The 144,179-nt window shown below is 45.5% G+C and overlaps 4 protein-coding genes across 4 annotated transcripts; 3 read left to right on the forward strand and 1 right to left on the reverse strand.

Moving 5' to 3' along the window:
- Positions 1-11,959: 11,959 nt before the first annotated feature.
- On the forward strand, positions 11,960-57,631 carry LOC121582637 (synaptic vesicle glycoprotein 2C-like). Its single transcript, XM_041898586.2, has 13 exons — positions 11,960-12,305; positions 22,527-23,582; positions 30,582-30,762; positions 34,543-34,694; positions 37,562-37,695; positions 46,146-46,235; positions 46,456-46,566; positions 46,709-46,797; positions 47,206-47,370; positions 54,473-54,606; positions 56,203-56,406; positions 56,619-56,778; positions 56,870-57,631. Exons 2-13 carry the CDS (start codon positions 22,958-22,960, stop codon positions 57,051-57,053), a joined length of 2,229 nt encoding a protein of 742 aa, XP_041754520.1. The 5' UTR covers positions 11,960-12,305; positions 22,527-22,957; the 3' UTR covers positions 57,054-57,631.
- A 5,880-nt stretch (positions 57,632-63,511) lies between these two features.
- Positions 63,512-74,716, reverse strand: LOC121583349 (proteinase-activated receptor 3). Its single transcript, XM_041899529.1, has 2 exons — positions 74,566-74,716; positions 63,512-65,518 (listed from the first exon to the last, which is right to left on the reverse strand). Exons 1-2 carry the CDS (start codon positions 74,630-74,632, stop codon positions 64,422-64,424), a joined length of 1,164 nt encoding a protein of 387 aa, XP_041755463.1. The 5' UTR covers positions 74,633-74,716; the 3' UTR covers positions 63,512-64,421.
- Positions 74,717-103,800: 29,084 nt separating this feature from the next.
- On the forward strand, positions 103,801-107,348 carry LOC121583350 (proteinase-activated receptor 1). The gene is made up of 3 exons (XM_041899530.1): positions 103,801-104,077; positions 105,363-106,256; positions 106,399-107,348. The coding sequence occupies exons 1-3, from the start codon at positions 104,017-104,019 to the stop codon at positions 106,818-106,820; spliced, it is 1,377 nt and encodes a 458-aa protein (XP_041755464.1). The 5' UTR covers positions 103,801-104,016; the 3' UTR covers positions 106,821-107,348.
- A 13,883-nt stretch (positions 107,349-121,231) lies between these two features.
- On the forward strand, positions 121,232-122,900 carry LOC121583505 (proteinase-activated receptor 2-like). The gene is made up of 2 exons (XM_041899649.1): positions 121,232-121,265; positions 121,822-122,900. The coding sequence occupies exons 1-2, from the start codon at positions 121,232-121,234 to the stop codon at positions 122,898-122,900; spliced, it is 1,113 nt and encodes a 370-aa protein (XP_041755583.1).
- The last annotated feature ends 21,279 nt before the right edge of the window (positions 122,901-144,179 follow it).

The raw sequence follows: 144,179 nt of genomic DNA on the forward strand, positions 1-144,179 counted from the left end.
ACTTTGACTATATAAAGAGCACGTGTTATGTAGTGAGGCTGCCTCTTGAGTCTGTTGTTCTAAAGACCTGTGTTCTCTGTCTGGTTCTTAAAGCAGCCTGGTGGCTCTCTGTCTGGTTCTTAAAGTAGCATGCTGGCTCTCTGTCTGGTTCTTAAAGTAGCATGCTGGCTCTCTGTCTGGTTCTTAAAGTAGCATGCTGGCTCTCTGTCTGGTTCTTAAAGTAGCATGCTGGCTCTCTGTCTGGTTCTTAAAGCAGCCTGGTGGCTCTCTGTCTGGTTCTTAAAGTAGCATGCTGGCTCTCTGTCTGGTTCTTAAAGCAGCCTGGTGGCTCTCTGTCTGGTTCTTAAAGTAGCATGCTGGCTCTCTGTCTGGTTCTTAAAGCAGCCTGGTGGCTCTCTGTCTGGTTCTTAAAGTAGCATGCTGGCTCTCTGTCTGGTTCTTAAAGTAGCGTGCTCGCTGTCTGTCTGGTTCTTAAAGTGGCATGCAGGCTCTCTGTCTGGTTCTTAAAGCAGCCTAGTGGATCTCTGTCTGGTTCTTAAAGCTGCCTGGTGGCTCTCTGTCTGGTTCTTAAAGCAGCCTGGTTGCTCTCTGTCTGGTTCTTAAAGCAGCCTGGTGGCTCTCTGTCTGGTTCTTAAAGCAGCCTGGTGGCTCTCTGTCTGGTTCTTAAAGCACCTGGTGGCTCTCTGTCTGGTTCTTAAAGCAGCCTGGTGGCTCTCTGTCTGGTTCTTAAAGCAGCCTGGTGGCTCTCTGTCTGGTTCTTAAAGCACCTAGTGGCTCTCTGTCTGGTTCTTAAAGCAGCCTGGTGGCTCTCTGTCTGGTTCTTAAAGCAGCCTAGTGGCTCTCTGTCTCTATGGGAACACAAAAGGAACAGGGACATCACCACCACTATAGACCACCTCTGTTCTCTAAGGACTGCTTTTCAGGGAGAGAGAAAGAGAGGGAGAGAGATTCTCCTCATCTTCCTCCCTCCTCCACAGCCCTCCCTTCGTTCCCCTTCCTCACTCCTCCTCTCCTCACTTCTCACCCAAGACCCTCACCCCTCCTTTTCTTTTCTTCTCTCCCTACTCCCCTCTTCCTCCCCCTGCTCCGTGACTCTGGACCTCTGTGTGTTAACAGATGTAATTAACCTTGCTGTAACCCCCCCAGTGACTATCCCATAGTGCCGCTTGTCTCGCTACTTAATGTGGCGTATGCATCACTCCACCTTCAGAGGCTCCTTTATAGGTCCTGGTCTGGGAACTGTTGAAGGAGGATAGAGAATGATGAATCAAAAGCCTGCTAGAGGAGGACAGGAAGCGATGGATAGCTCATCAAGGAGCCTTGGTGTGAATGGGAACGTACAGTGAGGGAAAAAAGTATTTGATCCCCTGCTGATTTTGTACGTTTGCCCACTGACAAAGAAATTATCAGTCTATAATTTTAATGGTAGGTTTATTTGAACAGTGAGAGACAGAATAACAACAACAAAATCCAGAAAAACACGTCAAAAATGTTATAAGTTGATTTGCATTTTAATGAGGGAAATAAGTATTTGACCCCCTCTCAATCAGAAAGATTTCTGACAACAGTTGGTGCGATTATTCGCAAATGGAAGAAACACAAAATAACTGTCAATCTCCCTCGTCCTGGGGCTCCATGCAAGATCTCACCTCATGGCATTGCAATGATCATGAGAATGGTGAGGAATCAGCCCAGAACTACACGGGAGGATCTTGTCAATGATCTCAAGGCAGCTGGGACCATAGTCACCAAGAAAACAATTGGTAACACACTACGCCATGAAGGACTGAAATCCTGCAGCGCCCGCAAGGTCCCCCTGCTCAAGAAAGCACATATACAGGGCCGTCTGAAGTTTGCCAATGAACATTTGAATGATTCAGAGGAGAACTGGGTGAAAGTGTTGTGGTCAGATGAGACCAAAATTGAGCTCTTTGGCATCAACTCAACTCGCCGTGTTTGGAGGAGGAGGAATGCTGCCTATGACCCCAAGAACACCATCCCCACCGTCAAACATGGAGGTGGAAACATTATGCTTTGGGGGTGTTTTTCTGCTAAGGGGACAAGACAACTTCACCGCATCAAAGGGACGATGGACGGGGCCATGTACCGTCAAATCTTGGGTGAGAACCTACTTCCCTCAGCCAGGGCATTGAAAATGGGTTGTGGATGGGTATTCCAGCATGACAATGACCCAAAACACACGGCCAAGGCAACAAAGGAGTGGCTCAAGAAGAAGCACATTAAGGTCCTGAGTGGCCTAGCCAGTCTCCAGACCTTAATCCCATAGAAAATCTGTGGAGGGAGCTGAAGGTTCGAGTTGCCAAACGTCAGCCTCGAAACCTTAATGACTTGGAGAAGATCTGCAAAGAGGAGTGGGACAAAATCCCTCCTCCATGTATGCAAACCTGGTGGCCAACTACAAGAAACGTCTGACCTCTGTGATTGCCAACAAGGGTTTTGCCACCAAGTACTAAGTCATGTTTTGCAGAGGGGTCAAATACTTATTTCCCTCATTAAAATGCAAATCAATTTATAACATTTTTGACATGCGTTTTTCTGGATTATTTTGTTGTTATTCTGTCTCTCACTGTTCAAATAAACCTACCATTAAAATTATAGACTGATCATTTCTTTGTCAGTGGGCAAACGTACAAAATCAGCAGGGGATCAAATACTTTTTCCCTCACTGTAGATTTTACTAGCTTTATGTAATCATATCATCAGAATTGATGAGCAAGTATATGCTATTTATCTTAGCTCGTTCAATTTTGGTTAGGAGTACGGTTAGATTTAGGGCTAGTGGTTAAAATCCCTTTTTTGAAAGGAAAACTCTATAGATTTGTCTGCATATCCAGATAGTGATGACTAGTGAACCGGGAACATTCCCAGGACATTAGCTAACATTCTCATTCAGTTCTAGTTAGGGTTTTATCTAACATTAGGATGATAACATCCCAAAAACATTCAAATTATGTTTTTGATAAAAACATTTTTTTTTTTCAGAAAATGTTTTAAATGAAATATCCTTGGAATGTTCTAACATTCACTAAAATTTTGTGCACAACATCTGTAACAACCACCACAGAAAATTCCCCTAGGTTTCCAAGTAATGTAATAACACATCAGTAATGTTTTTAGAACATACTGGCGCAACAAAATGGGGGAGCAACAGAAATGGTTCTGAGAAAACATTACAGGAATGTTCTCCTAACGTTCCCACAACGTTGAAACCTTTAAAGAACAGACAAAATGTGTTCTGGGAACGTTCTTACAACATCGGATGGTTGTCTCATCCCAAGAGGCCTGTGTCTGTCAGTTCAGTGCACACATTACAGTTTCACAAAGTCAGAGGTGACGTGCTGGAAGCTTGAAGCTTCCTCTTCACATTAAGTGGAAGGAAAACCTCATTCACAGATGAACAGAGATCAAACACATTGGCGATATTAACATATGGAGAGCTGATGTATGGACATATTAAAGAATGGAGAGGTTTATCAACATGAACTGGTTTTCATAAAGGATATAGGATTTCTGAACGCTGCAATTATGATGAAGCTGATGGCATTGATGACCTGGAACTCTTTAGTTTGATGGATTGAGAGTTGTGTGATTTTCATTGTTATTTGTTTATTATGTGCTGTGACTATGTGAGTGTGGTGGGTTGGAAGTAAAAAGAGACATGAAGAGAGGTTTTGGCAAACAAGAGGACCAGCAATGTGTAATTATCGCCCACTTGTGTTCTGTGTGTGTTTGTTTGTGTGTGTGTGTGTGTGTGTGTGTCAGAATCTCCTACCCATCATTTCAAGCCTACTCACACACACACACACACACACACACACACACACACACACACACACACACACACACACACACACACACACATATACACACACACACACACACACACACACACACAAACACACACACACACACACACACACAGCCTGATCAGGAGGGGAGGAGAGAGATGATAGGAGTGTAATTATAGTGAATAATAAAGAGATGCATGCTAAAGCAGACCTTGCTAACAACCTCCTTTGTTTTCAGACTTATCTGCATGGAATTATGTGACCACTATCACACATCCACCTCCACTGATGGAGCGGCTTTAAAAGTATCACCTATATGTGCTGCCCTCAGGGCCTCCATCTGGAGGGCTGGGAACCACTTCAGAAATGTCAATGTTCTACTGGAAAATAAAAGATTAGTTGTTGAAAATAAAATACTTTTGTTAATATCGCCACTTCATTAGAAAGTGCTATAAACATTTATTAGGGATATGAATAAAGTGTGAAAGTAGTTTGTATGTGGGCGTGGCTGTGTGTGTGTTTGGGGGTGGTGCAGCGGTCATACCTCTGCGTGTCAGGAATGGCTGTGTAAAAAGTTATTATTGACTGTGGTTAATGCTCCAGTCAATGTGTGTGTGTGTGTACCGTGGTGTGCTAGAATGCTACCACACACACACACACACACACACACACACACACACACAGAGACTATTCAGACGGTAAAACAGGAGCTGAACTTGATGGTCTCAGGCCCCATGTCATTCTGGACGCACAAGAAATGCCTCTCTCTCTCTTTCTTGTCTTTCTCTCTCTCTTGATCTATCTCTCTCTTTCCATCTCAAATCAAATCAAATCAAATCAAATTTTATTGGCCACATGCGCCAAATACAACAGGTGCAGACATTACAGTGAAATGCTTACTTACAGCCCTTAACCAACAGTGCATTTATTTTTAACAAAAAAGTAAAAATAAAACATAAACAAAAAAAGTGTTGAGAAAAAAAGAGCAGAAGTAAAATAAAATAACAGTAGGGAGGCTATATATACAGGGGGGTACCGGTGCAGAGTCAATGTGCGGGGGGCACCGGCTAGTTGAGGTAGTTGAAGTAATATGTACATGTGGGCAGAGTTAAAGTGACTATGCATAAATAATTAACAGAGTAGCAGCAGCGTAAAAGGATGGGGTGGGGGGGCAGTGCAAATAGTCCGGATAGCCATGATTAGCTGTTCAGGAGTCTTATGGCTTGGGGGTAGAAGCTGTTGAGAAGTCTTTTGGACCTAGACTTGGCACTCCGGTACCGCTTGCCGTGCGGTAGCAGAGAGAACAGTCTATGACTAGGGTGGCTGGAGTCTTTGACAATTTTGAGGGCTTTCCTCTGACACCGCCTGGTATAGAGGTCCTGGATGGCAGGAAGCTTGGCCCCAGTGATGTACTGGGCCGTCCACACTACCCTCTGTAGTGCCTTGCGGTCGGAGGCCGAGCAGTTGCCATACCAGGCGGTGATGCAACCAGTCAGGATGCTCTCGATGGTGCAGCTGTAGAATTTTTTGAGGATCTGAGGACCCATGCCAAATCTTTTCAGTCTCCTGAGGGGGAATAGGCTTTGTTGTGCCCTCTTCACGACTGTCTTGGTGTGTTTGGACCATGATAGTTCGTTGGTGATGTGGACACCAAGGAACTTGAAGCTCTCAACCTGTTCCACTACAGCCCCGTCGATGAGAATGGGGCGTGCTCAGTCCTCTTTTTTTTCCTGTAGTCCACAATCATCTCCTTTGTCTTGGTCACGTTGAGGGAGAGGTTGTTGTCCTGGCACCACACGGCCAGGTCTCTGACCTCCTCCCTATAGGCTGTCTCATCGTTGTCGGTGATCAGGCCTACCACTGTTGTGTCGTCGGCAAACTTAATGATGGTGTTGGAGTCGTGCCTGGCCATGCAGTCATGGGTGAACAGGGAGTACAGGAGGGGACTGAGCACGCACCCCTGAGGGGCCCCGTGTTGAGGATCAGTGTGGCAGATGTGTTGTTACCTACCCTTACCACTTGGGGGCGGCCCGTCAGGAAGTCCAGGATCCAGTTGCAGAGGGAGGTGTTTAGTCCCAGGATCCTTAGCTTAGTGATGAGCTTTGAGGGCACTATGGTGTTGAATGCTGAGCTGTAGTCAATGAATAGCATTCTCACGTAGGTGTTCCTCTTGTCCAGGTGGGAAAGGGCAGTGTGGAGTGCAATAGAGATTGCATCATCTGTGGATCTGTTGGGGCGGTATGCAAATTGGAGTGGGTCTAGGGTTTCTGGGATAATGCTGTTGATGTGAGCCATGACCAGCCTTTCAAAGCACTTCATGGCTACAGACGTCAGTGCTACGGGTCGGTAGTCATTTAGGCAGGTTATCTTAGAGTCCTTGGGCACGGGAACTATGGTGGTCTGCTTGAAACATGTTGGTATTACAGACTCAGTCAGGGATATGTTGAAAATGTCAGTGAAGACACTTGCCAGTTGGTCAGCACATGCTCGGAGTACACGTCCTGGTAATCCGTCTGGCCCTGCGGCCTTGTGAATGTTGACCTGACTAAAAGTCTTACTCACATCGGCTACGGAGAGCATGATCACATAGTCATCCGGAACAGCTGGTGCTCTCATGCATGCTTCAGTGTTGCTTGCCTCGAAGCGAGCATAGAAGTGGTTTAGCTCGTCTGGAAGTCTTGTGTCACTGGGCAGCTCGCGGCTGTGCTTCCCTTTGTAGTCTGTATTAGTTTTCAAGCCCTGCCACATCCGACGAGCGTCAGAGCCAGTGTAGTACGATTCAATCTTAGTCCTGTATTGACTCTTTGCCTGTTTGATGGTTCGTCGGAGGGCATAGCGTGATTTCTTATAAGCGTCCGGGTTAGAGTGCCGCTCCTTGAAAGCGGCAGCTCTACCCTTTAGCTCAGTGCGGATGTTTCCTGTAATCCATGGCTTCTGGTTGGGGTATGTACGTATGGTCACTGTGGGGACGACATCATCGATGCACTTATTGATGAAGCCAGTGACTGATGTGGTGTACTCCTCAATGCTATCTGAAGAATCCCGGAACATGTTCCAGTCTGTGCTAGCAAAACAGTCCTGTAGCTTAGCATCTGTGTCATCTGACTACTTTTTTATTAACCGAGTCACTGGTGCTTCCTGCTTTAGTTTTTGCTTATAAGCAGGAATCAGGAGGATAGAGTTATGGTCAGATTTGCCAAATGGAGGGCGAGGGAGAGCTTTGTATGCGTCTCTGTGTGTGGAGTAAAGGTGGTCTAGAGTTTTTTTCCCTCTGGTTGCACATTTAACATGCTGGTAGAAATTAGGTAGAACGGATTTAAGTTTCCCTGCATTAAAGTCCCCGGCCACTAGGAGCGCTGCATCTGGATGAGCGTTTTCCTGTTGATTTATGGCCTTATACAGCTCATTCAGTGCAATCTTAATGCCAGCATTGGTTTGTGGTGGTAAATAGACAGCTATGAAAAATATAGATGAAAACTCTCTTGGTAAATAGTGTGGTCTACAGCTCATCATAAGATACTCTACCTCAGGCGAGCAAAACCTCGAGACTTCCTTAGTATTTGATTTTGTGCACCAGCTGTTGTTTACAAATATACACAGACCGCCACCCCTTGTCTTACCGGAGTCAGCCGTTCTATCCTGCCGATGTAGCGTATAGCCCGCTAGTTGTATGTTATCCATGTCGTCGTTCAGCCACGACTCCGTGAAACATAATATATTACAGTTTTTAATGTCCCGTTGGTAGGATAACCGTAATCTTAGGTCATCCAATTTGTTCTCCAATGATTGAAGATTGGCTAATAGGATTGATGGGAGTGGCAGTTTACTCGCTCGCCGTCGGATCCTTACAAGGCACCCCGACCTACGTCCACGATATCTCCGTCTCTTCCTCATGCGAATGACGGGGATTTGGGCCTTGTTGGGTGTCTGTAGGATATCCTTCGCGGCCGCCTCGTTGAAGAAAAAATCTTCGTCCAATACGAGGTGAGTAATCGCTGTCCTGATATCCAGAAGCTCTTTTTGGTTATAAGAGACGATGGCAGAAACATTATGTACAAAATAAATTACAAATAACGCGGAAAAACACACATAATAGTACAATTGGTTAGAGGGCTGTAAAACGGCAGCCATCTTCTCCGGCGCTAATCTATAGAGAGATTGTATCATCTGTGGATCTGTATCTGTATCTCTGTGGACCACAACTCTCTTTATCTGTATCTCTGTAGAATCTAGATTCATGGGCTATAGCCGGCAATGTTGCTGCATGGCATGTATTGTACTTGTTCATGGCCATGTGCCATAGGAAGGGTGGAGGTGGTGGATGAGGTAGGACAGTGCAGTGGGTGGGTTGATCAAATCAAAAGGAGCAGGTTGTCTAATGAAGATGCTGTGAAACACACCAGATGCCAAGGAGCCTGACTTCTAACATGGACACGTTACACAGCTCATATTATTTTAATAATGCTGGAGCAATTAGTGGCAGGAGAGACAGGAGTGTGTGTTTGTGTGTGTGTTTGTGCACGGTGTGCGTGTGTGCGTGTGAGAGCGAGTTTGTGTGAGTAAGTGTGTGTGTGTGTGTGTGTGTGCGCGCATCTGTGCATATGAGTGTGTGGATTCATTTCAAACCGTGGATCAAACAGCAGCTGGTGCATATAAATGCAAATGTATTAGCATTTTCATTTGAGTTTGAAAAAAAGGGAGTTCCTTCCGGGCTTTCTTCCTCTACTTGAGATTTCTCTCTCTAATGGTTGTTTCTGAGAGGAGAGAAACAGTGAAAAAAAGATGATAGAAAAGGAAAGCAGAAGAGAGGAGAAGAAAAGAGGAGTGGAGAGGAGGATCCATTCAGCAGTTGATAATGGCTGTTGTTCAGCCAAGCACACAATAGGATGGTGCTTTTTGGGGATGATGGGACTTTCTACCCACAAGTCTCTGGGGACCTCTTCAGACCCTAAAAAAATCAACACACACACACACACACACACACACACACACACACACACACACACACACACACAGTTTGTCTGTACATTCTCATTTGCCCTATGATGAAGGATAAACCTATTAAGTATGCATCATTAAGGGTACAATATACTTTTGTTTCTCTATTTGGAAAGTTAATGACACATGTAAAACCCCTTACCAGGCCTGCCTGGTTGATAAATTGTTGCTGAATTGACTGAATGAGTCATGTCTCTATGTCTTCCTCAGTGTTGTCCTCAGTATTCCAGGAAACCTTGAGTCAAAACGTGACAGAAGGACATGTCAGGGCAAGGATGAAGCGGGTTAGTCTATGAACAATAATTCAACAATGTTAGCTAGCCCACTGAACAGCATTTCAAGAGTATAGGGTCAGCTCAAACACAGTCTTTCACTACACACTCTTAGAAAAAAGGTGCTGAACAAAAATATAAATGCAACATGCAACCATTTCAAAGATTTTACTGAGTTACAGTTCATATAAGGAAATCAGTCAATTAAAATGAATTCATTAGGCCTCAATCTATGGATTTCACATGACTGTTGGTCACAGATACCTTCATCTGCCTGCTCGTCGTCCTCACCAGGGTCTTGACCTGACTGCAGTTTGGCGTCGTAACCGATTTTTGTGGGCAAATGCTCACCTTCGATGGCCACTGGCACGCTGGAGAAGTGTGCTCTTCACCGATGAATCCAGGTTTCAACTGTACCGGGCAGATGGCAGACGTATGGAGTCATGTGGGTGAGCGGTTTTCTGATGTCAACGTTGTGAACAGAGTGCCCCATGGTGGCGGTGGGGTTATGGTATGGGCAGGCAGGGATATGCTATGAACAATGAACACAATTGCATTTTATCGATGGCAATTTAAATGCACAGAGATACTGTGATGAGATCCTGAGGCCTGTTGTTGTGCCATTCATCCGCCGCCATCACCTCATGTTTCAGCATGATAATGCACGCCCCCATGTAGCAAGGATCTGTACACAATTCCTGGAAGCTGAAAATGTCCCAGTTCTTCCATGGCCTGCACACTCACCAGACATGTCACCCATTGAACATGTTTGGGATGCTCTAGTTGACGTGTACGACAACGTGTTCCAGTTCCCGCCAATATCCAGCAACTTCGCACAGCCATTGAAGAGGAGTGGGACAACATTCCACAGGCCACAATCAACAGCCTGATCAACTCTATGCGAGGGAGATGTGTCGTACTGCATGAGGCAAATGGTGTCACACCAGAAACTGACTTGTTTTCTGATCTACGCCCCCTTCCCTTTTTTTAAACGTATCTGTGACCAACAGATGCATATCTGTATTCCCAGTCATGTGAAATCCATAGATTAGGGCCTAATTTATTTATTTCAATTGACTGATATCCTTATATGAACTGTAACTCAGTGAAACTTTTTAAATTGTTGCATGTTGCGTTTCAATTTTTGTTCAGTGTAATAGACGTGTTGGTTGACTGAACAGCATAGCCTTCTGAATGGCGTTTCAGCCACATGGCCTACAAGCAGTTTAATTGACTCACTCCTAGAACTAAGCTGCAGGGATACTCTCCTGCTTTCACTCTGAAGCCTACTACTATATTAAATCAAATCAAATCAAATTGTATTTGTCACATGCGCCGAATAAAACAGGTGTAGACCTTACAGTGAAATGCTTACTTACAAGCCCTTAACCAACAATGCAGTTTTAAGAAAAATAAGTGTTAAGAAAGTATTTGCTAAATAAGAAAATAAAAATAAAGAAGAAAATAGAAAAATAACTAACGATTAAAGAGCAACAATAAAATAACAGTAACAAGGCTATATACAGGGAGTACCGGTACAGAGTCAATGTGCGGGGGCACAGGTTAGTCGAGGTATTTGAGGTAATATGTACATGTAGGTAGAGGTAAAGTGACTATGCATGGATCAATGCAAATAGTCCGGGTAGCCATTTAATTAGCTGTTCAGGAGTCTTATGGCTTGGGGGTAGAAGCTGTCAAGAAGCCTTTTGGACCTAGACTTGGCGCTCTGGTACCGCTTGCCATGCGGTAGCAGAGAGAACAGTCTATGACTAGGGTGGCTGGAGTCTTTGACAATTTTTAGGGCCTTCCTCTGACACCGCCTGGTATAGAGGTCCTGGATGGCAGGAAGCTTGGCCCCAGTGAGGACCCATGCCAAAAGTCTCCTGAGGGGGAATAGGCATTGTCGTACCCTCTTCACGACTGTCTTGGTGTGTTTGGACCATGATAGTTCATTGGTGATGTGGACACCAAGGAACTTGAAGCTTTCAACCTGCTCCACCACAGCCCCGTCAATGAGAATGGGGGCGTGCTCGGCCCTCCTTTTCCTGTAGTCCACGATCATCTCCTTTGTCTTGATCACGTTGAGGGAGAGGTTGTTATCCTGGCACCACACGGCCAGGTCTCTGACCTCCTCCCTATAGGCTGTCTCATCGTTGTCGGTGATCAGGCCTACCGCTGTTGTGTCGTCGGCAAACTTAATGATGGTGTTGGAGTCGTGCTTGGCCATGCAGTCATGGGTGAACAAGGAGTACAGGACGGGACTGAGCATGCACCCTTGAGGGGCCCCCGTGTTGAGGATCAGCGTAGCAGATGTGTTGTTACCTACCCTTTCCACCTGGAGCGGCCTGTCAGGAAGTCCAGGATCCAGTTGCAGAGGGAGGTGTTTAGTTCCAGGGTCCTTAGCTTAGTGATGAGCTTTGAGGGCACCATGATGTTGAACGCTGAGCTGTAGTCAATGAATAGCATTCTCACGTAGGTGTTCCTTTTGTTCAGGTGGGAAAGGGCAGTGTGGAGTGCAAATAAGTAGGCAGCATGGAGACTCCCTCCAAGCTGCTGGAGTGACTTCTCTCAGAATATATTTGTGCTATTGTTATACATTCTTACCTTGTATGACGAATAAACTTCAAATATTACTCATTCGCAAATTGTATGAATCAGTTTGAGTTTCAGCCAACTTGAATATTCCTACTTAAACAAATTGTAAAACTGAATGCACAACCAGTCTGATAGCCTATGCAGTTGCTGTCTTTTGACCTCAAGACTAGCTGTTCAATGTTGCAGCCTTTCATCTTATTTCTCTGCCTCTTCTTATTTATTTATTATTTTAATATACTGCAACATAACCGCCAGTATTCCCTCCAACACTCAACCCTCCCCAGCATCAGATGCTAGACAGATTGTTCCATTATACGGGATTGCCCACTTCACTGGTATACGATTATTGATTTCATTCTTCCTAGTCCCTCATTTACACCCCCCACCCATTCACTCTTTGTCCCTTGCTCTTTCGATCTCAGCGTCTCTCCTCTTTCTTTGAGTACTGCAGAGGCACGGCTGCATCGTGCATCGCGGATGAGAGGAGAGGGGGAGAAAAAATAAAACAGAAAGAACCCTCAGCGTGCGGGCACTAACTACCTCAATTCCGGTGTTGCGAGGGAAACTAGGAAATATCGACTGGAAAAAGCACACAGCCGGCTCTCTGCGATGTTTTAATCTTCTGTAGTCGGTGAGTAGTTTCCACCCACCCCCTGTCTTTATACTTTAATTTGACTTCATTTCTTTGGCACAAACTCTGTTTATTGTGAGTGGGCTATCCCCGTGATCTTTGCTCGGTTTACAGTAGGATAAATGTAGATTTGAAATCGAACCGTACCCCCCTGTATTAGATTAGCTCACCAATAACTATTAATATTTGCTATGTATGCTACGACATGAATAGAATACGACATCATTAATAAATAGGCTTCACGTGTGCATATTTGAGGGAAACTTTTAAAAGGTGTCACGTTTCTGAACTTCAAATGTTGTAGGTATTTGGGCATGCTGTGCCCTCGGTGTAACTGCTGTCGCGGTTGGAGTGGGACACTGATCAACACGTTTCATCCCGCTGAGATCACATCACCACGCATGAATTAATTAGATATTTAGCTGTACTCATGTAGGCTACTCTAGGCTACATTAGATGCTTAATTTAATGTAATTAGTAGGCGTATAGTTATGCTGATTATGCTAACGGTTCTACAAAAATGTAATTCGCACACCCCTTTCAAATAAATACACTTTTTGACTGAAAGATGATGAGTTAAAAAACACAACACAAATATGTTTATGCCTTATAAATCCCTGAGAGCGTCTCGTGGGACTCATCAATCAATCACCATAGGATATTACATTGAATTTGTATTACCCTTATCCGGCTTCGCCTCGGGCTCACTCACACACACACACCCACATACACACACACGCGCGCGCGCATTACGCAGAAAGGGAACAGATCCATCTATTACAGCAGAGAGGGAGAGAGAGAAATAGGGAGCGAGAGAGAGAGAGGGAGAGGCAGAGAGAGTTCGATGCTGCTACAAATAGTGCTGGTTTACTGAGTCATCGGCGGAGAGAGGAGCAGTCAGAGGATAGAGGAGGTTTGATTACCGACCACAATGTCAGGACAAGACCGAAAATCACATTACAGGATGCATTTAGCTTTAAAAGGCCGGCTGGTGATTGATGTCCTTCCTGACCCGGTTTACTGTGGCCATGCAGCGCAGCCCCCGCACGACTTCACCGAGCAGTCAGTGGCTGAACATACACAACTATCCATATCCCATTGCCTCTCTTTCCTTTCTACTGTAACATTGTCTGTGTGAAAGTTTGATGGAGACCAACTCTAAACAGTTTAAACAAGTAATTATGGGAGCTTGAGCAGGACATGGGCTTATTGACATTTCCCTGGCTCAGCTATACAGGCAGGGATGTGTCCCAAATGGCATCCTAATCCCTATATAGTGCTCAAGAGCCCTGTGTGGCCTGGTCAAAAGTAGTACACTACAGTATATAGGGATCAGGGTGCTTTGGGACACAGTCCTAGAGAATGTTATCTGACAACCAGACAGACATCTACCTTAACTCAATGTTGACTTCAGGTTGGAATAGAGGGAGTATGTATTTTCACCTGCTTATCTTATGCTTCTCAGGTTGGAATAGAGGGAGTATGTATTTTCACCTGCTTATCTTATGCTTCGTAAAATGAGATCTTATCCAGCACATTTATTTTATTTCAACAAAGCCTTAATAGCAGTAAAAGACCAATAGCCTAGATGTACCCTACAATTTATTGGTTTGAAAAATGTGTCATTTATCAACTCATGAGTAGATTGTTCCATTGATATAGTCACATTTAATGTAATTAATTTTTGCAAACTGATATAAAGACCATATGTCATGGTCTTTATGTCAGTATAATGATCGCATAACAGAACCATAAGCCAGAAAAAAAAAATGAATAAAATGATTCAGGCATTGGGAGTTCCCCCAAATTCATGTCATCCAACCAACAACATGTCACAGCTCCAGGATCACGACCTTATGGTGTCACAACCTGCCAGCTGACCACTGGACTGGAACCAAGATGACTCTCCCCTGCTGATAGAGAGGTCATGAACCCTGGACACACACACACAGTCCTCAGTGCCTCTATGAAACCGGTTTGGGCATCCGTGGTGGGTCTCCTACAGCTGCTGTCCAGTCAACCCACACAGCTATCCATCACTAAATTACTGCACTCAGCCAGGCAGCTGGGCAGGTGTGTGTTTGTGTGTGTGTGTGTTTGTTTGGGTATGTGTGCGCTTGCGTGCATACAATCAGGGCTTACAGTAAATTAATGAAGGTGGCTGTGTGGCATCAGCGGGCCATGACAGCCCCACTAGGAGGAAATCATTTGTCCCCCTCAGCAGGCTCCTGATTCCAGCCAGCAGGAAATGTGGTGATTGCATAAAACACATCGTGAGCCTATATTAACCACAATCATTGTGCTAGGCACAGCAGCTACACTACGCAGGGACAGAAATGTGGAAAGGTATTTGACTCTGGATATGAAATAGGAAGGGTAAAGAGAGTGTGTGTGTGTGTGTGTGAATTCTGCATAAGTGTGATTTTGTGACCACAACTGTGTCAGTGTGTGTGTTTATGCTGATGTACAATATACATCCACAGTGTTATCTGTGAAGCACAAGGTGCCCAGCGGCGACTTATGTCAGCATTAATTACCATTAGCATATTAACTGTGTGTAGGAAGGGATGGATCCACCATCATGACTTCCGCCAAGGCTGCCTCCCCTCCTTTTTCGGGCAGGTTTCGGCGTTCGGCTACTGCCAATCCATTTATCATCACTCCATTTGTCTTGTCTTCAATCACACACATCTGGTCCTTATTCCCTCATTAGTCATGGTATAAGTGTTCCCTCTGTTACCTTGTCTGTGTGGGTGATTGTTTATTGTGGAGGTTTGTGAAGCTCGGTGGAGCTCGTGTATTGTGTATCGACGGGAGTATTTTCCCGTGTGCCTTGTATTTTCCAGTGCGCCTGTTTTGTGCCCTGGAGTGTGTTTGACGCATTTCTGCGTAAACCTGTTATTCTGTGATTTACCCTCCTGCGCCTGACTTCTTCAACACCACCTCATCACAGAATCACCCACCTGAATATGGAGTCAGCGGGAGAGACGCACATGCCTGGAGTCATGGAACGGGTCCAGGAGCATTCAACTATGCTAGCCAGCTTGGGTGAAGCGATGGGTCGGCTTCTTCAGGTCGACCAATGCCTGGAGAGGAGAGAGCCCGATCCGTCAAGACCAGCTGGTCAACCGGATCCCGCCACCACACCCCAGCACCCGGAGGGATACAGATATCCCGACCAGGGGAGTTCGACGGGACAGTGGCGCTGTGCCAAGGATTTCTTCTCCAACTGGAGCTCTACTTCTCCAGCATCCGGCCGGTTCCATCGGAGCGGGAGAAGGTGTCCGCCCTCGTCTCCTGCCTCTCGGGGAAAGCCCTGGAGTGGGCCAACGCGGTGTGGAACGAAGGAGGAGCTGCGTTGGAGAACTACGGGGAGTTCTGGGCGAGCAGCTGGTCCACCTGAGGCAGGGGACAAGGACTGCGCAGTACTTCGCAATGGAGTTTTGGACGCTGGCAGCGGGGTCCGGGTGGAACGAGCGGGCCCTGATCGACCATTTCCAGTGCCATCTGTGGGAGGACGTCCGACGGGAGCTAGCCTGCCGAGACACCATGTTGTCCTTCAACAAACTGGTGTACATGGCCATTCGTTTGGACAACCTGCTGGTGGCCAGAGGACGTCCTGGTAGGGGTCTGCCAGTTTCCACCCCGGACGACTCGGATCCCGAGCCGATGGAGCTGGGTTGAGCCGCCGGCCGAAAGAGCGGAGGAGGACAGCGACAGTGCCACTCTGGTGGCACGAAGGGACAATACACCACACGTCGTAGTCAACGTTATTTTGGCAGGCAGGGAACTCTCGCATCACCCCAGGTATCGAACACCCACACTCGTTCAGAGCCCTCTGCTGCGCACTGTAAAATACTTGTCTCCTTTCCTGAGCACATGGATGTTCCCCAGTGTAAGGCGCTAGTCGATTCAGGCGCAGCTGGGAACTTTATGGACAGGGCATTCGCACACCGTATAGGCATTCCATTGATTCCCCTATCCATTCCACGCCCCATCAGAGCCCTTGATAGTCGACCATTAGGGTCCGGGTTGGTTAAGGAAGGTACTGCACCAGTCACCATGATTACCCAGGAGACTCATTGTGAGCAGGTTACTTTTTCCATTATTGAGTCTCCTTCTTTCCCTATGGTATTAGGTATCCCTTGGCTGGCACTCCACAACCCCACCTTCTCATGGCCGCAGAGGGTTCTCACAGGGTGGTGGCGAGAGTGTCAGGGTAGGTGTCTAGGTGTTTCCGTTGGTGCAACCATGGTGGAAAGTCCAGACAGTACCTCCACCATGCGCATTCCCCCTGAATACCTCGACCTGGCGCAAGCGTTCTCTAAAATGCAGGCTAAATTAAATTACCACCTCATCGGGCAAGGGATTGCGCGATAAACCTCCGGTTAGACGCTGTACCTCCCAGGAGTCATATATACCCCCTGTCACAGGCTGAAACGGTGGCTATGGAAACATATGTCACCGAGTCGCTGCGCCAGGGGTATATACATCCCTCCACTTCACCCGCCTCCTCGAGTTTCTTCTTTTGAAGAAGAAGGACAGAGGTTTGCGCCCGCGCATTGATCATCGACCGCTGAACAGGGAGACGATAAGATGTAGTTATCCTCTCCCCCTCATTCCTTCAGTGATTGAATCAATGCATGGGGCGCGCTTCTTCACCAAATTACATCTCAGGAGTGCGTACAACCTGGTGCGTATCCGAGAGGGAGATGAGTGGAAGACAGCATTCAGCACAATCACGGGCATTATGAATACCTGGTGATGCCCTATGGTTTGATGAATGCTCCCTCAGTTTTCCAGTCCTTTGTGAACGAGGTGTTTCGGGACATGCTTGGTCACGGTGTAGTGGTCTACATCGATGACATCCTGGTTTATTCCGCTACGCGCACCGAGCATGTGTCCCTGGTTCACAAGGTGCTGGCCCGACTGTTGGAAAATGACCTTTATGCTAAGGCAGAGAAGTGTATGTTTTTCCAGCAGTCCGTCTCCTTCCTTGGATACCACATTTCCACCTCAGGTGTGGAGATGGAGGGAGATCGCATTTCAGCCGTGCGTAATTGGCCGACTCCAACCACGGTTAAGGAGGTGCAGCGCTTCCTTGGCTTTGCCAACTATTATCTGAGGTTTATCCGGGGCTTTGGCAAGGTCGCAGCTCCCATTACCTCCCTGTTGAAGGGCGGGCCGTCCCGGCTCCGCTGGTCTGCTGAGGCTGACCTTCAGCAAACTGCGGGGTCTGTTCACCTCAGCCCCAGTACTGGCCTACCCCGATTTATCACTACCGTTCGTAGTGGAGGTGGATGCATCCGAGGTTGGGATAGGAGCTGTCCTGTCTCAACGCTCGGGTACGCCACCCAAGCTCCGCCCCTGTGCGTTCTTTTTGAAGAAGCTCAGCCCGGCGGAGCAGAACTACGCCGTTGGTGATCGGGAGCTGTTGGCTGTTGTCCGAGCCTTGACCGTGTGGAGGCATTGGCACGAGGGGGCAAAACACCCTTTCCTCGTCTGAACAGACCACCGTAACCTGGAGTACATCCGGGCAGCGAGGAGGCTGAATCCTCACCAGGCCAGGTGGGCCCTATTCTTCACCCGGTTTGATTTCACTCTATCATACATCCCGGGTACGAAGAACGTGAAGGCAGACGCACTGTCCCGGCTGTATGACACAGAGGAGAGGCCCAGAGACAACACTCCCATACTGCCGGCATCCTGCATTGTGGTGCCGGTAGTATGGGCGATGGACGCGGATATAGAGCAGGCATTATGCACGGATCCCTCTCCACCTCAGTGTCCAGATGGGCTACAGTACGTGCCTGCTCTTATCCGTGATTGTCTGATCTACTGGGCACACACGTCACCCTCCTCTGGTCACCCAGGTATCGGCCGTACAGTGCGCTGCCTGACTGGAAAATACTGGTGGCCTACCTTGGCTAAGGACGTGAGGGTGTATGTCCCCTCCTGCTCAGTGTGCGCCCAGAGTAAGGCACCTAAGTTACAACCTTTACCAGTTCCACAACGACCATGGTCTCACCTAAGTGTTGATTTTCTAACTGATCTTCCCCTCTCCCAAGGTAACACCACCATCCTGGTCGTTGTGGACCGCTTTTCTAAAGCCTGCCGCCTCCTTCCTCTGCCCGGTCCCTCCACGGCTCTGCAAACTGCGGAGGCCCTGTTTACACACGTCTTCCGGCACTATGGGGTACCAAAGGATATAGTGCCTGACCGAGCTCCCCAGTTCACGTCCAAGGTCTGGAAGGCATTCATGGAACGTCTGGGGGTCTCGGTCAGCATGTCCACCCCGAGAGTAATGGGCAGGTGGAACAGGTAAATCAGGACGTGGGTAGGTTCCTGCGGTCCTACTGCCAGGACCGGCCGGGGGAGTGGTCGGTGATCTTGCCATGGGCAGAATATGCCCAGAACTCTCTCCGCCACTCCTCCACTAACCTAACGCCTTTCCAGTGTATTCTAGGTTACCAACCGGTTCTGGCACCGTGGCACCAGAGCCAGACCGAGGCTCCTGCGGTGGATGACTGGTTTCGGCGCGCGGAGGAGACGTGGGATGCTGCCCACGTTCACCTCCAACGCGCTGTGCGTCGTCAGAAGGCCAACGCTGACCGCCACCGAAGTGAGGCCCCTGTCTTTGTACCGGCGGATCGGGTCTGGCTCTCGACCTGGAATCTGCCCCTCCGCCTGCCCTGCCGGAAGCTGAGCACGCGGTTTGTGGGGCCGTTCAAAGTCCTGAGGAGAGTCAACGAGGTCACTTATAGGTTATTACTTCCCCCTGATTACCGCATTAACCCCTCGTTTCATGTGTCTCTCCTCAGGCCGGTGGTAGCTGGTCCGCTCCAGGAGTCTGAGGTGTGGGAGGTCCCGCCACCTCCTCTGGACATCGAGGGGACCCTGGTGTACTCTGTCCGTTCCATCCTGGATTCGAGGCATCGGGTGGGGGGCCTTCAGTACCTCGTGGAGTGGGAGGGGTACGGTCCGGAGGAACGGTGCTGGGTTCTGGTGAGGGATATCCTCGATCCCTCCATGCTACGGGATTTCCACCATCGCCATCCGGCTCGCCCTGCTCCGCGTCAAGGGGGGTACTGTCACGACTTCCACCGAGGCTGCCTCCCCTCCTTGTTCGGGCAGGTTTCGGCGTTCAGCGTCAATGGCTTACTAGCTACTGCCGATCCATTTATCATCACTCCATTTGTCTTGTCTTCAACCACACACACCTGGCCCTTATTCCCTCATTAGCCATGGTATAAGTGTTCCCTCTGTTTCCTTGTCTGTGTGGGTGATTGTTTATTGTGGAGGTTTGTGAAGCTCGGTGGAGCTCGTGTATTGTGTATCGACGGGAGTATTTTCCCGTGTGCCTTGTATTTTCCAGGGCGCCTGTTTAGTGCCCTGGAGTGTGTTTGACGCATTTCTGCGTAAACCTGTATTTTTGCAGATTAAAGCCTGTTATTCTGTGATTTACCCTCCTGCGCCTGACTTCTTCAACACCACCTCATCATACAGTACATAATGAAATGTCAACAGACAGACAGACAGACAGACAGACAGACAGACAAGGCCTTTTAAGTTGCGGATCGCCATCATGGAGAGCAGCTCTGGCCAGCCGTTTAAACTGTGGTAAGAGAGAGAGAGAGAGAGAGAGAGAGAGAGAGAGAGAGAGAGGGAGAGGGAGAGAGACTAAACACCTCCCTCAGCAGCTGGATCCTGGACTTCCTGACGGGCCGCCCCCAGGTGGTAAGGGTAGGTAACAACACATCTGCCACGCTGATATTCAACACGGGGGCCCCTCAGGGGTGCGTGCTCAGTCCCCTCCTGTACTCCCTGTTCACCCATGACTGCATGGCCAAGCACGACTCCAACACCATCATTAAGTTTGCCGACGACACAACAGTGATAGGCCTGATCACCGACAACGATAAGACAGCCTATAGGGAGGAGGTCAGAGACCTGGCCGTGTAGTGCCAGGATAACAACCTCTCCCTCAACGTGGTCAAGACAAAGGAGATGATTGTGGACTACAGGAAAAAGAGGACCGAGCACGCCCCCATTCTCATCGACGGGGCTGTAGTGGAGCAGGTTAAGCGCTTCAAGTTCCTTGGTGTCCACATCACCAACAAACTATCATGGTCCAAACACACCAAGACAGTCGTGAAGAGGGCATGACAAAGCCTATTCCCCCTCAGGAGACTGAAAAGATTTGGCATGGGTCCTCAGATCTTCAAAAAGTTATACAGCTGCACCATCGAGAGCATCCTGACTGGTTGCATCACCGCCTGGTATGGCAACTGCTTGGCCTCCGACCGCAAGGCACTACAGAGGGTAGTGCGGACGGCCCAGTACATCACTGGGGCCAAGCTTCCTGCCATCCAGGACCTCTATATCAGGCGGTGTCAGAGGAAGGCCCTAAAAATTGTCAAAGACTCCAGCCACCCTAGTCATAGAATGTTCTCTCTGCTACCGCATGGCAAGCGGTACCGGAGCGCCAAGTCTAGGTCCAAAAGGCTTCTTAACAGCTTCGACCCCTAAGCCATAAGACTCCTGAACAGCTAATCAAATCACCCTGACTATTTGCATTGTTCCTGAAACCACCCCCTCTTTTACGCTGCTGCTACTCTCTGTTTATTATCTATGCATAGTCACTTTAACTCTACCTACATGTACATATTACCTCAATTACCTCAACTAACCTGTGCCCCCGCAGATTGACTCTGTACCGGTACCCCCTGTATATAGCCTCGCTACTGTTATTTTACTGCTGCTCTTTAATTATTTTTTATTTTTATTTTTTAGTTATCAATTTTTTTACTTAACACTTATTATTCTTAAATCTGCATTGTTGGTTTAGGGCTTGTAAGTAAGCATTTCACTGTAAGGTCTACACCAGTTGTATTCGGCGCATGTGACAAATAACATTTGAGTTGATTTGATTTGATTTGGTGGAATGAAATAGGAAGAGAACATACGTATAACATACTTGTGGTGCACACACGTCACATACTGTACGCATACTGTACACATACTGTACACATGCATATGGGCACACACACTCACGGACATATAAAGTTGCCTTTTACATCACACACACAACTACAAACACCCCCCCCCTCAGAACAATGCTGCTTTCCACTCTATTTGACTGCAGCAGAATCTCCAGGGCTGGTTGAGGTTGGTCTAGACCACAGGCCTGGTTGAGGTTGGTCTAGACCCCAGCTTCAATGCTCCTGTTAGCATGACAGATGCATCCTGATGTCTTATCTCAGCCCTGGGACCAGAGGTAAGCACAAACACCATACATTAATTAACCTGTCATCTGCCTATAAATATACAGGGGCCTCACCCCACACTCACCCCTCAGCCCAGCCTCACCCCTCAGTCCAGTCTCACCCCTCAACCCAGCCTCAGCCATCATCCAGCCTCAGTACTCTACACTCTACTCCACTCGAGTCCTCGGACATAAACAGATGTCATGCTAAAACAGGTTTTGGAGAATTTATCCAAAATAAATAATACTGTGTACTATCTAAAATACCTCCACTTGAAATAATGTTAAGGATATGTGTCCTGTACTGTATGTAGGCTCTGTTAAAATAACATTTGATTTGATTTGTTATATGATGTCTGAGATGTGCCCCACGCTTCACAGGCTTCAGTGTGAGAGGTTGAGATGCTGTCTGTCAGCAGGCTGTGGTGTTGGGGGCAGGGTGGTGATGGTGAGGCCGCCAGATGTTTTGACAGGTCCTCTGAGAGCCTCAATCACAGTGTCAGGGTGTCACAGAGTGTCACATTCGGGGAGGCAGCCAGTCACACACCACATGACATGTACTGTACTGTACTGTAGCCAGGCCTGGGAGCAGTACATAGATTCCTGGAAGAGAACAACAGAATACATTGAGCTAGATGGGATGGAACACACATACTCAGACAGAATATACAGACTCTAGACCAGTCTAGACGGAACACAGAATCTAAACGGGACATAATATAACCTGACGGATCACACAGACCTAGACGTTATAGTCATAGACCCCAAACAGAAAACACGGGTGTCTCAGAGCCTGACTGTGGGGGCTGATAATGATGAAGGGAACCTGAACACTGCTGTATCCAAATCATTGTCGAGTTAAAATAGGCTGATATGGGTTCATAATATGGGTTCATTATTGGTTCAGTTTAGGGAATGAAGGTAAGTCTTACATGTATTTCTCTCTCTCTCAACAGACAGATGAGCTGTGACCAGATCTAAACACAGTGTTTATGGTGATCTCTCCTACTGGAACTCAGCTGTCTTCACCTCTCAACCTTGTGACTGCTCCCATTCCACTGCCATAGAGATCTGCTCTCTCTCACCACAGCAGCAACAGCTAGCGATCCTAGCCAACGCTAGCACCATTTGAACCACCTCCAAACTTACTGTGGTTTGCTTTAACTGAATTGCCCTTCAATAACCTACACTCTGATACTTTAGAAGAAAGTAAGCAAGTAGGCTAACATAAGTTAAGTCTCTCTGACAGTTAAGTCGTCCTCCCCTGCAGTTCTTTGGTCAGGTCTTTGGCAGGACTTTTTGCCAATGAGCATTGGTTCCCAACTGACCTAGCTGGTTAGATAAAGGACAAATAAAGACAGATAGATAATTAATCAGAGTTAGCGAGATGGATGAGTCGTACAACAACAGGACATCGCTGGTGAAGGGCGCCAAGGACATCGCCAAAGAGGCCAAACGCCACGCCGCCAAGAAGGTCAGCAAGGTCGTGAACCGCGCCGCAGACGAGTACTCCTCCCAACGCAACTACAGCCAGTTCCAGAACGAGGACGAAGACGATGACGACAGATGCTACGCCTACACGCAGCCCGACGGCAACGGCCACTTTCCCAGTAGCCGCACCGCCAACGACGAAGACGGGGAAGACTATGCCAGTGATGCCACGGAGGGTCACGATGATGAAGATGAGATCTACGAGGGGGAGTACCAGGGTGTACCTTCTTACACTGATGCGAAGCCCAGGGATGGACAGGTTTCTCTGGGTCAACCTGTCTCAGACAGCCTGAGGGACCGTAAGGAGCTGGAGCTGGAGAGGCAGGCGGACGAGGAGGAGCTGGCCCAGCAGTATGAGCTGATCATGCAGGAGTGTGGCCACGGCAGGTTCCAGTGGCAGTTGTTCTTCGTGCTGGGCATGGCGCTGATGTCAGATGGCGTGGAGGTGTTCGTGGTGGGGTTTGTCCTGCCCAGCGCCGAGACTGACATGTGTGTCCCAAATTCTGGAGCTGGGTGGCTAGGTAAGGAAGATAATGTGTGTGTGCGTGTGTGTGTGGTGTGTTTGTGTTGGTAGAAACAGGGGAATTGAGGACGTTGGATGACATTTACAACTGTATTCTCATTACGTTAGAACAGGTTGGGTTGTCATGGCACCAAGTATTTGGATGCCTGAGTAGGAAGTGTTGTCTCTTCCACTGCACTAAAGAGCTGTGTGTGCTGTAAGTGTCTACAGAACCAAAAATTCCAAGGCCACACAAACCCAGATGCAGTTAACATGTTTTCTTGCTCACTTTTACTGTTTGTCACCATCATCATTAGTGGTAGTGGTTACTCACCCTAAAGAAACAGAGAAACAGAGGAACTGGTGCATTCAGCAGACCTCTTCAATCACAGACCACACTCGTATGCGTGTGCTTGTGCGTGTGTGTATGTGTGTGTGTGTGCGCAGGCATTGGGACCCTGAATTATCCTTCCGGTGCAGTGTAGGTCTGATTGACCTGCCTCATCATGGCTCTGTATGAAGGTCATCCACACTGTTAGTGGAGAAGAGCTCCTAATTGACTGTCTGGTTAAGAAGAGAGCGAAATGGAGACAGTCAGAGAGAGAGAGAAAGAGAGAGAAAGAGAGAGGGAGTGATAGAGAGAGTCAGAGAGAGAGAGAGCGAGAGAGAGAGAGAAAGAGAAACAGTGCCGATTTATATAGTTCTGAAAGAGGCATAATGACTGACACCAGCGGGAAAACACCTTTCTTTTACCTGCTTTTCTTCATTCTTTCTATCCATTCCCATCCCTCTCTCTTTGTTACCTCCCTCTATCTCTTCTGCTTCCTCTTTTTAGCCCATGACCTCTCTATTACGTCCCCCCTCTGTTTATCATTGCTGTGGGGTGATGGGGAGATATGATTGTGAGGTAGTATAATCTCTGCAGCATTATGCCTCTCTGCAGTTTAACCATGCTAAGCTGTCTCAGGTACACCCACAGCAGCGTTTCCACAGGGGCTAAAGGGGCTTAGCCCCATCAGTTCAAACGTGTGCCCCCTCAGTTTTACTTTTATGTCCATATGTAAAAATAGTAAAAAAGTTAAAATTATTGAGTGACAGAAAATCTGTATCTCTGCTGTGCTGTGTCAACACAATGGACAGATAGCGCTGCAGTGTGTGTAAGAGGGCTATGGAAAGCCACGGGGGCAGTTAGGTATGACTCCTTTGGGTTTCCATAAAAAGCGGGGAAAAAATGCTTCTCATCTCTGTGGTAGTGAATAATGTGATAACGTGATACGCCTCAGCCTGTATTTAGATTTAGATTTATAAGGGCGGGGTCAAGTTTTAAGGGCGCTGGTGAGGATGCCGTGTTGGATGCCGAACTGTCTCCTTCCTGCTCCTCTGCTGTTCCTATGGGAGTGTACATTTGTAAATATCAACGTTACCTTTGAAACACCAGCGCTGTGTAAATAAATCCAACACTCATTTGCACCTCTAACTGTCTGCCTCCTGCTGAATCTTTGTCCTTACGACTGCTAGAAGGCCCCTATTTTATGCTGACATAGCGCAGATTTTGCGCCAACCTGTCACTTCAAAAGCACTCAATGATCTCGGAGTCTCTGCATTTTAACTTTATGTTAGTGGTATAGCAGGATATAAGCAAAATTCAATATACAGTGCATTCGGAAAGTATTCAGACCCCTTGACTTTTTCCACATTTTGTTACGTTAATTTAATGGATAAAAAAAAGTAATCCTCTTCAATCTACACACAATACCCCATAATGATAAAGTGAAAGCCCAGACCCTAAGCACACAGCCAAGACAATGCAGGAGTGGCTTCGGGACAAGGCAAGGGGTCTGAATACTTTCCGAAATCACTGTAATTCCAATGCAAGAAAGTCAAAAAATGTTGCCCCCTTGCAGATTTCAACTGCCACCTTAGTCACTTTATCATGGTGCCGGGTCTGGGCTTTTGGCCATAAAGCTGATCAATCAAATTGGCACTGGCCAATTGTCTGGGAGAAGAAAAAAAAATCCCATTGTGAAATAATGCATTTTAGCCTATTAATTGATTTAAATACCAGTCGATGTAGCATGAGAGCTGCTACAGCTCGTCAAACAGCTCATTCGTTGCTACTGGATGGAGTGAAACAAGGGCTTTTATAAGGGCATGTTAAAAACAGTTTTACATGCCACGATTAAAAAGAGCTACTATTTTTATTTCTCAACTGGTAATTGAAGCTTGCTTCCCATTCGCCATTCAAGTGCATAGGCAACTAGGCAGGCTTCAGCGCATCACAGACCACTTTGCAATGAGCTGGAGGCAGTATGCATTTTGAAAACATATACTTCATTGTTGGAAACCTGAACCTTTTACTACATATTATGAGGCATGTCTTACCTTGCTTCAAAGTATTCTAGCCATAATCCAACTAAACATGCAGGCAATTATTTTATAAAGACTTCCATATGCCATTGAAATTAGTAGCCTCTCTCATGTTCTATTGGTTTTCAAATAAACGTTCTTTCATTGTCCAGTAGCCAAAGGCACAATCCTAGTCATATTAACAACCCATGCTAGTTGTTGCATATGTAGATCTCCCCTCTTTCTAAATATCGAACGGATATTTAAATCTATGTCTCATGAAACTGCTCGCATGTGCGGTGCGCTTTTCTGCTAATTGTATTATGGAAGAAACATTCACACGTAGTCTACTTCCTTGTGCGCATTGCTGTGCTTATAATGTGAAGAAATAATAGTTGATCAAAATGTTAAGCTAAATGTTTTGATCTGTTGCGTGAGCCGCCCCCTTTATAACGTTTTGGGATGTAGCCTAGGCCTACTGGTTGTATGCATTTGGAATGGATCGTCCCACAACTGTCCCAGAGTCAGTTTGGAATAGGATATTTCTTTCTCACACAGAACGACAAGTTAACCAATAGAATAGGTTCACTTTTCTACTATGGGGGATAGTAGATTGACAAAGGCTAGTGATTTTGCTGTTTGTTACTCCTCTTGTTAACATCTTCAAATTGCGCATCGGAATTCAGCAAGAAGGACGCACACTGCTGCATCCTTCAGTTGCATGTTCTGGTAGGATAAATGACCATAATCTACAGTGAGCTCCGAAAGTATTGGGACAGTGACATATTTTTATTTATTTCTAAACTGTTCACCCGAAATGGATGAAAATACCCTCAAATTAGAGTTGACAGTCTGCACTTTAACCTCATAGTCATTGTATCATTTAAAATGCTGGAGTACAGAACCAAAACAATAAAAAATGTGTCACTGTCCCAATACTTTTGGAGCTCACTGTAAATGTGATTTCTGTCATACTGAGCACTGTGGGTGGACGTCCTAATCAGGTTAAGCACCCAATGCATATGGGTCCGGTACATTTTTTAAATGGTAAATTAAAATTGTCCAAAACGGAAACCATGACCCAAGGAGAGCAGAGGATAGAGAGGAGGAGAGAGAGCGAGAGAAAGACTACAGTTGAGTCTGCCTCTCTATAAAACACTCACACACACTACCATCACTCCTCCCTCCATCCCTCTTCTTTTCGTGTTCTGTTTTGACTCGGGGTCAGCCGATAGAAGCAGAGAGCCTGATTGGAGGAGTGTGTGTGTGTGTGTGTGTGTGTGTGTGTGTGTGTGTGTGTGTGTGTGTGTGTGTGTGTGTGTTGCTACAAACACATGGACAGCTAAGTTTAATCAACATATTGGGGTGATGGATTGGCTGAGCTGGAGCTTGAGGTCAGCTAATTAAAACATCCAGGGACAGAGCACTGTCATTGTGTATGTGTGTTCGTTTGTGTGTGTGTTTGTTTGTGTGTGTGTGTTTTGGTTTTACTAATCAAAAGAGAACCATGGCGCTCTCCCAGAAGCTTGGCTGGGGCATAAAACATGTGAATTCAGACAAACAAAGAGGTGTAATGGGTTCACACTCAAAAATGTTGCATAAAGCATACTTCATTATTAAATGTTTTAAATTTTTTTGGTTTTACTATCCTTGTGGGGACCAGAAGTCAAATCAAATCAAATCAAATTTCACTTGTCACATGTGCCGAATACAACTGGTGGAGACCTTACCGTGAAATACTTGCTTACCGAGCCCTTCTCTTAAAAAATAAAATAATAACAATTAAAATAAAATAGTTAGGGTTAGAAGTTAGGGTTAGGGGTTAAGGTTAAGGGTTATACGATTTTGAATGGGAATCAATTGTTTGGTCCCCACAAGGATAGTAAAATAAACATTGTGTGTCTTTGTGTGTGTGTGTGTGTGTGTGTGTGAGTGAAATGGATGGGTTAAACTTTGACACACAAACCAGCTCTTGAACCCGTCATTTTGTGCCCTTTTCCAGTCTCCAAACACACACTTGTCTTTTCCCAGTCCCCCCTTTTGTCCCACAGTCTGATGTCAAGTGTTCTGTCCCCCCTGGCATGCCCCCTCCTGTCAGTAGAGTGGTGAAGACTGCCAGCAAGCAGGAGGCAGGATGCTAATACAAGTGTCTGCCTCAACATGATAATTGACTGCTTTGTTCTCTGACAGTCCTCCTGTCTCTGGCCTACAGCTGGAGTGTGTGTGTGTGTGTGGTGTGTGCGCGTGCGCGTGCGTGTGCGACTGTGTGTGCGTGTGTGAAACTTCCATTTGCTCAAATTAATCAAAATAGTTGTAATTAGTCTTCTAAGATGAGAGGACTGTATTCCTGCTGTACACCAATCTAATCTTCCATGTGATAGCTGCTCTCAGACAGACCTGTCAATCAAACATCAATCTCAGGGGATTCCCTGGAGCTGGGGGAATCCCCAAAGAACATCCGGAAAGTTCCCAATGTTCCAGATCCCGAATTAGTCAGCTGTTTCTCTCTGCTGTCTTCCTTCCTTCTCCTCTCCTCTCATCCTTTCCTCTCATCCTCTCATCCGTCCTCAGAACAGATTGACGAAGAGCGTAGCGTGGAGGGGGAATTGTGCTTACACATAAGAGCTAATTATCATCGAGACAAACCCACCACGCCGCTCCCCGCTCGCCGCTCTCGTCTCGTCTGGTGGAGATAGCAGCAGCAGCTAGCATTGAGTTAGTTAAGTAGTCCCTCTGGGCTTAAGGCAGAGCTGCACGCTGTACCGTACCGTTGTAGAGGAGAGAACAGACAGTCTGCAGAAATATCTCTCTAAAGCGTAGGATTTTCTTTCCATTCAATTAGACTAAGTGCAGCTTCATTTGAATAATGCTTATTACGCAGTCATTTTTTTGTGGAAGTGAATGTCCCTTCCAGCAATTATCCGAAAAATGCGTGTGAATCGCATTATTTCACAGCAGGTGTTGCGGTAAGAAGTAAAGACTGAATTGCACCCTTTGTAGAACCCAGTCATCAATGACTGGGAATAGAAGAACCCTTTTTGGTTTCCATGTAGAACCCTTAACACAGAGGGTTCTACATGGATCCCAAAAGGGTTCTACCTGGAACAAAAAAGTGTTCTCCTATGGGGACAGCCAAAGAACCCTTTTTTCTAAGAGTGAACTATCCAGTCTCCATACGGTAGTGCTGCCAGTGTAGAGAGTATTCTGTCCCGTGGTCTCTGCTATAGACTCCAGTGTCTGTTGTCACTTATAATGAATAAGTGTCTCTCACCATCCCGTCTGTACGTCGCGATAAGGCCCTCTACCTTCAGCCAATCAGTCCCATCACCTCCACGCAAAGAAGGGAAAACAGAAGTGATGAAAACAGGGAGGGGCTGGGTTGTGGGCTCTGTGCTTCCCGGCAGTGATGAGGCACAGTGTTGGTAAACGATCGCCTCTCCCCACAAACACTGATTATAATTAACATATCTAGACTCTGGAGTGAAGTGGATTATTTACTGCGCCCCCCCTCTCCCCCTCCTCCACTACCCAGTGTCCCTTGGGACTTGAAGAGATTTCCGTTAGCTCACTCCGACAGCTGTGTTTAGGTCAGTGTTGTGGTATGAAACGCTCCCATATCAATTGCTGCTGTCAGAACATAATATTTTTTAGGTTTAGTTAGTGTTGTGAAATGAAGTGATACTCCATGGTGAGGTTCAGTTAGTGTTGTGATATGAAGTGATACTCCATGGTGAGGTTCAGTTAGTGTTGTGATATGAAGTGATACTCCATGGTGAGGTTCAGTTAGTGTTGTGATATGAAGTGATACTCCATGGTGAGGTTCAGTTAGTGTTGTGATATGAAGTGATACTCCATGGTGAGGTTCAGTTAGTGGTGTGATATGAAGTGATACTCCATGGTGAGGTTCAGTTAGTGGTGTGATATGAAGTGATACTCCATGGTGAGGTTCAGTTAGTGGTGTGATATGAAGTGATACTCCATGGTGAGGTTCAGTTAGTGGTGTGATATGAAGTGATACTCCATGGTGAGGTTCAGTTAGTGTTGTTGCTTCATGGCTGCCTGTGTGTTCTTTATTACTGTAGGTCTGTCTGTCAGCAGGTCTCCAGGCACTGTCCAATCAGATCGACCAGATCCCTGTGACCCCTCAGTGGTTTATCAATGACTGGGAATTTACAGGCCTGATTAAATCACACCATGTGACCTTGTCTGCTCTGGACTTTACTAATACAGTCAGACATGCAGCAATTCTGACACAGTTTCTGCATGAGACACACCTGCTTCTGTGTGTGTGTGTGTGTGTGTGTGTTCTCCCTAGTCAGCGGTTTGCCTTAAAAAATAAACATGTTTGGTTCAGATGTTTCAGATCATTCTCAAGTGCAGCAAAATATAAACGGGTCACTTAAAAAGCTAACACTGTGTAAATGAATATTTTCTCCCTCCCTCCCTCCCTCCCTCCCTCCCTCCCTCCCTCCCTCCCTCCCTCCCTCCCTCCCTCCCTCCCTCCCTCCCTCCCTCTATTTCTTTCTTTCTCTTTCTCTGTCTATCTGTCCCTCCCCTCCTCTCCCTCCCCTCTCTTCTCTCACTTTCTCCCAATCTCTTTTTCTTTGTCTGTCTCGCCCCCCTTCTCTTTCTCTCCCTCCCTCCCCCTCCCTCCCTCCCTCTCTCTCTGCAGGTAGCATAGTGTACCTAGGGATGATGGTGGGAGCGTTCTTCTGGGGGGGTCTTTCAGACAGGGTGGGCCGTAAACAGTGCCTGCTCATCGCTATGTCTGTCAACGGCTTCTTCTCCTTCCTCTCCTCCTTCGTCCAGGGGTACGGCATGTTCCTCTTCTGCCGCATGTTTTCCGGTTTCGGGTGAGTGGTGTCCATTCTGTTCTATTCTATTTTACTTTATTCTACTCTACTCTAATTTACTCTTCTATACTGTACTATTCTGCACTCTATTCTGCACTATTCTATGTTATTCTATTCTACTCTATTATAGTCCTTTATAATGTGTCATGTATTGTAGAACATTTCCTTCCTCTAAAACTCTTGTAGAACATTTCAAAGGTTCCATTAAGTTTTCTTCCACTAAAAGTCTTCCATGATGACATTGTGTTCTACTTGGCTGAGAGGTAGTGGTTTCTTTGATCATGCAGTACTCTTCCAGACAGAGCTCTATTCCCACGGCTCTCTCCCTCTCTCGCTATTCTCCACTCATCCATGGCTGTCTCGCTCTCTCTCCCTCTAGTCTTCACTCCTCCACAGCTGTCTCTTTCCCTCTCTCTCTCCCTCTCTCCCTCTAGTCTCCACTCCTCTAAAGTCAGAGAACAGTACAGGAGGTTATTCGAGCTGTCTGGCATCAGCCCTTCCCCTGAGTGGGAGAGAGAAATTACAGAGAGAAACACAAACATTAGCTAAACATTCATAGCAGACTAAATGTCCTTATGTTTCTGTTTTATGACTGATTCAAAGTATGTTTTTATCATCACAAGATATCACAGACTTTGACATTGGAAAGAAAACCTTTTCTTTGTCATGAATAAATTACTAGACAATAGGTAGAAACAGTGAAACAGACTTTGGCAAAATAGAATAAGAGGTTCTGCAAAAATATTAATAACCAGATGTGACTGACAGAATATATGCCCTTAACTCTTAGCTAATACACTCTCTGCACAATTGATTACCTGGTGATTGTTGCACATGATTGTTATACATAGCCAGACCTGGCTTTCTGGTGCGTTTGCATTAATACAAGTCAATTTAATTGAATCTGAGACAGCCTGTTTTGGCACGAGGGGATTCATAGAACACAGGACTGTTTCTAAAGCAAGGCTTCAGTTGGACAGAGCTGTCAAAATCAATCTGCAACAACACAATGGATTTACACTCAGCTGTGGTATTAGTGAGTGTGTGTGTATGGGTGTGTGTGTGTGTGTGTGTGTGTGTGTGTGTGTGTGTGTGTGTGTGTGTGTGTGTGACTCATAGACGACACCTTATTGCAGCTCCACTCTCCCAGTCCTACATATTGCCAGCACACGCTATCTAATACAATGCCTGTCTTACTTTTATTTCCATGTCGATTTAAAGACTCTTCTCTCCTCATCTCTTTGATAGCCACCAGCTGGTGGTTTCCGCTGGCTGTCAGACAAATTATAACATTTGCATTGAATTGCTACACTTAGCATACATTCCCTTCTCAATGAGACAGAAAAAGAAAGAAAAAGCATCATTCAAGCTTCCTACAGATGTAGGATCTAATTTGATCAATGTTTTGTTGATGAGAATTTTCTTGCACAGCACGAAATGCTAACTTGTAGTGAATTCAAGGCTTCTAAAGTTTGTAATTTCTACTTTAAAATGTTAGACTTGATTTGCCCTAACATCAAATGTATTAGCCCCTACAAAAAATGCCATTAGTTTCTCCAGCTGCCCAAAGACCACACAAACACACACACAGTGATGTTTTGAAAGTGACCCGACTGTGATGGGTGATTTGAAGGAGTCAGGTGCAGGAGGGTAAATCACAGAATAACAGAATTTATTCCGGAATACAAAGTTACGCAGAGTTACGCAAAACAGGCGCACTGGATCCAACAAGGCACACAGGGAAAATAACCCGGCAATACAAAATACAAGGAGCTTAACCCGAGCTTCACTCTCCTCACAATAAACAATTCAATTTCAATTTAAGGGCTTTATTGGCATGGGAAACGTGTGTTAACATTGCCAAAGCAAGTGAAGTAGATAGTAAACAAAAGTGAAATAAACAATAAATATTAACAGTAAACATTACACTCAGAAGTTTCAAAAGAATAAAGACATTTCAAATGTCATATTATGTATATATACAGTGTTGTAACAATGTGCAAATAGTTAAAGTACAAATGGGAAAATAAATAAACATAAATATGGGTTGTATTTACAATGGTGTTTGTTCTTCACTGGTTGCCCTTTTCTTGTGGCAACAGGTCACAAATCTTGCAGCTGTGATGGCACACTGTGGTTTTTCACCCAGTAGATAAGGGAGTTTATCAAAATTGGGTTTGTTTTCGAATTCTTTGTGGATCGCTGTAATCTGAGGGAAATATGTGTCTCTAATATGGTCATACATTTGGCAGGAGGTTAGGAAGTGCAGCTCAGTTTCCACCTCATTTTGTGGGCAGTGTGCACATAGCCTGTCTTCTCTTGAGAGCCAGGTCTGCCTACGGCGGCCTTTCTCAATAGCAAGGCTATGCTCACTGAGTCTGTACATAGTCAAAGCTTTCCTTAAGTTTGGGTCAGTCACAGTGGTCAGGTATTCTGCCACTGTGTACTCTCTGTTTAGGGCCAAATAGCATTCTAGTTTGCTCTGTTTTTTTGTTTGTTCTTTCCAATGTGTCAAGTAATTCTCTTTTTGTTTTCTCATGATTTGGTTGGGTCTAATTGTGTTGTTGTTGTTGTTGTTGTTGTCCTGGGGCTGTGTGGGGTCTGTTTGTGTTTGTGAACAGAGCCCCAGGACCAGCTTACTTAGGGGACTCTTCTCCAAGTTCATCTCTCTGTAGGTGATGGCTTTGTTATGGAAGGTTTGGGAATCGCTTCCTTTTAAGTGGTTATAGAATTTAACGGCTCTTTTCTGGATTTTGATAATTAGCGGGTATTGGCCTAATTCTGCTCTGCATGCATTATTTGGTGTTTTACGTTGTACACGGAGGATGTTTTTGCAGAATTCTGCATGCAGAGTCTCAATTTGGTGTTTGTCCCATTTTGTGAATTCTTGGTTGGTGAGCGGACCCCAGACCTCAGAACCATAAAGGGCAATGGGTTCTATAACTGATTCAAGTATTTTTAGCCAGATCCTAATTGGTATGTCAAATTTTATGTTCCTTTTGATGGCATAGAAGGCCCTTCTTGCCTTGTCTCTCAGATCGTTCACAGCTTTGTGGAAGTTACCTGTGGTGCTGATGTTTAGGCCGAGGTATGTATCGTTTATTGTGTGCTCTAGGGCAACGGTGTCTAGATGTAATTTGTATTTGTGGTCCTGGCAACTGGACCTTTTTTGGAACACCATTATTTTTGTCTTACTGAGATTTACCGTCAGGGCCCAGGTCTGACAGAATCTGTGCAGAAGATCTAAGTGCTGCTGTAGGCCCTCCTTGGTTGGTGACAGAAGCACCAGATCATCAGCAAATAGAAGACATTTGACTTCAGATTCTAGTAGGGTGAGGCCGGGTGCTGCAGACTGTTCTAGTGCCCTCGCCAATTCGTTGATATATATGTTGAAGAGGGTGGGGCTTAAACTGCATCCCTGTCTCACCCCACGGCCCTGTGGAAAGAAATGTGTGTGTTTTTTGCCAATTTTAACTGCACACTTGTTGTTTGTGTACATGGATTTTATAATGTCGTATGTTTTTCCCCCAACCCCACTTTCCATCAATTTGTAAACAATCCCACACAAAGACAAGGGGGCAGAGGGAACACTCATACAGGTACTGATGAGGGATATTAACCAGGTGTGTGTAATAAACAAGACAAAACAAATGGAATGATGAGATGAGGAGCGGCAGTGGCTAGAAGGCCGGTGACGACGAACACCAAAGCCTGCCCGAACCCTGTTTCTCAGTTAATTGTGTATATATTTCTGACTAGATTTCCCGTGTCCCCGTGCAGGATTGGTGGGGCGGTTCCCATCGTGTTCCCCTACTTTGCGGAGTTCCTGGCGAGGGAGAAGAGAGGAGAGCACCTGAGCTGGCTCTGCATGTTCTGGATGATAGGAGGGATCTATGCCTCTGCCATGGCCTGGCTCATCATACCACACTACGGTGAGTGACTGACAGCCCTGTCTTATCACGCTGCAGGATTATTTGAGTGACACACCTAGGTCACCAATCATAACCATTCTACGGCGGGTGACAACATTTGTCATAACAAGTGATTGATATCAGCAGCCTAGGCCTGAACCAGGGATGGACACGTCTATTGGAACAGCAACCAAAGGGGGAAAGAAAAGAAAGGGAGATAGAGAGGGGATTCGAGAAAGAATAGGACAGAGAGGAGAGAAGGCAGAGAGTTAGAAAAGAGAGCGAGAGACGGATAGGAATGATAAAAGGACAAGGAAGGAAAGAAAGAAAGCAGGAGGGAAGGAGAAACGGGCAGGGAGAGAGAGAGAGAGAGAGAGAGAGAGAGAGAGAGAGAGAGCGCATTAGAAGGGAACAGGAGAGAAGAAGAGGTGGAGGAGTGAAGATGATTTATGTGGGATATTTAAAGGGTGAAGGAACAACAAATAGAGGGTGGGAGGGTGATAGATAAAGAAAGGAGAGGGTGATAGACAGGGAGACAGAGGGAGAGGAAAAGAGATTGAGAGTGAAAATGCGAGAGTGCTGTAATTCATCATAAATAGGCCAGGAAATAAGCAGCGAGGAAGATAAGGCTATAGGAGGAGAGGAAGTCTGCTGTCTGTCTGTCTGCTACTGTCGTCTGTCTGTCTGTCTGTCTGTCTGTCTGTCTGTCTGTCTGTCTGTCTGCTACTGTCGTCTGTCTGTCTGTCTGTCTGTCTGTCTGTCTGTCTGTCTGTCTGCTACTGTCTGCTACTGTCTGTGTCTGTCTGTCTGTCTGTCTGTCTGCTACTGTCTACTGTCTGTCTGCTATTGTCTGCTGTCTGTCTGTCTGCTACTGTCTACTGTCTGTCTGCTACTGTCTACTGTCTGTCTTGTCTGTCTGCTACTGTCTACTGTCTGTCTGTCTGCTACTGTCTACTGTCTGTCTGTCTGCTACTGTCTACTGTCTGTCTGTCTGTCTGCTACTGTCTACTGTCTGTCTGTCTGCTACTGTCTGCTCAGGGGCATGTTGCTATCATCCTGATCATCAGGCATAATCACGTTTACCCCTGTAGACCTGTAGGCCCAACGGACCAATGTCTGGACAGGGACAATATGCGTGTAGTCTGTACAGGCAGGTGTTTAATTATCAGTGAAGTAATTGATTTTCCATAAAAGACAGTTGAGTGCAGAAGATATAAAAGCACTCATCATAAAACACAAGGCATATCTTCACACACACACACACACACACACACACACACACACACACACACACACACACACACGTCTGTGAGAGAAAGTGTGTGGTAATAGGTTCCGCCGCAGTGGGCTCTTCATTGACTGCTGCTGGCCAGAGGCTGAAGGACTCCTCCTCTTCCTGAAAAGCCGCAGTGTGTGTGGGTGTGGGTGTGGGTGTCCATGCGTGCGTGCATGTGTATGTGTTCGCATAATTAAGTGGAGGGGCGGTCCGTAAATGTTTTGTGTAAAAAAAGTGTAATGTGTATACACCCATGTGGGTGTGTGAGTGTTTTTATGCCTCTGTGTGTCTGTGTGTATATGTGTAGGTGTTTATGTCATGGGCATTGTGCTGTGACCAAGGACACTGCAGGTGTGTGTGAGTGAAGTGTGACATCGCATTGTCCTGCGTAGCGCAGCTCCATAAATCTAGGTGTGTGTGAGTGAGTCAGTCAGCCATACCCTCCAGTCCATTATAGCTGTAATCTCCCTAATGAGATTTGTACTGGTAGATTCTAATGCAGCCCCATGGGCATCACATACACACAAACACACACACGAACAACCCCCAACAGATTTGGTTTACAATACTGTGACATCACTTGAACTCCCCCTCACACCACTGGCATCTCCCTGACAGACCCCCATCTCCCACACACACACATTCATGACATCATTACAATTTCACCCGACAGCTCTGTGGCTTTCTCCCTCTGCTCTAGGGGCTATCCTGAATACCACCCACACACTGACTCTAAACACACCAACTGTCTGGATGTTTGTCTTTATTCAGATGCTGCTGAGGTGTATGTAGGCCTATATTCCTTTCTGTAAGAAAGGGAAGAATATATACAGAGAAGAAGAGATGGAGAGAGAAAACAAAGAATAAGAGAGAGGAGAGAGAGAGAGAGAGAGAGAGAGATAGAGAGAGATAGAGAGAGAGAGAGAGAACGAGAGAGTGAGAGAGAGAGAACGAGAGAGTGAGATAGAGAGAGAGAACGAGAGAGTGAGAGAGAGTGAGAGATAGAGAGAGAACGAGAGAGAGAGAGAACGAGAGAGAGAGAATGAGAGAGAGAGAGAGAGAATGAAAGAGAGAGAGAGAGAGAATGAGAGAGAGAGAGAATGAGAGAGAGAGAGAATGAGAGAGAGAGAGAATGAGAGAGAGAGAGAGAGAATGAGAGAGAGAGAGAGAGAGAGAGAGATGCACATCATATATTGTTAGCTCTTGCGTTGCTATCCTCAGAGATTTCTGTATCAATTAGTCTCACTAAATGCTTCCAATAAGAATTGAACAACACACTTTGTCTTTCTCTCCCCCTCTCTTTCTCTCTCTTACTCTCTCTCCCTCGCTCATTTCCTTCACCATATGGTGTTCTTCTGTCTCTAGATTCTCATTACCATCATCACGCTGCATCTCATGTGGAAATAGAAGTGTGTGTTTGGAATAATTCCTCATAAGAGAGACTATTATGAAATGGGTTGATGATTTAAAGGTACTTGGAGGCACTTTAAGATTTCAGGCCTTCATACTTTTACTTTTTATACAAAAAAAACCGCGTAATATTAAACATGTAATATGTATTGCTGTGCTCCTTTCTCTTGCATCTGATTGGTGGTTGTGTGTGTGTGTGCAGGATGGAGTTTCAGTATGGGCTCCGCCTACCAGTTCCACAGTTGGAGAGTATTTGTGGTGGTGTGTGCTCTACCCTGTGTGTGTGCTGTCGTAGCACTCACCTTCATGCCCGAGAGCCCACGATTCTTCCTAGAGGTAAGGTGTGTGTGTGTGTGTGTGTGTGTGTGTGAGTGTGTGCATAACGCCCCAACAGATCCACAGATGATGCAATCTCAATTGCACTTCACACTGCCCTCTCCCACCTGGACTAGAAGGTAAATAACTATGGGAGAATGCTGTTCATAGACTAGAGGTCACACCACAGTCCCCTCCAAGCTCATATCCAAGCTGGGGACCCTGGGACTGAACACCTCCCTCTGCAACTGGATCCTAGACTTTCTGACAGGCCGGCCCCAGGTGGTGAGGTTAGGCAACAACACCTCCGCCACGCTGACCCTCAACACGGGGCCCCTCAGGGGCGTGTGCTTAGTCCCCTCCTGTACTCCCTGTTCACCCATGACTGCGTAACCGCGCATGACTCCAGCACCATCATCAAGTTTTCTGACGACACGACGGTGGCAGGTCTGATCACAGACGGCGATGAGACAGCCTACAGGGAGGAGGTCATAGACTTAGAAGTGTGGTGCCAGGACAACAACAAGGAGCTGATCATGGACTACATGAGAAAGAGGGGAGAGCACACCCCCATCCACATCGACAGGACTGTAGTGGAGCGGGTCGAGAGCTTCACATTCCTTGGCGTCCACATCACTAAGGACTTAACATGGTCGACACACACCCGCACAGTCATGAAGAGATCACGACAGCGCCTCTTCCCCCTCAGGTGGCTGAAAAATTGTCATGGGCCCTCGGATCCTCAAAAAGTTCTACAGCTGCACAATCGAAAGCATCTTGACTGGCTGCATCACCACTTGGTATGGCAAATGCACCGCCTTCGACCGCAAAGCGCTACAGAGGGTGGTGTGGACAGCCCAGTACATCACTGGGGCCGAGCTCCCTGCCATCCAGGACCTCTATATCAGGCAGTGTCAGAGGAAGGCCCGACAAATCGCCAAGACTCCAGCCACCCAAGCCATAGACTGTTCACTCTGCTTCCGTCCGGCAAACGGTACCGGAGCATTGGCACTTGGACCAACAGGCTCCGAGACAGCTTCTACCCCCAAGCCATAAGACTGCTAAATAGTTAATTAAATTGACTATCTGGACTATCTGCACTGATCTTGCACTGAATCTACACACACACACAGGACTATATATACACACTATATACACACTCACTCACACACACTACACTGACACACTCACACAAAACCCACTCACATTATTATACACTACATACTGTACACATGAGGTGACTACATCATGAAGCTGGTTGAGAGAATGCCAAGAGTGTGCAAAGCTGTCATCAAGGCAAAGGGTGGCTACTTTGAAGAATCTAAAATCTAAAATAAATGTTGATTTGTTTAACACTTTTTTGGTTACTACATGATTCCATATGTGTTATTTCATAGTTTTGATGTCTTCAGTATTATTCTACAATGCAGAAAATAGTAAAAATAAAGAAAAACTCTTGAATGAGTAGGTGTGTCCAAACTGGTACTGTATATGTCGAGTTTTTAAATGTTTTCTCTAAATAAGCTTTGCTTTACAATTAAAGGTCAAATACTCTGCATTTCAAAAAGTCAGCAAAAATCTTGTAACGATCCCGGCTGTCTGAGTCGGGTCCTGTCTGGTGACGAGTGTTCCTGTTCGTAATCTCCAGTTTCCCGAGGGTTCGGGAACGCTCCGGGGAGCGCTCTTGTGTTCCGCACCTGCATCCCATCAGCAATCTGCACACCTGGTCCTGATCATCACCCTTCTTAGGCTCTGGCCGAACATCCAGTTCCTGCCGGATCGTTAGCCATGAACAGTATGTTTGTCAGCGTATCAGCCTTGAGTTCTAGCGTTAGTTTTTGTTGTTTTGCACCTTGTTGATTTGCTGTGTACTCACCTCCGTTTTGTTCTGTCTGCAGTCTCTCACCCGGAACCTTCACCCAACCTCTGCCTGATGGTCGGGCGGCTGCCGAGCCATGTCTGGACCTACCACTGCACCCTCAACAACCCATCCACGCCACCCGCTCTGTCCCTGGATTATTCAGCCTCACTCGGGAGTCAATTAATAAACACTCACCTTTTTCTCTAAGTACCTTGTCCTGGTCTGCTTCTGGGTTCTGGCGTAGTAAACCGTGACAGAACGATCCGGCCAGTAATGAACCCAGCGGACCTGGACTCTGTTCGCCATGCCATTACCCATCAGGAGAAGATGTTGGGCCATCATAGCACGGTACTACAGGAGATCGCGTTGTCAGTTCGGAACCTTTCTACCGGTCTGACGGAGGTCCAGAACCAACGCAAGTTTCCGGTGGAGGATCCACTACCGGTTTCACCCATCTCGCCTGCCGCTCGGGAGCTGTGTCCTTCCGTGAGCCCGAGGTTCCGACGCCGGATAGATATGAGGGGGAGCTGGGAAGATGCCGTTCCTTCCTTATGCAGTGTGGATTAGTGTTCGATCTACAGCCCTACTCTTATGCCACAGACAAGGCTAGGATAGCCTTTGTGATTGCGTTGCTGCGTGGTCGAGCGCTGGAGTGGGCTTCAGCCGTTTGGGAACGACAAGACCCCTGCATGGCTTCATACCAGGGGTTCACGGCCGAGATGAGGAAGCTCTTCGACCATTCCGTCCGAGGGAGGGACGCAGCTAGGCGCCTGTTTTCGCTTCACCAAGGAACTCGCAGCGTGGCCGACTTCGTGATCGAGTTCAAGACGTTGGCTGTGGAGAGTGGGTGGAACGAGGAGTCTCTGCAAGCGGCCTTTTACCAGGGTCTGTCGGAGCAGCTCAAGGATGAGTTGATCTCCTATCCGGAGCCTAGTGACCTGGACAGCTTGGTAGCCTTGTCTATTCGGGTGGATAATCGAGTCCGAGAGCGAAGGAGGGAGAAGCAATGGGGTCCGTCCAATCGATCAGCTTCTCAGTTCCCAGTCGGGTCGGGTGGTGGACCAGAACACGTCGATCATTCTCCACCACAATGGATTAGTGGAGAGGTCCTCTCTCCCGATTCTGAACCCATGCAAGTGGGGCGGCACGGGTTAACCAAGGAGGAGCGTCAACATAGACGTCAGACCAACTGCTGCCTCTACTGTGGTAGCTCGGGACATTACATCTCCACCTGTTCCCGGCGGTCGTCAAACTGCCCGGCTCGCTAAAGTTGGGAGGACTTTTAGCGAGCCAGTTTCAACCTCTCAGTACCTCTGTCAGACCCCGTTTCCCGGCTACCCTTGTGAACAGGAATCAGAGCTTAGCGCTTAACGCTTTTATCGATTCAGGTGCCGATGGAAGCTTTCTTGATGCCGAGTTGGTGGAACAGCTGGGGCTTTCCAAGGAGCAATTGCCGGAAGCCATTGAAGCGACCACTCTGAACGGCAGTAGTCTGGCACGTATCACGATGAGGACTGAACCGGTTAAGATGCGGTTGTCGGGGAATCATTCTGAGATGATTTCATTCTTCATTCTGCCGTCTTCCCATGTTCCTCTGGTCCTTGGATACCCCTGGCTGAAGGAACACAATCCCACGTTCGATTGGGTGACGGGCAAGGTAACGAGTTGGAGCCTTGATTGTCATGCTAACTGTCTCAAGACTGCCTGCCCCCATTCGGTTCCCAGTCAGGTGATTGCGGCTAAACCCCCAGATTTGTCCCTGGTTCCCGAGACATATCACGATTTGGGGGAAGTTTTCAGTAAGCAGAAGGCTCTGTCACTCCCTCCCCACCGACCATATGATTGTGCCATCAACCTGGTCCCTGGAGCTGTCTACCCCAAGGGAAGGTTATACAGTATCTCCCGACCTGAACGTGAGGCGTTGGAGACCTACATCAAGGAGTCCCTAGCTGCTGGTCTCGTTCGTCCCTCGTCATCACCCCCTGGGGGCAGGATTCTTCTTTGTGGGTAAGAAGGATGGCTCTCTTCGACCGTGTATTGATTATCGGGGGTTGAATGACATCACGGTCAAGAACAAGTATCCCCTGCCCTTGATGAGTTCTGCCTTCGACTCCTTACAGGGTGCTACGGTGTTCACCAAGCTAGACCTACGCAATGCGTATCACCTGGTCCGGATCAGAGAGGGGGACGAGTGGTTGACGGGTTTCAATACACCGATGGGTCACTTCGAGTATCAGGTGATGCCGTTTGGACTGACCAATGCTCCAGCGGTATTCCAGAGTATGGTGAACGACGTCCTGAGAGATATGATCGGTCTCTTTGTGTTTGTTTACCTGGATGACATTCTGATCTTCTCGAAGGAACCTTCCGACCACGTCCAGCATGTCCGGCAGGTTCTGCAGCGATTGTTGGAGAATCGCCTGTTCGTGAAGGCCGAGAAGTGCGAGTTTCACGCCCACACGACATCCTTTCTCGGGTACATCATCTCCAGGGGAGAGATTAGGATGGACCAGGAGAAGGTTAGAGCGGTTCTGGAATGGGCCCAGCCCGGTACGAGATTGCAGCTCCAGAGATTTTTGGGGTTTGCGAATTTCTACCGCAGATTCATCCGGGATTACAGCCGTGTGGCCGCTCCGTTAACTGCCTTGACTTCCAGTATCAGGACCTTCAAGTGGAATCCGGAGGCGGATCGAGCGTTTCTGGATTTGAAGAGGCGATTCACCAACGCACCGATTCTCTCTCAACCGGACACGGGCCGTCAGTTCGTCGTTGAAGTGGACGCGTCTGATGTGGGAGTTGGCGCCATCCTGTCGCAGCGATGCTCCACGGACAGTAAACTCCATCCCTGCGCCTACTACTCGTCGCCTTTCGCCTGCGGAGAGGAATTACGATGTGGGTAACCGGGAGCTTCTCGCGGTGAAACTTGCCTTGGAGGAGTGGCGCCACTGGTTGGAGGGGGCGGAGCAACCGTTTATTGTCTGGACTGACCACAAGAATCTTGCTTACGTGCAATCGGCTAAACGTCTCAACTCCCGTCAGGCCAGGTGGGCGTTGTTTTTCGGACGATTCAAGTTTGCCCTGACGTTCCGACCTGGATCTAAGAACGGCAAGGCGGACGCCTTGTCCCGGATGTTCTCCAAGACGGAGGAGAGTGGGCCCAAGACCGAGACAATTCTCCCCCGGAACTGCGTCGTGGGAGCAGTTATGTGGAAGATTGAGGAGGAGGTGCTGGCGGCCCTTCGGACTCAGCCCGGTCCCGGTAACGGTCCACCCGGTCGGTTGTTTGTGCCTGAGTCGGTTCGTCCTGCTGTCCTCAAATGGTCCCACGCCAGCAAGATGGCTTGTCACCCTGGCGTGGCTCGGACAATGGCGTTTCTTCGCAGACGTTTTGGTGGCCTGCCATGGCCGAGGATACTCGGGGTTTGTTGCTGCCTGTCCAGTGTGTGCGCAGAATAAGAGTACCAATCGGCCCAGCTCTGGACTACTTCACCCCCTTCCTATTCCCCGGCGACCATGGTCGCATCTGGCCCTGGACTTCGTCACTGGGTTGCCCGCTTCTGAGGGGAACACGGTCGTTCTGACGATCGTGGACAGATTCAGCAAGTTCGCCCACTTTGTGCCTATTGCCAAGCTTCCCTCTGCCTCGGAGACGTCCGAGATCCTGGTTAGGGAGGTTTTCAGGGTCCACGGTTTGCCCAGTGATATCGTTTCCGACCGTGGCCCTCAGTTTACCTCTGCTGTCTGGAAGTCCTTCTGTTTGGCCATTGGAGCTACAGTCAGTCTCACATCTGGTTTTCACCCCCAATCCAATGGTCAGGCGGAGAGAGCCAACCAGAAGATGGAATCCACGCTACGCTGTCTGGTCTCTTCCAACCCCACCTCCTGGGTCTCTCAGTTGCCTTGGGTTGAGTATGCCCACAATACTCTTCCTACATCTGCCACTGGGATGTCTCCCTTCCAGTGCCTGTATGGCTACCAACCTCCCCTGTTTCCTTCTCAGGAGAAGGAGCTCTCAGTGCCTTCTGTTCAGGCCCATATTCGTCGTTGCCACCGGACCTGGCATCGGGCCAGAAAGGCACTCCTTAGAGTTTCGGACCGGTATCAGCTCCAGGCGAATCGTCGCCGGATCCCCGCTCCCACCTATACCATCGGAGATAGGGTTTGGTTGGCCACACGGGATCTTCCGTTACGGACTGAGTCTAGGAAGTTGTTACCGAAGTTCATTGGTCCGTTTGTGGTGGAGAAGGTGATCAATCCAGTGGCAGTTCGACTCAAACTACCGAGGACGCTCAGAGTCCATCCCACCTTTCATGTCTCCTGCCTCAAGCCTGTCCTCCTCAGTCCTCTGTTGCCTCCTCCGCCTCCTCCTCCTCCTCCTCGGATGATCGGAGGTGGTCCTGCCTACACGGTGCGGCGCATCATGGATTCCAGACGGCGGGGCCGGGGTTTCCAGTATCTCGTGGACTGGGAGGGGTATGGTCCTGAGGAGAGGAGTTGGATTCCGCGGCGACAGGTCCTAGACGCGGACCTCATCAGTGACTTCTACCGCCTCCATCCTGGCGCTCCGGGGAGTCCGCCCGGTGGCGTTCGGGGGGGGGGGGGTACTGTAACGATCCCGGCTGTCTGAGTCGGGTCCTGTCTGGTGACGAGTGTTCCTGTTCGTAATCTCCAGTTTCCCGAGGGTTCGGGAACGCTCCGGGGAGCGCTCTTGTGTTCCGCACCTGCATCCCATCAGCAATCTGCACACCTGGTCCTGATCATCACCCTTCTTAGGCTCTGGCCGAACATCCAGTTCCTGCCGGATCGTTAGCCATGAACAGTATGTTTGTCAGCGTATCAGCCTTGAGTTCTAGCGTTAGTTTTTGTTGTTTTGCACCTTGTTGATTTGCTGTGTACTCACCTCCGTTTTGTTCTGTCTGCAGTCTCTCACCCGGAACCTTCACCCAACCTCTGCCTGATGGTCGGCGGCTGCCGAGCCATGTCTGGACCTACCACTGCACCCTCAACAACCCATCCACGCCACCCGCTCTGTCCCTGGATTATTCAGCCTCACTCGGGAGTCAATTAATAAACACTCACCTTTTTCTCTAAGTACCTTGTCCTGGTCTGCTTCTGGGTTCTGGCGTAGTAAACCGTGACAAATCTAATGAATTCAGGGCTTGTGAAGTTATACCTAGGCTAAATATAAGCCTTCCACAACCATAAGATCCACTAATAATTTAATTATTTCATCACAACATTTTAACCTGCTTCTTTTTTTGCAATAATCACTGATCTGGCTTTCAAGTCTGTCAATGAAAATTCCCATTTGTTTACAAATTTAACCAGAACCATGCATAATGCACATTCACTAATAATTACCAACTTCTGGTAGTAGGCATTATAGAAAATTAACACAGGTCTCATAAACAATCTCTCAAGCACAAGCCCACCTGCTAGTGAGTAGCCAGCTAACCTTTATATTTAGTCTAGCCAACTTGGATCTATTTGCTAGCTAACAAGGTAGAAAAGTTGAATTGTTATGAGCACACACTTCTGTCTGTCTCCCAACTGTTTGAACAGAATGCTAGCCTGTCCACTTTGTTCAGATGTTGAAATCAAGTAGCCTACCTTATTTCTCAGAATGAGAACAAGTTGCCAATTCCTTAAATAATTGTGTTTTATGCTTATTGCACATTTATAAAACACAGACTAGACAGCTAGTGTAACTGTCTTTGGCTAAAATTCTGTTAGCGGTACATGGTACCGCAATGCTGCGCGCAACAGAAACTGAGCATTCATTTTCCAGAATCAATGTTCATTGATACACCCGTTTTAGTAGGGTCTGCTCTTCGTGCAATTTGAGGAGTTGAAACATAGAAACGGTATCTTCTATTAGAATAAAATAATGTCTCAATGTGTTTCAGTGTCCATATGACTGATTCTGTTGGACCAAACCTCCAATGCAAATAGCAAGTTGAAACCTTATAGCTCAGTGTTTGAAACCGTTTGTTGTCAGAGAGGAAGAAGTGATCTTTCATCTTTGTTGCTGTGAGTGGCAGGGGGAGAGGCTTTGTGTGGGGGGGAGGGGCTTGGTGGGTAAATGGGAAGGTGCACGGTCACAGCAGAAGGAGCGAAGGAGACGAGACCAAAAAGACAACATGAGAACAAGCTGACATAAACGCTCATAAAAACAAAGAAAAGGCATTTGGTATATTGCGCAAAAACATACATTCGAATTCATTTGATATATCGCTCAGCCCTAATACACACACACATACATAGTACACACACTTTTACACTCATCATATGCTGCTGCTACTCTGTTCTATATTTCACTCTTCTTCTTATTATATGTCCTGATGCCTAGTCACTTTACCCTGCCTTCATGTACATATCTACCTCAAATACCTTGTACCTCTTTACATTGATATGGTACTGGTACTCCCTGTATATAGCTCCATTCTTGTGTATTTTATTTTATTTCTCATGTTGCTATATATATATATACATTTTTTATTTTTAAGGGCTCGTAAGCAAGCATTTCACAGTAAAGTCTACACCCATTGTATTCGGCGCATGTGACAAATACAATTTGATTTGTGTTTGTAACCCTCCTCTCTGTGTTTAGATGGGTAAACATGACGAGGCATGGATGGTGCTGAAACAGATCCACGACACCAACATGAGGGCCCGCGGAGAACCAGAGAAAGTCTTCACTGTGAGTATACAGTACCTCTCTCTTTGTCACTCTCTCGCTCTCTTTCTTCCTCTCTCTCTCCTTCCCTCTTTTTCTCTCTCCTTGACATTCACGCACACACACACACACACACACACACACACACACACACACACACACACACACACACACACACACACACACACACACACACACACACACACACACACGTAGTGCATTGACTCTGAGTCTCCCCCTGTAGGTGAACAGGATAAAGCTCCCTAAGCATCTGGATGAGTTGGTAGAGATGCAGTCAGACTCAACCAACCCAGTTGCCAAAGTCCTCTTCAGGATCAGGACTGAACTCAGAGGGGTAGGACTGTGGGTTTTAGTGATGGGTAGGAACAAAAAACAGATTATATGAAGTCATTATGAATAATGACTTTTATTTAGGTATTTATCCCTCTCTCTCTCTCTGTCTCTCTCTTTCTGTCTCTCGTCCTTTCTCTCTCTAGATCTGGTTAACATTCATGAGATGTTTCAACTACCCAGTGAAAGACAACACCATTAAACTGGCCTTCGTGTGGTTCACACTATCTTTTGGGTAAGATTGTTCTCTCCACTCCCCTCTGTTCAGTAAATTAATGTGTTGAAGTGTTGCTCTGCTCCCAGCAGGACCTATCCCAGTTATTAGTTTCTCCGGAGTCTGTGTGTTCATAATGAAGTGACTGACTGACTCTGAGGTAGAGCCAGTGTCTCTCAGATAGCTCTATGATGAATGCTAACATGCTAACTAGGAAAGAGACCGCCCATCTAAATAAAGCACCCTTAGGAACATCAATGCTAAATCGCAATACTTTTCAAATGTATCCACAACATAACAAATCACACAACACAGCTAGAGTCAGATCCCTGGAATGTTACCTACTCTATATCCTAACAAGATACTGTTAAGAATATTTTTCCTGTGTGCGGTTACTACTGTCTGTCAGTAATGTCATATCCTATGCAGGTACTATGGCCTATCAGTGTGGTTCCCTGATGTCATCCATCACCTGCAGTCTGATGAGTATGCCTCTAGAGTGAAGACGCACAACAACGAACGTACAGAAGACTTCACCTTTAACTTCACCCTGGAGAACCAGATACACACTAACGGAGTGTTCGTCAATGACAGGTACTGTGTCAAAACGCACACACACACACCAATGTAGTCTTCATCAATGATGGGTATTGTAACCAAAAACTCACTTAAAGAGACTTGAGTTAAACAGGCTCTATCAAACCCCCAGTTTCTCCAGTTAAAGTAGGCTATCCCATTCCAGGATAGCAGTGTCATCTGTCATTCCCTTTCCTTTATCTACACCGCCTCCAGGAAATAAAAAAACGTATCTCTCGCCCTCTCCTTCTCTCTACCGTTCCTTCTCTGTCGGTTTCTCTCTCCCTCTCTCTAACGTTCCTTCTCTGTCTATCTCTCTCTCCCTCTCCTTCTCTCTCTCCCTCTCCCCTCTCTCACCTCTCTTTCTCTCTCTTCCCCCTCTCTCTCTCTCTCGCTCCTCTCTCACATCAATATGTTGTACTTATACTATGCTCCTCCCCTCTACCTCTAACATAACAACACAACACAACATATAGTGGGGGAAAAAAGTATTTAGTCAGCCACCAATTGTGCAAGTTCTCCCACTTAAAAAGATGAGAGAGGCCTGTCATTTTCATCATAGGTACATGTCAACTATGACAGACAAAATGAGAAAAAAAAATCCAGAAAATCACATTGTAGGATTTTTTATGAATTTATTTGCAAATTATGGTGGAAAATAAGTATTTGGTCAATAACAAAAGTTTCTCAATACTTTGTTATATACCCCTTGTTGGCAATGACACAGGTCAAACGTTTTCACAAGGTTTTCACACACTGTTGCTGGTATTTTGGCCCATTCCTCCATGCAGATCTCCTCTAGAGCAGTGATGTTTTGGGGCTGTCGCTGGGCAACACGGACTTTCAACTCCCTCCAAAGATTTTCTATGGGGTTGAGATCTGGAGACTGGCTAGGTGTCACGCTCTGGCTCCGGGACTTTGTGTGTTGAGCCAGGGTGTGTTCGTTTCGTGGTGTTTTGTTTGGTTGGGTGGTTCTATGTGTTGTATTTCTTTGTTGGGTTCAATGACTCCCAATCGGAGGTAACGAGTGTCAGCTGTCGGCTCGTTATCTCTGATTGGGAGCCATATTTATCTGTATGTTTTCCTGTGGGTGTGGTGGGTTTTTGTTCCAGGTTCAGTCTTTGTCACTGTTGGACTTCACTATCGTCTTTTGTTTTGTATTTACGTGCTTTACTCATTAAAGTCATCATGTTCACTCAACGCGCTGCGTATTGGTCTGCTCCCTTTCAAGACGGTCGTGACAGAAAAACCCACCATAAAAGGACCAAGCAGCGTGTCCAGGAGCAAAGAGACTGGACATGGGAGGAGGCGCCTGGTAAGGAGATCGAGAGGCTGGCGATGGCCCAGGTGGGCAAATCGTGGTCCTGGGAGGACATGCTCGGGGGCAAGGGACCTTGGGGGAAGATCAAGGCCCTGGCGAGAGAGGAGCAACGGCGTCAGCAGGGTCATCGTTGGAAGGACGAGAGGCAACCCCAAAAAGTTTTTTTGGGGGGGCACATGGCTTGGGCGGCTGGGCAGCAGGAGGCTGCCACAGGGAGACGTGGAGAGAAGGCTATCGGATTACGGGAGCCATTGGCGAGTAGAGGAAGGGAAGTTGTTGCGGCACGGCGTGAGAGACTGATGTGTGTTACCAGTCCGGTCCGGCCCGTTCCTGATCCCCCAGTTAAAGCCAGTGGTGTGTGTTCCCAGTACGGACCGGCCTGTTCCTACTCCACGCATCAAGTCCACGGTGTGCGTCGCCAGCCCAGCCCGGCCTGTTCCTGCTCCACGCACAGAACCTACGGTGTGCGTCGCCAGCCCAGCCCGGCCTGTTCCTGCTCCACGCACAGAACCTACGGTGTGCGTCGCCAGCCCAGCCCGGCCTGTTCCTGCTCCACGCACAGAACCTACGGTGTGCGTCGCCAGCCCAGCCCGGCCTGTTCCTGCTCCACGCACAGAACCTACGGTGTGCGTCGCCAGCCCAGCCCGGCCTGTTCCTGCTCCACGCACAGAACCTACGGTGTGCGTCGCCAGCCCAGCCCGGCCTGTTCCTGCTCCACGCACAGAACCTACGGTGTGCGTCGCCAGCCCAGCCCGGCCTGTTCCTGCTCCACGCACAGAACCTACGGTGTGCGTCGCCAGCCCAGCCCGGCCTGTTCCTGCTCCACGCACAGAACCTACGGTGTGCGTCGCCAGCCCAGCCCGGCCTGTTCCTGCTCCACGCACAGAACCTACGGTGTGCGTCGCCAGCCCAGCCCGGCCTGTTCCTGCCACTCGCACCAAACCCTACGGTGCGCGTCGCCAGCCCGACCCGGCCTGTTCCTGCCACTCGCACCAAACCTACGGTGCGCGTCGCCAGCCCGGTCCGGCCTGTTCCTGCCACCCGCACCAAGTCTATGGTGCGCGTCGCCAGCCCGACCCGGCCTGTTCCTGCCACTCGCACCAAACCTACGGTGCGCGTCGCCAGCCCGGTCCGGCCTGTTCCTTCTCCCCGCACTAGCCCTGAGATGCGTGTCCTCAGCCCGGTACCTCCAGTTCCGGCACCACGCACCAGGCCTACGGTGCGCCTCAGACGGCCAGAGTCTGCCGTCTGCCCAACGGGCGCCTGAACTGCCCGTCTGCCCAACGGCGCTTGAACTGCCCGTCTGCCCAACGGCGCCTGAACTGCCTGTCTGCCCAACGCCGTCTGAACTGTCCGTCTGCCAAGCGCTGCATGAACTGCCCGTCTGTACGGAGCCTGCAAAGCCGCCCGTCTGCCATGAGCCTTCAGAGCCGTCCGCCAGACCGGAGCCGCTAGAGCCTTCCGCCAGACAGGATCAGCTAGAGCCTTCCGCCAGACAGGATCAGCCAGAGCCTTCCGCCAGACAGGATCAGCCAGAGCCTTCCGCCAGCCATGAGCAGCCAGATCCGTCAGCCGGCCATGAGCAGCCAGATCCGTCAGCCAGCCATGAGCAGCCAGATCCGTCGGCCAGCCAGGAGCAGCCAGATCCGTCGGCCAGCCATGAGCAGCCAGATCCGTCAGCCAGCCATGAGCAGCCAGATCCGTCAGCCAGCCATGAGCAGCCAGATCCTTCAGCCAGCCATGAGCCGTCCAGCCAGGATCCGCCAGAGCCAGCCAGCCAGGATCCGCCATTGAGTCCGGTGCTGTCCCTTAGCCCGGTGCTGCCCCTTATCCTGGTGCTGCCCCTTAGTCCGGTACTGCCCCTTAGTCCGGTGCTGCCCCTTAGTCCGGTGCTGCCCCTTAGTCCGGTGCTGCCCTTTAGTCCGGTGCCGCCCCTTAATCCAGTGGGGTTTAGTTGGGGGTGGTCATGTGGAGGAGGCTACGTAAGCGGGTAGTGACTTTGGTGGGGTGGGGACCACGGCCAGAGCCAGAACCACCGCCGAAGAGGTATGCCCACCCAGCCCTCCCTTGTTTAGCCTTATTGAGGCGCGGTCGCAGTCCGCGCCTTTAGGGGGTACTGTCACGCTCTGGCTCCGGGACTTTGTGTGTTGAGCCAGGGTGTGTTCGTTTCGTGGTGTTTTGTTTGGTTGGGTGGTTCTATGTGTTGTATTTCTTTGTTGGGTTCAATGACTCCCAATCGGAGGTAACGAGTGTCAGCTGTCGGCTCGTTATCTCTGATTGGGAGCCATATTTATCTGTATGTTTTCCTGTGGGTGTGGTGGGTTTTTGTTCCAGGTTCAGTCTTTGTCACTGTTGGACTTCACTATCGTCTTTTGTTTTGTATTTACGTGCTTTACTCATTAAAGTCATCATGTTCACTCAACGCGCTGCGTATTGGTCTGCTCCCTTTCAAGACGGTCGTGACACTAGGCCACTCCAGGACCTTGAAATGCTTCTTACGAAGCCACTCCTTCGTTGCCCGGGAGGTGTGTTTGGGATCATTGTCATACTAAAAGACCCAGCCACGTTTCATCTTCAATGCCCTTGCTGATGGAAGGAGGTTTTCACTGAAAATCTCACGATACATGGCCCCATTCATTCTTTCCTTTACACGGATCAGTCGTCCTGGTCCCTTTGCAGAAAAACAGCCCCAAAGCATGAAGTTTCCACCCCCATGCTTCACAGTAGGTATGGTGTTCTTTGGATGCAACTCAGCATTCTTTGTCCTCCAAACACGATGAGTTGAGTTTTTACCAAAAAGTTCTATTTTGGTTTCATCTGACCATATGACATTCTCCCAAACTTCGGACGGGCCTGGACATGTACTGGCTTAAGCAGGGGGACACGTCTGGCAATGCAGGATTTGAGTCCCTGGCGGAGTAGTGTGTTACTGATGGTAGGCTTTGTTACTTTGGTCCCAGCTCTCTGCAGGTCATTCACTAGGTCCCCCCGTGTGGTTCTGGGATTTTTGCTCACCGTTCTTGTGATCATTTTGACCCCACGGGGTGAGATCTTGCGTGGAGCCCCAGATCGAGGGAGATTATCAGTGGTCTTGTATGTCTTCCATTTCCTAATAATTGCTCCCACAGTTGATTTCTTCAAACCAAGCTGCTTACCTATTGCAGATTCAGTCTTCCCAGCCTGGTGCAGGTCTACAATTTTGTTTCTGGTGTCCTTTGACAGCTCTTTGGTCTTGACCATAGTGGAGTTTGGAGTGTGACTGTTTGAGGTTGTGGACAGGTGTCTTTTATACTGATAACAAGTTCAAACAGGTGCCATTAATACAGGTAACGAGTGGAGGACAGAGGAGCCTCTTAAATGAAGAAGTTACAGGTCTGTGAGAGCCAGAAATCTTGCTTGTTTGTAGGTGACCAAATACTTATTTTCCACCATAATTTGCAAATAAATTCATAAAAAATCCTACAATATGATTTTCTGGATTTTTTTTTCTCAATTTGTCTGTCATAGTTGACATGTACCTATGATGAAAATGACAGGCCTCTCTCATCTTTTTAAGTGGGAGAACTTGCACAATTGGTGGCTGACTAAATACTTTTTTCCCCCACTGTACATACCGGTATGTTAGATTAGTTCAGAGGCAGTATCATAATACAGGAGCTGTAGGGGTGGATAAGAGACAGGCATGCTGGGACATACAGTGGGGAGAACAAGTATTTGATACACTGCCGATTTTGTATGTTTTCCTACTTACAAAGCATGTAGAGGTCTGTCATTTTTATCATAGGTACACTTCAACTGTGAGAGACGGTATCTAAAACAAAAATCCAGAAAATCACATTGTATGATTTTTAAGTAAATAATTTGCATTTTATTGCATGGCATAAGTATTTGATCACCTACCAACCAGTAAGAATTCCGGCTCTCACAGACATGTTCGTTTTTCTTTAAGAAGCCCTCCTGTTCTCCACTCATTACCTGTATTAACTGCACCTGTTTGAACTCGTTACCTGTATAAAAGACACCTGTCCACACACTCAATTAAACAGACTCCAACCTCTCCACAATGGCCAAGACCAGAGAGCTGTGTAAGGACATCAGGGATAAAATTGTAGACCTGCACAAGGCTGGGATGGGCTACAGGACAATAGGCAAGCAGCTTGGTGAGAAGGCAACAACTGTTGACGCAATTACTAGAAAATGGAAGAAGTTCAAGATGACGGTCAATCACCCTCGGTCTGAGGCTTCATGCAAGATCTCACCTCGTGGGGCATCAATGATCATGAGGAAGGTGAGGGATCAGCCCAGAACTACACGGCAGGATCTGGTCAATGACCTGAAGAGAGCTGGGACCACAGTCTCAAAGAAAACCATTAGTAACACACTACGCCGTCATGGATTAAAATCCTGCAGCGCACGCAAGGTCCCCCTGCTCAAGCCAGCGCATGTCCAGGCCCGTCTGAAGTTTGCCAATGACCATCTGGATGATCCAGAGGAGGAATGGGAGAAGATTATGTGGTCTGATGAGACAAAAATAGAGCTTTTTGGTCTAAACTCCACTCGCCGTGTTTGGAGGAAGAAGAAGGATGAGTACAACCCCAAGAACACCATCCCAACCGTGAAGCATGGAGGTGGAAACATCATTCTTTGGGGATGCTTTTCTGCAAAGGGGACAGGACGACTGCACCGTATTGAGGGGAGGATGGATGGGGCCATGTATCGCGAGATCTTGGCTAACAACCTCCTTCCCTCAGTAAGATCATTGAAGATGGGTCGTGGCTGGGTCTTCCAGCATGACAACGACCCGAAACACACAGCCAGGGCAACTAAGGAGTGGCTCCGTAAGGAGCATCTCAAGGTCCTGGAGTGGCCTAGCCAGTCTCCAGACCTGAACCCAATAGAAAATCTTTGGAGGGAGCTGAAACTCCGTATTGCCAAACGACAGCCCCGAAACCTGAAGGATCTGGAGAAGGTCTGTATGGAGGAGTGGGCCAAAATCCCTGCTGCAGTGTGTGCAAACCTGGTCAAGACCTACAGGAAACGTATGATCTCTGTAATTGCAAACAAAGGTTTCTGTACCAAATATTAAGTTCTGCTTTTCTGATGTATCAAATACTTATGTCATGCAATAAAATGCAAATTATTTACTTAAAAATCATACAATGTGATTTTCTGGATTTTTGTTTTAGATTTCGTCTCAAACAGTTGAAGTGTACCTATGATAAAAATGTCAGACCTCTACATGCTTTGTAAGTAGGAAAACCTGTAAAATCGGCAGTGTATCAAATACTTGTTCTCCCCACTGTATCAGACACACAATATCACAGGAACATGTTGACGTACTAACCCCTTACACTAGAAACCCCTGGTTAAAATAGAACGGAAACAATACATTAGTGCTGTAAAAAGTGAGAGATGAACTGCTGTTGTAAAGTGAAGTGCAACTCAACACTGTGTGTGTGTGTTTGTGTGTGTGGGTGTGTGTGTGTACAACAATACTGGCCTGTGGACTTGCGTTGCGTCTTTGTTTTGTAAAGTGTTTAATCAGTCGAGTCCAGTACAGTATAACATGTTTCCTTATCTCTATTGGATAGAAAGGGCTGAGTCAGCGTACAGGCCAGGCTGTTCTCCCAGCTAGTGGTCTCACACCGCTGGTACTGGACGGGATATCATCAATCTTTTATTTGCCTGATCACTATCTCAACTCCTCTGCTTTGTGTAGACCAAAAATAAGTGTTGATGGTACTATTTATTTTTCTTTGCTGTATTCATCTTCTTTCTTCTTCTTTTCCTCCTCTCTAGGTTCATCAGTATGAAGTTGAAGTCCGTCACCTTCATAGACTCTACGTTTCAGAACTGTTACTTTGACGACGTGTCAACAGTGGGCTCATTATTCAAGAACTGCACCTTCGTAGAAGCCTTCTTTTATAACACAGGTGAGACCACACACACACACACTCACACATACACGCATGCATGCATGTATGCGCCAGGGTTTCCGTTAGCCAGTAATTACTTTTGTCATAGCCGATAAAATTGAAGCCGGCCAATCGCTCTCTCTCTGCTCTGTCTCTCTGTCTCTGCTCTCTCTCTCTCCTCCCCCTCGCCCTCCCTCATTCTCCCCCCTGTCCCTCTCCCTCTCTCTCCCCCGCTCTCTCTCTCCCGCTCCCTCTCTCTCCTCTTCTCTCTCTCGCTCCCCCTCGCTCTCTCTCCTCCTCTCTTTCTCTCTCCCCCTCACTCTCTCTCTGCTCCACCCTTTCTCTCTCTCTCAGACGCCTCATTCTATGTATTGTTCCAGTGACAGGGTGTAGAGGAGAGTGAAGAGTGAGGTTATGCAATTGTATAGCTTTCCTTAACACAAGTGAATTACAGCTCAACCTCTCTTCCCCTGCAGAAATTGCCTCTTTGTTCCCTGTTCGCTGTGCTTGACAAAGAAACCGAGCCGCGCGTATGTCCATAAGTACCACCTACAATAGCATTGCAGTGATCGTTACACTCTCCTGCAGCAGTTCAATTCTATCTGACAGAAGATCAGGGATTGAAACACGGTACTCTAAAGTGAAGGGGAGGGAAGGAAAGATATCCTTTCTAATTTGGCTTGGCATTACACAGACCAATGCACACTGTAATATCCTCTCAATGTACACTTGAGCACAGTTCTTGGTTAACGTTATCTTTTGATACTGTTTATGACATCTGTTATATCATTGTTACGACTGTGTTATGTAGCCCTTATGAAGGAGGGTTCAGGTGGAGTCCAATCTAATTATAAGAGGTGCTGACTAATAGTTGAACAAGACGACCCCTCCAGGAAAGGCAGTGTCTCTGAGGGAGTAGTGAATTAGGGGGACCGCTAACGGTCACAGTGCGGTTCAGCTGACTCAGACCGTGAGGGACCGCAGGTTTAGAAACGGTTCCCCCTCAGCATTTAGGAAACAGCTGAACATGAAAACAATCTGGGCGTGTGAGCTTGGTGGCAAAGCCTCATGGGAGACGTAGTCTCATTGCCTCAAGCAGCGACACAAAGAACAAAAGGGGAAGGGGGTGAGGGAGGGAGGGTGGGAAGGTGGAAGGGAGGGATAGAGAGAGAGAGAGAGAGAGAGAGAGAGAGAGAGTAGAAAGGGAGAGGTATGAAAAGGGCATAGTGTTTGCTGCCTCTGCTCTTTCTCTGTGATGTCGTGTATTAATAGCTTTTCCATCAGGGGAGAGATAAGTAGTTATCCCTAAAAGACCTGGGATATTTTTGCAGACGGACCATATTTCTGACCCCCCAGCCCTCACACCCCCTGTTCTACCTTCCCTTCATCAAGAGAAGAGACACTCACAAGAGGCAGACTGAAATCATGTGTGAACGATAGGGGACAAATATGACTTAATAAAGAGTTAAAGGCCCATGGAAGCCTCATTAGATAATTAGTATAAACACAGCACAGTGCCCATTCGAAAAGTTCACCTGCCAGACAAACAGAACATAAAGGAGTCAAAATAGTACACTTGTCTCCTTCTCTATTTCTCTCTGTCTTTCTCTCCAGATATTGACGATTCTAAGCTGGTGGGGTCGAGGGTGATCAACAGTTCGTTCCACCACAACAAGACGGGCTGTCAGATGACCTTTGATGACGACTACAGCGCCTACTGGGTCTACTTCGTCAACTTCCTGGGGACACTCGCCGTGTTGCCCGGCAACATAGTCTCCGCCCTTCTCATGGACAAGATAGGGCGCCTGAGCATGCTGGGTAGGTTTTTGAAATTCTACTTCATACAGAGTATGTATTTGATATTCAGGCAAACGTTCAATTATGTGACTGTCCCCCCTGGGGTTTTACATACCGGTACCTATGAAATGAAATTAAAAATGTATCACCAAAAAGAGTATGTATTGGTAATCTGTTATAATTTCTTGTGTTGTGAGCTGATGTGATGTGTAATAGCATATTCTTTCCTCCAGGGGGCTCCATGGTGCTGTCAGGCATCAGTTGTTTCTTCCTGTGGTTTGGGACCAGTGAGTCTATGATGATCTTCATGCTGTGTCTCTATAACGGCCTCAGTATATCAGCCTGGAACTCTCTGGACGTAGTTACTGCTGAGCTCTACCCTACTGACAGGAGGTGGGTAGAACACATGCAGGCAGGCAGGCACGCACGCACACACACACTCTCCCTCCCTGACTCTCTCCTCTGCCCCCCTTTTCTTCTCCAGGGGTACAGGTTTTGGGTTCTGTAATGCCTTGTGTAAGCTGGCAGCGGTGTTGGGGAACCTGATCTTTGGTTCTCTGGTTGGCATCACAAAGGCCATCCCCATACTGCTGGCGTCAGCTGTACTGGTGGGAGGAGGCCTGGTGGGACTACGACTGCCTGACACACGCAGCAACGTCTTGATGTAGAACTACACTACCCATCAGCATTCACTCATGTACCCGTTAGGCTTTAGTTGAACACTGTCATAAAGACTACATATCTGCGCCGCTATTAAAGTATGCTATCTGGTTAGCTTAATGTTTAACCAATTAGCTAAGATAAACAATAGTAAATTCCATAACAGTGCGAAGTCAGTTGTCATAGGCTGACATAAGCTAACATTGTTTTAAGACAGTGGTATGTAGGCCTTATGATAGCATGTTCAAGTAAAGTGGGTTGCCCTGCACAGGTGTCACATGGGACACACTGTGTGAAAGGCTTTGTCACCAATCACTCACAGTCTTTATTTCAGATATTACTGTAAAATAAGGGCATTTATTGATTTGTTGTACGTTTGTTTATTTATTCATTTGTCTATCAGTAATGTATTAATGTTATTTATTGTGTCACTGCTGTGCTATCTTGTACTTCTAACAACAATGCCAAGAAGTCACAGCACCTCAGTGGGGCGTGATTTCTAAATTCAAAATAAACAGTTATTAATTATGTACAGTACCAGTCAAAAGTTTGGACACACCTACTCATTCCAGGGTTTTTCTTTATTTTTAGTATTTTCTACGTTGTAGAATAATAGTGAAGACATCAAAACTATGAAATAACACATAAACAATCAAAGATTCTTCAAAGTAGCCACCCTTTGCCATGATGACAGCTTTGCACACTCTTGGCATTCTCTCAACCAGCTTCATGAGGAATGCTTTTCCAACAGTCTTGAAGGAGTTCCCACATATGCTTAGCAATTGTTGGCTGCTTTTCCTTCACTCTGCGGTCCAACTCATCCTAAACCATCTCAATTGGGTTGAGGTCGGGTGATTGTGGAGGCCAGGTCATCTGATGCAGCACTCCATCACTCTCCTTGGTCAAATAGCCCGTACACAACCTGGAGCTGTGTTTTGGGTCATTGTCCTATTGAAAACAAATGATAGTTCCACTAAGCGCAAACCATATGGGATGGCGTATCGCTGCAGAATGCTGTGGTAGCCATGGTGGTTAAGTGTGCCTTGAATTCTAAATAAATCACAGACAGTGTCACCAGCAAAGCACCCCCACACCATCACACCTCCTCCTCCATACTTCACGGTGGGAACCACACATGTGGAGATCATCCGTTCACCTACTCTGCGTCTCACAAAGACACGGCGGTTGGAACCAAAAATCGCAAATTTGGACTCATCAGACCAAAAGACAGATTTCCACCGGTCTAATGTCCATTGCTCGTGTTTCTTGGCCCAAGCAAGTCTCTTCTTCTTATTGGTGTCCTTTAGTAGTGGTTTCATTGCAGCAATTCGACCATGAATGAAGGCCTGATTCACGCAGTCTCCTCTGAAAAGTTGATGTTGAGATGTGTCTGTTACTTGAACTCTGTGAAGCATTTCTTTGGGGTGCAATCTGGGGTGGAGTTAACTCTAATGAACTTATCCTCTGCAGCAAAGGTAGCTCTGGGTCTTCCATTCCTGTGGCGGTCCTCATGAGAGCCAGTTTCATCATAGCGCTTGATGGTTTTTGCGACTGCACTTGAAGAAACTTTCAAAGTTCTTGAAATGTTCCGTATTGACTGACCTTCATGTCTTAAAGTACGATGGACTGTCGTTTCTCTTCACTTATTTGAGCTGTTCTTGCCATAATATGGACTTGGTCTTTTACCAAATAGGGCTATCTTCTGTATACCCCCCCTACCTTGTCACAACACAACTGATTGGCTCAAACGCATTAAGAAGGAAAGAAATTCCACAAATTAACTTTTAGTAAGGCACACCTGTTAATTAATAATAATAATAATATGCCATTTAGCAGACGCTTTTATCCAAAGCGACTTACAGTCATGCGTGCATACATTTTTGTGTATGGGTGGTCCCGGGGATCGAACCCACTACCTTGGCGTTACAAGCGCCGTGCTCTACCAGCTGAGCTACAGAGGACCACAAAACTAATTGAAATGCATTCCAGGTGACTACCTCATGAAGCTGGTTGAGAGAATGCCAAGAGTGTGCAAAGCTGTCATCAAGGCAAAGGGTGGCTACTTTGAAGAATCTCAAATATATTTTGATTTGTTTAACACTTTTTTGGTTACTACATGATTCCATATGTGTTATTTCATAGTTTTGATGTCTTCACTATTATTCTACAATGTAGAAAATAGTAAAAATTAAGAAAAACCCTGGAATGAGTAGGTGTGTCCAAACGTTTTACTGGTACTAAATGTTCAAGCCTTTTGTACCCCAGTTCCAATTGTAAGAATAACATGGCCATAATAAAATATAAATAGTAATACATAGCTTTAGTTAAAATGTTCAGATTTTTACTGTCAGAGACATTTGAGATTGGGAAAGTCATGTGAATTCTTGTGTGTGTGTGTGTGTGTGTTGTGGAACTAAGCTAAGGGCTTTGTTCTCTGTTGCTGTGGGTCTCTGTCAGGAGAGGAATGTATTCTATAAGAAACCTCGGAGCTGCAAGCGATAGCTTCTCCCTCTCTCTTTCTCTGTATCTGTTTAACCCTCTCCAAAACTTGATAGCCTTTCTCAAATGTTGTGCCTCTCTCCCTCCAACCTTTCTCTCCTGCGACATTGTGCTGGAAACCTCTGCCAGCTCGCTCTAGTGTGTAGTTCTTCTCTTCTTCGCTCTAGTGTGTAGTTCTTCTCTTCTTTGCTCTAGTGTGTTTGTATTGTGTGTTTGTGTGTGTGTGTGTGCGTGTGATATTTCGGCAACCCCCTGTGAGCTAGCTTGTCAGTTTGGCCATCTTGATGTGTGACCTTATTGAAATCCATTAGTGCACTCTTTTCAACAGAGGGTTCTACATGGAACTCAAAAGGGTTCTACCTGGAACCAAAACGTGTTCTTCTAAGGGTTCTCCTATGGGGAGGCTGCTGAGGGGAGGACGGCTCATAATAATGGCTGGAACGGAGCAAATGGAATGGCATCAAACACATGGAAACCATGTGTTTGATGTATTTGATACCATTCCACTTTTTCCGCTCCAGCCATTACCACGAGCCTGTCCTCCCCAATTAAGGTGCCACCAACCTCCTGTGAATCCAGTCATATTTCGAACCAACATCTGCTTAGGTTCAGATTCAGAAAACTTTAATGTCCTCAGAAAAGCAATTCATTTTGCAGGAGTCATAAAACATACAAACGAAATCACATATTAAAAAACAACAGCAAATAGCAAAGGATATTTACAAGCAAGTAGGCTGGGAAAGTGCAATTTCATAATACAAATTTAAAAACGGGCTACATACATGTTAAAGTGCAAGTTCTAAAGTGCAATTAGTCCAACATTTTGTTAAGTTGCAGAATTGCATTCGAAATAAAAGAGCCCTTGGCCCTATTTTTTTTAACCTTAGGTACTCTGTACCTGCAACCAGAGGGGAGGAGCTGGAATTCGGGGTGGAGTGGGTGGGAAGAGTCAGGCGGTATTTTATTCACCTTCTGGAGGGCTCTGCCCAGGTAGAGAGATGATAGCACTAGCTGTTGCTGCCCAATGAACCTTGGCATTACCAAACCAGCAGGTCTGTTTGTTTTAGGTTCTTTTTTGTTGAATATCCAGGCGTTTCGTTTGGGGAGTTGATAAAAACTCAGCTATGTTTAAGCAGAAAGCAGGAGGGTTTTAACTTGATGAGATATGAAAAAGCCATTCTAAACCTAGCCTAAGTTTAATCAAAGGTACCTATTGCTGCTATCCTCAGTGCTACGGGTCTGACATGAATACAAGTTAGGTTATAAGATATGTTCTTTAGTCAGCCTGGGTGCCATAGTTACTATACGTTACAACATAACCATTCTCTAAGGGCAGTGTCTATTTAGGATTCAGGCTTAAGATCTTGTGACCACACGACTATGTTGGTATGTTAAGGAATATTTCACCTATTTCACTAATAAGCTAAATGTATAGTTTGGAGTGAACTATCCCTTTAACATATTTATGACGTTGCGGTAAGGGAATGGCATTATTGCAGTACATGCTTTTGCATTTGACCAGGTATCGATCATTTGTGTAGATGTACAGTATGTGTGTATGTATGATATTGTATGATATTGTGTGTGTGTCTATAATATATTGTATATATTTAAAAGTTGTTAATTTCCCAACAATGGGTTGGGGTCGATGTTAATGAGTTGATTTGACTCACTGAAGTGTCTGATTGGTTTGTTAATCAGTTTGTGTATTTCAGCTTGTCCAACTACATCATTTGCAGCCATCCATTCCCCCTCACGTAACTCTCTGTGTGAAACAAACTCTAAACTACACTTATGCATGTGTGTTACTAAAGTCTTTCTGTTGTTTGTTCTGCTACAGGGATGTAGTTGTAAAAAACAATAAAGGTGGCTAAACACTGTAGCTGGTCGAGATGACATAGTAACATAAACACTACAGGTAACAATGCTAATTTGGTGTGACAGCCAGGTGTGTTAACAACACTATTCACATAATAAACCAGTGGTGTTGTACTTGTTTAGGTGTGTTTCCGCTCCACTACATCCCTGCTGCTGTTCTTCTATGGTGGAGCAGCCATTTTAATCTGGGTTAAAGGTAAACGTATCATTGTGGTTAGTTACTTGTTCTGTGGGCAGGTATCGATCCGTTCTTCTGGGTAATTGTGACAGGGCATGCCAGTGGTGATATGACTGTACTGTACGGCGCTACAGACATGCTATAGACCAGGACTATTCAACTCCAGTTCCCTCCACAGTACTGCTGGTTTCCTCCTATCCCCTTCTCTCCCTCTTCTCACTGATCAGCATTCCCGAGTGGCGCAGTGGTCTAAGGCACTGCATCGCAGTGCTAGCTGTGCCACTAGAGATCCTGTCGTAGCTCTGTCGTAGCCGGCCGCGACCGGAAGACCCATGGGGCGGCGCACAATTGGCCCAGCGTCGTCCAGGGTAGGGGAGGGAGTGGCCGGCAGGGGTGTAGCTCAGTTGGTAGAGAATGGTGTTTGCAACGCCAGGGTTGTGGGTTCGATTCCCATGGGGGGCCAGTATGATTTTTTTTTTTTATAATGTATGCACTCACTAACTGTAAGTCACTCTGGATAAGAGCGTCTACTAAAATGTAAATGTAATGCTTTTTACAAAAACATTTGTCACAAAGTGCTTAACAGTAACCAGGTCTAGACACAGAAATAATAAGCATGTCATTGATTGGCCAGAGAATCCACTGACCAGGTCTGAATCAATCCCTGATTAGAGGGGAAGGATTAAAACCAGCAGTTCTGTAGTTAGTAGACCTTGAGGCCCAGGTTTGAATAGCCCTGCTATAGACAATACATGGAGGTGTGTGTTAAACCATTTGTCAAATACATGTTCTTGATCTGATTTACTTTGACTAGGGAAGGTTACCAGGTGCAATGTAAAGTATATAGAGGTAGGTTCCACTGGGATCTACACGTACTGTATTCAATAAAGGGTTACATTCTCTAACAACCATGGTGCTTTTATTACAGACTTTACCATTTGTGTCATTTATCAAGATGGCCAGAGGATGGAGCTGTTCATTCAGTGTGGGTATGTGGGCGTGCATGCGCACATGATGAGCAACCTCGCATGAGACCTGAGGAGTTGCTTTGGCTAGGTGGGCTAATGAGCTCTTTTGTTGCGCAGGAGGCCCTGCTTTGAACCCCCTGGTCACAATCAAATGACTATAACTGTACTGAGCTTTAATAGGATCATAAATCAAAATCAAATACAATTTTATTGGTTGTGTACACATATTTTGTGTACACAGTCAAAAGTTATAGAACACCTACTCATTCAAGGGTTTTTCTTTATTTCCACTATTTTCTACATTATAGAATAATAGTGAAGACATCAAAACTATGAAATAACACATATGGAATCATGTAGTAACCAAAAAATAGCCCTTACACAGCCTGGAGGTGTGTTGGGTCATTGTCCTGTTGAAAAACAAATGATAGTCCCACTAAGCCCAAACCAGATGGGATGGCGTATCGCTACAGAATGCTGTGGTAGCCATGCTGGTTATGTGTGCCTTAAATTCTAAATAAATCACAGACAGTGTCACCAGCAAAGCACCCCCACACCATAACACCTCCTCCTCCATGCTTTACGGTGGGAAATACACATGCAGAGATCATCCGTTCACCCACACCGTATCTCACAAAGATACGGCTGTTGGAACCAAAAATCTCAAATTTGGACTCCAGACCAAAGGACACATTTCCACCGGTCTAATGTCCATTGCTCGTTTTTCTTTGCCCAAGCAAGTCTCTTCTTCTTATAAGTGTCCTTTAGTAATGGTTTCTTTGCAGCAATTCGACCATGAAGGCCTGATTCACACGGTCTCCTCTGAACAGTTGATGTTGAGATATGTCTGTTACTTGAACTCTGTGAAGCATTTATTTGGGCTGCAACTTCTGAGGCTGGTAATTTTAATGTACTTATCCTCTGCAGCAGAGGTAACTCTGGGTCTTCCATTCCTGTGGCAGTCCTCATGAGAGCCAGTTTCATCATAGCGCTTGATGGTTTTTGAGACTGCACTTGTAAGTGCTCTATACCTCCAGTAATGTTTATAAACACCTAAATAACAACAATAACAACCAGTCTCTTTCCCTGTACAGAACACTTCTACTTTCTCATGTAGATAGGAGTTCATAGTAGGAGTTACAGATGAATAGACTAGATTCATTCTGAATATATTCAATATATGAAATAGTTATAATGCATGTACAATCACTTGATGTCCTAAAGTCCCTTGATTCTCATTAGAAATTAATGTGATGAACACTCTTACGAGGAGTATGAGCACTCAAATGCGGAAGTGTAACATGCGGTTGATTGAGACGCATTCAATGCAACAACAAAAAAAAGATATCTCTAGATTAAACTAACAGATTTTTATGGGGATTTTTTTGTTATGCGCGGACATCGACCATAGGGGTTAAAATTGGAACTTTGGAACTAGAATGTTCAGAGCCTCAAGAACCCCCTCAGAACAGCCTCAATTTGTCGGGGCATGAGTCACATACAAATCCAAACAGATTTCACATATGGAACTAGATCCTAAACCAGATGTTGTCCCATTTACACTGAAACCCTGATCCTGTTTGTGGCCTGTTTATAATCCAAATCTTTATTCAGAATAAGTGGATAGGATTATCAGTTATTGATAGGATGCTCTGATAGTCAGTCACATACATGTACTGAATATTCACGGTTTAGCTCCAGATTGTGATCTCTGACCCAAATTAAGGCCTGATGTTGTGATCCAAGTTCTAATCCAGATGATGTCAAATTCAGTTGGGAATGCTCAGGGACTTTCTTGGATTATTCTGATCATCTGGGCCACTTTTAATCCAGATTCTAATCCAGATAAAGATTCAGGTGGAGATGTTCAGCATCTTCCCCTTGAGGGTCATGAAGTAGAGTCTGGATCCAGTTGATTTAGACATGAGGAGGAAGAGGAATGGGTCCAGGCAGGCATGCAGGCAGCACAGACACACTGCTACCTTGAAGTAGCCATAGAAGCTCTCCTCTCCGCCCTCCAACAAGCATACATAATGCAGGAAGTGTAGGGTCGCGGCGGGGCCGAAACATGCCACGAAGATCACAAACACCAGTGAGCTGGCCTTGAGGTACAGTGTCCAGTCGTGGTGCGAGCGTTTGAGTTCTTGGACGATCCGTGCGTAACACACAGCCGTGACTACCAGGGGGACCAATAGACCCAGGAAGGTCAGGCCCAGATTGTAGTAGAGCAGAGGAGCATGGGAGCTGTAGTCCAGTGGGAGTACATCATGGCAGGTAGTGAGGCCTAGCTGGGGGAGGCGGTAGCTCTGACGGACCAGGAGCTTAGGTACGACGGCAGCCCCAAACACCCCCCACACCGCCAGGCTGGCCCAGGCGGTGCACGCCCTCTTGGGAAGGCTCTTGTAGAGGAAGGGGTGCACCACAGCCAGGTAGCGCTTGACACTAATGCAGGCTAGCGTGTGGGCCGAGCAGTAGAGGTTGCCGTAAAAACAGGCCGTGACAATGCGGCAGGCAGTCTCGCCGAACACCCAGTGGTTGCCGTGGAGATGGTAGTGGGCCTTGAAAATGAGGGAGAGGAGGAGGAAGAGGTCGGAGACGGCCAGGCTGCAGTAGAGGATGGTTGACGACACCGTCCTGACTTTAGTGGCCACGGCAGACAAGATGGCAACGTTGGCCGGGATCCCCACGACAACGGCCAGCATGTAAACGCCGGGGATGACCCGGGTGCTCAGCGGGCCGGCAAGATATGCAGCTGTGTCATTACTTAGCAACCGCAGCGCCGGAGGGGTAGGGGCAAAGGGGCTGAGGGGAGGAGAAGAATGGGGTGCTTGTTGTGTCTGTTGGGTGGCATTAGGGAGAGAGACAGACTTTAAATGGAGGATTTCTCCTCTAAATGTTCTGGGATTTACCACTTCAGTGATGTTCCTCTTGGATTTCCTGGCTTTTTTTCCTGGGGGAGGACATGAAGGGAGGGAGACATTAGGGTTTGGTAGCATAACTCACACTGAATCTACACTGAAGGCTATTCAAAACAGCTGTTGTTTTTGTTTTTCATTCATTTGGTTAGCAATGTTCATTTACATAGGAATATACAGTGAGCTCCAAAAGTATTGGGACAGTGACACATTTGTTGTTGTTTTAGCTATGTGCTCCAGCACTTTGGATTTGAAATGATACAGTGACTATGAAGTTAAAGTGCAGACTATCAGCTTTAATTTGAGGGTATTTTCATCCATATCGGGTGAACCGTTTAGTCAATGTAAATAGTCTGGGTGGCATTTTGATTAATTGTTCAGCAGTCTTATGGCTTGGGGGTAGAAGCTGTTTGTTAGGCCTACTGCTGCTAGGTAGCTCTCTCTCTGCTCTCCCCCTCCCCTCTGTCTGTCCTTGATTGCAGGAGTGAAGTCTGGTGTGCGGGAGTCAGGGTTCCAGCTGCAGCTCATTCACCATAATCACCTCAGCCTTTAAGACCCGGTCAAACTTTCCACTCATCGTCAGATCATAGTCAAGACGACCATGTTAGTCTCGCTGCCGACTCAACCTGTTTGTTTTCGCTCTTTGTGTTTTTGGCCTGTTCTATTTACTTTTCTCCTGTGCCACAGATTATGGGAACCTGACTTCTGCCTCCGCTTCACTCCTGCCACCACCATCCTGCTCCCCACTACCGGACCTCCCTTTTGGACTCACCACGGACACTAGGACATTACGGTACCACACCTGCCCTGACCTGGATCTGTTACCCTCCCTGTAACCTGGACTTGCTCTTCCCCTATTATTGGAAACCTGGACTTTTTGAACATTGTAAATAAACCTGTTAAACCTTCTCTGGCTTGGTGTACTTGTCTGCATTTGGGTTCTAATCCAGTTAAATCATGACAGTATGATCTGACCAACATGAACCCAGCAGACAGTAGCTCGGATACCACCCCAGAGTGCACTCAAATTCGGACTGCTATAGCCAATCAGGACATTTTACTTGGCCAACATGATACCCTGTTTAAGACGATTGCTGAGAACAGTCAGGTGCTGTTTAATCAGGTTCAATTACTCCCCAATCAGGTGTCTGTCCTTACTACCCAAGTTAATAATGCAACCCTCGGGCATGGCATACAAACTGCCCCTTCTCCTGCTCCACCTGTTTTTCCTGGCCCTCCAGCCCAGATCAGAAAGCCTTTTGTTCCTGCTCCAGAGCGCTATGATGGGAACATGGGAACCTGTGGTGAATTTTTGACTCAATGCTTGTTAGTGTTTGAACAACAGCCCCTCACCTACGCCTCAGAAAGAGCCCATATTGCCTACCTCATCAACTCTACTAGCGGTTCCGCTCGTGCCTGGGGATCCGCGGTCTGGGAGAGTCAGTCGGACATTTGCAACGCTTACGTGGCCTTCTCCACTGAGATGAGGAAGGTTTTTGACCACCCCGTACGGGGCAAGGAGGCTGCGAAACGGTTGTTGTCTCTTCGGCAGGGGGTTCGCAGTGTGGCGGAGATGGCAGTGGAGTTTCGGACGTTAGCGGCAGTGAGCGGTTGGAATGACGAGGCATTACAAGGAGTGTTCATCAATGCTTTGTCTGAGACTTTAAAAGATGAGTTGGTGTCATATGATGTATCGCCTACGCTGGATAATCTTATTTCACTCACAATCAGGTTGGATAATCGGATTCGGAGCGCCGCCGGGAGAGGAGTGTTAGTTCCAAGCAACTGGTCTGTCGTCAACAAACTCCTCCCCGCATCTTCCCTACGGAGAAAGCCGAGTCTTCCCGAGTCGATACGAGGAGCACTGAACCCGGGCCATGGAGGTGGGTCGTGCACGGTTGTCCTCAGAGGAGCGTGCACGTCGTATTCAGGCTCGGGTCTGCCTGTATTGTGGAGAAGCTGGTCATTTCGTTCCTTCCTGCCCAGTTCGTCCGGGAAAAGGGCCGGCTCATCATTATTGGGAGAAGTTTTGGTGAGCCGAGCAGCGGATTCTTCCTCTTCTCCCCGCATTCTGCTCCAGGCATCCCTCCAGTGGCAGTCCCAGAATGTCTCTGTTAGTGCGCTGGTTGACTCTGGTGCCGATGAAAGCTTTTTGGATCGAGAGTTGGCTCAACAAATGGAGTTAGAGACTGTTCCTATGGACTGTCCGCTGCAGGCTAATGGTCTAAATGGACAATTGTTGACCCGTATTACTCATCAGACTGTTCCTGTTTGTCTCAGAGTGTCGGGTAATCATCAGGAGAACATTCAATTCCATATAATTGACTGCCCACAGACCCCCCTGGTCCTTGGTATCCCCTGGCTCATAAGACACAATCCACACATTGATTGGGTGACCGGTAGAATTGTTTCATGGAGCACATTTTGTCATGTGAATTGTTTGTGTTCTGCTCAGACCCCTGCCAGCACTGTGCCTCAACCTCCACTGGAGTCCATGGATCTTTCTGCTGTCCCTGACGTGTATCATGACCTGGCATCCGTTTTCTGCAAACACAGAGCTACTTTTCTTCCTCCTCACCGGCCTTACGACTGCGCCATTGACCTCCAGCCAGGAGCCCCTCTCCCCAGCAGTCGCCTGTACAATCTCTCCCGCCCGGAGACGGAGGCTATGGAGAACTACATTCGGGACTCCTTGGCGGCAGGTATTATTCGTCCCTTCCTCGTCACCTGTAGGAGCGGGATTCTTTTTGTTGCTAAGAAGGATAAGACCCTCAGACCCTGTATTGATTTCCGTGGACTTAACAACATCACCATTAAGAACAAATATTCTCTGCCTTTAATTAACTCTGCTTTTCCCCTCCTTCATGGTGCAACTATCTTCACTAAACTGGATCTACGAAATGCGTATCACCTGGTGCGCATTCGTAAAGGTGATGAATGGAAGACTGCCTTCAACACACCTTTGGGACATTTTGAGTACCTGGTTATGCCTTTTGGGTTGTCTAATGCCCCTGCCGTTTTTCAGGCACTAGTCAATGATGTCCTTCGGGACATGTTGAATCGGTTTGTTTTTGTCTATCTGGATGATATCCTGATTTTTTCAGAGTCCTCCCAGGAACACGAACTGCATGTGCGCCAGGTGTTGCAAAGGTTGTTGGAGAACAAACTGTTTGTGAAGATGGAGAAATGTGAATTTCATGTGTCTGAGACCTCTTTTTTGGGTTACATAATAGCTCAGGGGGAGTTGCGGATGGACCCAGCTAAGATCTCTGCTGTCACGGACTGGCCAGCCCCCTCCACCCGCAAACAACTTCAACGATTCCTGGGGTTTGCGAACTTCTACAGGAGGTTCATCAAGGACTACAGCCGCATTGCGGCGCCTCTCACCTCCATCGCACGACCGTTCGCTTGGAATGAAGGGGCCGAAGCAGCGTTTGAAGAACTGAAACATCGCTTCGCCTCGGTCCCATTCTGATGCAGCCGGACCCCACCACCAGTTTGTCGTGGAGGTGGATGCATCCGACACTGGGGTAGGTGCGGTGTTGTCACAACGTTCACCGGAAGATAACAAACTGCATCCCTGTGCTTTCCTTTCACGGAAACTTTCTCAGGCAGAGAGGAATTATGATGTTGGCAATCGTGAACTGCTCGCCGTGAAGCTGGCTCTCGAAGAGTGGCGGCATTGGCTGGAGGGGGGCGGAACAACCCTTCATCGTTTGGATGGATCATAAGAATCTGGCATACATCCAGTCAGCGAAGCAGCTCAACCCCCGTCAAGCCAGGTGGGCACTATTTTTTGGTAGATTCAATTTTCTCTGTCTTACCGTCCTGGGTCACGCAACGTCAAGCCTGACGCCCTGTCTCGTGTTTTTCTGCTGTTGATACTGGTAGTAACCCTGAACCCATCTTGCCTCCTACCTGCAGTATTGCGGCCATTACATGTGACATCGAAGGGATTGTTAGACAGGCTCAACATCATCAAGCTGACCCTGGGAGCGGTCCTCCTAACCGGTTGTTTGTCCCTGAGTCTGTTCGCTCCCAGGTACTTCAGTGGGCTCACTCGTCTCCCCTTACCTGTCACCCTGGAGTTACTCGAACCCTTGACTTTGTGCGACGGAAGTTCTGGTGGCCCAGGATGGAGGCGGACACTCGAGCCTTCATTGCTGCTTGTACGGTATGTGCACGTAGTAAGAACTCCACCCAGGCCAGCGCTGGTCATCTAAGACCTCTGCCTATACCCAGCCGGCCCTGGTCCCACATTGCCTTGGATTTTGTCACTGGACTTCCCACCCTCGTCTGGAAAGACGGTCATTCTTACTGTGATTGATCGTTTTTTTGCTCATTTTTTGGCCCTACCTAAACTGCCCACTGCCAGAGAAACGGCTGATATTTCGGTTGAACATGTGTTCCGCTCTCATGGTCTACCCATGGATATTGTCTCTGACAGGGGTCCCCAGTTTGTCTCCCAGGTTTGGAAGGCTTTCTGTAAAGCTTTGGGCATTACATCCAGCCTGTCCTCTGGATATCACCCCCAGACCAACGGGCAAGCCGAGAGAGCGAACCAGGAGATGGAGACCGCTCTCCGCTGTGTCACAGGGGCTAACCCTGGGTCATGGAGCTCCATGCTCCCCTGGGTGGAATATGCTCATAACACCTTGACTAACGCTTCCTCTGGTTTGTCCCCCTTTCTGTGTGCTCTGGGTTATCAACCTCCCCTGTTCCCTTCTCAAGAGAGGGAACTGGCGGTACCTCGGTGCAGTCCCACATGCGCCGCTGTTTCAAGGTCTGGAGGAAGGCCAGGGTAGCTCTGTCCCGAGCTTCGGCGTACATGCAGAGGCAAGCCAACCGTCACCGGTCCCAGGCTCCCGGTTACTCTCCTGGTCAAGAGGTATGGCTTAAATCACGTGACCTTCCATTGAAAGTGGAGTCTAAGAAGATGGCGCCTCGTTTTATAGGACCGTTCAAGATACTGTCTATTGTTAACCCCTGCGCGGTTAAGCTACAGCTTCCTGCCTCCCTACGGGTTCATTCCACCTTTCATGTTTCCCAGATTAAGCCTGTGTCGGTTATCCCTCTGTGCCCGCCCTCTCGTCCCCCTCCTCCGCCCAGGATCGTGGGTGGGGGTCCGGTCTACACTGTCCGGCGACTTCTGGATGTTCGCCGCCGGGTCGTGGTTTCCAGTACCTGGTGGATTGGGAGGGTTATGGTCCTGAGGAACGTTCCTGGGTGCCCAGGAGCTTCATTGTGGATCCTGCTCTGGTCCGTGAGTTTCATAGGTTACATCCTGATAAACCCTGTCGGTCGCCAGGTGGCGTCCGTAGAGAGGGGGTACTGTTAGGCCTACTGCTGCTAGGTAGCTCTCTCTCTGCTCTCCCCTCCCCTCTGTCTGTCCTTGATTGCAGGAGTGAAGTCTGGTGTGCGGGAGTCAGGGTTCCAGCTGCAGCTCATTCACCATAATCACCTCAGCCTTTAAGACCCGGTCAAACTTTCCACTCATCGTCAGATCATAGTCAAGACGACCATGTTAGTCTCGCTGCTGACTCAACCTGTTTGTTTTCGCTCTTTGTGTTTTTGGCCTGTTCTATTTACTTTTCTCCTGTGCCACAGATTATGGGAACCTGACTTCTGCCTCCGCTTCACTCCTGCCACCACCATCCTGCTCCCCACTACCGGACCTCCCTTTTGGACTCACCACGGACACTAGGACATTACGGTACCACACCTGCCCTGACCTGGATCTGTTACCCTCCCTGTAACCTGGACTTGCTCTTCCCCTATTATTGGAAACCTGGACTTTTTGAACATTGTAAATAAACCTGTTAAACCTTCTCTGGCTTGGTGTACTTGTCTGCATTTGGGTTCTAATCCAGTTAAATCATGACACTGTTAAGGAGCCTGTTAAGGAGCCTTGCCGTGTGGTAGCAGAGAGAACAGTCTATGACTTGGGTGACTGGAGTCTTTGACAATTATTTTGGGCCTTCCTCTGACACCGCCTAGTATATAGGTCCTGGATGGCAGGAAGCTTGGCCCCAGTGATGTACTAGGCTGTACGCATTACCCTCTGTAGCGCCTTATGGTCAGATGCCGAGCATTTGACATACCAGGCGGTGATACAACCAGTCAGGATGCTATCGATGGTGCAGCTGTATAACTTTTTGAGGATCTGGGTACCCATGGCAAATCTTTTCAGTCTCCTGAGGGGGAAAAGGCATTGTCGTGCCCTCTTCACGACTGTCTTGGTGTGTTTGGACCATGATAGTTTGTTGGTGCTGTGGACACCAAGGAACTTGAACCTCTCGACCCGCTCCACTACAGCTCCGTCGGTGTGAATGGGGCCGTGTTTCGGCCCTCTTTTTCCTGTAGTCCACGATCATCTCCTTTGTCTTGCTCACACTGCCAGGTCTCTGACCTCCTGCCTATAGGCTGTCGCATCGTTGTCGGTGATCAGGCCTACCACCGTTGTGTGGTCAGCAAACTTAATGATGGTGTTGGAGTCGTGCTTGGCCACACAGTCGTGGGTGAACAGGGAGTACAGGAGGGGACTAAGCACGCACCCCTGAGAGGCCCCCGTGTTGAGGATCAGCGTGGCAGATGTGTTGTTGCCTACCCTTACCACCTGGGGGCGGCCCGTCAGGAAGTCCAGGATCCAGTTGCAGAGGGAGGTGTTTAGTCCCAGGGTCCGTAGGTTAGTGATGAGCTTTGTGGGCACTAGGTGTTGAACGCTGAGCTGTAGTCAATGAACAGCATTCTCACATAGGTGTTCCTTTTGTCCAGAAGGGAAAGGGCTGTGTGGAGTGTGATTGAGTTTGTGTCATCTGTGGATCTGTTGGGGCGGTATGCGAATTGGAGTGGGTCTAGGGTTTCCGGGATGATGGTGTTGATGTGAGCCATGACTAGCCTTTCAAAGAACTTCATGGCTACCGACATGACTGCCACGGGGCGGTAGTCATTTAGGCAGGTTACCTTCGTTTCTTGGGCATAGGGACTATGGTGGTCTGCTTGAAACATGTAGGTATTACAGACTCAGTCAGGGAGAGGTTGACAATGTCAGTGAAGACCCTTATCAGTTGGTCCATGCATGCTCTGAGTACATGTCCTGGTAATCCATCTGGCCCCACGGCTTTGTGAATGTTTACCTGTTTAAAGGTCTTGCTCACATCGGCTACGGATAGCGTGATCAAACAGTCGTCCGGAACAGCTGGTGCTCTCATGCATGCTTCAGTGTTGCTTGCCTCAAAGCGAGCATAAAAAGCATTTAGCCCATCTGGTAGGCTCGCGTCACTGGGCACCTCGCGGCTGGGTTTTCCTTTGTTGTCCGTAATAGTTTGCAAGCCCTGCCACATCCGACGAGCTTCAGAGCCGGTGTAGTAGGATTAAATCTTAGTCCTGTATTGACGCTTTGCCTGTTTGATGGTTCGTCTGAGGGCATAGCGGGATTTCTTATAAGCGTCCGGATTAGTGTCCCGCTGCTTGAAAGCGGAAGCTCTAGCCTTTAGCTCGGTGCGGATGTTGCCTGTTATCCATGGCTTCTGGTTGGGATATGTACGCACAGTCACAGTGAGGACGACGACGTCGATGCACTTATTGATGAAGCCGGTGACTGAGGTGGTATACTCCTCAATGCCATTGAATGAATCCCGGAACATATTCCAGTCTGTGCTAGCAAAACAGTCCTGTAGCGTAGCATCTGCGTCATCTGACCACTTCAGTATTGAGCGAGTCACTGGGACTTCCTGCTTTAGTTTTTGCTTGTAAGCAGGAATCAGGAGGATAGAATTATGGTCAGATTTTCCAAATGGAGGGCGAGGGAGAGCTTTGTATGCGTCTCTGTGTGTGGAATAAAGGTGGTCTAGAGTTTTTTTTCCTTTGGTTGCGCATGTGATATGCTGGTAGAAATACTTATGTGTATTAAAGTAGTCAAAAGTTTAGTATATGGTCCCATATTCCTAGCAAGCAGTGATTACATCAAGCTTGTGACTCTATAAACTTGTTGGATGCATTTGCTGTTCGTTTTGGTTGTGTTTCAGATTATTTTGTGCCCAATACATATTAATGGTAAATAATGTATAGTGTAATTTTGGAGACACTTTTATTGTAAATAAGATAGAATATGTTTCTATATGCTACCATGATTAATGAATCGTGAATAATAATGAGTGAGAAAGTTACAGATGTACAAATATCATACCTCCAAGACATGCTAACCTCTCACCATTACAATAACAGGGGAGGTTAGCATTTTTGTGGGGGAATGATATTTGTGCGTCTGTAACTTTCTCACTCATCATTATTCACAGTTCATTCAGGACTAACCGTAATCATGGTAGCATCCACATTAATGTATAAGTGTTTCGAAACATATTCTATTCTTATTTACAATAAAGTGACTCCAAAATGACACAATACATTATTTACCATTAATGTCTTTGGGCACAAAATAATGGAGAACCAAAACAACCAAAAATGGCCCAATATTTTTGGAGCTCACTGTATAACATGAGAAGTGATAGTTAATAATTGAAAGAGAGAAAAATACAGGAAAAATAGCAATATGCATTTGGTTTTCCAATATACTAAAGCATACAGTACATTAGGTAAAGTAAGGTTTTTGACATGGCATGACTTAGTTTCTTATCTATGGTAATGAGTAGAGCTGCTGACAAGGAAATGACTCAGGTGTTAGTCAAATGTGTGGTTTTCACTGTAACATGCAGGAACACAGGACCAGTGACTAAATCAGGAGAGATAGAGCAGTCTATCTGTGCCCTGCAGATTAGTCAAAACATACATAAGGCTTTAGTTCAGTGATTCACATATCTACTGTATAAATATAGGTAAGTTATTGCAAAAAACATATTTTCATATATATTTTTTTGTGTTAAACATTATTATAGTCTACAAAAAAAAGCTTCTTATAGATCAAACTGGATAAATCTCACAGTTGGCAAAATAAAAGGGAACAAAAAATGTTATTATTAGAAACCATCACTAAATGGTAATTATTAATAATTTCAGTTTAGAAGTCTTTCAATAATCATTACTTATTGATAAAAGGTCATCAATAATAAGGAGTTGTCTTTACCTTTGGATTGAAAGGTCACATCCAGCAAAAGAGATGAAACAAGTAAAAAGAACAACAGTTTCCCCATTGCCACAGTTTATCTGAATAGTCCTATGAAATAATAAACTCTAGCTAGGTCACATCTCTGTCGAAGAAGTCTGTCTGTACTTGTTCGTCAAGTTTTTCTCAGTGAGTTAAACCATAGAGGAAGGCGGAACAAAAGGCTGTAAAAGAAAACTAACACTTCTGGTTTAAACCTTCAAAACAAAAGAGGTATTTTGAAAACATTGCATCCCTAACATACTTTCATTGCAGTAGAGCGCTTCAAAGAGATACATTCCTAAAGCTTTTCTATGGGCACTCTTATTTTGAAGGAATGTTTTCAAGTTGGTGCTGCCAGCATAAAGTTGTGCTGCTGAAGAACTACTGTCTCAAAATTCACATTTTACATTTACATTTTAGTAATTTAGCAGACTCTCTTATACAGAGCGACTTACAGTTAGTGCATTCATCTTAAGATACTGTAGCTAGGTGGGCCAACCACATTATCACAGTCATAGTAAGTACATTTTTCCTCAATAAAGTAGCTATCAGCAAAGTCAGAGCTAGTAAGGTGGGAGTGGGAGCTGACAGAGATTGAGAGGATCTGAGAGGATCTGCAGAGAAGAATGGAAGAATCTCCCCAAATACAGGTGTGCCAAGCTTGTAGCGTCATACCCAAGAAGACTTGAGGCTGTAATCACTGCCAAAGGTGCTTCAAAAAAGACCTGAGTAAATGGTCTGAATACTCATGTAAATGTGATATTTCCATTTTTTATTTTTAATACATTTGCAAACCTTTCTAAAAACCTGTTTTTGGTTTGTCATTATGGGGTATTGTGTGTAGATTGATGAGGGGAAAAAACAATTTAATCAATTTTAGAATAAGGCTGTAACGTAACAAAATGTGGAAAAGGTGGAGGGGTCTGAATACTTTCCGATTGCACTGTAGATATTCCTTTGCCTGGAGTTCCGTCAACCTCTCAGATACGTTTTATTGATGGGAACTTTACACCTGCTAAAGGAATAGGACTATCGCACTGAATTGAACCCCCACTCTTTTTGAATATAGATCAGATTTTTTTTTTTTATGGGTTAAGAGAACTACTCTATTGGTTTACTGATCAAGTCACTTAGGCTATTTAGTCAAATAGAGGGTACCACTCTAGTAAACTTCCTGTTACGGAACCATATACAGTGAGGTTTATCCTCCTGAGACTCAGCAATTCATTTTTGTCCTCTCTAGTGGACATCAGTTCTGGGTCCATATCTCTGAGGCTATAGAAGCCACTGTATTAAGTCCTGTTGTCCCTTTGAGAGGACATTATGGTCTTTTCAATGATATCACATGTGTGGGGCTGTGACCTTGACAACCTTATCTTCCTGGTTCTTAAAAAAATGGCTACCGTCAAAATTAGCACATTTTAAGGAATTTTTAAAGAAGTGTGTGTAATTATTAATTATAATTTTGTAAGTTTGATATTCAAATTGTTTATAGTAAGTGAATATCTCAGGAATACTTAAGTGAGTTGTCAGGACTCTGTAATATATTTTTCCTACATTAAATAAGAGCTAAATAAGAGCTTATCAAGAAATGTCCTCTGTAGTGGACAGCCGGATGCTAGAACTGTTTCTCACCTACTGTACCCATTGACTGTAATGTAATTTTTTTCATATTTACATCCTAATGACCACTACAGAGGACAATTTTGCACTTAAATAAATACAATAAAATATATAAAAAACAATATATTTAAAAATATATATTTGTAAAATGTTTTTTTCTCACCCCAAGAAGCATGTTTTGTAAATAAAAGGAAAAAAAAGAATCCCAAAGTTTTTTGGGGCGGGTGTCAGGAGGATATGACATGGTAAAATAATACACATTTCTGTCTATATTTTCTGTTTGTCAGTGTGGCCCTTCAGTGACATCATCAGCCAGTACAGGGGACGGCAGAGCGAGGAAGGAAACGCCTGTCTGAGGCTGATAAGCCAGTCTGAACAAGAGCTTTTCTAATAATATTTATTTTAATCTTCACATATCTTCTGAGGAAACTGGCACAAATAAAAGTCTGGAATGAGACAGCTGTTCATCATCTTTCTAAATAAAAACGCTGTCTTTCCGTCTGTGTATTGTGTGAGTGAGCGATGGTGCAGATGCACTCGCTCATAAAATCACACTTGTCGCTTAATCTTTCCTGTAGCTCACAGACAGGTTTACAAGAAATCTCCCCGCTAACGTCTTGGTGTCTGAAAACAAACAGCGTCCTCTCCAAGAAACACACTGTGCCTGCTGTGTCCCTCATGTACTGGTAAATAATAAATGCTACATGTCCAACAGAACAACAACTATGGCACGTAAGCCGTTTTTACCCTCAAACTTCCCCCTCATGTCCAAACAAAACTGATAACCCCAACCCCCATTTGTTTTTATCAATTCTATCTAAAGCGTTGTATTTATTTTTGTCTTCAGTATTTTTATCATCTCACTGTGAGTTCCCATCAGGCCCCAGCAGATACCAGGTGTGACCCTGTGGCCTATCTTGTTCTTCCTGTGTCTCTGACGCACAGGATGCTGGGACACCACAGAGAGATGAGTCTCATCTAAACATCTATGTGGACCCCTCTCACTAAAAACATTGTATTTGGATCAAAACATGCTCTAAGACCTAAACCTCAACTGGAGTTGTGTATAAAGGGTATGACCATTGAGCAAGTTGGGGAAGCTAGTTGAGGAACTCCTAGGTATAAAATTGGATGGTCAATAATCATGGTCAAGTCATATTGACAAAGTTAGGGGAGAAGGGGAAAACATTCTGAGAAATTCTAGGTGTAGCACATTTAACTGCAAATACAGAACTAAAATCAACAACATGCATGCCAGTCTTTCCTGGTTGAGGGTTGACGAGAGATTAACTGCTTTTCTTCTGGTTTTTATGAGAAGTATTACTGTAATGAAAATTCCAGATGCTCTGAATAATCAAATAACATTCAGCTCAGACACTCATACATACCCCACAAGACATGCAATCAGGGTTCTCTTCACAGTCCCTAAGTCCAGAACTTATTCACAGCAACACACAGTATTATATAGAGCCATGATCACAAATGACTCAAGCGTACAGTAAAATTACAGTTAGAAAACTGTAATGTGGCTCTCCCGAGTGGCGCAGTGGTCTAAGGCACTGCATCGCAGTGCTAGCTGTGCCACTAGAGATCCTGGTTCGAATCCAGGCTCTGTCGTAGCCGGCTGTGACCGGGAGACCCATGAGGCGGCGCACAATTGGCCCAGCGTCGTCCAGGGTAGGGGAGGGAATGGCTGGCAGGGATGTAGCTCAGTTGGTAGAGCATAGTGTTTGCAACGCCAGGGTTGTGAGTTCGATTCCCACGGGGGGCCAGTATGAAAAAAAGAATAATGTATGTACTCACTTTGGATAAGAGTGTCTACTAAAATGTAAAACATTTTAAACGGATCAAACAATATCTCATGGAATGGCGGGGACTGTACAGACACTCTAACACACAGATCATATTTTTTGTTAGTTGTATTGTTTGTATATAGTTGTATTTTAAATTTGTGTGACTGTCCTTGTCTATCAGTGTATCTGTGTTTTGTTAATTGTCATGTTTTGTGTTTTCGTGTGGACCCCAGGAAGAATAGCTGCTAACGGAGATCCAAATAAATAAATCACACAACCCTCACAGAGAGAGCCAACCACCCAGGCAGAGCGACTTGACCCACACCGTCACTAGAGGAGCAGTGAGTCGCGTCTGTGACGTCATGCGGTCACTAGCACAGCGCTGTGGTGTGAACACCATGACTGGTGACTCATCCAGAGATTAGAGACACTGTTAGACCATGAGGGTACACGCACTGAGCGACAAACACAAACAGTCTGAGGATGGCAATGCTGTGCAGTTACTTCCTCTTTTACATAGACTCTAGTATGTTTTGTCTATTTCTTTGCCTGGTCCAGTCAGTGTGCCCCCTCCCTCTGCAAACTACCGCTGACAGATCTTTTTTCAAATAAATAATTATGATAAGACGTGGGCAAAAAAAGTATGTATAGTCATTAATTTAACATTGACATTTTTTTTTACAGGACAAATCTGAGGGGGCAGGTGCCCAGGCTCTGTCGTAGCCGGCCGCGACCGGGAGACCCATGGGGCGGCGCACAATTGGCCCAGCGTCGTCCAGGGTAGGGGAGGGAATGGCCGGCAGGGATGTAGCTCAGTTGGTAGAGCATGGCGTTTGCAACGCCAGGGTTGTGGGTTTGTTTCCCACGGGGGGCCAGTATGAAAAAATAATAATAAATAAAATAATAATGTATGCACTCACTAACTTTAAGTCGCTCTGGATAAGAGTGTCTACTAAATGACTAAAATGTAAATGTATGGGCATGAAGCCACTGTCACAAAAAGAACAGTCTGTTACAGCACATAAGTTAAAACAGCTGTATCAAAAAGTACAAGCATTGCATAAACAACAACAGTTTAAGGGAATCGGTGTCAAGGAGCGATGTGTATGCGGCGAGTGAAGTCAAGCGCAGGACACAGAGATACTAGCAGACTCACTTTACTGAATGTAAAGCACAAAAACAAAACCTCCGAACCTGGAGGGAAAAACACCATACACGTAATATGGAATACAGCAATGCCGATACCGACTAGACACGAAACAATAACACACAAATACCAAACGTGAGACAAGGGTAATTATAGGCTATACAATCAAACATAATAGACAACAGGTGTAACTACTCAAGACAAAACAAGACAAACAACGAAACATCGATCGGCAGTAGCTAGTACTCCGGGGACGACGAACGCCGAAGCCTGCCCGAGCAAGGAGGAGGAGCAGCCTCGGCAGAATCCGTGACAATCGGTCCGTTCACCAACCAAGGTGAGAGTGTGTTACTGTACTTGAAATGAAGTTAGAACAGCTTAATAATTTAGATCTTGAATTATGTATATTTAGTTTTTTGTGCCAAAAGGTCAGCGGTGCAAAGATAATCCTGTAGGCTACACCCCCACAACCACCAGTGGAAACAACAACAGCCTGAACCTAAACCCCAAAACCGCACTGATCTAATCTAAACGCCTACTCACACACAGAGACAGTGCTACGGCCCATGGGACTGTATGAGAAAGGACAGTAGCCTGTCACATACTGTATGTTTGTCTATACAGTTGCACAAAAAAAAGTATCCAAGACAATGTTCCCCTCGGGACAATAAAGTTGATCCTATCCATCCTCTCCCAACCTACGGATGTCTGTTTTTAATGTAGGACTGCAGATTTAGGACTGTTAATAGGATGTAATGTAAACATAAGTCCACGTATAACCTGTACTTTCCCATGCTCTGGAGAATGGTACACTGGACCCCAAACAAGTACTTTATTAACGAGTCTGATTCATCTTGTGTATCATGTGGGATGTTGCTTGTGGATTTCTGAGTAGGGACGTATAGTTCTCACATGTTTACAGACATGGAATAAAAACTAATATTTCTGGTGAATACTGTAGGACATGGTGTCTTGGACACGTTTCCTTGTGCCACTGTATAGATAAACATATGTGACAGGCTACTGTCCTTTCTCATACAGTCCCATGCTGTTGTTTGGTGGTTGTGGGGGTGTAGCCCACAGGATTATCTTTGCACCGCTGACCTTTTGGCACAAAAGCTAAATATACTTAATTCAATATTTAAATTATTAACCTGTTCTAAGTTCATTTCAAGTAAAGTAACACACTCTCACCTTGGTTGGTGAATGGTTCGATTCCCTCAAACTGTTGTTGTTTATGCAATGCTTGTACATTTTGATACAGCTGTTTTTACTTACAGTTGAAGTCGGAAGTTTACATACACCTTAGCCAAATACATTTAAACTCAGTTTTTCACAATTCCTGACATTTAATCCTAGTAAAAATTCCCTGTCTTAGGTCAGTTAGGATCACCACTTTATTTTAAGAATGTGAAATGTCAGAATAATAGTAGAGAGAATGATTTATTTCAGGTTTTATTATATAGTATTTGGTAGCACTGCCTTTAAATTGTTTAACTTGGGTCAAACGTTTCGGGTAGCCTTTCACAAGCTTCCCACAATAAATTGGGTGAATTTTGGCCCATTCCTCCTGACAGAGCTGGTGTAACTGAGTCAGGTTTGTAGGCCTCCTTGCTCGCACATGCATTTTCAGTTCTGCCCACACATTTTCTATAGGATTGAGGTCAGGGCTTTGTGATGGCCACTCCAATACCTTGACTTTGTTGTCCTTAAGCCATTTTGGCACAACTTTGGAAGTATGCTTGGGGTCATTGTCCATTTGGAAGACCCATTTGAGACCAAGCTTTAACTTCCTGACTGATGTCTTGAGATATTGCTTCAATACATCCACATAATTTTCCTTCATCATGATGCCATCTATTTTGTGAAGTGCACCAGTCCCTCCTGCAGCAAAGCACCCCCACAGCATGATGCTGCCACCCCCGTGGTTCACGGTTGGGATGTTGATCTTCGGCTTGCAAGCAACTCCCTTTTTCCTCCAAACATAATGATGGTCATTATGGCCAAACAGTTCTATTTTTGTTTCATCAGACCAAAGAACATTTCTCCAAAAAGTATGATCTTTGTCCCCATGTGCAGTTGCAAACCGTAGTCTGGCTTTTTTATGGCGGTTTTGGAGCAGTGGCTTCTTCCTTGCTGAGCGGCCTTTCAGGTTATGTCGATGTAGGACTCGTTTTACTGTGGATATAGATACTTTTGTACCTGTTTCCTCCAACATCTTCACAAGGTCCTTTGCTGTTGTTCTGGGATTGATTTGCACTTTTCGCACAAAAGTACGTTCATCTCTAGGAGACAGAACGCGTCTCCTTCCTGAGCAGTATGGCGGCTGCGTGGCCCCATGGTGTTTATATTTGCGTACTATTGTTTGTACAGATGAACGTGGTACCTTCAGGCGTTTGGAAATTGCTCCCAAGGATGAACCAGACACGTGAAGGTCTACAATTCTTTTTCTGAGGTCTTGGCTGATTTCTTTTGATTTTCCCATGATGTCAAGCAAAAAGGCACTGAGTTTGAAGGTAGGCCTTGAAATACATCCACGGGTACACCTCCAATTGACTCAGATGATGTCAATTAGCCTATCATAAGCTTCTAAAGCCATAACATCATTTTCTGGAATTTTCCAAGCTGTTTAAAGGCACAGTCAACTTAGTGTATGTAAACTTCTGACCCACTGGAATTGTGATACATTGAATTATAAGTGAAATAATCTTTCTGTAAACAATTTTTGGAAAAATTACTTGTGTCATGCACAAAGTAGATGTCCTAACTGACTTGCCCAAAACTATAGTTTGTTAACAAGACATTTGTGGAGTGGTTGAAAAACGAGTTTTAATGACTCCAACCTAAGTGTATGTAAACTTCCGACTTCAACTGTATGTGCTGTAACAGACTGTTCTTTTCGTGACAGTGGCTTTGTCACACCCTGGTTCGGGGACTCATTATGTTGAACCAGGGTGTGTTCATTCTATGTTTTCGGTTTCTCTGGTGGGTGTTCTAGGTGGTTTATTTTCTATGTTTGCCGGTGTGACTCCCAATCAGAGGCAAACGAGTGTCAGCTGTCGGCTGTTTGTCTCTGATTGGGAGCCATATTTAATCTATCTGTTTTCCTTTCGGGTTGTGGGATTATGTTCGTGTGTGTGCGTGTTGTACCACAGACGTCACGGATTCGTTGTTTGTTTGTTTTGCTCGTGTGAGTATTTAATAAATATACTATGTTCACTCGCAACGCTGCGCATTGGTCTCCTGTTCTAGACGATCGTGACAGGCTTCATGCCCATAGGGGGCACAAAGGCACCTGCCCCCTTAGATTTGTTCTGTTTTAAAAAATGTCAATGTTAAATGAATTACAAAAACATAATTGTTTTGCCCATGTTTTATCAGAATGATTTATAAAACCAGTGGTGTAAAGTACTTAAGTAAAAATACTTTATAGTACTACTTAAGTCGTTTTTTGGGGGTATCTGTACTTTACTTTACTATTTATATTTTTGACAACTTTTACTTTAACTTCACTACATTCCTAAAGAAAATAATGTACTTTTTACTCCATACATCTTCCCAAACAAACAAAATTACTCGTTACATTTTGAATGCTTAACAGGACAGGAAAATGGTCCAATTCACACACTTATCAAGAGAACATCCCTGGTCATCCCTAGTGCCTCTGACATGGTGGACTCACTAAACACATGCTTCGTTTGTAAATTATGTCTGAGTGTTGGAATGCTCCCCTGGCTATCCATAAATGTACAAATATTGTGCCGTATGGTTCGCTTAGTATAAGGAATTTGAATTTATTTATACTTCTACTTTTGCTTTTGATACTGAAGTATATTTAAAACCAAATACTTTTAGACTTTTACTCAAGTAGTATTTTACTGGGTGACTTTCACTTTTATTTGAGTCATTTTCTATTAAGATATCTTTACTTTTACTCAAGTATGACAATTGGGTACTTTTTCCACCACTGATAAAAACATGGCGGTGTAATTGACATGGGGGGCTACAGTCAGGGTTCCAATTCCACATTGAATCTTGGGGTTTCCCTCTGACTTTGCTGATAGCTACTTTATTGAGAAAAAATTTACTTACTATGACATTTACATTTACATTTACGTCATTTAGCAGACACTCTTATCCAGAGCAACTTACAAATTGGTGCATTCACCTTTTTCACCCTTTTGCGGGTGGGGTAAGGGGGGGGTAGAAGGATTACTTTATCCTATCCCAGGTATTCCTTAAAGAGTTGGGGTTTCAAGTGTCTCCGGAAGGTGGTGAGTGACTCCACGAGCGGGGTGACATGAGAGAACTTGGGAAGGTTGAACACCAGACGGGCTGCGGCATTCTGGATAAGTTGTAGGGGTTTAATGGCACAGGCAGGGAGCCCAGCCAACAGCGAGTTGCAGTAATCCAGACGGGAGATGACAAGTGCCTGGATTAGGACCTGTGCCGCTTCCTGTGTAAGGCAGGGTCGTACTCTCCGAATGTTGTAGAGCATGAACCTACAGGATCGGATCACCGCCTTGATATTAGCGGAGAACGACAGGGTGTTGTCCAGGGTCACGCCAAGGCTCTTTACACTCTGGGAGGAGGACACAACGGAGTTGTCAACCGTGATGTCGAGATCATGGAACGGGCAGTCCTTCCCAGGGAGGAAGAGCAGCTCCGTCTTGCCGAGGTTCAGCTTGAGGTGGTGATCCGTCATCCACACTGATATGTCTGCCAGACATGCAGAGATGCGATTCGCCACCTGGTTATCAGAAGGGGGAAAGGAGAAGATTAGTTGTGTGTCGTCTGCGTAGCAATGATAGGAGAGGCCATGTGAGGATATGACAGAGCCAAGTGACTTGGTGTATAGCGAGAATAGGAGAAGGCCTAGAACTGAGCCCTGGGGGACACCAGTGGTGAGAGCACGTGGTGCGGAGACAGATTCTCGCCACTCCACTTGGTAGGAGCGACCTGTCAGGTAGGACGCAATCCAGGAGTGAGCCGCGCCGGAGATGCCCAACTCGGAGAGGGTGGAGAGGAGGATCTGATGGTTCACAGTATCAAAGGCAGCAGACAGGTCTAGAAGGACAAGAGCAGAGGAGAGAGAGTTAGCTTTAGCAGTGCGGAGAGCCTCCGTGACACAGAGAAGAGCAGTCTCAGTTGAATGACCAGTCTTGAAACCTGACTGGTTTGGATCAAGAAGGTCATTCTGAGAGAGATAGCAAGAGAGTTGGCTAAAGACGGCACGCTCAAGTGTTTTGGAGAGAAAAGAAAGAAGGGATACTGGTCTGTAGTTGTTGACATCGGAGGGATCGAGTGTAGGTTTTTTGAGAAGGGGTGCAACTCTCGCTCTCTTGAAGACGGAAGGGACATAGCCAGCGGTCAAGGATGAGTTGATGAGCGAGGTGAGGTAAGGGAGAAGGTCTCCGGAAATGGTCTGGAGAAGAGAGGAGGGGATAGGGTCAAGCGGGCAGGTTGTTGGGCGGCCGGCCGTCACAAGTCGCAAGATTTCATCTGGAGAGAGAGGGAGAAAGAAGTCAAAGCATAGGGTAGGGCAGTGTGTGCAGGACCAGCAGTGTCATTTGACTTAACAAACGAGGATCGGATGTCGTCAACCTTCTTTTCAAAATGGTTCAGTCATCCACAGAGAGGGAGGAGGGGGAGAGGGGGAGGAGGATTCAGCAGGGAGGAGAAGGTGGCAAAGAGCTTCCTAGGGTTAGAGGCAGATGCTTGGAATTTAGAGTGGTAGAAAGTGGCTTTAGCAGCAGAAACAGAGGAAGAGAATGTAGAGAGGAGGGAGTGAAAAGATGCCAGGTCCGCAGGGAGTCTAGTTTTCCTCCATTTCCGCTCGGCTGCCCGGAGCCCTGTTCTGTGAGCTCGCAATGAGTCGTCAAGCCACTGAGCAGGAGGGGAGGACCGAGCCGGCCGGGAGGATTGGGGACATAGAGAGTCAAAGGATGCAGAAAGGGAGGAGAGGAGGGTTGAGGAGGCAGAATCAGGAGACTGGAGGGAGAAGGATTGAGCAGAGGGAAGAGATGATAGGATGGAAGAGGAGAGAGTAGCGGGAGAGAGAGAGTGAAGGTTGCGACGGCGCATTACCATCTGAGTAGAGGCAGAGTGAGTAGTGTTGGATGAGAGTGAGAGAGAAAAGGATACAAAGTAGTGGTCGGAGACATGGAGGGGAGTTGCAGTGAGATTAGTAGAAGAACAGCATCTAGTAAAGATGAGGTCAAGCGTATTGCCTGCCTTGTGAGTAGGGGGGGACGGTGAGAGGGTGAGGTCAAAAGAGGAGAGGAGTGGAAAGAAGGAGGCAGAGAGAAATGAGTCAAAGGTAGACGTAGGGAGGTTAAAGTCACCCAGAACTGTGAGGGGTGAGCCATCCTCAGGAAAGGAATTTATCAAGGCGTCAAGCTCATTGATGAACTCTCCAAGGGAACCTGGAGGGCGATAAATGATAAGGATGTTAAGCTTGAATAGGCTAGTGACTGTGACAGTATGGAATTCAAATGAGATAGACAGATGGGTCAGGGGAAAAACAGAGAATGTCAACTTGGGAGAGATGAGGATTCCTGTGCCACCACCCCGTTGACCAGATGCTCTCGGGGTATGCGAGAACACATGGTCAGACGAGGAGAGAGCAGTAGGTGTAGCAGTGTTTTCAGTGGTAATCCATGTTTCCATCAGCGCCAAGAAGTCGAGGGACTGGAGGGTAGCATAGGCTGAGATTAACTCTGCCTTGTTGGCCGCAGAACGGCAGTTCCAGAGGCTGCCGGAGACCTGGAACTCCACGTGGGTCGTGCGTGCAGGGACCACCAGGTTAGAGAGGCAGCAGCCACGCGGTGTGAGGCGTTTGTATAGCCTGTGCGGAGAGGAGAGAACAGGGATAGACAGACGCATAGTTGACAGGCTACAGAAAATGGCTACAATAATGCAAAGGAGAAATATGACTGTGATATATGGTTGTCCCACCTAGTATCTTAAGATGAATGCACTCACTGTAAGTCGCTCTGAATAAGAGAGTCTGCTAAATTACTAAAATATAAATGTAATAATAGAGGGCTGTTCATAAACAATACACATTTTTTCAACACCCATAAGGGTGCCATGGGTTAATACTACAGTGGGGGAAAAAAGTATTTAGTCAGCCACCAATTGTGCATGTTCTCCCACTTAAAAAGATGAGAGAGGCCTGTAATTTTCATCATAGGTAATTTCCAGAAAATCACATTGTAGGATTTTTAATGAATTTATTTGCAAATTATGGTGGAAAATAAGTATTTGGTCAATAACAAAAGTTTCTCAATACTTTGTTATATACCCTTTGTTGGCAATGACACAGGTCAAACGTTTTCTGTAAGTCTTCACAAGGTTTTCACACACTGTTGCTGGTATTTTGGCCCATTCCTCCATGCAGATCTCCTCTAAAGCAGTGATGTTTTGGGGCTGTCGCTGGGCAACACAGACTTTCAACTCCCTCCAAATATTTTCTATGGGGTTGAGATCTGGAGACTGGCTAGGCCACTCCAGGACCTTGAAATGCTTCTTACGAAGCCACTCCTTCGTTGCCCGGGCGGTGTGTTTGGGATCATTGTCATGCTGAAAGACCCAGCCACGTTTCATCTTCAATGCCCTTGCTGATGGAAGGAGGTTTTCACTCAAAATCTCACGATACATGGCCCCATTCATTCTTTCCTTTACACGGATCAGTCGTCCTGGTCCCTTTGCAGAAAAACAGCCCCAAAGCATGATGTTTCCCACCCCCATGCTTCACAGTAGGTATGGTGTTCTTTGGATGCAACTCAGCATTCTTTGTCCTCCAAACACGACGAGTTGAGTTTTTACCAAAAAGTTATATTTTGGTTTCATCTGACCATATGACATTCTCCCAATCCTCTTCCGGATCATCCAAATGCACTCTAGCAAACTTCAGACGGGCCTGGACATGTACTAGCTTTAGCAGGGGGACACGTCTGGCACTGCAGGATTTGAGTCCCTGGCGGCGTAGTGCGTTACTGATGGTAGGCTTTGTTACTTTGGTCCCAGCTCTCTGCAGGTCATTCACTAGGTCCCCCCGTGTGGTTCTGGGATTTTTGCTCACCGTTCTTGTGATCATTTTGACCCCACGGGGTGAGATCTTGCGTGGAGCCCCAGATCGAGGTAGATTATCAGTGGTCTTGTATGTCTTCCATTTCCTAATAATTGCTCCCACAGTTGATTTCTTCAAACCAAGCTGCTTACCTATTGCAGATTCAGTCTTCCCAGCCTGGTGCAGGTCTACAATTTTGTTTCTGGTGTCCTTTGACAGCTCTTTGGTCTTGGCCATAGTGGAGTTTGGAGTGTGACTGTTTGAGGTTGTGGACAGGTGTCTTTTATACTGATAACAAGTTCAAACAGGTGCCATTAATACAGGTAATGAGTGGAGGACAGAGGAGCCTCTTAAAGAAGAAGTTACAGGTCTGTGAGAGCCAGAAATCTTGCTTGTTTGTAGGTGACCAAATACTTATTTTCCACCATAATTTGCAAATAAATTCATAAAAAATCCTACAACCTGATTTTCTGGAGAAAAAAAATCTCAATTTGTCTGTCATAGTTGACGTGTACCTATGATGAAAATTACAGGCCTCTCTCATCTTTTTAAGTGGGAGAACTTGCACAATTGGTGGCTGACTAAATACTTTTTTTCCCCCACTGTATATTATGTTATGTTACAGTAGTGCCGGGCACTCCTGGCCTGGGACATTCTGTAATACAACCCTGAAGAGGGAATGTGTAACGATCCCGGCTGTCTGAGTCGGGTCCTGTCTGGTGACTAGTGTTCCGGTTCGTAATCTCCAGTTTCCCGAGGGTTCGGGAACGCTCCGGGGAGCACTCTGGTTTTCCGCACCTGCATCCCATCAGCAATCTGCACACCTGGTCCTGATCATCACCCTTCTTAGGCTCTGGCCTAACATCCAGTTCCTGCCGGATCGTTAGCTATGAACAGTATGTTTGTCAGCGTATCAGCCTCTGAGCCATTAGTGTTAGTTTTGTTGTTTTGCACCTTGTGACTTGCTGTGTACTGACCTCCGTTTTTGTTCTGTCTGCAGTCTTTCACCCGGAACCTTCACCCCACCTCTGCCTGATGGTCGGCGGCTGCCGAGCCAGTACCAGACCAACCACTGCACCCTCAACAACCCATCCACGCCACCCGCTCTGTTCCCTGGATTATTCAGCCTCACTCGGAATCTATTAAATAAACACTCACCTTTCTCTCTACGTACCTTGTCCTGGTCTGCTTCTGGGTTCTGGCATAGTAAACCGTGACAGAACGATCCGGCCAGTATGAACCCAGCGGACCTGGACTCTGTTCGCCATGCTATTACCCAGCAGGAGAAGATGTTGGGCCATCATAGCACGGTACTACAGGAGATCGCGTTGTCAGTTCGGAACCTTTCTACCGGTCTGACGGAGGTCCAGAACCAACGTAAGTGTCCGGTGGAGGATCCACTACCGGTTTCACCCATCTCGCCTGCCGCTTCTGAAGCTGTGTCCATCCGTGAGCCCAAGGTTCCGACGCCGGATAAATATGAGGGGGAGCTGGGAAGATGCCGTTCCTTCCTTATGCAGTGTGGATTAGTGTTCGATCTACAGCCCTACTCTTATGCCACAGACAAGGCTAGGATAGCCTTTGTGATTGAGTTGCTGCGTGGTCGAGCGCTGGAGTGGGCTGCAGCCGTTTGGGAACGACAGGATCCCTGCATGGCTTCATACCAGGGGTTCACGGCCGAGATGAGGAAGCTCTTCGACCATTCCGTCCGAGGGAGGGACGCAGCTAGGCGCCTGTTTTCGCTTCGCCAAGGAACTCGCAGCGTGGCCGACTTCGTGATCGAGTTCAAGACGTTGGCTGTGGAGAGTGGGTGGAACGAGAGTCTCTGCAAGCGGCCTTTTACCAGGGTCTGTCGGAGCAGCTCAAGGATGAGTTGATCTCCTATCCGGAGCCTAGTGACCTGGACAGCTTGGTAGCCTTGTCTATTCGGGTGGATAATCGAGTCCGAGAGCGAAGGAGGGAGAAGCAATGGGGTCCGTCCAATCGATCAGCTTCTCAGTTCCCAGTCGGGTCGGGTGGTGGACCAGAACACGTCGATCATTCTCCACCACAATGGATTAGTGGAGAGGTCCTCTCTCCCGATTCTGAACCCATGCAAGTGGGGGCGGCACGGGTTAACCAAGGAGGAGCGTCAACATAGACGTAAGACCAACTGCTGCCTCTACTGTGGTAGCTCGGGACATTACATCTCCACTTGTTCCCGGCGGTCGTCAAACTGCCCGGCTCGCTAAAGTTGGGAGGACTTTTAGCGAGCCAGTTTCAACCTCTCAGTACCTCTGTCAGACCCCGTTTCCCGGCTACCCTTGTGAACAGGAATCAGAGCTTAGCGCTTAACGCTTTTATCGATTCAGGTGCCGATGGAAGCTTTCTTGATGCCGAGTTGGTGGAACAGCTGGGGCTTTCCAAGGAGCAATTGCCGGAAGCCATTGAAGCGACCACTCTGAACGGCAGTAGTCTGGCACGTATCACGATGAGGACTGAACCGGTTAAGATGCGGTTGTCGGGGAATCATTCTGAGATGATTTCATTCTTCATTCTGCCGTCTTCCCATGTTCCTCTGGTCCTTGGATACCCCTGGCTGAAGGAACACAATCCCACGTTCGATTGGGTGACGGGCAAGGTAACGAGTTGGAGCCTTGATTGTCATGCTAACTGTCTCAAGACTGCCTGCCCCCATTCGGGTTCCCAGTCAGGTGATTGTGGCTAAACCCCCAGATTTGTCCCTGGTTCCCGAGACATATCACGATTTGGGGGAAGTTTTCAGTAAGCAGAAGGCTCTGTCACTCCCTCCCCACCGACCATATGATTGTGCCATCAACCTGGTCCCTGGAGCTGTCTACCCCAAGGGAAGGTTATACAGTATCTCCCGACCTGAACGTGAGGCGTTGGAGACCTACATCAAGGATTCCCTAGCTGCTGGTCTCGTTCGTCCCTCGTCATCACCCCTGGGGGGCAGGATTCTTCTTTGTGGGTAAGAAGGATGGCTCTCTTCGACCGTGTATTGATTATCGGGGTTGAATGACATCACGGTCAAGAACAAGTATCCCCCTGCCCTTGATGAGTTCTGCCTTCGACTCCTTACAGGGTGCTACGGTGTTCACCAAGCTAGACCTACGCAATGCGTATCACCTGGTCCGGATCAGAGAGGGGGACGAGTGGTTGACGGGTTTCAATACACCCGATGGGTCACTTCGAGTATCAGGTGATGCCGTTTGGACTGACCAATGCTCCAGCGGTATTCCAGAGTATGGTGAACGACGTCCTGAGAGATATGATCGGTCTCTTTGTGTTTGTTTACCTGGATGACATTCTGATCTTCTCGAAGGAACCTTCCGACCACGTCCAGCATGTCCGGCAGGTTCTGCAGCGATTGTTGGAGAATCGCCTGTTCGTGAAGGCCGAGAAGTGCGAGTTTCACGCCCACACGACATCCTTTCTCGGGTACATCATCTCCAGGGGGAGAGATTAGGATGGACCAGGAGAAGGTTAGAGCGGTTCTGGAATGGGCCCAGCCCGGTACGAGATTGCAGCTCCAGAGATTTTTGGGGTTTGCGAATTTCTACCGCAGATTCATCCGGGATTACAGCCGTGTGGCCGCTCCGTTAACTGCCTTGACTTCCAGTATCAGGACCTTCAAGTGGAATCCGGAGGCGGATCGTGCGTTTCTGGATTTGAAGAGGCGATTCACCAACGCACCGATTCTCTCTCAACCGGACACGGCCCGTCAGTTCGTCGTTGAAGTGGACGCGTCTGATGTGGGAGTTGGCGCCATCCTGTCGCAGCGATGCTCCACGGACAGTAAACTCCATCCCTGCGCCTACTACTCTCGTCGCCTTTCGCCTGCGGAGAGGAATTACGATGTGGGTAACCGGGAGCTTCTCGCGGTGAAACTTGCCTTGGAGGAGTGGCGCCACTGGTTGGAGGGGCGGAGCAACCGTTTATTGTCTGGACTGACCACAAGAATCTTGCTTACGTGCAATCGGCTAAACGTCTCAACTCCCCGCCAGGCCAGGTGGGCGTTGTTTTTCGGACGATTCAAGTTTGCCCTGACGTCCGACCTGGATCTAAGAACGGCAAGGCGGACGCCTTGTCCCGGATGTTCTCCAAGACGGAGGAGAGTGGGTCCAAGACCGAGACAATCCTCCCCCGGAACTGCGTCGTGGGAGCAGTTATGTGGAAGATTGAGGAGGAGGTGCTGGCGGCCCTTCGGACTCAGCCCGGTCCCGGTAACGGTCCACCCGGTCGGTTGTTTGTGCCTGAGTCGGTTCGTCCTGCTGTCCTCAAATGGTCCCACGCCAGCAAGATGGCTTGTCACCCTGGCGTGGCTCGGACAATGGCGTTTCTTCGCAGACGCTTTTTGGTGGCCTGCCATGGCCGAGGATACTCGGGGTTTTGTTGCTGCCTGTCCAGTGTGTGCGCAGAATAAGAGTACCAATCGGCCCAGCTCTGGACTACTTCACCCTCTTCCTATTCCCCGCGACCATGGTCGCATCTGGCCCTGGACTTCGTCACTGGGTTGCCCGCTTCTGAGGGGAACACGGTCGTTCTGACTATCGTGGACAGATTCAGCAAGTTCGCCCACTTTGTGCCTATTGCCAAGCTTCCCTCTGCCTCGGAGACGTCCGAGATCCTGGTTAGGGAGGTTTTCAGGGTCCACGGTTTGCCCAGTGATATCGTTTCCGACCGTGGCCCTCAGTTTACCTCTGCTGTCTGGAAGTCCTTCTGTTTGGCCATTGGAGCTACAGTCAGTCTCACATCTGGTTTTCACCCCCAATCCAATGGTCAGGCGGAGAGAGCCAACCAGAAGATGGAATCCACGCTACGCTGTCTGGTCTCTTCCAACCCCACCTCCTGGGTCTCTCAGTTGCCTTGGGTTGAGTATGCCCACAATACTCTTCCTACGTCGGCCACTGGGATGTCTCCCTTCCAGTGCCTGTATGGCTACCAACCTCCCCTGTTTCCTTCTCAGGAGAAGGAGCTCTCAGTGCCTTCTGTTCAGGCCCATATTCGTGGTGCCACCGGACCTGGCATCGGGCCAGAAAGGCACTCCTTAGGAGTTTCGGACCGGTATCAGCTCCAGGCGAATCGTCGCCGGATCCCCGCTCCCACCTATACCATCGGAGATAGGGTTTGGTTGGCCACACGGGATCTTCCGTTACGGACTGAGTCTAGGGAAGTTGTTACCGAAGTTCATTGGTCCGTTTGTGGTGGAGAAGGTGATCAATCCAGTGGCAGTTCGACTCAAACTACCGAGGACGCTCAGAGTCCATCCCACCTTTCATGTCTCCTGCCTCAAGCCTGTCTTCCTCAGTCCTCTGTTGCCTCCTCCGCCTCCTCCTCCTCCTCCTCGGATGATCGGAGGTGGTCCTGCCTACACGGTGCGTCGCATCATGGATTCCAGACGGCGGGGCCGGGGTTTCAGTATCTCGTGGACTGGGAGGGTATGGCCCTGAAGAGAGGAGTTGGATTCCGCGGCGACAGGTCCTAGATGCGGACCTCATCAGTGACTTCTACCGCCTCCATCCTGGCGCTCCGGGAGTCCGCCCGGTGGCGTTGGTCGGAGGGGGGGTACTGTAACGATCCCGGCTGTCTGAGTCGGGTCCTGTCTGGTGACTAGTGTTCCGGTTCGTAATCTCCAGTTTCCCGAGGGTTCGGGAACGCTCCGGGGAGCACTCTGGTTTTCCGCACCTGCATCCCATCAGCAATCTGCACACCTGGTCCTGATCATCACCCTTCTTAGGCTCTGGCCTAACATCCAGTTCCTGCCGGATCGTTAGCTATGAACAGTATGTTTGTCAGCGTATCAGCCTCTGAGCCATTAGTGTTAGTTTTGTTGTTTTGCACCTTGTGACTTGCTGTGTACTGACCTCCGTTTTTGTTCTGTCTGCAGTCTTTCACCCGGAACCTTCACCCCACCTCTGCCTGATGGTCGGCGGCTGCCGAGCCAGTACCAGACCAACCACTGCACCCTCAACAACCCATCCACGCCACCCGCTCTGTTCCCTGGATTATTCAGCCTCACTCGGAATCTATTAAATAAACACTCACCTTTCTCTCTACGTACCTTGTCCTGGTCTGCTTCTGGGTTCTGGCATAGTAAACCGTGACAGAATGACAGTAATCAACAATGATTAAGAAGAAGGGTCAACAGGTTCCCTTTCCTCTGCCTGGCTCTGCCTTATACAGCCTGTCAGATTGTATTACAGCCTCATTTGTCCTGATGATATTCTGTTAGTCTGTGGGTTACTGTGGACTAATGACTGTTGCTATTTACCATTTACTCTTGCATCTCTCCTGTTACTATTTACTCAGCTTGAGAAGATAGTCATAGTCTGTTATCTAAAGTTGATTGGGGATTTGATTATGTTGTTACACAACATGGCATTGACATTGTAATTGCTATTCAATACATTGGTAGAGCACGGCGCTTGTAATGCCAAGGTAGTGGGTTCGATCCCCGGGACCACCCATACACAAAAATGTATGCACGCATGACTGTAAGTCGCTTTGGATAAAAGCGTCTGCTAAATGGCATATTATTATTATTATTATTATTATTACACTGATGTTTATAAGAGTCTATTGCATAGGATCTGTATTTTATTTGTATTAGTCCACTCTGTTTGGCCTGGCTTGGCCAAGTATCTCCAGCATAGGGCAGTGTTGTTTATTTGGCTTTTATTTCAGTTAGCGCTACAAGCTGATGAAATGTTAGTACTGCCCCCTTTTCTGTAACGGTTGGTTTGAAGGAACCCCATCCATATTGGTCACCACTGTGTCTTTCAGTGACATACATGATGATGGCCTATGTTTGTTTAGACATACTTCTCTTATGAATTCATCAGCACAAATAAATAAGTAAAAGCTCTCCAACTAATTCAGCCAAGGTACCAAGACTTTGTTTTTTTCTTAATGAGTCCATATCTGGGATAAGTTACTGGATCCAACCATTATTTAGGGTATTCACACAGATAAGAAGTAATTTTCCTCACTTAATGTCACGTATTCCGCCGAGGCTGCTCCTCCTCCTTGCTCGGGCAGGCTTCGGCGTTCGTCGTCCCCAGAGTACTAGCTACTGCCGATCGATGTTTCGGTGTTTGTCTTGTTTTGTCTAGTTTGTACACCTGTTACTCATCCTGTGTTGATTATGTAACATATAAGTTCCCTTGTTTTACGTTTGGCCTTTGTGTGTTATTGTCTTTGTCCTGTTTGATGTTCGGCTATTCTAAGTTCGCCTTTTACGCACAGCGCGTGTTACTCCTCCAGTGTTGTGGAGACTTTTGTTTTGTGCGTATTTACTTGAAGTAAAGTAATCATCTTGATCCTCTGTGTCCTGCGCCTGACTTATACACATACACCCCTTTTGACACTTAATTGGTCAATTTTGGTGTTTTCCCAGTGCTGCCCCATTCCTGGTAGTCTGGCTGGTCATCCTGTGCCTGTTATATAAACTTGTTTAGAGCTGGGCTGCATCTTAATCCAGGAAAGTTCTCTCCTGGAATCATCCCTAGCCAACTAAAGTATGCCAGGGAGCTAAGCACTCTGGATACATGGCAGCATTATTGCAGAAACCTGTTCTATCACTTACAGCTGTCCAAGTGTCTGAGATCTGTTGAGGGTAGTGAACAAGGACAGAACAGAAGGTAGGGAACGCAGCACTGGTCCTATGCCATAGAGTTAAGCCCTGGGCTCTGTGTTATCATGGTCAGTATCCTGCCTCCTCCCTTAGCAGGAATGAGCTGATGTTAGTTTTGGATCAACTAGTGGTCTTCTGAGCAATGTGACCCAAACATAGGGTGCTGTTTTGAAGTCCAGCTGCACCTACAGTGGAAGAGAACAGAATATGATGTGATATATAACACACACACTAAAATACAAACATACACATTAAAACACACACATACACACTTGCGTATGGGAGAGAACATGGGAACTGAATACATAACATTACTATAATAAATTATCAATGATCAAAGCATTTTGGGGACAGTTTCACCTCCTTGAAAATCCTAATGTTTCCTTAATTAGTGAAGTATGAGGGAGTTGAGAGAGAGAGAGAGAGAGAGAGAGAGAGAGATAGTTTGTTGTTTGAACCCAGGGAATCTGGTTCTGTGTTTTCACTGCCTTCTCATGCTTCCCCTCCCACCCACACACACTCCCACTCATTCCACACACACACACACACACACACACTCCTACTCATTATCCCCACACAGCAATAACATTTCCCTCTGCCTTCAAAGAGGGCCCCTGATGAGTCCCCCATACAGCCAGGCCCAGCTCAACATGATCTAGTAGATGACAAAGATGGATGCTCTGACCATTTACTTGTAACATTAAAGTACAGGTGCAGTATTATTTGTGTTTTTGAGGAGTTTGTACAGTTTTAATATTTCTATATTTCCACTGTAAATTGTACAATGTAGTAATGCTTTCCTGAACATATTGCTTCTCTCTCAAACTAAATTCTACATAGCAATATTTGTGAATGTCTGACTTCATCGATCATGAGCGGAGAGTTCAGATCAGATTACTGATGCAGACAGGCAGTGCAGACAGACAGTAGTTGTCCAGCACTGTAATTTCAGCAGTAATGTAGTATTGGTTGAACTGGCCTTCCCACCTCATTCACTAGCTCTGGCACTGGTTGAATAATGCCATGTGATCTCCGGGAAAGAGAGGGGACCAAAGCTAGACAGGGACAGAGCTCTGTTAACTCAATCACAGGATACAAAGACACCTCCCTACACACACATACACACACATGCACACACACACAGACACACACACACACACAGACAGCCGGCTGGATACAATAGCATCGTATTTAATCTGCCTCTAGACAGGAAAGACTTGAACAGATAACACATGGTGGATTTGCAGCTCTCAGGACTCTGGTGCTGCTGTACGTCAAAGTTAGATGATCAAGTCTCTTCCATAAAGAAACACGTCTTTCTTACGTGTTGTCTTAGTAACTGTCTGTCTCCTATGAACCTTTCCTGGCAGTTCGCGGCAGTTATCATGAAAATGTCTGATCTGGGAATTGTTAACCAAACTGGAAGGCAGATCCCACCTAACTCTTTTACAAGCCATCTGTATGAGTTACTTGACACTGTGAACCAGATTCCAGGTGGTGAACAAGTGTGTCAAAAGTCACAGTTACATTCTAATACCGTTTCATTCAATGTCATGTCATTAGATAGATGTTGATAAACAGCAGGCGCAATCCGCTTGATTCTTTGTCAAGAACTGGCTTCCACTGCCTTCCCTGCCTTTTTAAAGTCAGCTACAGACAATATGTTCCCACTGGGCACACATTGGTTGAATCAATGTTGTTTCCATGTCAATTCAATGAAATTACTTTGAACCAACGTGGAATAGACATTGAATTGACATCTGTGCCCAGTGGGTTATAGAATGAGGTTAACAGAGACGGTTCAGTGTTTCTGTGAATTCCTCTCCACACAGGAAGCTATTAAGAGTATCTGGGTTCATCCTGACTCTTGCTGGTTATGTTGAAGGATCACAGTGCAGCGAGTGTAAGCTGATGCAGAACACAGGCGGGGAAAAAAATAACTAAATTCCCCACTTCTTCTTCAAGAGAGATAAAAGATGTGTGAAAATATTAGTGTAGACTAACATCTCACAGTAAACACCTGACTGTGTAATGGCAAACCATTGTTTATTCCACAGTAGGACAGTTACTTCATTGCATACAGTACTTGATTATTTTCTTGCCTTGTGTGGAAGGGGTTTAATAACTTGTATGCCACAGATGATGACCATAATAAGTAACGTGCTGAGAAATAATAATTTGTTAAATCTTCCCAAATCGCAGACAGAACTTGGCAGAGAGGCTTTGAGCAACTCCACTTCATCACCTTGGAGAATGTACAGCGAAAATAACATGAACTTGACTTTGTCACAGTGAGAGGAATTCAGGCCTCTTTGTATTAACAGCACAGTAAGGTCCAGATGGTCAGACTGTTACACAACTTTCCTGAGAAAAATAATAAGGAAGGGGAGAGGGAGTTGTGGTACTTCGCAATCAAAGGCTAGGTTCCAATGTAGTAGCATACCAATGCATTGCTCCATCCTAACTAAGTGGTATGCTAGTATTGTGGATATTGGAATAGAGTCGTATCACTCCTCCACCAGAGCCAATTAGACTTCTCCAAACAAAAACAGGTAACCACTAACCAGCGCCAAAATAAAAGTGTCACTAAACCACTCAAGTAACTTAGTCGCTGATTAACTCTGATATAATCAATGAAGTCTTCTGTCAGAGAGTGGATCAGACGGGCTGGATAGAGTGGAGTCTGACCCATTGAGAGAGTGGAGGCGTCTGTTGCCCTACAAGGAGACTTAGGTCATATCCAGTGCAGGGTGTGCTGCAGGGCAGTCAGATAGCTGTATCTATTTAGTCATCGTTGCTAAGAAGCTAATCTAAGGAGTATTACGCATTAATCAGAGAAGGTGATTGCAAAAAATCCTAATGTTGTTTTGTTTTTGTTTTTTGTTTTACACACCATGTTTTACACTAATTTAATCATCTAGAAACAGTGTTCATCGTGATTGTTGGAGGAGTCTTGAAGCTGAACACTTTGTTCTGAACCTTGACAGGCAGACAGAATATTGGGAGGGGGCTAGTTCAAAACAGCAAGGACAGTTTACTTTCCCAAGGAAAACCAGCCTCTGGAAATAGACAGGAAAACAGAGGGGTTTTTAAATGCTTGAGCGAGGTCAACATCAAATGCATTCCTCTTAAAGGCCTTCATGGTCAATCTGGTGTCTGCATTGGCCGTGCAGCATTTACGGCCTCTGCAGAAGTCAGGGCATTCATACGTCTTGCGCTTTGCCGAGCAGCGCGGAGCTGTTGTGAAGGAAGTTGTGAAGGAAGTGAGTTTGTATTTATACAGGACCTCATGTCAATGCAGAGCCCTCTGTATTGTTACAAAATTTGAGAGGCGCACAGCGATGCGGTATGGAGCTCAATCTGGCCTCTGCATGCCTCAGGAGGCTCCACAATTGCTTCACACTATCCATACGGTGCCTCCGACCACATTTTCGGGTTAAGCATACATTGGCTCTTACAAGAATCACACTAAACCCAGACATTTTCACTGATTTATTCATTGTTATAAATGTGCTTTGCAGTACCACAGGAGACTCAGCTGCAACTGTTGTCTTGAGGCCATTAGTGGTCTGCTCTTACAGAAAGTAATTCCTCGCCAAATGACTTCCTGTCCATTCTTACCCCCCCCCCCCAATGGGAAACCGATGTTAACATTGCCAAAGTAAGTGAAGTAGATAGTAAACAAAAGTGAAATAAACAATAAATATTAACAGTAAACATTACACTCAGAAGTTCCAAAAGAATAAAGACATTTCAAATGTCATTATGTACTGTATATATACAGTGTTGTAACAATGTGCAAACGGAAAAATAAATAAACATAAATATGGGTTGTATTTACAAAGGTGTTTGTTCTTCACTGGTTGCCCTTTTCTTGTGGCAACACATTACAAATCTTGCTGCTGTGATGGCACACTGTGGTATTTCACCCAGTAGATAAGGGAGTTTATCAAACTTGGGTTTGTTTTCAAATTCTGTGTGGATCTCTGTAATCTGAGGGAATATGTGTCTCTAATATGGTCATACATTTGGCAGGAGGTTAGGAAGTGCAGCTCAGTTTCCACCTCATTTTGTGGGCAGTGTGCACATAGCCTGTCTTCTCTTGAGAGCCAGGTCCGCCTATGGCGGCCTTTCTCAATAGCAAGGCTATGCTCACTGAGTCTGTACATAGTCAAAGCTTTCCTTAAGTTTGGGTCAGTCACAGTGGTCAGGTATTCTGCCACTGTGTACTCTCTGTTTAGGGGCAAATACCATTCTAGTTTGCTCTGTTTTTTTGTTAATTCTTTCCAATGTGTCAAGTAATTATCTTTTTGTTTTCTCATGATTTGGTTGGTCTAATTGTGTTGTTGTCCTGGGGCTCTGTGGGGTCTGTTTGTGTTACTGATCAGAGCCCCAGTGTCACGCCCTGACTCAGGGGACGTTTATTTGTTGAGTCAGGGTGTGTATATTCCGTGTTGTGTTGTTTCTATTGTGTAGTATCTGGTATGTCTATTTCTATGTTGGCCGAGGTGGTTCCCAATCAGAGGCAGCTGTCGCTCGTTGTCTCTGATTGGGGACCATACTTAGGCAGCCTTTTGGCACCTGTTAGTTGTGGGATCTTGTTCCGTATAGGTTTGTTGTGTGTACCTTAAGACTTCACGTATCGTTTGTTTGTTGTTTTGTCATGTGTTTATTCGTTTAATAAACATGTACGCTTATCACGCTGCGCCTTGGTTCGACCAGTCTTTAAACGATCGTGACACCCAGGACCAGCTTACTTAGGGGACTCTTCTCCAAGTTAATCTCTCTGTAGGTGATGGCTTTGTTATGGAAGGTTTGGGAATCGCTTCCTTTTAAGTGGTTATAGAATTTAAGGCTCTTTTCTGGATTTTGATAATTAGCGGGTATCGGCCTAATTCTGCCCTGCATGCATTATTTGGTGTTTTTCGTTGTACACTGATGATATTTTTGCAGAATTCTGCATGCAGAGTCTCAATTTGGTGTTTGTCCCATTTTGTGAATTCTTGGTTGGTGAGTGGACCCCAGACCTCACATGTATTTTTAGCCAGATCCTAATTGGTATGTCGAATTTTATGTTCCTTTTGATGGCATAGAAGGCCCTTCTTGCCTTGTCTCTCAGATCTTTCACAGCTTTGTGGAAGTTACCTGTGGCGCTGATGTTTAGGCCGAGGTATGTATAGTTTTTTGTGTGCTCTAGGGCAACCGTGTCTAGATGGAATTTGTATTTGTGGTCCTGGCAACTGGACCTTTTTTGGAACACCATTATTTTTGTCTTACTGAGATTTACTGTCAGGGCCCAGGTCTGACAGAATCTGTGCAGAAGATCTAGGTGCTGCTGTAGGCCCTCCTTGGTTGGTGACAGAAGCACTAGATCATCAGCAAACAGTAGACATTTGACTTCAGATTCTAGTAGGGTGAGGCCGGGTGCTGCAGACTGTTCTAATGCCCTTGCCAATTTGTTGATATATATGTTGAAGAGGGTGGGGCTTAAACTACATCCCTGTCTCACCCCACGGCCCTGTGGAAAGAAATGTGTGTGTTTTTTGCCAATTTTAACCGCACACTTGTTGTTTGTGAACATGGATTTTATAATGTCGTATGTTTTTCCCCCAACCCCACTTTCCATCAATTTGTATAGCAGACCCTCATGCCAAATTGAGTCAAAAGCTTTTTTGAAATCAACAAAGCATGAGAAGACTTTGCCTTTGTTTTGGTTTGTTTGTTTGTCAATTAGGGTGTGCAGGGTGAATACGTGGTCTGTCGTACGGTAATTTGGTAAAAAGCCAATTTGACATTTGCTCAGTACATTGTTTTTACTGAGGAAATGAACTAGTCTGCTGTTAATGATAATGCAGAGGATTTTCCCAAGGTTGCTGTCACGATCGTCATCTACAGAGGAGGACCAAGGCGCAGCGTTGAATGCGAACATTTTATTTAATTAGAATGAACACACGAACAAAACAACAAAACGAAAACGTGACGTCCCTGGTTACATACACGAACCAACATGGAACAAGAAACCACAATGAATGAGTGCCAAACGGCTACCTAAGTATGACTCCCAATCAGAGACAACGAGCTACAGCCGTCTCTGATTGGGAGCCACCCTGGCCAACATAGATCTACAAAACCAGAAAGTGAAACCTAGAACACACATAGACTATACACACCCTGGCTCAACATATTAGAGTCCCCAGAGCCAGGGCGTGACAGTTGCTGTTGACGTATATCCCAAATTTGTCTCCACTTTTGTGGATTGGGGTGATCAGTCCTTGGTTCCAAATATTGGGGAAGATGCCAGAGCTAAGGATGATGTTAAAGAGTTTAAGTATAGCCAATTTGAATTTGTGGTCTGTATATTTTATAATTTCATTGAGGATACCATCAACACCACAGGCCTTTTTGGTTTGGAGGGTTTGTATTTTGTCCTGTAGTTCATTCAATGTAATTGGAGAATCCAGTGGGTTCTGGTAGTCTTTAATAGTTGATTCTAAGATTCTTTGCTGTTTGTTCTTTGTTATAGGGCCAAAAAGTGGTTTACCCATACATCTCCGTTTTGGATCGATAGCTCTTCATGTTTTTGTTTGTTTAGTGTTTTCCAATTTTCCCAGAAGTGGTTAGAGTATGGATTATTCTATTATATTGAGCTGATTTCTGACATGCTGTTCCTTCTTTTTCCGTAGTGTATTTCTGTATTGTTTTATTGATTCACCATATTGAAGGCGTAGGCTCAGGCTTTCTGGGTCTCTATGTTTTTGGTTGGATAGGTTTCTCAATTTCTTTCTTAGGTTTTTGCATTCTTCATCAAACCATTTGTCATTGTTGTTACATTTCTTCTGTTTTCTGTTAGAGATTTTTAGATTTGATAGGGAAGCTGAGAGGTCAAATATACTGTTTAGGTTTTCTACTGCCAAGTTTACACCTTCACTATTATAGTGGAACGTTTTGTCCAGGAAGTTGTCTAAAAGGGATTGAATTTGTTATTGCCTAACACTACTTTCCTTCCATCTATAGGATTTCTTAATATTATTAAGTTCCTTTGGCTTTGATGCCTCATGATTGAGTATTGCTCTGTTCAAGTAGACTGTGATTTTGCTGTGGTCTGATAGGGGTGTCAGTGGGCTGACTGTGAACGCTCTGAGAGACTCTGGGTTGAGGTCAGTGATAAAGTAGTCTACAGTACTACTGCCAAGAGATGAGCTATAGGTGTACCTACCATAGGAGTCCCCTCGAAGCCTACCATTGACTATGTACATACCCAGCGTGCAACAGAGCTGCAGGAGTTGTGACCCGTTTTTGTTGGTTATGTTGTCGTAGTTGTGCCTAGGGGGGCATATGGGGAGGGAATTAACACCTCCAGGTAGGTGTTTGTCCCCCTGTGTGCTGAGGGTGTCAGGTTCTTGTCCAGTTCTGGCATTTAGGTCGCCACAGACTAGTACATGTCCCTGGGTCTGGAAATGATTGATTTCTCCCTCCAGGATGGAGAAGCTGTCTTCATTAAAGTATGGTGATTCTAGTGGGGGGATATAGGTAGCACACAGGAGGACATTTTTCTCTGTTGAGATCATTTGCTTTTGAATTTCTAGCCAAATGTAAAATTTTCCTGTTTTGATTAATTTAATAGAGAGAGTTAGGTCTGCTCTATACCAAGTTAGCATACCCCCTGAGTCCCTTCCCTGTTTCACACCTGGTAGCTCTTTCTCTTTGGAAGATCACAATTTCCTGGAAACTCCTGATGCTGACCATTATCAACGTTGTATCTGCACAAAATAGAGGAAATGCATCTTTATACTACCATCAGCAAGCACAACCTTACTAAACAAAACATATCAAACTGACAAACAGCATTCTTCAATATTCATATGACCTCAAAAGCGTTTTAATTTAATATAATTGTTGAAAAATATGATTATCTGCTCTTGTCAAAATCTATGTTGTGGGTCTAGGAGTGTAGGCGTACTGTATTCTGCACCTGGCTTTGTTCATATCGAACATCAATTATATTGATAATACAGTAATCCCTCGTTTATCGCGGGGGTTACGTTCCGAAAATGACCCGCGATAAGTGAAATCCGCGAAATAGAAAACTTTTTTTTTTTTACAATTAGCAACTATTACATGTATACAAATACAGTGACTCACGTGTAGGCCGTTTCACTGCTCTTCAGACTGGGCCGCTGCATCCTGACTGCGCTCTGCAGTGTTCTCTTCTTCTGAAGCCCGCGGTGCAGGTGTGTTTGTTCGGGAGAAGAACATAGTGATAGGCAGCTGTTGTCGCTCTTTTTTCTTCTTTGCAAAAAGATCCTTGTACACCGACATGCCACCATCGATTACGTTGAGAACTGTAACGAACGGCTCATCAAAGGGTCCCATTTCATTAGGAGATGTTCGAAATTACAAGATAATTTGGCCAACTTAATGTAAATTTGCCAAGCTGTTTTATGTACGTACACATAACTGCACGAGACGACAAAATGATAGCACAATTCGTAGCATGTTTTGATACAAGAAGCGGGAGTGAGTTTTTAGCGAATCAGAATGCAGAGCACAATGCACCAAAAAAAAAAAATGCATTATGAAAATCCGCGAAATAGCGAATCCGCGATAAGTGAACCGCGAAGTGGCGAGGGATCACTGTAATACAAATCAAAAGTAGGCAATAACTGGGACTGCCAGTGTAAAAAAAAAGTAACATTTTCTATTTAACAGTTGACCTAACAAGAAAACAGCATTGATCTCCATTCAGTCATGCTATTAAACGTTAACTGTCAACCCATGTGAACGTTATTGACATGCAGCGCATTATTCTTCCGATCGTTGATCCAAGTGATGACATCAAAAGATAGGAACGCTGGACTATTTCCATATTCTGCGTCACGGATGGACCGGGAGACGTGAACTGTCTGAAAGCGACAGTTAGTTCTCTATGCAGCAACAGAGAAGGAGACCGAACATACATACATACAGGTTGACAATATCACGTGTTCAGATCTAGAAGAAACTCTTTAGGCTATATTAGTAAACCTGTTCATCTTTATTGGACTTCATTACAGTTCTGCGAGGTAGTAAACCTGTTCATCTTTATTGGACTTCATTACAGTTCTGCGAGGTAGTAAACCTGTTCATCTTTATTGGACTTCATTACAGTTCTGCAAGGATGTTTTTCAAAACCTTTCTTTTGCTGGCAGGCGCGAATGCGGCTTCAGCCGTTTATAACGGTGAGTAGAATTCCCCTGATGTGTGATAAAATGTATTTCATACATGTGTGATAAAATGTATTTCATACATGTGTGATAAAATGTATTTCATACAAAGAACGTGTAGCATACACTTTTAGGCCCTGCCTGACTTATAGCCATAAACTATTATTTGGCAAAGTTTCATGCTAGGCTATAACGGGTCAGTGTGGCACAGTGACTTCATTTTTACGCACTAATTTATAACCGTCGCAACATACAGTATTATGTGTATTATTATTAAGTGTCATGAAACATTTATAGACAGTTACATATTCCAAAGTATAAAATACTACACTGAACAAAAATATAAACATGTAAAGTGTTGGTCCCATGTTTCATGAGCTGAAATAAAACATCTCATAAATGTGCCATACACACAAAAAGCTTATTTCTCTAAAATGTTGTGCACAAATTCGTTTACATCCCTGTTAGTGAGCATTTATCCTTTGCCAAGATAACCCATCCACCTGACATGTGTGGCATATCAAGACGCTGATTAAACAACGTGATCATTACACAGGTGCACCTTGTGCTGGGGACAATAAAAAGTAACTTTAAAATGTGCAGTTTTGTCACACAAAATGCCCTCCAAGGCCTACCCATGGCTGCACCCCTGCCTAGTCATGTGAAATCCATAGATTAGGGCCTAATGAATTTATTTCAATTGACTGATTTCCTTATATGAACTCTAACTCAGTAAAATCTTAGAAATTGTTGCATGTTGCGTTTATATTTTTGTTCAGTATAAGTCATTTACATTTACATTTTTAGTCATTTAGCAGACGCTCTTATCCAGAGCGACTTACAGTTAGTGAGTGCATACATTTTTCATACTGGCCCCATGAGGGATATTTATGGAGTTTTATTATAGGCCTACATTTTATCCTTTGCTTTTCTTGGCTGATATAACTCTCCTTTTTATGATGCAAAAAACAGGTTGAAATGTATTGCGATAGGATTTTAGAAGTGGTCTTGTTGAATACATCATTTTATTGACAGAACCAGCATTTTATCGACAATGAAAAGGGGATTTTAAAGAAAGTTATTCCATTACCCATGTAGGACCCCTCATTTTCAGGACACACTTCATCCCATTTCCAAGGGGATCCTATAGGAACTTCAAACTCTCTGAAGATCAAACAGTCTCTGTTTCAGGCCCTCCTCACCACTGCGCTCTATGACTATTATAATGTAGACTGCAGTGCTCCACACACCTACTCCCATGTGTGACTGACTCACGTCTCTGTGTTGTTTTTCTCCAAAGGCAGCACCATCGTGAGGACCTTCGCCATAAGGTTAGTCACGGAAGGGTCCCTGGTCACAGACGAGCCAATAGATCTAGACCTACTGGACAACTACCCAGACGAAGACAGTAATGGGCCCGGAGTCGGACTAAACGATGTGTCCGGACCGGGAGAGAGAGTTGGGTTTATAAACGGGTCCAGACTGGGACCATTGGAACTGGGCTCTGCCAGGAATGCTACAGGAGTCTGGTCTTACGCTATCTCTGTTATGGCCAACGACTTCCTCACAGGCCACCTGTCCACCATCTTCATCCCGACACTTTACACCATCATCTTCCTCATCAGCGTGCCCCTTAACACTGTTGCCATGGTGACTTTTGTCCGACGGATCCGGCCCATGAAGCCGGCAGTGATCTACATGCTGAACCTGGCAGCCGCCGACCTGCTGTTCGCCCTGCTGCTGCCCTTCAAGATCATCTACCACTACAATGGCAATGACTGGTTCTTCGGCGAGGGGATGTGCCGCCTGGTCACTGCAGCCTTCTACTGCAACATGTACTGCTCCGTCCTCCTCATGACCTGTGTCAGCGTGGACCGCCTGCTGGCGGTGGCCTACCCCATCGACTCCCTGGCCTGGAGGAGCCCCCGCAACGCAGCCTTAGCCTCCAGCGCCATGTGGGGCCTGGCTGTGGGCGGCTCGCTGCCTCTTGTCCTCTCACAGCAGACAGTCTACTACAACCCACTGGATATCACCACCTGCCATGACATCCAGGACCTGGAGCTGTTAGAGGGGCACTACCTCTTCTTCTTCCCTACGCTCTCCTGTACCCTCTACTTCCTGCCGCTGATCGTCATGGTGACCTGTTACTCCCGGGTGGTGCAGGTGCTCAACAAGTCTCCGTGCGGTGTTGTAGGTAAATACAAACCAGGGAAACCAGACAATAATGTACTTAATTTGGCTAATCTGTTTCTTAATCTTGATTCAGCATGTCTGTTTTAAAAATGTTTCTCATTAGAGGATAATAATATTTTCTATTGTAATTTGATCTGATCTAGGTCGTTCGAGGCAGAAGGCGCGGGCTGTGGTGATGGCGGTCACCGTGCTTGTGGTATTCGTGGTCTGTTTCACGCCCACCAACTCCATTCTCCTCGCTCACTACCTCCAGATCGCTGGGCAGGTGGGTGGGGAGCCGGATGCTACCCACGTGGCCTACCTGGTGTCACTATGTGTGGGGAGCATCAGCTGCTGCCTGGATCCCCTGGTCTACTATTCTGGCTCATCCCAGTGCCAGAGGAAGCTGGAGGGGGCGCTGGGATGCCGGGCGGCCGCCGAGGGAAGGAAGAGTCTGGCCTCATCCTCTGGTTCCTCCAAGACCAGCACCAGGACCAGAATCAGCACGAGGACCAGCACTAGGATTACTAAGGTGGACACCTTCCAGGCCAGTCTCAGCAGCCAGTACAAGAAACTCCTGGTCTGATGGATGGATGGAGACACAGAGAGCTGTTTCTGATTCACTCACTAAAGTAAAAAATATACTGTATATATAGCATATACTGTATTTTCACTGTTTCAGACAGTGCAAGAAGCTTCTGGTCTGTAAGATAGACATGGACCAAAGCTAGGCTATATCTGAGTAGAAAGAATGGATTTGGCTTGTATGATAAATTCAGTCAGACATTCATCCATAGCCAGTGGCCATCACACTATAGGTCTGGGTTAGCTATGCCCAACTCTAAATATAAAGAAGAGATATACATTTCCCTTGTTTCAGACAGTGCAAGAAGCTGCTGTTCTGATTGACATGGGCCAAAATTGTTTCTGACCCGTACCCAACTACAGTACCGAGAAGATATATTTAGGGTAAGAGAAAATTTTGTGAAAATGTAATGGATAATACAATTTATCGTTATCTTAAATATATTTATACAAATGAATTTAAAATGAAAAGTTGAAATGTCTTCAGTCAATAAGTATTCAATATTTTTGTTATGGCAAGCCTAAACAAAGTTCAGGAGAAAATAATTGCTTAACAAGTCACATTATAAGTTGCATTGACAATAATAGTGTTTAACAGGATTTTTTAATGAGTACCTCATCTCTGTACCCCACACATACAATTATCTGTAAGGTCCCTCAGTCAAGCAGTGAATTTCAAACCCAGATTCAACCACAAAGACCAGGGAGGTTTTCCAATGCCTTGCAAAGAAGGGCACCTATTGGTAGATGGGTAAAAATGTAAAAAAGCAGACACTGAAGTTATGAATTACACTTTGGATGATGTATCAATACACCTAGTCACTTCAAAGATACAGGCGTCTGTAGGAGCGACGTCTTTTCATGAACAGGGTGGTGTACCTTAATAAACTGGCCACTGAGTGTATATTATCACTACAATAACTTTAGCTCACACTCATTATTGCTAAATTGTCCATTTGTGTGAATGTATTATCTATGCATTCAGAAATGGAAGCGCTGTTTGACTACTCAAATACCCAAACAAGTCGAGCAAAACGCGTCAGAACAGGTACTACGCTGCGTACAGACACCCTTGCGCACTCAGCGTACGAAATATAACGCATTGCTGTACCACTTCGAGAGTAAGAAGTGCTGTGATACCCCCTACTGGTGTGAATTATACTCATTTCAAGTCAAGGACATTTTACAGCACTTTGTCACAGTCCTGCATGTTGCATTACATACAGCAGGTGATGCTACATACCTATTTAGTACAAACAAGTATTTTGTTTGCTAAGTGAGACTTATATTTGGTATGGAGGATAACATTAAATGAAAAAAATCTTAAATGGTCTTAAAGAAGGTATTTGTGCCATACAGTTACAGAACATTATAAAAAAAACTATGGTAAATGTTTCAAATAAAGCTATCCGATTTATTTGTGTGTGATGATGTATATTTTATTTGTGGTTTAATTTCTTTAAAATGTATTTAAGGAATACAAATAATGGACACAGGCATTGTGAATAGCTGAAATATTGAGTAATACATGTTTATGCACACACACACACACACACACACTGGCAGTGACTCATCAATTGTGTCTCATCATAATTTCAGGTAGTTGACCAAATTAACTCTACAATAACCCCCCCGATCACCACCATTCCATTCCTCCGTTTCACCTGTACAAAGACAACATAGCAAGAGAAAAGCACCCGAGAGTCCTCAAGAAACTAGCCATCTGCTCTGTTTTATTGACCAAACAGAGATGCTAGTGACTAAGTCAAACAAAAAGATCAAACTGTTGGAACTTCCACTGAGCCTGCCTTGAGTACACTGGACCTGATGCAAGACACACCACTTTCTCATTACTCTCATAAACCTTTGCTCTGTGTTGCAACTGGCAACATATAGACAGAGAGGAGGGCAGGAGAGATCAGCAGACAGGGAATCATATTATTTAACTGTGAAGAAATGTTCTTGATGCACTCCTCTTTTCCACTATTAACTAGCCTACCTACTACACATGCTGGTAGGCCTACTCTACTGCAGTGCTGAGCTGTACATTTCCTTAGGCCTATGCTTGTCAAGGAGACACATTTGCACATCCGTTTTTCTGCAGGTGGTAGTGAAGTTGCCCCTATAGGCACAGCTCTAGGATCAGCTTATACCTTCCCTAAATTCCAACTTGAAGCCTAAGTGGAAAAATATAAAACTGACCTTAGATCAGTGTCTGAGGGCAACATTTTGACCTACTATATCCCCTCAGCCAGTTAGCCTGAACAACACAGGTGTGCATGGTCACGTGTCTTATGACATCACGCAGATTTTTTCTTCCCACCTGTTATGAAAGGAAGGGGTGTGGTACCCTATCTCTTCAGTTCACTTCAACGTCGCACAGACAAAAGGAATACACAAAGGCGTGTATCAGCATTCAACACTTTTCATACATCGCAGATAGATCATTGTTGGAAAGTTTTGTGGAAGTTAACATGAATTTCAAGCCACATTGGTTGAAACATATATTTTTATTGGCCTGCGCCGATCTCTGTCTGTCTCAGAAAAATGGTAAGAGAGCCTTTACCCTCTTTCTCTCGTTATTGATGTTTTTTTCCCCGATCAGATAAACAACGTTGTTACGCTATTCTTTATTGCCTTGGGCAATTTATTGAGTCGGATTCCCTCTGATTCCTGAATGCAGAGATTGTGAAATACCCTGATTTGTCATGTTGTGATGGTATTTCCAATGTCGGGTGTGGTTACAAACCTCAAGACGCCAATGAGTGATGTCATTATCCCACATGACAATGGGTTTCTCCAACATTGCAGCCGACAGTGCAGGCGACTTCTGACTGATTTATCTACACATCACCTTGCATCATAAATAACGACTCATTAGTATCAGTTAGTCAGTCACAATTTACCCATGATACATCACGGTTTTGACGCTCTCGAACACGGCCTCAGACGCACTAATCTTCAAAGATTTTTGAGAAGGGTGCAATTGCGCCCCGGAATTCGGGGCGTTCCTGCATGTGGGCATCTGCAGGAACCCCTCTTTATACACTACATCACCAAAAGTATGTGGACACTTGCTCGTCAAACATCTCATTCCAAAATCATGGGCATTAATATGGAGTTGGTTCCCCTTTGCTGCTGTAAAAGCCTCCACTCTTCTGGGAATGCTTTCCACTAGATGTTGGAACGTTGCTCCGGGGATTTACTTCCATTCAGCCACATTGGTGAGGTCGGGCACTGATGTTGGGGGATTAGGCCTGGCTCGCAGTCAGCATTCCAATTCATCCCAAATGTGTTAGATGGGGTTGAGGTCAGGGCTCTGTGCAGGCCAGTCAAGTTCTCCACACCGATCTCGACAAACCATTTCTATGGACCTCGCTTTGTGCAAGGGGGCATTGTCATGCTGAAACAGGAAAGGGCCTTCCCCAAGCTGTTGCCACAAATTTGGAAGCACAGAATCATCTAGAATGTCATTGTATACTGTAGCGTTAAGATTTTGTTGATGATCACAAGTTTACTGGAGAACGGAGACCAAGTAGAGACTTTCGGACAAGGTGGATAATTGTATAATATAAGGCAGTTTATTCAGAGGTAAAGATATCTGTAAATAGCGTGCACGGACCCGTTCGTCAATCTCGTAGGGAGATATCTGAGCGAGAGCCCCTAAACATTGTGTGCTGACATTTTATACAATAAAATAAAGTAGGTTGATTCTAGTAGTTCTGATCTTCTGATTGGTCCTGATGAGTTGGGCGAGGTCACCTCCAGGCTAGTGTCACTGTTGCATTGGCTCTGAGTCGGGTTCTCTGTCTTCAGATGTTCAGCCTAAGAGAAGGGGGTTTTTGTGTGTGTGTGTGTTTGTGTGTGTTTAACAGTGGTGTGTGTGTGTGTGTGTGTTTATCAGTGGTGTGTGTGTGTGTGTGTGTGTGTGTGTGTGTGTGTGTGTGTTTATCAGTGATGATGTGTGTGTGTGTGTGTGGGTGTGTGTGTGTGTGTCCTCAGAGCAAGAACTCGTGAGTTGGAAGAACTGAGAGACCTATGGCGTGGGTGTTGTCCATAGCCACCTGCTGATAAGGCTGACAAGATAGAAGTCTCTTGTGCATTGTATTAAATACAAAGGCCCAACACAAGATGGGTCATGCACAAGATTTTAGTCAGACCAAGCTATAACATTATATATTTACTACGACAAATCCCTCTCTTCACGTCTCCCCAGAGACGTGACCAAGTAACAGTAAAGAAGGAAAACTTAAGACGTGACACAAGCTAACAGTGTAATTGGCAAAATAGGGAAAACTTTATCAGAAGATAAAGTTTTGATTCCCCCTCTTCACGTCTCACAAGAGACGTGACATAAAGCTTAAATGCTGCAATTTGGCAAAATAGGGAAAACTTTATCAGAAGATAAAGTTTTAATTCCCCCTCTTCACGTCTCACAAGAGACGTGACACAAGCTTAATAGTGCAATTGGCAAAATAGGGAAAACTTTATCAGAAGATAAAGTTTTACATTCCCCCTCTTCACGTCTCACAAGAGACGTGACAAAAAGCTTAAAGCTGCAATTGGCAAAATAGGGAAAACTTTATCAGAAGATAAAGTTTTACATTCCCCCCTCTTCACGTCTCACAAGAGACGTGACAAAAGCTTAAATGCTATTCATCATCCAGATATCCTTGGTCAGCATCGTCAATAGCAAGCAAAGGAAACATCTGACCGTTATCTGCAGGATGTGGATCAATAGCGGTGGTTATAATCCTGGTTGTCAGCGTCCGTATGCATGGAATGCAACAGCATCCACAAAGCACTAGAATTGCAGCAAAAACAGAGATGGATACAAGTATAGAAGAAACAAGCGTTTATATTTACCAAACGCATCCATCCAAGAGTCCCACATTGAAGTATCCACCCCTGAGTGGCTCTTCATTTTGCCATTAAGAGTTCAGTAACCCTTCCAGGGCGACAGTCAAGCTGCCATCTGTGGCTGTATTGTTGGGAATAAAGGTACAACATTGTTCACCAAACATAGCACATACTCCTCCTTTTTCAGCCAGGAGCATGTCGACAGCAATACGATTTTGGAAAGCCATGAGAGAGGTCGCAGCCAACTGGCCATGCACCGCCTCAAAACCTTGTTGTGTCCAATTGCCTAATTTTTGAACATTAAAATGGACATAATTGATTCTGTCAACATTTTTATTAATCGTGCACCACCAGCAAAATGAAGATTCAAAACCTGCGGCTACTTGGTCAATCAATTTATACTCATCTGGTACCCCCTAGGGACCCCAATTGCATCAATGTAGGTTGGGTCCCCATGAGTAGGGCCCACAGCGCGCCTGGTCCTGGTAGGAATTAAGTCAGACACATGGGTCACCAGCTCCTGAACACCTGTTGGATACACAGAAATTGGTAGCAAAAGAGAGACTAGTGCACAGGTGCCTGTGGCATTTCAGGCAGTCCATCAAACAGACGAACGCCTCCACACCACCACCAGACATCAGCCCTGGAAACAGGTTTAAACTCAGCATTAGGCGTATAGATAAACCCGACACCATCCAACAGGTACCATACCCAACAATGGTAGACCTTTCGTGAGATTAACACAGGTAAAGTTAGCTCTAGCCACCTGATAGGAAAAAATTGGTTTCTTAGTTGCTTTAGTAACCAAGGGATGAACTACGTCCCATAGTGTACAATTGGCGGAAGGGTTGTCATGTTTCATGACAGACAGGAAGCATTCTGGCGTAATGGCGGCAGGGATAATGCGAAGCAATGGCCGTGCCCCCATACAAACCACACAACTCTGATGAGTCACCCTTGCCGCTTCCTCAGTCAACAAGAGCCAGTTGTTAGAAAGGCCGGAGACACCTGTAGCGGTCAAGATTGCATCATCCAAAGTAGGCGGTGCTGCAAGTAAAATAATAGAATTATTCTTATTACCATTTTCATTAATAGCCTGTGCTTTTGTGTTATTAATATGACAAATTCGAACATTCCAATGGACTGGTGCAGTGGTACAGCTTACATAAGGAGCAAGTCTAAAGTCCTGGCAGCCTAATGCAATACCAGGATAGATAGTAAATTTGAGTCCTTTAGAGTTTTTTGTCAAAGTCAAGAGTTTCCTCCATTGTTTTCCTAATGTAGTAGAGGTGCAACTGGACCAGTCATAATTAGTCTCACATACCAAGTTTGTCCAAGTCCAATCGCTATGGGTGTCCCCCACTGTCATATACCAGTCCCAGTCACGGTAGTAGGTAAGTTCTCCGAAGTCTACCCACGGCACTGTCGCAGTAGTGGTAACATTAAAGGGTATACATAATGTGGTGCTTCTATACAATTGTCTGGGCCCACAGGAAAGGGTGTTAGAGACAACTTGTCGTTTATTTACGTGGTGGCTGTGGCTTACATTCTGATCTGGGCTCAATGTGTCGGAGTGCAGGTTGGTCGGACGTATGGTTGTGGCATTGAATGTGTCGTTAGGTTTACTAGTGGGTGTAATGGGTGTCTGTGTCATGTGCTGTACTGACCAGAGTATGATTCCTAGAGTAACCCCAATAGTTACAATCAGCAAAACAAGGAGTGGAGCAGAGCACCCCAGTCTCTCCCATGGTGGTCTGTCCCTCCTCTGTTTTTCCCCTCCAGTATCTGAAGATGGGAGTCTCCTCCACATATTCAGATAGTGTTGGTGTCAAGAATTTGATCCGAATTTAATGTGATTAAATCACTTCTGACTTCAGTCAGGGTTCTGGAAGGAGTTGGTGCTGGTGTACAATGTGTCAAGTGGTGCCAAGGTGCGCCTGATTTACCTTTGACCTGGACTGAGTGTGAAGTAACCTCCTTCACTTCGTACGGTCCAGTCCACCTGGGATCTTGCCACTTTCTCTTGTGAACCTTGATCCTTACCCAGTCGCCAACCTTTACCTTCAGTGGTTCTGGATCCCCCGTCAGCTCCCCCTCTTGGACTCTGTGTATCTGTTTGGAGAGAGCTGCAGACAGTTCCGTCAATTTCCTTACATAGTCAGTCATACCTATCTGGTGTACATCAAGAGGGGGCATATGACCTCCCTCTCTTGGTGGACCTGGCATAACTCTTCCGGTCATTATTTCATGGGGTGAAAGATGTGTCCCTGCTCCTGGTGAGGACCTCATGGCCATCAACGCAAGGGGCAGGGCTTCCACCCACGTCAATTTAGAACCTGCACATACCTTGGCTATCTTAGCTTTCAAAGTTTGATTGGCGCGTTCCACGAGGCCCTGAGATTGCGGCCGGTACACTGACCCAAACTTGTGCACAATGCCGAACCTCTCCTCCACCTGTCTCAGGTGTTGGTTACTGAAATGGGACCCGTTGTCGGATCGAATTTGTCTTGGAACCCCATACCTTGGTATGAGTTCAGTCTGCAGCCACTTAATAACTGACCTAGCATCCTCACGTGCTGTTGGTATTGCCTCAACCCATTTGGAGAATCGATCTACCATTACCAATAAGTACCTTTTCCCATTAGTTACATTATCAGCCCCCCATGTCAGTGTAATCTATGCTAATGTCCTGAAAACATGCATTAGGTACTGGGTATGAACCCATGGGTGTTTGGAAAGGTTTCTTTGGGTTGTGGCTGCCACAAATGCTGCACTCATCACAAAACAAGTCTGTCATGTCCTTAATGTGTGGGTGCCACCAAATATGGGAAACCTTCTGTAAAGTTTTGAGTTTCCCTTCATGGGTGGGCCCATGAGCCTCACGTATCAGCTCGGGACAGAGATTAGCTGGGGCCACCAACCTGCCGTCATGGCATCTCCAAAGTTCATCAGGTCCTTTGGTGGCTCCATTCTGTCCCCATACCGAGTGCTCATACGGGCCCGCTGTGAATTGTAGTTCCTTTATGTGTTGGTCTGTGAGTTCTGTTCTAGCTGGTTGAGTTTGCAGCACCATCTGTCTTGGAGTGTAGCCCCCAGCTTTCTTGGCTGCTTTGTCAGCTGCGTCATTTCCCTCGCTGACTTTGTTCTTGAGTTGCTGATGTCCTTTGCACTTCATGATGGCCACCTGCTCAGGTAGTGAGACTGCTTTTATCAGTCTCTCCATTTGTGCCTTGTGTTTGATCGGAAGGTTTCCTGTTGTGGTGAAGTTACGTCTGACCCATTGTGGTCCATCTGTATGGACTGCTCCATGAGCATATGCTGAGTCAGTGTAGATGTTCACAGTCTTTCCTTCAGCCTTTTCCAGGGCTTGAGTCAAACCAATGATCTCGGCTAGTTGGGCTGAGGCAGGTTGTGGGATGATGTCTGATTCCAGGGTCACGTGTGACCCGTCTGGAAGCTGCTGTACCACTGCATATGCTGCTATGTTCCCTTCTTCTCCTCTATAGCAGCATCCATCGGTGTACAACCATAGATCAGGATTGGTAAGGGGTTCGTTTCCCAAGTCTGGTCGCAGTTTCAGTTCCTGTGCCGCCCTCTCTTCGCAGGAGTGTGCCAACCCTTCTTCTGCATTGAGTGCGTCTGCCATGTTTTTGTCGGTGTTGACAAAAGTAATGTGTGATTGGGTGCATTTATTCTGGATTTTGTTCTTTCTTTCAGCGCTGAACGTGAATTCCTTGCTCATCAGATATGCTGCAACCCCATGGTGCGTATGGATTTCCAATTTGTGGCACATTACCAGGTGGGCGGTTTTTTCAATAGCTTTTGCCACTGCAGCCACGTACCTGGAACATGTTGTCTGACCTGCTTCAATATGGTCCAACTTAGAGGAATGATACATCAGTACTCTTCTCTCCCCCTCTTGTTTCTGAAAAAGGATGGAAGAAGTGAACCCCTCCTTTTCAGAAACATCAAGATTAAATTTGTTTTTGTAGTCGGGTGCTGTCAGAGCTGCTGCCACCGAGAGATCGGTTTTTAGGAGAGCAAATGCTGTTGATGCTTCAGGTGTCCAGGTAAGTGAGGAGTGTAAGTTTCTTGGTCCTGCTTCTCTCACTATTTCTCTCAGTGGTTCAGTCCTGGATGTGTAGTCAGGGATGTGGGTACGGCTGTACCCTGTCAACCCCAGGAAGGACAACATGCCTGACACTGTGATGGGACGTGGATGATGGAGTATGGAATCTCGGTGGGATTTCGAGAGACCAGCACCTTCTCCTGAGATTTCTCTGCCAAGGAAAAGGACAGTTCTGCGACAGGACTGGACTTTGCTCATTTTGACCTTGTAGCCTTTGACAGCCAAGAAGTCAAGTAGGGTTTTTGTCATTTGTAGACAGAGATCAGATGTGGGAGCCCCCAGCAAAAGGTCATCTACATATTGGATGAGTATCACTCCTTCAGGGATTTTCAATTCGGCCAGGTGTGTCTTTAGGATATGATTGAAGATTCCGGGAGAACACCTGTAACCCTGTGGAAGAACCGAATACGTATACTGTTGATGTTCATATGTGAAGGCAAAGAGAGGCTGTGAAGCCTCATCCAGTGGAATGCTGAAGAAGGCATTAGCCAGATCCACAACGGTGAAGTATTGGTGTTTTGGTGAGAGATTACTCAGTGTAATGTGAGGGTCAGGGACAGGTAGGTCAATGGGTGCAGTGACGTCGTTCACTGCTCGGAAGTCTTGTACCATCCGGTATGTTTCGCCTCCTGTTTTCAAGACTGGTAAGATTGGTGTGTTCCATGGAGACACAGTGCGATATATGACACGAGCTCCCAACAACCCATCTATGGTTGGTTTGATCCCCATGGTCTGTTCAGGTTTCAGACGGTACTGTGTTCGGTAGATAGGAATTTGATCAGGGTTGAGTAAGGTGATGGTGACTGGTGCCACCTGTAGTTGTCCAACATCAAATGGGGTGTGTGTCCATATGCCTTCATCAACGGTGGAAAGCAGTGCTTGTGATGAGGGGTGGTCTGTGTAAGGTTTACCATGGTGTCTTGGGAGAGTCAAACGTTCAGGAAGGCAATGTTCCTCTGTGTCAACTGTCATAAACCTCCACATGTTCTCAGTGGTGGCTTTGGTTATTCCTGGAGTTTGGGTGGGTTCCCACTGGAGTTTGGATGCTCTTCTGATCATAGGCCCAAGGCTCCTTGCCTCAAAACCGTGTCCAACTGCCAGTGTAACATGGGGGAGCAGATTCTTCGCCCAGTAGGTACCAGGATTTCAAATGGGAAGGTAGGATAACCGGAGCAGCCACTCCTTCTTGTCCACACACTATGGTACAACATCTGATTGTTGGTGTCAGGTGCATCATGTTTTCATCCCAGTCATCGGTATATGGGTTGACATCATTGTCAGTCACATTAAGTGTACAGTGGATTTCAGCTTGAGGAGTCTTGTATGGGTGAAATGTGTAAATGAGTTGTCTCAGCTGGTTGAACTTGAATTGAACCTCAGGGGTTCCTTGGCCGGATTCGATGCACTTCAACCAGTATATTTCTTGGGTCAGGGAGAGCACTGGGGTTGGGATGATGGGTAGCATCAGCACCCTAACTGGATGAACTGGTGTGGAGGTAATGGGATCAATGGAAACCTCCACACCCTTTTCGGCAAGGTAGATTGAACATTTCAGTTTGCACAATAGGTCCCTTCCTAATAGGTTGATTGGACAGTTGGGACAATATAGGAATTGATGCTTCAAATTGGAAGGGCCCCATTGGAAGAGCAATGGTATGGTCTTAGTGCCATGTTCCCCTCTAGGTGTCCTCCTTGCACCACGAACACAGGCGCTTGTACCACTGCAGGACTTAGGAATGGGTTATAAGGGTTAGTTGGAGGAGTGGGTGTGTATGCGGGTGGTGTGCTCTTCGCTTCCTGATGCAGGGTCGGATACAGTGGTGCTGAGGGCGCTGGTATGTCACTCATGGACTGTGTCCCCACTATTGGTGTTGTCTCAGTTGTGGGTTCAATCACCACACCCATCATGTCTGGTTTCTTGTATGGGTGTGCTCGTCGTGTTTCCTCAATTGCCCACGTACCTATCCTTAGCTCAGCCTCTGCTCTCTCTCTGTGTTTAGTCCCTTCCTTCTTGAATAAGCGAGACTTATATCTTTCCACTTCACTTTCTGTTCCTTCCTTCACTGCCTCCCCTAGCTCTTTCTCCATAGAGGTGAGTTGCCCTTTAGACGGGGCACCCCCGCTAAAGTAACCTCCCTGTGTCCATTTGAGTTTCACTCCCTCCCACACTTTCTTTACTGTCTTATACTGTTCTTTCCCTCCCGCTCTATCCTGTATTTTTGATCTAGATATTCATTAAATTTGAGTTTTGGGACGGTAGTGGTTGCCATGGTTATACAGTTTTTAGACTATCTTGGTGCACTTAGCCCGTCACTGGCCGAATCCAGCAATGTATTCTTGGCGCTGACTGAGACTTATCTCTGATGTCCCACCCTCGTACACAAAAAATGTTCAATACTTTATTATTAGGAATTATTTTGCAAAAGGTATTATTGTTTTTCAATTATTCGAATTATTATATATTTTCCCAAAAGGTATCAGAATCGCCCTTTTGGAACAATATATTAACAAACCCGAGCTCCCAAAACAATCATCAATTTAATCCCAGGAATTATTTTGCAAAAGTTATTATTGTCTTTCAGGTACTCGAGCTATTATATATTTTCCCAAAAGGTATCAGAATCGCCCTTTTGGAAGAATATATTAACAAACTCAAGCGCTCCTAAAATAATTATCAATCTAATTCTAGGAATTATTTGCAAAAGTTATTATTGTTTTTCAGGTATTCGAGTTATTATATATTTTCCCAAAAGGTATCAGAATCGCCCTTTTGGAAGAATATATTAGCAAACTCGAGCGCTCTTAAAATAATTATCAATTTAATTTTAGAAATTATTTGCAAAAGTTATTATTGTTTTTCAGGTATTCGAGTTATTATATATTTTCCCAAAAGGTATCAGAATCGCCCTTTTGGAAGAATATATTAGCAAACTCGAGCGCTCCTAAAATAATTATCAATTTAATTTTGGGAATTATTTTGCAAAAGTTATTATTGTTTTTCAGGTATTCGAGTTATTATATATTTTCCCAAAAGGTATCAGAATCGCCCTTTTGGAACAATATATTAACCAACTCGAGTGCTTCCAAAATAATTATCAATTTAATTTTAGGAACTAAGGAAATACCAACACCACATGAGGGAAAAAAGTACAAGTCAGCTTTTAGCGCAGCGGCTGCATAACAGGCAAAATAGGACTCGGTGGTCCTCTTAAAAGTTATCAACTAGTTAGTCTCATGAAACGGCCAATCTTACACAACATTCAGGTTAACACTTTCAACATTTACATTTTGCATTTACATATCAACATCAACACACGAATTCAGTTTGAGTTCCTCACAGTACATCTAGTTGAGTGCCAAGCCAACCATTTGCCCGACTATCTGAACTTGTATTTTTATTTTATTTTATTGATTCTCCTCAAGGAGACTCCCAGTCGTTTAAACCATTCAACTGGCGTCTAGTCGGGAGAACCTTTTCTGGACTTGGATTATCACGGAATTAACTCAACCCGACTATCTGAATCTTTTTATCAAGTCACCAGATCCTTCTCTTGTGGATCAAATAAAAGGGTCCATCTCTTGTGAACCAAACCTCTGTAAATAGGCTCCTCACTAGAAAGCCACAATTCAACAGAAAATAAAAGTCGGTCCTTTGCTTGTGAACCACTGTAACTAGACTTCTTCTCTTAGAGTCACATTTCAACAGTAAAAACCTAAGATTTCAGATATCAACAGTAAAAATAAAAGGGTCCTTCTCTCGTGAACCACAACCTCTGTAAATAGACTCCTCACCTAGAGTCACATTTCAACAGTAAAAACCTAAAGAATTCAGATATCTTTACATATATGCCTTTTGAGTCATAATAGATATGTTATAAATTTAACGGTAATCCATACTCACGCTCAGTACTACTGATCTTAATTTGGTTTATCCTACAATACAATATGCAGATTTTGTTTTAACAGGTTCTGCTTACCTTTGTATTGACGTCCGTTTAGATCAGTTTCCTGAGGCGAGCTGGATTCCCGGCTGCTCCTGCGAACAGGTCACCCGTATTTTTCTGATCCGTCTCTTACTTGTCTCCTGTCTCTATCAACTTTTATGGACCGAATTCAGAGTTAGAAAACCATCCTCTGCTACCAATTTTGTTGATGATCACAAGTTTACTGGAGAACGGAGACCAAGTAGAGACTTTCGGACAAGGTGGATAATTGTATAATATAAGGCAGTTTATTCAGAGGTAAAGATATCTGTAAATAGCGTGCACGGACCCGTTCGTCAATCTCGTAGGGAGATATCTGAGCGAGAGCCCCTAAACATTGTGTGCTGACATTTTATACAATAAAATAAAGTAGGTTGATTCTAGTAGTTCTGATCTTCTGATTGGTCCTGATGAGTTGGGCGAGGTCACCTCCAGGCTAGTGTCACTGTTGCATTGGCTCTGAGTCGGGTTCTCTGTCTTCAGATGTTCAGCCTAAGAGAAGGGGGTTTTTGTGTGTGTGTGTGTGTTTGTGTGTGTTTAACAGTGGTGTGTGTGTGTGTGTGTGTTTATCAGTGGTGTGTGTGTGTGTGTTTATCAGTGATGATGTGTGTGTGTGTGTGTGTGTGGGTGTGTGTGTGTGTGTCCTCAGAGCAAGAACTCGTGAGTTGGAAGAACTGAGAGACCTATGGCGTGGGTGTTGTCCATAGCCACCTGCTGATAAGGCTGACAAGATAGAAGTCTCTTGTGCATTGTATTAAATACAAAGGCCCAACACAAGATGGATCATGCACAAGATTTTAGTCAGACCAAGCTATAACATTATATATTTACTACGACAATTTCCCTTCACTGGAACTAAGGGGCCTAGCCCGAAACATAAAAAACAGTCCCAGACCATTATTCCTCCTCCACCAAACTTTACAGTTGGCAATATGCATTGGGGCAGGTAGCGTTCTCCTGGCATCCGCCAAACCCAGATTAGTCCGTCGGACTGCCAGATGGTGATGCGTGATTCATCACGCCAGAGAATGCGTTTCCGCTGCTCTAGAGTCCAATGGCGGCGAGCTTTAGACCACTCCAGCCGACGCTTGACATTGCGCATGGTGATCTTAGGCTGCTCGGCCATGGAAACCCATTTCATGAAGCTCCCCTGACAAACAGTTATTGTGCTGACGTTGCGTCCAGAGGCAGTTTGGAACTCGGTAGTGAGTTTTGCAACTGAGGACAGATGATTTTTACGCACTACGGCGGTTCCATTCTGTGAGCTTGTGTGGCCTACCACTTCGCAGATGAGCCGTTGTTGCTCCTAGACATTTCCACTTCACAATAACAGCAATTACAGTAGGTAGCAGTAATGCACCATAACGTTGGATGCCAACTGCCGATAAACCCCACAGAAGACGAGACGGGGGCAACAACGGTATCTAGCTAGCTAGGACAATGGTAGACACTGTCCTTCGCCCCCACCTGTCAGGCACTGTTTTCCATCAGTTCTGTTAACGAGGGTGAGAGCAGTTGTTTGGCAGGCGTTTAGGAACCTGGGTGCTAGCTAGCTAGTTAGCAAGCTAGGACTCTGGTACACAGCAGGCGGGAAAGATGGAGGAATGGCCACCTGCAGGAACGCACTATTGATATTCTTTACTGAAAATGACCTTAAGGGGTATACTACAAAGCAGGATCAATGACTTTATTTTCTGGTTCATAAAGAAAGCTACACTTAGATACAGTATGTGTTTTTGGTTTTTGAGTTAAGTAGACCATGCCCATTTTAAGCTTATCCTCATCCTCCTTGTTCCTCATTTTAGTATACCCCTCTGGCGTCTTATTAGTTGATTTCAAATAAATGTTGTGTACTTTTGATTTAGTTTACATAAGAACAATAGACAATGTATAATTGAGGCATGTACCTGACAGCGAAGTAAATCAATCACTAATGTCTATTGTATTTAAATAAATGGCATACAATCTAACCCCATTGTTAGAAGTCCATAAACAGCCCTGTTTATACTCACCTCTCCTCTCTTTCTCAGAGCGGTTTGATGCTGACGTTGAAGACCGAGGATTCACAGGGAACGAGACAATGGAGGGGGTGAGGGTCTCCTTGACGGCCCGCATGGTTCTGGACAGTCATCTGACCACTGTGTTCCTCCCCATTGTCTACATAGTGGTGTTTGCTGTGGGGCTGCCCACCAACACCATGGCCATCTGGGTCTTCCTGTTCAGGACCAAGAAGAAGCACCCTGCCGCCATCTACATGGCCAACCTGGCGCTGTCCGACCTGCTGTTTGTCATCTGGACGCCCCTGAAGATCGCCTACCACTTCAACGGCAACGACTGGATCTATGGAGAGAGGCTGTGTAAAGTGCTGGTGGGCTTCTTCTATGGGAACATGTACTGCTCCATCCTCTTCATCACCTGTATCAGTGTCCAGCGCTACTGGGCCATCGTTCACCCCCTCTCCCAGAAATGTAGGGACAACCAGGTAGCCATTGGTGTCTCGGTCGCAGTCTGGGTGGGGGTCTGGCTGCTGACCACCCCTCTCTACCTCTACGACCAGACAGTCAAGGTGACCAACCTCAACATCACCACCTGCCACGATGTCATCCGGCCCAGCCAGAATAGCATGGCCGTCGGCTACTTCCTGACCATGGGAACCCTGGGATTTGTAGTTCCCACTGTGGTGTGCGTGGTGGCCTACGTTCTGATGCTCAAGTCGCTGAGGCACTCCATGACGAACGCCAGCATCACCAAGAATCGGCACAAGGCTGTGGTGCTCATCATCACTGTGCTGGTCATGTTCCTGGTCTGTTTCACCCCCAGTAACATCATGCTGCTTGTGCACTACTCCCTCCTGCTGGCCGGAGTAGTGAACAATGGCTATGGCTTTTACATCACCACCCTGTGTCTGGCCAGCCTCAACAGCTGTGTGGATCCCTTCATCTACTACTTCATCTCAGAGGAGTTCAGGGAGCATGTAAAGAACATGCTGAGGTGCCGCAGCGAGAGGACAGTGGCGAGGATGAGGGTCTCGTTCAGCGCTCTAAAGTACTCCAAGAAGAAAAGCACCTACACCTCAGACTCAGGGAACACACAGAGCAGCTCCGGTTAGGGGGTTGTGATGTGGAGATGGAAGTTGGCTGTACTGATGTTTTTAAAGTACTGGACGGGTGAAAGGGAATACTAAAATGTAATAGCTGGTGACCATCTGCCATGTTGCTTTCACCTGAGTTGTTTCATCAGTATTCATGGAAAAGAAGCCATTTTAAACTGAGATGCAACCCCAGACTACTTCATATTATGTGCTTGTGTTACATTGCCTTCTCTTCCCTCATACATGATTTTTAAGTGGGGATTTTGTTGGTTTTATGTAGAGGACAGAATTAGTAAGAGTGATGAGGCAAATTGTTTTATTCTGTGTTACTGATCTATCCCCCACATTTGGACAGTCAGATGTCCATTAAGTTTGTTCCAGCACTGAGCTCTCTGAAACTGTCAACTTAGTTCTCAGTGCCCAGCACTGACCCTTCATTTCTGGTAATGAGCACTGTTCTTTAAGTGAGCCATTCACCTAGAGTGCCTAGTGAAAGTCTACACACCCCTTGCACAGTTATGACATTGTGCTGCCTTTAAATTAAATCAAAAAAGGGATTAAGTAAAAAAAAAAATCCTACAGATCTACACCACCTGCTTGACATTTTCATAGTGAAAGAATAAGTATAGAAATGTTTGTTTATTTTTTTCTAAGATGTGTTGATTGTGTTTGTCTTCACACCCCATAGTTAATACTTAGTGGAAGCACCTTTGGCAGCAATTACAGCTGAAAATAATTTTGAATAACGTTCTACCAACTCTTAGGGCAACATTATATCCACTGTTTTTGTCAAAATTGCTCAAACTCAGTACATTTGGTTGGGAATCATTGATGAACAGCAATATGCAAACCTAGTCTCTGATTTTCAAGCAGATGGAAACTGGACGGATGGAAACTGGACCCCTCTAAAACACTCAACACCTTGGAATACCATTCTGGTGTGTCTTTGTTATTCACATTTCTGTAATTGTCCCACTGAAAAACAAACCTCTATCCCAGGATTAGGTATTCAGAAGACTGAGGCAGATGTCCTCTACATTTTTACCTGGGCTTTACTCCTTTCATTTTTCTTCTGATCTTGACAGACTCCCCAGTCTCTGCCAGTGACAAGCATACGCATAATATGATGCTGCCACCACATTACTTGAAAATGGTACAATCTTATTTTAAATGATTTTCAGCTGTAATTGCTGCCAAAGGTGCTTCCACCAACTATTAACTCTAGGGTGTGAAGAACTACACAATCAAGACATCTTCGTATTTTTTGTTTTTACATTTTCTGTACGTTTTCTTTCACTTTGAAAATGTGGAGCAGGTTGTGTAGATCTGTAGAAAAAAACGATTGAATGTAATTCCTTTTTAGATTTGAATTTTAAGGCAGAACATTTTGACTGTTCAAGGAATGTGTAGACATTCACTAGGCACTGTAAACCATGAATTTATGATATTTCCATCACCTATGTATATGCTCGTGAATGCGCATCTGATAAATAAAATGTAAATATTGTACATATTACATTTTTATTGTCTATAATAGATTTTTTTTAACTGACATGTTGTGATGGAAGTGTGTAATGTTTTATTTTTCAATAGAAATACATAAAACAGTCAGATGAGTGGCATTTAGCAATGGTTCCCTTTCTGTTGTGACATGAGTTTGCATGAACAAATACCAAGTAGAAAAGGGGAATTTCTGATAATCTTGAATGCACAGTATAGTTTTGTCTAGGAGAACTTTAGCCTACACCCTGAGAGCTGTTGCGGCCTTAACTACAGTGCCTTGCAAATGTATTCATCCCTCTTGGCGTTTTTCCTATTTTGTTGCATTACAACCTGTAATTTAAATGGATTTTATTTGGATTTCATGTAATGGACATACAAAAAATAGTCCAAATTGGTGAAATGAAAAGAATAACTCAAAAAAATTCTAAAACATAAATAACGGAAAAGTGGTGCATGCATATGTATTCACCCCCTTTGCTGTGAAATCCTTAAATAAGATCTGGTGCAACCAATTACCTTCAGAAGTCATATAATTAGTTAAATAAAGTCCACCTGTGTGCAATCTAAGTGTCACATGATCTGTCACATCTCAGTATATACAGTTGAAGTCGGAAGTTTACATACACCTTAGCCAAACACATTTAAACTCAGTTTTTCACAATTCCTGACATTTAATCCTAGTCAAAATTCCCTGTCTTATGTCAGTTAGGATCACCACTTTATTTTAAGGATGTGAAATGTCAGAATAATAGTAGAGACTGATTTATTTAAGCTTTTATTTCTTTCATCACATTCCCAGTGGGTCAGAAGTTTACATACATCAATTAGTATTTGGTAGCATTGCCTTTAAATTGTTTAACTTGGGTCAAATGTTTCGGGTAGCCTTCCACAAGCTTCCCACAATAAGTTGGGTAAATTGTGGCCCATTCCTCCTGACAGAGCTGGTGTAACTGAGTCAAGTTTGTAGGCCTCCTTGCTCGCACACGCTTTTTCAGTTCTGCCCACAAATGTTCTTTAGGATTGAGGTCAGGGCTTTGTGATGGCCACTCCAATACCTTGACTTTGTTGTCCTTAAGCCATTTTGCCACAACTTTGGAAGTATGCTTGGGGTCATTGTCCATTTGGAAGACCCATTTGCGACCAAGCTTTAACTTCCTGACTGATGTCTTGAGATATAGCCACATCATTTTCCTTCCTCATGATGCCATCTATTTTGTGAAGTGCACCAGTCCCTCCTGCAGCAAAGCACCCCCACAGCATGATGCTGCCACCCCTGTTCTTCACGGTTGGGATGGTGTTCTTCTGCTTGCAAGCCTTCCCCTTTTTCCTCCAAACATAACGATGGTCATTATGGCCAAACAGTTCTATTTTTGTTTCATCAGACCAGAGGACATTTCTCCAAAAAGTACGATCTTTGTCCCCATGTGCAGTTGCAAACCGTAGTCTGGGTTTTTTATGGCGGTTTTGGGGCAGTGGCTTCTTCCTTGCTGAGCGGCCTTTCAGGTTATGTCAATATAGGACTCATTTTACTGTGGATATAGATACTTTTGTACCTGTTTCCTCCAGCATAGTCACAGGGTCCTTTGCTGTTGTTCTGGGATTGATTTGCACTTTTCGCACCAAAGTACGTTCATCTCTAGGAGACAGAACGCGTCTCCTTCCTGAGCGGTATGACGGCTGCATGGTCCCATGGTGTTTATACTTGCGTGCTATTGTTTTACAGATGAACGTGATACCTTCAGGCGTTTGGAAATTGCTTCCAAGGATGAACCAGACTTGTGGAGGTCTACAATTTTATTTCTGAGGTCTTGGCTGATTTCTTTTGATTTCCCCATGATGTCAAGCAAAGAGGCACTGAGTTTGAAGGTAGGCCTTGAAATACATCCACAGGTACACCTCCAATTGACTCAAATGATGTCAATTAGCCTATCAGAAGCTTCTAAAGCCATGATGTCATTTTCTGGAATTTTCCAAGCTATTTAAAGGCAGTCAACTTAGTGTATGTAAACTTATGACACACTGGAATTGTGATACAGTGAATTATAAGTGAAACAATCTGTCTGTAAACTATTGTTGGAAAAATGTACTTGTGTCATGCACAAAGTAGATGTCCTAACCGACTTGCCAAAACTATAGTTTGTTAACAATACATTTGTGGAGTGGTTGAAAAACAAGTTTTAATGACTCCAACCTAAGTGTATGTAAACTTCAGACTTCAACTGTATACACCTGTTCTGAAAGGCCCCAGAGTCTGCAACACCACTAAGCAAGGGGCACCACCAAGCAAGCGGCACCAAGGAGCTCTCCAAACAGGTCAGGGACAAAGTTGTGGAGAAGTACAGATCAGGGTTGGGTTATAAAAAATTTATGAAACTTTGAACATCCCACGGAGCACCATTAAATCCATTATTAAAAAATTTTAAGAATATGGCACCACAACAAACCTGCCAAGAGAGGGCCGTCCACCAAAACTCACGGACCAGGCAAGGAGGGCATTAATCAGAGAGGCAACAAAGAGACCAAAAATAACCCTGAAGGAGCTGCAAAGCTCCACAGCGGAGATTGGAGTATCTGTCCATAGGACCACTTTAAGCCGTACACTCCACAGAGCTGGGCTTTACGGAAGAGTGGCCAGAAAAAAGCCATTGCTTAAAGAAAATAATAAGCGAACACATTTGGTGTTCGCCAAAAGACATGTGGGAGACTCCACAAACATATGGAAGAAGGTACTCTGGTCAGATGAGACTAAAATTGAGCTTTTTGGTCATCAAGAAAAACGCTATGTATGGCGCAAACCCACCTCTCAACACCCCGAGAACACCATCCCTACAGTGAATCATGGTGGAGGCAGCATCATGCTGTGGGGATGTGTTTCATCGGCAGGGACTGGGAAACTGGTCAGAATTGAAGGAATGATGGATGGCGCTAAATACAGGGGAATTCTTGAGGGAAACCTGTTTCAGTCTTCCAGAGATTTGAGACTGGGACGGAGGTTCACCTTCCAGCAGGACAATGACCCTAAGCATACTGCTAAAGCAACACTCGAGTGGATTAAGGGGAAACATTTCAATGTCTTGGAATGGCCTAGTCAAAGCCCAGACCTCAATCCAATTGAGAATCTGTGGTATGACTTAAAGATTGCTATACACTGGCGGAACCAATCCAACTTGAAGGAGCTGGAGCAGTTTTGCCTTGAAAAATGGGCAAAAATCCCAGTGGCTAGATGTGCCAGCTTATAGAGACATACCCCAAGAGACTTGCAGCTGTAATTGCTGCAGAAGGTGGCTCTACAAAGTATTGACTTTGGGTGGGTGAATAGTTTTCTGTTTTTTTGTTTTATTTCTTGTTTGTTTCACAATAACAAATATTTTGCATCTTCAAAGTGGTAGGCATGTTGTGTAAATCAAATGATAAAAAAAAAAAAAAAATCCCCTTTAATTCCAGGTTGTAAGGCAACAAAATAGGAAAAAGGCCAAGGGGGGTGAATACTTTCGCAAGCCACTGTAAAATGGCAAACTCCTCAACTTGGTTGAATTAAATAGATCTATTTAGTCAGAATAAAGAAATGCTGGAATGAGTCTGTATTTCATTGTGGAAATATGACAAATGTAGAAAGAGCATTGCCTCAAAAGTGACCATAGTCCAGGCATACATGAAATTGTGAATAATTTGTTTATTGCGGCTCTGCCCAAGAGAACCGCTGCTAGATTGGCACAGCTCTGATTTCTTTAGAAATAGGTATTCTATATCCCCCTATAAGATTTGTCTGGGTTATCCTTGTATAAGACCAAGAAGGTTAGAGCGTGTAAAGTTGCATACTCGGCCACGAGCATACCTTCCTTCCCTGTTCAGACTCGAGAGGTTGTGAAAGCCAAGGGGAACTACTTTTGTACTTATCAAATCAAAAATCTAATTGTATTGGTTGCATGCACATATTTAGCAGATGTTATTAGTGAAGGAGTACAGATTTGTAAGCAGCATATAAATATGATGTTTCATACATTGGCATTTTTCCTATTGGCTTACTCACTCCCAAACCATATTGCCCAGAGGCATGTGGAAATTCACAGACACTCGAAACCATGTAATATGCGTGAGAGAGAGAGGCCCACTCAGGCAATATGGTGTGATTGTGGCAAGTGTCCAGGGGGAGTTCCCAGACATTCATCCATAACCAGTGACCATGGCACTCCCAAGTCTAGGTTAGCTATGCCCAACTCTAAATATGAAGAATAGACATACACTGAGTCTACAAAACATTAGGAACGCCTTCCTAATATTGAGTTGCACCCCCTTTTGGCCTTAGAACAGCCTCAATTTGTCGGGGAATGGACTACAAGGTGTCGAAAACGTTCCACAGGGATGCTGGCCCAAGTTGACACTAATGCTTCCCACAGTTGTGCCAAGTTGGCTGGATGTCCTTTGGGTGGTGGACCATTGTTGATATACATCAGAAACTGTTGAGCGTTGCAGTTCTTGACACACTCAAACCGGTGCGCCTGGCACGTACTACCATAACCCGTTCAAAGGCACCTACCTTCAAACTCAGTGCCTCTTTGCTTGACATCATGGGAAAATCAAAAAAAAATTGTAGACCTCTACAAGTCTGGTTCAACCTTGGGAGCAATTTCCAAACGCCTGAAGGTACCACATTCATCTGTACAAACAATAGTACGTAAGTATAAACACCATGGGACCACGCAGCCGTCATACCGCTCAGGAAGGAGACTCGTTCTGTCTCCTAGAGAGGAACGTACTTTGTTGCGAAAAGTACAAATCAATCCCAGAACAACAGCAAAGGACCTTGTGAAGATGCTGGAGGAAACAGGAACAAAAGTATCTACAGTATATCCACAGTAAAACAAGTCCTATATCGACATAACCTGAAAGGCCGCTCAGCAAGGAAGAAGCCACTGCTCCAAAACCGCCATAAAAAACCCAGACTATGGTTTGCAAATGTACATGGGGACAAAGATTGTACTTTTTTGAGAAATATTCTCTGGTCTGATGAAACAAAAATAGAACTGTTTGGCCATAATGACCATCGTTATGTTTGGAGGAAAAAGTGGAAGAAGAACACCATCCCAACCATGAAGCACGGGGGTGGCAGCATCGTGCTGTGGGGGTGCTTTGCTGCAGGAGGGACTGGTGCACTTCACAAAATAGATGGCATCATGACGAAGGAAAATTATGTGGATATATTGAAGCAACATCTCAAGACATCAGTCAGGAAGTTAAAGCTTGGTCGCAAATGGGTCTTCCAAATGGACCCAAAGCATACTTCCAAAGTTGTGGCAAAATGGCTTAAGGACAACAAAGTCAAGGTATTGGAGTGGCCATCACAAAGCCCTGACCTCAATCCTATAGAAAATGTGTGGGCAGAACTGAAAAAGCATGTGCGAGCAAGGAGGCCTACAAACCTGACTCGGTCAGGAGGAACCAGCTCGGTCAGGAGGAATGGGCCAAAATTCACCCAACTTATTGTGGGAAGCTTGTGGAAGTCTACCCGAAACGTTTGACCCAAGTTAAACAATTTAAAGGCAATGCTACCAAATACTAATTGAGTGTATGTAAACTTCTGACCCACTGGGAATGTGATGAAAGAAATAAAAGCTGAAATAATTCATTCTCGCTACTATTATTCTGACATTTCACATTCTTAAAATAAAGTGGTGATCCTAACTGACCTAAGAGGGAATTTTTACTAGGATTAAATGTCAGGAATTGTGAAAAACTGAGTATAAATGTATTTGGCTAAGGCGTATGTAAACTTCCGACTTCAACTGTATACTGTACATTTCCCTTGTTTCAGACCGTGCAAGAGCTGCTGGTCTGATTGACATGGACCAAAGCTGTTTCTGATCTGTACCCAACTACCAAGAAGATACATTTAGGGTAAGAGAAACAGAAAATGTCAATTTTGTGAAACCTTAATGGAACATTTTATTTTCTTTCTATTACGTCTTCAATGTTAATCTTAAATATATTTCCGTTGAAGTTGGTATTATTGAAGCAGGTTTAAAGTCTCCAAAACCGTTTCTATGAAGTTTGATGGTCTGTGATAAGTGAAAAGAGTAAATCCATTTGAATTCAATCACTTTGACAGCATCACTTTTGATTTAAACAAAACTTTCCATACATGTTTGCCAATGGAAGAAGTGGTCAGATAGTGACTTTTAGGACCTGAATGCCAAAACAAAAATGATAATTTCTTAACCTTTAACGTCAATTATCTAAAAACTCATAAACTCTGATATTTTTCGTATTCGCATATGTTGTAGTTGAGACACAACATGCTCTTGAATACACGGTGGGTGTCATTTTAAATAATTTTAGTAGAATTCACAGAATGGACCTATCCTTTCAGACCACTGCAATTTAGCTGGTACACCATTACTACCACAAATATGTATATTCTATTATCTATATTTCTATGATTTCAATAGGTTTCCTATGGAGGATTGACAGTACAATTTAAAACAGATATTCCCATTCAAGTCAGCATTCTTTGATGTGTGGACCTCCAACCATTGTCGTGGTGCCATTTGAAAGTTGAAATTTCCATTTGATTCCAATTTTGTCCTTTGCATGTTGTGTCTCAACCGATGGCGGGCACACAAAAAAAACTCTGATGTAAAATTGGTTCTACGCTACAACATATGCAAAGATGTCTATTCTATTATCTATATTTCTATGGAGGATTGACAGTACAATTTAAAAGAGATATTCCCATTCAAGTCAGCATTCTTTGATGTGTGGACCTCCAACCATTTTCGTGGTGCCGTTTGAAAGTTGAAATGTCCATTTGATTCCCATTTTAGTACATTTATCAGCCAAAACATGTTGTGTCAACAGATGGCAGGCACACACAAAAAACTCAGATGTAAAATAGGTTCTAAACTACAACAAATGCAAAAATGAAAAAATCTGAGTTCACAATCTTTTTGTAGTTGACGTTTAAGGTTTAAAAAAATGACATTGTATTAAAACACTTTTTTTTCTCTATTATAAAATAGTTTGAGAACCCTGTTTGTAAGCTTTAAAATTATTTAAATCTCAACCTTTTATCTTTTCCAGTGATGAAGATATGGATGTGTCATGGTATGGTGGGGTATGCAAAACAGGTCAACTTTGAGCACCTTTATCTCTTGAATGTTTTGGCATTCAGGTCAAAAAAGTAACTTTCTGAGCACTGGGAAAATATGTATGGAAGTTTTCGTTCAAATCAAAAAGGTTGCTGTCAAAAAGTGATTGAATTCAAATGGATTTACCTAATAACAAAATAGTTTTTGTTCAATCATGTATTGTACCATTTCTTAAAAGCACATAGTGAACAATACAAGGAAATGCTTTTCTACCAAGCTGAGTGAGGTCACATCCATGCCTGTAGTGTAGAATTGTTGTTTTGTTTATTTTGCCACCATTTTGTATTGTTTCTATGTAGAGACATTTACTCAGCAATGTGAAATGTATAGCCTATGCACATTGTCAATGTTTTATAGAAATACCATGCACTATATATTATCACTACAATAACTTTAGCTCAGACTCATTATTAATAAAATGTCAATTTGTGTGAATGTATAATCTATGCATTCAGAAATGGAAGAGCTTTTTATTACTGAAATACCCAGCCAGGGGTTACTAATGTAGAGTAAGTAGTGCTGTGATGCCCCCTATTGGTGTGAATTATACATACTTCAAGTCAAGTACATTTACAGCACTTTGTCACAGTCCTGCAAATCAAATCAAATCAAATTCTATTTGCCACATGCGCCAAATACAACAGGTGTAGACATTACAGTAAAATGCTTACTTACAAGCCCTTAACCAACAATGCAGTTTTTTAAAGAAAAAGTAAAATAAAAAAAGTGTAAAAAATAAAAGCAAATAACTAAAGAGCAGCATTAAAATAAAATAACAGTAGGGAGGCTATATACAGGGGGGTACCGGTACAGAGTTGATGTGCGGGGGCACCGGCTAGTCGAGGTAATTGAGGGGGGGGGCAGTGCAAATAGTCCGGGTAGCCATGATTAGCTGTTCAGGAATATTATGGCTTGGGGGTAGAAGCTGTTGAGAAGCCTTTTGGACCTAGACTTGGCGCTCTGGTACCGCTTGCCGTGCGGTAGCAGAGAGAACAGTCTATGACTAGGGTGGCTAGAGTCTTTGACAATTTTTTATGCCTTCCACTGACACCGCCTGGTATAGAGGTCCTGGATGGCAGGAAGCTTGGCCCCAGTGATGTACTGGGCCGTACGCACTACCCTCTGTAGTGCCTTGCGGTCGGAGGCCGAGCAGTTGCCATACCAGGCGGTGATGCAACCAGTCAGGATGCTCTCGATGGTGCAGCTGTATAACTTTTTGAGGATCAGAGGACCCATGCCAAATCTTTTCAGTCTCCTGAGGGGGAATAGGCTTTGTCGTGCCCTCTTCACGACTGTCTTGGTGTGTTTGGACCATGATAGTTTGTTGGTGATGTGGACACCAAGGAACTTGAAGCTCTCAACCTGTTCCACTACAGCCCTGTCGATGAGAATGGGGGCGTGCTCAGTCCTCTTTTTTTTTTCCTGTAGTCCACAATCATCTCCTTTGTCTTGATCACGTTGAGGGAGAGGTTGTTATCCTGACACCACACGGCCTGGTCTCTGACCTCCTCCCTATAGGCTGTCTCATCGTTGTCGGTGATCAGGCCTACCACTGTTGTGTCGTCGGCAAACTTAATGATGGTGTTGGAGTCGTGCCTGGCCATGCAGTCATGGGTGAACAGGGAGTACAGGAGGGGACTGAGCACGCACCCCTGAGGGGCCCCCGTGTTGAGGATCAGTGTGGCAGATGTGTTGTTACCTACCCTTACCACCTGGGGGCGGCCCGTCAGGAAGTACAGGATCCAGTTGCAGAGGGAGGTGTTTAGTCCCAGGGTCCTTAGCTTAGTGATGAGCTTTGAGGGCACTATGGTGTTGAACGCTGAGCTGTAGTCAATGAATAGCATTCTCACATAGGTGTTCCTCTTGTCCAGGTGGGAAAGGGCAGTGTGGAGTGCAATAGAGATTGCATCATCTGTGGATCTGTTGGGGCGGTATGCAAATTAGAGTTGGTTCTAGGGTTTCTGGGATAATGGTGTTGATGTGAGCCATGACCAGCCTTTCAAAGCACTTCATGGCTACAGACGTGAGTGCTACGGGTCGGTAGTCATTTAGGCAGGTTATCTTAGTGTCCTTGGGTACAGGGACTATGGTGGTCTGCTTGAAACATGTTGGTATTACAGACTTAGTCAGGGACATGTTGAAAATGTCAGTGAAGACACTTGCCAGTTGGTCAGCGCATGCTCGGAGTACACGTCCTGGTAATCGGTCTGAATGTTGACCTGCTTAAAGGTCTTACTCACATCGGCTACGGAGAGCGTGATCACATGGTCATCCGGAACAGCTGATGCTCTCATGCATGCTTCAGTGTTGCTTGCCTCGAAGTAAAAGCATAGAAGTGATTTAGCTCGTCTGGTAGGCTTGTGTCACTGGGCAGCTCACGGCTGTGCTTCCCTTTGTAGTCTGTCATCGTTTTCAAGCCCTTTCACATCCGACGTGCGTCAGAGCCGGTGTAGTATTTTTCAGTCTTAGTCCTGTATTGACTCTTTGCCTGTTTGATGGTTCGTTGGAGGGCATAGCGGGATTTCTTATAAGCATCCGGGTTAGAGGCACGCTCCTTGAAAGCGGCAGCTCTACCCTTTAGCTCAGTGCGGATGTTGCCTGTAATCCATGGCTTCTGGTTGGGGTATGTACGTACGGTCACTGTGGGGATGACGTCATCGATGCACTTATTGATGAAGCCAGTGACTGATGTGGTATACTCCTCAATGCTATTGGAAGAATCCCGTAACATATTCCAGTCTGTGCTAGGAAAACAGTCCATGTTGCATTACATACAGCAGGTGGCGCTACATACCTATTTAGTACAAACAAGTATTGTGTTTGCTAAATGGGACTTATATTTGGTCGGGGGTATGAAATGAAAACAAATATTTAAATGATCTTAAAAAATGTATTTGTGCCATTAAGTTACAGAATATTACAAAAAAAAAACTATCTCATTTTTTGGTGTGTGATCTTATATATTGTTTGTGGTTTAACGAAAAGGGCTTGCGAAGCAAGAGTCCCCACTTTCAATCTTGAACATAATTCGGACGTATTATTAATGGGACTTACGAAAACAATCGTCCGATTCTAAATCTTTGTCATACTACTTCTTCTTCTCAATGATACTTCTCCTACACCGTTTAAGCTAGAAACATCATTCAAACTTTAAAACATGCAGATCGGTCTGGAATAGTGTCTTTGTATACAACTTTTTGATATCTTTTATACTTTTTATACTTTTAAATGTTGTCCTTTTTGTCCATCTTCCTTCACTTTCATTGCATTTCCCCAAGATTCTAAAAGGACGCATTGTGACATCCCTTCCGACATTCTATTCACTGTAAATGCAACAATGCAACTTTTGACACAAATCAGCTACTTTGACCACTTTCCAACAACCTAGACAAAACATAATATCTGAACGCAGAACAAAAATATATTATTCCGATCAAATGTGTGCTGTTTTAGTGACCGTAATAACTTTTTCCATTACTTTGTATAAAACTGACATTTTGACCACTTCCCCAACAAGTTAGACAAAACTTCACATTTTGAATTTCACTTTCTTTGCTTTGTCTAACAACTAGGGCTGCCCCCTACAAAAAAGAAATATTTGCCGACCAAAAGTAGTCTGTTCTTTCGACCAATTGATTGGTCAACATTTTTAAACATGTATTTGTCCATATATAGACACACGCTATGTTTTTTTATAAAATCAACTATATGCATTGAGCTTTTCAGATGCTTTAAACTTACTGTTTGATTAAATAAGACACTAATGATTCAAGAGGGAGCCAGAGATCTAGGTAACCAGAAGAAAAACGTAACCTAACCCAACCATTCTCCTCCCTTTTGCAGATTCTGCCAATACTCTCCTGAAGTTGCTGGTAATAGGCTACAGGAGGAGTTGGCAACCCTTCTCATGTGGAAAATCAATGTATCTTACCAATCTGTGTGCCAGTTAGGGTTTTCAAATGCACATTTTCGTGGAACAGTTTAATTTAATTTATAATAAGGTCTTCAGATCTCAAAATCATTGTCATGTGGTTAATCAAAATTCTATCCAAATCTAAATGAAAATTATTCAAACCTAAAGTAACTTCTATTGCCATTGCCAACTATGTAAAAATAGCCCACATAAAGCCAACAAATAAAAACATTTCATCCTGCAGGTAGAAAATATCCTGATAAAAATAAATATCCTATAAATCACATTGGCTATGCATGGCCTGTCTGCAGCAAACTTTAAACATTGTATCAACTATTAACCTGGGTCCAGTCTGAAGCTTGTGCTAGCGAACTTGCAACATTGTATAAAATATTCCGGGCCCTCAGAGTTTTCAGCTCCAGTGAGTTTGGGACAGACACAGCTGTAGGCTATTTGCGCAAGGGATAAGAAGCAGTGCTTGACTTGGGCAGGAGCTCACCGGAGCTGAGTACCAATACCCCAAATGTTCTACTGCTTGAGCTCCTTTTCCTCTTATAGAATATTAGCTCAAAAATATTGTGGCGCTCCTGCACCTAAATATGAAACAGTACCAGCACCCACAGTGAGTACCGGAACATATTTCAGTCCAAGTCAAGCACTGAGAAGAAGTCATCAGGTAGGCCTATTTTATGACGTTGCCACTGGATCAGAGCATGACATTTTTCCCTTTCACGCTGTGGTTATTGAAAAGGCGAGCGCTGGAAATATTTTTCAAATACATTGAGGAACTATTGTCATTCTCAATGGATGTATAAACATACTTTGTTTGCTTGCTGTTTGAGGTGAAGAAAGATTACTTTGAGAAACTCCGCAGCTCATTAGTGGTGGTGTGTTAATCCAATCTGAAATACTATCAGATCCCCAAATGGGCACATTTATATGCCTACATTTGCGCGCAGGCCAGGTAGCCTATAGGCCAATTTCTAAGCATAATCAGGTGCGCGTCCTTACTCAACATTGAAAGAAAGGAAAGGGGGTTACCTAATCAGTTGTACAACTGAATGCATTCAACTGAAACGTGTCTTGCGTATTTAACCCAACCCCTCTGACAGAAGCGCTCCAAACAAAAGACAATGTCTAAAGTGAATTGACAAAACTCATAAATGGAATGAAATGAACCAAAACTTGTTTCTCACAAGTGTCGCATAGGTTGTGCACTCTGCAAACAATGTGTCCACTCCGACAATGATAAAGGTAAAATGAATAATAATATATTGAATGCATTAACAGAAATTAACGTAACCAAACAAACATTGTAAATGAGAAATTATAGGAATTAATGTCAAATGAACTACTATATATATACTATGCCTTTGGAAAGTATTCAGACTCCTTGACTTTTTCCACATTTTGTTACATTACAGCCTTATTCCAAAATGGATTAAATATTTTTTTTCTTCTCAGCAATCTACACACAATACGGCATAATGACAAAGAGAAAACAGTAAAAAAAAAGCAAAAAACAGAAATACCTTATTTACATAAGGTACCAGTCAAAAGTTTGGATACACCTACTCATTCAAGGGTTTTTCTTTATTTTTACTATTTTCTACATTGTAGAAATATATGGAGTCATGCAGTAACCAAAAAAGTGTTAAACAAATCAAAATATATTTTATATTTGAGATTCTTCAAAGTAGCCACCCTTTGCCTTGATAACAGCTTTGCACACTCTTGGCATTCTCTCAACCAGCTTCATGAGGTAGTCACCTGGAATGCATTTCAATTAACAGGTGTGCCTTGTTAAAAGTTAATTTGTGGAATTTCTTTCCTTCTTAATGCATTTGAGCCAATCAGTTGTTGTGACAAGGTAGGGGTGGTATACAGAAGATAGCCCCACATTCAGTAAGATGGCACCGACAGATATGGCAGCTTTGCTTCTAGCTCCCAAGCCACTTTTCAGTATTTTGTTTTTTTGTGTATTATTTATTACATTATTAGCCCAGGAAATGTTTTGTGTTATTACATACAGCTGGAAATAACTTTTGGATATCAGAGTGGCGTTACGACTTTCCCGAATTGAATCCTTTGTTCGTACCCCGCAGGGCAATTCAACTTATTCCAGAGGCTGCTCCAAAACACCGCCGGCGGAGAAGAGGTATTCAGAGTGGATTTCTAGTCCGACTCAGGAGGTGTGCACACCATCCACCGCTTCTAAGAATATTACTCACTAATGTTCAGTCTCTGGACAATAAAGTAGAGGAATACCTATGTCAGAATGCTGTTTATTGACTATAGCTCAGCCTTCAACACCATAGTACCCTCCAAGCTCATCATTAAGCTCAGGGCCCTGGGTCTGAACCCCGCCCTGTGCAACTGGGTCCTGGACTTCCTGACGGGCCGCCCCCAGGAGGTGAAGGTAGGAAACAACACCTCCACTTCGCTGATCCTCAACACAGGGGCCCCACAAGGGTGCGTGCTCAGTCCCCTCCTGTACTCCCTGTTCACCCATGACTGCGTGGCCACGCATGCCTCCAACTCAATCATCAAGTTTGCAGACAACACAACAGTAGTAGGCCTGATAACCAACAATGACGAGACAGCCTACAGGGAGGAGGTGAGGGCCCTGGGAGAGTGGTGCCAGGAAAATAACCTCTCACTCACTGTCAACAAAACAAAGGAGCTGATCGTGGACTTCAGGAAACAGCAGAGGGAGCACGCCCCTGTCCACATTGACGGGACCGAAGTGGAGAATGTGGAAAGCTTCAAGTTCTTCGGCGTACATATCACTGATGATCTGAAATGGACCACCCACACAGACAGTGTGGTGAAGAAGGCGCAACAGCGCCTCTTCAACCTCCGGAGGCTGAAGAAATTTGGCTTGGCCCCTAAAATCCTCACCAATTTTTCCAGAAGCAAAATTGAGAGCATCCTGTCGGGCTGTATCACCGCCTGGTATGGCAACTGCACCGCCCGCAACCACAGGGCTCTCCAGAGGATGTTGCGGTCTGTCCAACGCATCACAGGGGGCAAACTACCTGCCCTCCAGGACACATACAGCATCCGATATCCCAGGAAGGCCAAAAAGAGCAAGGACATCAACCACCCGAGCCACGGCCTGTTCACCCCGCTATCATCCAGAAGGCAAGGTCAGTACAGGTGCATCAAAGATTGGACTGAGAGACTGACAAACAGCTTCTATCTCAAGGCCATCAGACTGTTAAATAGTCATCACTAGCCGGCTTCCACCCGATTACGCAGCCCTGCACCTTAGAGGCTGCTGCCCTATATACATAGACTTGGAATCACTTGCCAATTTAATAATGGAACACTAGTCACTTTAAAAAGGTTTACATACTGCTTTACTCATCTCATACGTATATACTGTATTCTATTCTACTTTATTTTAGTCAATGCAACTCCGACATTGCTCAAACTAATATTTATATTATTTTACTTTTAGATTTGTGTGAATTGTTGTGAAATTGTTAGATACTACTGCACTGTTGGAGCTAGGAACACAAGCATTTTGCTACACCCGCAATAACATCTGCTAAATACAGTGGGGAGAACAAGTATTTGATACACTGCCGATTTTGCAGGTTTTCCTACTTACAAAGCATGTAGAGGTCTGTAATTTTTATCATAGGTACACTTCAACTGTGAGAGACGGAATCTAAAACAAAAATCCAGAAAATCATATTGTATGATTTTTAAGTAATTAATTTGCTTTTTATTGCATGACATAAGTATTTGATACATCAGAAAAGCAGAACTTAATATTTGGTACAGAAACCTTTGTTTGCAATTACAGAGATCATACATTTCCTGTAGGTCTTGACCAGGTTTGCACACACTGCAGCAGGGATTTTGGTACACTCCTCCATACAGACCTTCTCCAGATCCTTCAGGTTTCGGGGCTGTCGCTGGGCAATACGGACTTTCAGCTCCCTCCAAAGATGTTTTATTGGGTTCAGGTCTGGAGACTGGCTAGGCCACTCCAGGACCTTGAGATGCTTCTTACGGAGCCACTCCTTAGTTGCCCTGGCTGTGTGTTTTTCGGGTCGTTGTCATGTTGGAAGACCCAGCCACGACCCATCTTCAATGCTCTTACTGAGGGAAGGAGGTTGTTGGCCAAGATCTCGCGATACATGGCCCCTTCCATCCTCCCCTCAATACGGTGCAGTCCTCCTGTCCCCTTTGCAGAAAAGCATCCCCAAAGAATAATTTTTCCACCTCCATGCTTCACGGTTGGGATGGTGTTCTTGGGGTTGTACTCATCCTTCTTCTTCCTCCAAACACGGCGAGTGGAGTTTAGACCAAAAAGCTCTATTTTTGTCTCATCAGACCACATGACCTTCTCCCATTCCTCCTCTGGATCATCCAGATGGTCATTGGCAAACTTCAGACGGGACTGGACATGCGCTGGCTTGAGCAGGGGGACCTTGCGTGTGCTGCAGGATTTTAATCCATGACGGCGTAGTGTGTTACTAATGGTTTTCTTTGAGACTGTGGTCCCAGCTCTCTTCAGGTCATTGACCAGGTCCTGCCGTGTAGTTCTGGGCTGATCCCTCACCTTCCTCATGATCATTGATGCCCCACGAGGTGAGATCTTGCATGGAGCCCCAGACCGAGGGTGATTGACCGTCATCTTGAACATTTTCTAATAATTGCGCCAACAGTTGTTGCCTTCTCACCAAGCTGCTTGCCTATTGTCCTGTAGCCCATCCCAGCCTTGTGCAGGTCTACAATTTTAACCCTGATGTCCTTACACAGCGCTCTGGTCTTGGCCATTGTGGAGAGGTTGGAGTCTGTTTGATTGAGTGTGTGGACAGGTGTCTTTTATACAGGTAACGAGTTCAAACAGGTGCAGTTAATACAGGTAATGAGTGGAGAACAGGAGGGCTTCTTAAAGAAAAACTAACAGGTCTGTGAGAGCCGGAATTCTTACTGGTTGGTAGGTGATCAAATACTTATGTCATGCAATAAAAAGCAAATTAATTACTTAAAAATCATACAATATGATTTTCTGGATTTTTGTTTTAGATTCCGTCTCTCACAGTTGAAGTGTACCTATGATAAAAATTACAGACTTCTACATGCTTTGTAAGTAGGAAAACCTGCAAAATCGGCAGTGTATCAAATACTTGTTCTCCCCACTGTATGTGTATGTCACCAATTAAAATTAAATGTGATTTGATTTGGTAAAAGACCAAGTCCATATTATGGTAAGAACAGCTCAAATAAAAAAAGAGAAACGACAGTCCATCATTACTTTAAGAAGGTCAGTCATTCCGGAAAATGTCAAGAACTTTGAACGTTTCTTCAAGTGCAGTCGCAAAAATCATCAAGCGCGATGATGAAACTGGCTCTCATGAGGACCGCCACAGGAAAGGAAGACCCAGAGTTACCTCTGCTGCAGAGGATAAATTCATTAGAGTTAACTGCACCTCAGATTGCAGCCAAAATAAACGCTTCAAAGAGTTCAAGTAACAGACACATCTCAACATCAACTGTTCAGAGGAGACTAGGTGAATCAGGCCTTCATGGTCGAATTGCTGCAAAGAAACCACGACTAAAGGACACCAATAAGAAGAGACTTGCTTGGGCCAAGAAACATGAGCAATGGACATTAGACTGGTGGAAATTTGTCCTTTGGTCTGATGAGTCCAAATTTGAGATTTTTGGTTCCAACCGACGTGTCTTTGTTAGACGCAGTGTAGGTGAACGGATGATCTCTGCATGTGTGGTTCCCACCGTGAAGCATGGAGGAGGTATGATGTGTGGGGGTGCTTTGCTGGTGACACTGACTGTGATTTATTTCGAATTCAAGGCACACTTAACAACCATGGCTACCACAGCATTCTGTGGCGATACGCCATCCCATCTGGTTTGCGCTTAGTGGGACTATCATTTGTTTTTCAACAGGACAATGACCCAAAACACACCTCCAGGCTGTGTAAGGGCTATTTGACCAAGAAAGAAAGTGATGGAGTGCTGCATCAGATGACCTGTCCTCCACAATCACCCGACCTCAACCCAATTGAGATGGTTTGGGATGAGTCGGACGGCAGAGTGAAGGAAAAGCAGCCAACAAGTGCACAGCATATGTGGGAACTCCTTCAAGACTGTTGGAAAAGCATTCCAGGTGAAGCTGGTTGAGAGAATGCCAAGAGTGTGTAAAGCTGTCATCAAGGCAAAGGGTGGCTACTTTGAAAAATCTAAAATCTAAAATATATTTGAGACTTAACACTTTTTTTGGTTACTGATAGATTAATTATTAATGACTAATTATTACAACCTGAAACTGTGTATAATGTGTTAGAAATGTGTGAGTGTAGGACCAGTAAAGACTCAGCAATGTGAGTAAGAGTTAGGCCAGACAAAGGACAAGGAGAACTGCCTACAGACAACTGAGAAACCAAGATAAAGAGGCCTCCCAATTTAGGGAGGGGAGAAACTGTTATGAAAACATGGTGCAGAATATTGTGAGAACGGCAATAACTGAGGAATGCAGAGAGTAGGCTATGATAAGAAAGTGTGTATGTATGAGTGTGTGTATGCATGTGTGTGTGTGTATGTATGTGTGTATGCATGTGAGTATATCTGTGTGTGTGTGTGAACTGATGGTCAGGAGAGCAGTTTTAGAGTGGAAAACTATAGCCCGCCTACAGAGAGGAGGGATTTTTTTGTATGACGTATGAGTATAAAAGATGGACTCTGAAATTGTGATGGCAGAATTCTCAATGAATAAAGATCTTTGACTATGCAGATCGGGACTCTGTCCGTTACTTAAATCCTAAAAGACTTACAACCTTTTGGGAGACGCACAGAGACACTGAAATAGTTTGTTTAATAATTCACTTAACAGCTTGGTCCTTCTGAGCCGGACTCCAATACCTGTTTCTGTCATTCCAGGTAACTCTGAAAACCGTTGACGGGCGAATGATACATTCGTAAATAGAAAGTCCTGCCCTTTGACATTAAGGGTTAAAACAGGCCAGAGGACACCTGATTAATGACAGAGACGGTGACGGAATCCAAACCTACATTGAATCTCGGCTGCAAGGATAAGGTCAGTAGTCTTTATTCATTAATTGGGGCAGTCTGGGATTGCTCAGGGTGGATCCGTAACGATTCACGGTAATAGGCCATTACCAAAATAAACGACCCTGTATTCAGAGAACCTGGGGTTAAAGAAATACAGGGAAGAGAAGGGATTTTTGAGTTGTACACCAGAAGGAATTAAAATAGCATGTGTGAGAAATAGAATATTAGTAAAGTCAAAAGTCACAAACAACTGTAGATTTTGCTGTAACTCTATCCGTTCTGGAGCCTTATAAACTCCAGGTTACCGATGGTGTTAACCAATAATCATGTAAGGTTGTATACGTGTGAGACGTAATGTTTGCTCAAAAGTCACATCTATGAATAGTTCCAGGTGGTTGTATAGAGAAGAGGGAGAACCCATTCCTGTTGTATGAGACTGTCAGGAATTATCAAGATTACATTGTGAGGATAAATTCCTCCGTAAAGTATGAGATAATTCTGGGGGACTAGTCAAGATTACATATACAGGAAGGGGTGATTCCAGGTGTTGTGGTGTGAAGCTGTTTTGAATTACTTGTTAAATTGACTTGTTATATAGAAGAGGTGGCTAAGGGATTTTTAACAGTACCAACTATGGGGGCAAATCCTCACGAGGTCCCAGAATTTACTGGGGACGAGAAATACTTGATGTAATTAAAATGGAATCCAGGGATGGAAGAAATCTCCATTATGTAACCAGGTGGAGGGAGAGGTATGGTTTTGAGGGACGTCTGGACGCAGATAAACTCGAATCCATGCTTAAACAGATACATAAGGTGTGTAAAGGAGAAAGAAGCAGTGAGAGAGATGAGAGAGTAGGAGGGGGCCAGTACCCAACTGATAGCCTTACCTAATCTATTGGCAGGGAATGAAGGGGCTCCAGCAACCTTAGATGTATACAATAATAATAATAATAATAATATGCCATTTAGCAGACAGGCCATGAACACAGAGGACGTGGCCAGAGCGGTAGAAGGAATGACCCACCCTAAAACAGGAATAGTAAGGTTTTGGCTGCCGTTAGAGGGCAGTGGGTTTCAGGGGATGCCCAGAGGACACTTTTGCCATGGGCCGATCATGGAGAGTATGTTGGGAAAATAACTGAATTGTGTAATAGCCTCAGAGAGACATGCAATCCATCATGAGCAGAATAACAGACAGAACAGAGCCAAGAAAGAAGAGGAAGATGCAGAGTACCTAATTGCCACTCTGGGAGAGATGGCGGGTAGAACTAGAAACCTAGGAGAGAGAGGAGATAAGGCAGGAAAGTGTAAAGGCCACGGGGGGAGAATAGGGGCTTTAACTGTAACAAGGGAGGGCACTTCGCTAAAGAATGTGAGGCCCCGTGTAAATACTGTGGCAAGATAGGCCATAACTTTTCCCGCTGCAAACATAAAGGAGAGGGCAAGAAGGGAAACCGGGGAGAGAAAAGAGAGAAAGGAGAGAAGCCTAACAGACGTCCATCCCCCAGCTTTGAGCGTGAGGAAGAGGAAGATAAGGCGTGACTAGTCCTTGAGGGAGAAAGAGTAGACTCTAGTGAGGGGAAGACTAAGGAACCCTTTGATCCAAATTGTGAGGTGTTTGAATTGGCTACAATTGACTTAGCACTTCAACAGGAATAGAAACCTTATTTGACATTGACAGTAA

Source organism: Coregonus clupeaformis, chromosome 15 (genome assembly GCF_020615455.1).
Source record: "Coregonus clupeaformis isolate EN_2021a chromosome 15, ASM2061545v1, whole genome shotgun sequence".
Taxonomy (NCBI): Eukaryota; Metazoa; Chordata; class Actinopteri; order Salmoniformes; family Salmonidae; genus Coregonus; species Coregonus clupeaformis.

Bases quoted from the DNA above. Each gene is read 5' to 3' on its own strand.
- LOC121583505 (XM_041899649.1), top strand. From the start codon at position 121,232: ATGGTAGACACTGTCCTTCGCCCCCACCTGTCAG. The intron at 121,266-121,821 runs GCACTGTTTTCC...TCTCTTTCTCAG, and splicing joins CCTTCGCCCCCACCTGTCAG to AGCGGTTTGATGCTGACGTT.
- LOC121582637 (XM_041898586.2), top strand. From the start codon at position 22,958: ATGGATGAGTCGTACAACAACAGGACATCGCTGGTGAAGGGCGCCAAG. The intron at 23,583-30,581 runs GTAAGGAAGATA...CTCTCTCTGCAG, and splicing joins TTCTGGAGCTGGGTGGCTAG to GTAGCATAGTGTACCTAGGG. The intron at 30,763-34,542 runs GTGAGTGGTGTC...GTCCCCGTGCAG, and splicing joins CGCATGTTTTCCGGTTTCGG to GATTGGTGGGGCGGTTCCCA.
- LOC121583350 (XM_041899530.1), top strand. From the start codon at position 104,017: ATGTTTTTCAAAACCTTTCTTTTGCTGGCAGGCGCGAATGCGGCTTCA. The intron at 104,078-105,362 runs GTGAGTAGAATT...TTTTCTCCAAAG, and splicing joins GGCTTCAGCCGTTTATAACG to GCAGCACCATCGTGAGGACC. The intron at 106,257-106,398 runs GTAAATACAAAC...GATCTGATCTAG, and splicing joins GTCTCCGTGCGGTGTTGTAG to GTCGTTCGAGGCAGAAGGCG.
- LOC121583349 (XM_041899529.1), bottom strand. From the start codon at position 74,632: ATGGGGAAACTGTTGTTCTTTTTACTTGTTTCATCTCTTTTGCTGGAT. The intron at 65,519-74,565 runs GTAAAGACAACT...GTCCTCCCCCAG, and splicing joins TGTGACCTTTCAATCCAAAG to GAAAAAAAGCCAGGAAATCC.